This window comes from Salvelinus namaycush, chromosome 3 (genome assembly GCF_016432855.1).
Source record: "Salvelinus namaycush isolate Seneca chromosome 3, SaNama_1.0, whole genome shotgun sequence".
Classification (NCBI taxonomy): Eukaryota; Metazoa; Chordata; class Actinopteri; order Salmoniformes; family Salmonidae; genus Salvelinus; species Salvelinus namaycush.
Window position 1 is genome coordinate 50,268,895 of NC_052309.1, and position 143,141 is coordinate 50,412,035.

Sequence of the window (143,141 nt, forward strand, 5' to 3'; positions counted from 1 at the left end):
AGTCTGCCTGATTGATCTGTTGAACATCTTGCTGTTCCTGCTGTAGCGAACAGATGGCCTGCCGCTGATAGGCAGTGCCTCGACCTGTACATTGTGCTGTTGCCCTGCTCAGTGTGTCGCTGATGTACATCTCTGGTCCTGGCTTGTAAATGACCTTCAGGCTGTAGTTTTGCAGAGTCAGGAGCATGCTTTGAAGCCTCTTGGGCGCATTGAGGAGAGGTTTACTGAATATGGAAATGAGTGGTTTGTGGTCAGTTTCAGCGGTGACCAGCTCTCGACCATATAAGTAGTGATGGAATCGCTGGCAGGAGAAGACGATGCTGAGGCACTCTTTCTCAATTTGTGCATAGTTTTGTTCGGTGGGGGTGAGCGCTCTCGAGGCAAACGCAACGGGCTGGCCTTCCTGCATAAGGCAGCATCCAAGTCCCCTTTGGCTAGAGTCGCTCTGGATTGTGACAGGCTTCGTGACGTCGTAGTAGCGCAACACTGGCATGGATGAAGCCAGAGATTTCATCTCCTGCACTGCGGCCTCGTGCTTGGGTAGCCAGTGCCACGGTGTGTCTTTGTCCAGCAACCGGCGCAGAGGCTCACAGACTGCTGATAGGTGTGGCATGAACTTTGCAAGATAGTTTGCAAAGCCGATGAGACGCTGTACTCCTTTTGCATCAGACGGGTTTGGCATGTCGAGGATCGCTTGGACCTTGTCTGGGTCCGGCTTCAGGCCTTTTGCCGAGAGAATGTGGCCATGGAAGTGGACGTCTTTCACCTTGAACTGCAGCTTCTTCAGGCCAAGACGAAGCTTAACTGATCGGCAGCGCTCCATCAGTGCCAGGAGCTTCACATCGTGGTCGCGTTCTGCTTCTTCGTCTGTTTCACCACAGCCTACAATCAGGATATCATCGGCGATGGGTTCAATGCCCTTGAGCCCAGCCAGTAACTCATGCTGCTTGCGTTGGTATACCTCAGGCGCCACTGAGACACCAAACGGGAGCTTGAGCCAGCGTTTCCGACCCCAGGGGGTCCAGAAGGTAGTCATGAAGCTGCTTTCTTCGTCCAGCTTGCATTGAAGGAATGCATCTCGGTCATCCACCAAGGTGAAAATCCTGGCCTTGGGAAGCTTATAGAGGACATCCTCTAGTGTCGGCATGATGTAGTGGGATCGTTTCAGTGCTTGGTTCAGATGCTTTGGGTCGATGCAGACCCTCAGCTTCTCTGTTTTTTTCACTATGACCATATTGCTAATCCAGTCAGTTGGTTCAGTCACAGATGTCATGTGGCCATCGGCCTCATACTTGTCCAGCTGGGCCTTCACAGCCACTTTCATTGCAATGGGCACATTGCGAGGAGCACACTGGACTGGAGTGATGCTCTCATCCACTTCAAAGTGTACCTCCCCAGGCACTGATTCAACGGGCATGTTGAATACATCGTCATATCTGCTGAGTAGTTGTTCTTTGGACAGGGGTCCATGCTGGACATGATCCACAATGTGCAGGTCATTTGGTACAGTGAACTGCATCAGTCCCAGGCGTTCGCATGTAGAGCCTGAGAGGAGAGGATTTTGACTGGTTTTCACAATCTCAAACTCCAGCTTGTGTTTGCGTCCCCGAATAACACATTCGGTCTCAAAGGTGCCCATAGAGCTCATTAGTTCTCCTGAGTACAGCTTTAGTCTAGTATCGCTGGGCAATAGATGTGTGTCAGGTGCCAGATTGATTTTGTCTTTGTAGCTCATTACGTTGCATGTAGCACCCGAATCCAGTTGACATTGTTGTTGCTTGTTGTGTAATCGTAGTGTCACAAACCATTTCTTCCCTCTTGAGTGTACAGCCCCAATGGATTCATGAATGTAAATGTCCCTTTCACTGTTCAGCTCTGAACATTGAGTAACATCATCAACACAGTGAATCTTGCCCTCACTCACCCTTCTTTTGCTTTTGAGACACACTTTTGCAAAGTGATTATTAGTTCCACAAGCTCTGCATGGTTTTCCGTAGGCAGGGCAGTGCTCTTTGCCACGTGTGTGTATTCCCACAGTATTTACATGCTACGGGGCTCTCTGTGTTCACCGTTCGTGGTGAATTACTCTGCCTCGATTGGTTTTGTCTGAATGTCTGCCTAGCAACAGCGTGAACAGTATCAACGTCGGAGCGTGGGGTTTCCGTTTCCATTGCTCTCATTCTCATGTCAGTGACTTCAGCAGTGCGGCACATTTCGATGGCAGTTACTAATGTTAAGCCTCTCTCTCTCAGTAGACGCCGGCGCGTATTCTCATTTGCAATTCCCAGTACTATTTTGTCACGAATCAATTCATCTTTCAATCCCCCGTATTCACAAGTGGCGGATTTCTCTCTCAAACGGGTTACAAAGTTGTGTACTGACTCACCCTCTTCCTGTTTGCAGCTTCCGAAAACGAACCGCTCGTAAATGACGTTTCTGGCGGGTTTGAAGTAATTCTCCAATGCATCCAATATAGCCTTTGCATCACACTGTTGTCGTGCCGTGAGGGTGAGATTGTGCCGGTAGATATGCCTGCATTCGCTGCCCATTAAACTCCTCAGAGTTGCCGCTTGTACCTCGTTGGGTTTCTCATGTAGACCGGTCGCCAGCGCATAGTCCTCGAATTCATCCCTGAAGTTGTCCCAATTAGTATTCCAGTCCCCTGTGAGAACCATGTGATTTGGTGGCGGAATGTTCGCTGCCATAGCAATGGAATAGGAGATGTCTTTCCCTTCAGTCATGGAGGTAGGTAGTGATGCTAGCTAGCCAGCTAACAACGAGTTGATCAGTGTTGTGAGTAGGAAACGGCGTGTGTTCGCATATGGAACGTAACTGCGCCTATACTGTACTTAGCTACAAAATTAACAAACGTGTGTTTTCCGAGCCACTTCTGATACCATGTTTCTGTATGTTAGGTTGGATAAGGGAATAAAGACAGACACCAATGTCAAGTTCAACAGCCTTGTTAAGCATTGTACAAATCCCTACACGTGGAGTCTGGGGAACAGTCCAGCTAGTCGATTACCTATCAACTAGACTCCGTAACAGTCATGTGGGTCACGCCAACAAAGCTAGTCTAGATCAGGGTTTCCCAAACTCGGTCCTGGGGCCCATTGAGGAGATGGATATTTGGGAAAGCGAGGTCAGTTTCAGGACTTGAGTAAACAGGAGCTGTCTCAGGTTGATCTTAATTGAGATATAGAAACAGTGAATGATGGAATAAGAGGAGCAATAGTAGGGTCTGTAAGCAGTGGTGTAAAGTACTTAAGTAAAAATACTTTCAAGTACTACTGAAGTAGTTTTTTGGGGGTATCTGTACTTTACTTTACAATTTATATTTTTGACAACTTCTACTTCACTACATTCCTAAAGAAAATAATGTACTTTTTCTCCATACCTGACACCCAAAAGTATTAGTTACATTTTGACAGGAAAAGGGTCCAATTCACACACTTATCATCCCTGGTGATCCCTACTGCCTCTGATCTGGTGGACTCACTAAAGACAAATGTTTCGTTTGTAAATTATGTCTGAGTGTTGGAGTGTGCCCCTGGCTATCCGTCAATAAAAAACAAGAAAATTGTGCCGTCTGGTTTTCTTAATATAAGGAATTTGAAATGGTTTATACTTTTACTTTTGATACTTAAGTACATTTTAGCAATTCAATTTACTTTTGATACTTAAGTATATTTAAAACCAAAAACATTTAGACTTTTACTCAAGTAACATTTTACTGGGTGACTTTCACTTTTACTTGAGTCATTTTCTATTAAGGTATCTTTACTTTTACTCAAGTATGAAAATTGAGTACTTTTTCCACCACTGGCCGCAAGGCAGGGGATTCCTATGGGTACAGCGTAACGCAGTTCCCTGGTGGACTGAAGAGTGTAGAGAACCAGTAGGAACAGGGCTTCCAGAATGTTGAAAAGGTCCCATAATTACCAGTACCTGATTCAGTATAAACAAGCACAAGCAGTAGTAAGAACGATCATTAGAACAGCTAAGAGGGAGTATTGGCGCCGGTGCTGTGCAAACATAGGCAGGACCGCTTCTGTGGGAGAGGTATGGGGGAGGATTAAGAGGATGAGTGGGGTCTGCTGAAATTGGGATCTCCCTGTGCTGAAAAGTGGGGAGATTGTTGCAGTGAGAGATATGGAGAAGGCAGAGATGTTAGCCCAGGTATTTGTGAAGGTCCACAGCTCAAATATTTTGATAGAAAAGGGGCAGTGTGGGAGAGAGCGGGTCAGAGTAGAACATCCGGGAGTCCTGGATGAGAGAGCGATGGTGGGGGATGCATTGAATGCCCCTTTTACGTTGGCTGAGATGAAGAGCGCATTAGCTAAAGCTGAGGTAACATCTCCTGGGAAGGATGAGATGTGTTACATCATGATGGCTCATCTCAGTGACACTGCAATAGGGAAAGTATTGGGCCGTTACAATAATCTCATGTATGTAAATTTATGGAAAGGATGATAACGGAAGACTGAAGTACTTTCTGGAGAGTAGAGGAATAATGTCACCAGATCAAAGTGGGTTCAGGAAAGGCAAGGGAACGATGGATCCTATACTGTGCCTTGAGTCAGTCATACAGAAGACACAGGAGTTGGTAGCCGTGTTCTTTGATGTGGAAGAGGCTTATGATATGATGTGAAAAGAAGGCCTACTTATCAAGTTGGATAACATGGGGGTTGGAGGAAGGGGTTTTAACTGGATAAAGGATTACAATTTTGGGCGATCAATACAAGTGAGGGTGGGGAGCTATGATGTAGATAATGGTGCCCCCTGCAGGGAAGTGTCATTAGTCCTTTGTTGTTCTCCATTATAATTGATGATTTATTCTTCCAGGTGAGACCTGATATTGGGAGGTCATTGTTTGTGGATGATGGGGCACTGTGGAAGAGACAGAGAAATATTACCCATAAAGCCAGAGTTCATGAAGCGATTAGTGAAGTTGAGCAGTGGTCCGTCAGGTGGGGCTTCAAGGTGTCAATTGAGAAAACATAGACTGTTTTTTTCTATAAGGAAGGTTGGGGAGGAAATCTTTTTGAAGTTGTATGGAAGGAATCTGGAGAGAGTGGGAGGGTTTAGGTTCCTGGGGGTCTGGTTTGACACTCGAATGACATGGGCGGAGAATATTAACAGAGTAGTTGTCAAAGGAAAGAAAATATTGAATGTGATGTGTTGCTTGCCGATAGAATGGTGTTGAAAATGATATGCGGTGCATTCAGAAAATATTCATTACTTTTTCCACATTTTGTTACGTTACAGCGTTATTTCTAAAAATGTATTAAATTGTATTCAGACCCTCGAGTCTTCTTGGGTATGACGCTACAAGCTTGGCACACCTGTATTTGGGGATTTTCTCCCATTCTTTTCTACAGATCCTTTCAAGCTCTGTCAGATTGGATGGGGAGCGTCGCTGCACAGCTATTTTCAGGTCTCTCCAATTGTCCCCAAGCTACTCCTGCGTTGTCTTGGCTGTGTGCTTAGGGTCATTGTCCTCTTGAAAGGTGAACCTTCGCCCCAGTCTGAGGTCCTGAGCTCTCTGGAGCAGGTTTTCATCAAGGATCTCTCTGGACTTTGCTCCGTTCATCTTTTCCTCGATCCTGACTAGTCTCCCAGTCCCTGACACGGAATAACACCCCCACAGCATGATGCTACCACCACCATGCTTCACCATAGGGATGGTGCCAGGTTTCCTCCAGACGTGACACAATCTTGGTTTCATCAGACGGCATCTCTGGCCACTCTACCATAAAGGCCTGATTGGTGGAATGCTGCAGAGATGGTTGTCCTTCTGGAAGGTTTTCCCATCTCCACAGAGGAATTCTGGAGCTCTGTCAGAGTGACCATCGGGTTCTTGGTCACCTCCTTGACCAAGGCCCTTTTCCCCCAATTGCTCAGTCTAGGTGGTTCCAAACTTCTTCCATTTAAGAATGATTGAGACCACTGTGTTCTTGGGGACCTTCAATACTGCAGAAATGTTTTGGTACCCTTCCCCAGATCTGTGCCTCGACCCAATCCTGTCTTGAAGCTCTACAAACAATTCCTTCGACCTCATGACTTGGTTTTTGTTCTGACATACACTGTCAACTGTGGGAACTTATATAGACAGGTGTGTGCCATTCCAAATCACGTCTAATATTTCGAATTTACCACACGTGGACTCCAATGAAGTTGTGGAAACATCTCAAGGATGATCAATGGAAACAAGATGCACCTGAGCTCATAGCAAAGGGTCTGAATACTTACATAAATAAGATATTTCTGTTTTTTATGTTTTATAAATTTGCTAAAATATCTAAGAACCTGTTTTCGCTTTGTCATTATGTGGATAGACTGAGGATTTTTTTTCACCCATTTTACAATATGGCTGTAACGTAACAAAATATGGAAAAAGTCAAAGGGTCTGAATACTTTCCGAATGCACGGTATATAGCGCTGTTAAGGTCATCACTAGATTATGGAAGTAATCAGCTGCTCAGACATCTTTAAAAAATATGTAATCCAGGCCCAAGCCCTAAGAATATGTTGTGGAGCACTCAGGACCTTCCCGGTGGTAGTGATGCAGGTAGTTTTGGGAGAGATGCCATTAAAGTTAAGAACAGATGGCCGTGACATATTGAGTAATTCTACAAGGACATAAGGTTACACATCCTACAGAAAAGGTACTCCTAGAGTACAGGGAAGATGAACGAAATCTGAATACAAGCTTTGGGTGGATAGGCAGTGGCATGGCCAGAGAGATGGGGTTGTTTGGGAGGGAGTTTAGCCCCTCTGGGGTTCTTCCTGCTATCCCACCTTGGTTTCTTTCTCAGCCACTGACAGATCTAGGGTTGCTTGAGAGGGTAAGATATGTTGAGGAAGGAGTAGATTCAGTTGTAAGTGAATATTTACAAACACAATACTATGCTTTCTTGAATATATTCACATATGGATCTAAGGACCCTAAAACAGGGAGGACAGGTGCAGCTTTTAGTGTTCCTGAGTTTAAGGTGGCAGTGACCAAAAGAGAAACAGATCATGTATCTGTTTACTCAATGGAGTTGTTGGCAATACTATTGGCTGCACAATGGGTGGAGGAGGTGAGGCCAGACAGAGTAGTCATCTGCTCTGACTCCTGTGCAGCACTGATGAGCTTAAATGCATTTGTGTCTCAGAGCAGACAGGATGTATTGTATGAGTTTTTGCAGTGCTTGTAGCCGTGGCCAAAAGTTTTGAGAATGACACAAATATTAATTTCCACAAAGTTTGCTGCTTCAGTGTCTTTAAATATTTTTGTCAGATGTTACTATGGAATACTGAAGTATAATTACAAGCATTTCATAAGTGTCAAAGGCTTTTATTGACAATTGCATGAAGTTGATGCAAAGAGTCAATATTTGCAGTGTTGACACTTCTTTTTCAAGACCTCTGCAATCCGCCCTGACATGCTGTCAATTAACTTCTGGGCCACATCCTGACTGATGGCAGCCCATTCTTGCATAATCAATGCTTGGGTTTTGTCAGATTTGTAGGTTTTTGTTTGTCCACCCGCCTCTTGAGGATTGACCACAAGTTCTCAATGGGATTAAGGTCTGGGGAGTTTCCTGGCCATGGACCCAAAATATCGATGTTTTGTTCCCCTAGCCACTTAGTTATCACTTTTGCCTTATGGCAAGGTGCTCCATCATGCTGGAAAAGGCATTGTTCATCACCAAACTGTTCCTGGATGGTTGGGAGAAGTTGCTCTCGGAGGATGTGTTGGTACCATTCTTTATTCATGGCTGTGTTCTTAGGCAAAATTGTGAGTGAGCCCACTCCCTTGCCTAAGAAGCAACCCCACACATGAATGGTCTCAGGATGCTTTACTGTTGGCATGACACAGGACTGATGGTAGCGCTCACCTTGTCTTCTCCGGACAAGCTTTTTTCCGGATGCCACAAACAATCGGAAAGGGGATTCATCAGAGAAAATGACTTTACCCCAGTCCTCAGCAGTCCAATCCCTGTACCTTAGAATATCAGTCTGTCCCTGATGTTTTTCCTGGAGAGAAGTGGCTTCTTTGCTGCCCTTCTTGACACCAGGCCATCCTCCAAAAGTCTTTGCCTAACTGTGCGTGCAGATGGATTCACACCTGCCTGCTGCCATTCCTGAGCAAGCTCTGTACTGGTGGTGCCCCGATCCCGCAGCTGAATCAAATTTAGGAGACAGTCCTAGCGCTTGCTGGACTTTCTCGGATGCCCTGAAGCCTTCCTCACAACAATTGTACCGCTCTCCTTGAAGTTCTTGATGATCCGATAAATGGTTGATTTAGGTGCAATCTTACAGGCAGCAATATCCTTGCCTGTGAAGCCCTTTTTGTGCAAAGCAATGATGACGGCACATGTTTCCTTGCAGGTAACCATGTTTGACAGAGGAAGAACAATGATTCCAAGCACCACCCTCCTTTTGAAGCTTCCAGTCTGTTATTCGAACTCAATCAGCATGACAGAGTGATCTCCAGCCTTGTCCTCGTCAACACTCACACCTGTGTTTACAAGATAATCACTGACATGATATCAGCTGGTCCTTTTGTTGCAGGGCTGAAATGCAGTGGAAATGTTTTTTGGGGATTCAGTTCATTTGCATGGGAAAGAGGGACTTTGCAATTAATTGCAATTCATCTGATCACTCTTCATAACTTTCTGGAGTATATGCAAATTGCCATCATACAAACTGAGGCAGCAGACTTTGTGAAAATTAATATTTGTGTCATTCTCAAAACTTTTGGCCACGACTGTAGGGTGAAACAGAAGGGGATATTTCTGATGTTCCTCTGGGTACCAGCTCATATGGGAGTAGAGGGGAATGAGGATGTGGATGTCATCGCCAAGCAGGCTCTTAGACATCCTAATGTTGAGATGGAATTGTCAATCAGTAAAGCAGAAGCCAAGGGGTTAATACGAAAAGTGGTTAAAAACAAATGGCAAGAGTTGTGGAACAGGGAGAGAAAGGGAAGACACCTGTATAAGATCCTGGAAAAGGTGGGGGCAGGGAGGTCCTCAGGCCAAGAGAAGGGAGGAAAGTGTAGTCGCAAGGCTGAGACTGGGACACACAAGGCTCAATAGTACATTGAAATTGGTGGGGAAACATCCGACTGGGAGGTGTGATCATTTTCAGGAGGAGATGGAGACAGTGGAACATGTTCTACCGGAGCACCAAGTCTAGGTCCAAAAGGCTTCTTAACAGCTTCTTCCCTCAAGCCATAAGACTCATGAACAGCTAATCAAAGGGCTACCCAGACCCCTCTTCTACACTGCTGCTACTCTCTGTTTATTATCTATGCATAGTCACTTTAATTCTACCTACGTGTACATATTACCTCAATTACCTCGACTAACCGGTGCCCCCGCACATTGACTCTGCACCAGTACCCCCTATATATAGCTATTATATCACTATTATATCGCTATTGTTATTTTACTGCTGCTGTTTAATTATTTTTACATTTTATTTTCTATTTTTTACTTAACGATTATTTTTTCTTAAAACTGCATTGTAAGCTTGTAAGCATTTCACTGTAAGATCTACACCTGCTGTATTCGGCGCATGTGAGAAATACAATTTGATTTGTTTCAGTGCCAGAAATATGTGAGGGAAAGGGAGTGATTGCTATTAGATTTGAGGAGTAATTGGTTTGAAGAGCCAGGTATGATTTAGACCTTCACTGTCTCTGGTCCACACTCCAGTCCAGTTGGAGGCGGTAATGCACCTTAAAGTTGGTTGCCAACCGCCATATAAAGTTGATAGAATAAGAAGGTCCTGGTTCAGAATGAAATCTTTCAAATAGAAAGGTCCAGAGCCAAATATCTCTTGACAGAAAGGTCTAGAGCCATCGAGAACTATTCAACTCTCGCGATATTGCATTAAGATTCCGCGTGAACTCGCAAAACCACCTTGCATCTACCGGTGTGCACCACTACCACCAGAGTACTCCGTATTGTGCTGTGGATTATGAATTCAATTTGAATTTACACTTTTGATTTAACATTATCCACTGACTTTTATACGTCTTTCAAAATAATTCAAACACGTTTCTGTTTAAAAAAAAAGTTATCTACGTCTCCATTTCATACAGTAGTAGAATACAGGCAAGGTAGCGTGGAAGATGTCAGTGGTGGGAATTGATGTGGGCTTTCAAAGCTGCTATGTTGCTGTAGCTCGAGCCGGAGGAATTGAAACCGTGGCTAACGAATATAGCGACCGAAGTACACCGTAAGTAGAACATTTTAAAACTCGTTTCACTAGTCTAGATTTGCCATCCACTTGAAACAAATACATTTGGTTTGTGAGTGGCCAGTTTCTGCGGCCTTGACAACTAACGTTAGCTAGCCAGTTGGCTAACAGTTGTGTGTGTGCAGGGTAACGTTACTAGCTACTGCACGTGAATTCCGCTGGATAGCGTTATTCGTCCCGTTTTGTCGGCAATTGTAATTATCGTTATCAGATGGACTTATTTCACATGTGTATTTAACTAGATAATGGTTGCTTACTAGCAGTAACTTATCATAAGGAGGGTGCCTACTACCATAGCTAACTAGCCAGTTAGCTAGCTCACCGCTTACTGCGTTTAGTTAACACAGCCCATTTCTACAAATTCTCTAACGAAAATCTGATTTTTAAATGTAACCTTAATACTAACCGTAACCACACTGCTAACCTTATGCCTAACATTAAATTAAGACCAAAAACAAATGTTTGTTTTCAAGAATGTTTACGATATAGCCATTTTTACTTTGTAGCTGGGGTAACTAGATTTAAACTGCTTACTGTATGTAGTAGCTTGCTTGTTATGTATGATGACATCCGTCAATCGCCGGTAGGAATATTCTAGCAATTTTGCAGAGCGCAAAGCTATGTCGTAAAGTATAATGAGATGTAATGATCCCAAATGTAGTAAAAAATATATTCTTATCCTTTCCCTATTCGTTTATGGCACCACTGGCAACAGTTTTAATTTACAGCTAGTGTCTTATTTACAGTTTTTTAGCTACATTAAATCATATTAAAATCTGTTCATATATACCCCCCAGAAAGAATAACCTTTTTTATTTTATTTTTTATGACAAGCGAGCACTTAGATGTGTTAATTTTCATAAATTCATATAATGTTTGGGAATGATATATAGTAAGGCATTTGTGGAAATTCTATGGCAATGTAGCGAGAAAGCGGCCATGCGTTTTGGACAACTAATAAACACTGCACCAAATAAAACCACAAAAAAACATGTTTTGTCCAGGACCAGAATCTATGCAGACCAGTGTACCATAGCCTATTAGAGCTGCAGTAGGCCTATATGCAAATAAGCCATTTGCCACACCAGCCTGCCATCATTCACTTTGGACTGGACTGTGTGTTTAGTAACAGTGTGACTATAGATCATTAGAACGCATTTGCCACAAAATACACCTGAATGGATTCCTGCAAATATGTAAATACCATGGGGGGGGGGTCCTACATTTGAGTACTTCAGTCCTATTGATCAAACAAACATGAAAAGGTAGGGTCAGTTGCCTATGCACGTAAACAAGATCAACAACTAATCCTAATCAAAGCGAGATTATCTCAAATATGAGGGAACATTCGATAAACACTCTCAAACTTTTTCCGCTAGTTGGACCTCAACATTGCCCTGATAAATAATGGGGAATAGTAGCCTGCTCGTCCTTCTGCAGCTTACCTGGCCATGCATGCTTGTCCCAACCCACATTTTGACTACTGAATGGGAACTTGCCTGTCTGCCCACCCATTTAATCGATGCCAAATACATTTGATTGTCAACTAAGAGATGCTAACTGTAGATACGTTGTTCAGCATAGCTAGGCAAAGGAATTTACATATCTTGCTAGCTAACCAAATGACACCTGTATCCCTAGCTGTTGCAACCAAAAAAACGAAATGAGGGGGAAAAGTCCCTCCCTCACCCACTACTCCAATGACATGACATCCTCCCATCAGCTAGCTACCTAACATTAGACTCTGTGTTTTTAGGTTGTTAAATAAATAGCTAGCTACATAAATATACGTTAACCCAGGGGTGTCAAACTCAATCAGTGCACAGGCTTTATTGGGGGGGGAAAACAGCAAATTTGCAAACCAGACACATCCTATATTTGTTTATACAAAACTGCGACCCAAAACTGCGACAGTGTGACTATAGATCATTAGAACGCATTTGCCACAAAATACACCTGAATGGACAGCGACCCAAACTGGCCATTGTTTTATTAGAAAAAATATGGCTCATCATAATGTTAATTTATGTACATAGGATGCTGTATATTGCATTTTAACATTTTAACTAGTGATGCACCGATATTACATGTTTGGCCGATACCGATATCCAATATTTTCCTTGCCCCCCAAAAAACGTCGACGATAACCTATTTATTTAAAAATGTTGCATTCTTTTAAGCATTCTAGCACAGTTAAATATTTAACACACACACGGACGCAGCGGTCTTAGGCACTGCACTGCATCTCAGTGCAAGAGGCGTTACTGCAGTCCCTGGTTCGATTCCAGGCTGTATCTTATCCGACCGTGATTGGGAGTCCCGTAGAGCGGCGCATAATTGGCTCAGCGCTGTCCGGGCCGTCATTGTAAATAAGAATTTGTTCTTAACTGACTTGCCTATTTAAAGGTTACTCACACACCACACTGACCAAAAAGTTATTTTGTTGGCAGTTAAGTATGTCCCCATTACCAGCAAAACATAATCAAAACCTATTTCTTTCACTTACTTGCTGTGCTGTTTTGTTGTTCATTTGTTCAGTCGTTTCATTCTCAACCAGGATTTCTATGGAATGCCGTTTGGGTCTTTACATGTTTATTTTTTATTTATTTCACCATAATTTAACCAGGTAGGCTAGTTGAGAATGAGTTGTCATTTGCAACTGCGACCTGGCCAAGATAAAGCAAAGCAGTTCAACACATACAACACAGAGTTACACATGGAATAAACAAACATACAGTCAATAATACAGTAGAAAAAGTCTATATACAGTATGTGCAACTGAGGTAGGATAAGGGAGGAAAGGCAATAAATAGGCCATGGTGGTGAAGTAATTACAATATAGCAATTAAACACTGGAATGGTAGATGTGCAGAAGATGAATGTGCAGGTAGAGATACTGGGGTGCAAAGGAGCAAGATAAATATATAAATACAGTATGGGGATGAGTGAGTTGGATGGGCTATTTACAGATGGGCTATGTACAGGTGCAGTGATCTGTAAGCTGCTCTGACAGCCTGTGCTTAAAGCTAGTGAGGGATATATAAGTCTCCAGCTTCAGTGATTTTTGCAGTTCGTTTCAGTCATTGGCAGCAGAGAACTGGAAGGAGAGGCGGCCAAAGGAAGAATTGGCTTTTAGGGTGACTAGTGAGATATACCTGCTGGAGCGCGTGCTACGGGTGGGTGCTGCTATGGTGACCAGTGAGCTGAGATAAGGCGGGGCTTTACCTAGCAGAGACTTGTAGATGACCTGGAGCCAGTGGGTTTGGCAACGAGTATGAAGCGAGGGCCAGCCAACGAGAGCATACAGGTCGCAGTGGTGGGTAGTATATGGGGCTTTGGTGACAAAACGGACGGCACTGTGATAGACTGCATCCAATTTGTTGAGTAGAATGTTGGAGGCTATTTTGTAAGTGACATCGCTGAAGTTGAGGATTGGTAGGATGGTCAGTTTTACGAGGGTATGTTTAGCAGCATGAGTGAAGGATGCTTTGTTGCGAAATAGGAAGCCGATTCTAGATTTCATTTTGGATTGGAGATGCTTAATGTGAGTCTGGAAGGAGAGTTTACAGTCTAACCAGACACCTAGGTATTTGTAGTTGTCCACATATTCTAGGTCAGAACCGTCCAGAGTACTGATGCTGGACGGGCGGACAGGTGCGGGCAGCGATCGGTTGAAGAGCATGCATATATTTTTACTTGCATTTAAGAGCAGTTGGAGGCCACGGAAGGAGAGTTGTATGGCATTGAAGCTCGTCTGGAGGTTAGTTAGCGCAGTGTCCAAAGAAGGGCCAGAAGTATGCAGAATGGTGTTGTCTGCGTAGAGGTGGATCAGAGAATCACCAGCAGCAAGAGCGACATCATTGATGTATACAGAGAAGAGAGACTGCCAGAGGTCCGGACAACATGCCCTCCAATTTGACACACTGAGCTTTATCAGAGAAGTAGTTGGTGATCTAGGCGAGGCAGTCATTTGAGAAACCAAGGTTGTTGAGTCTGCCGATAAGAATGTGGTGATTGACAGAGTCGAAAGCCTTGGCCAGGTCGATGAATACGGCTGCACAGTATTGTCTCTTATCGGTGGCGGTTATGGTATCGTTTAAGACCTTGAGCATGGCTGAGGTGCACCCATGACCAGCTCTGAAACCAGATTGCATAGCGGAGAAGGTACGGTGGGATTCGAAGTGGTCGGTAATCTGTTTGTTAACTTGGCTTTCGAAGACCTTAGAAAGGCAGGGTAGGATAGATTTAGGTCTGTAGCAGTTTGGGTCTAGAGTGTCTCCCCCTTTGAAGAGGGGGATGACCGCGGCAGCTTTCCAATCTATGGGAATCTCAGACGATACGAGAGGTTGAACAGGCTAGTAATAGGAGTTGCAACAATTTCGGCAGATCATTTTAGAAATCGATTGTCCAGATTGTCTAGCCCGGCTGATTTGTATGGGTCCAGATTTTGTAGCTCTTACAGAACATCAGCTATCTGGATTTGGGTGAGTGAGAAGTGGGGGAGGCTTGGGCGAGTTGTTTTGGAGGATGGAGGGCTGTTGCTCAAGGTAGGGGTAGCCAGGTGGAAAGCATGGCCAGCCGTAGAAAAATGCTTATTGAAATTCTCAATTATTGTGGATTTATCGGTGGTGACAGTGTTTCCTAGCCTCAGTGCAGTGGGCAGCTGGGAGGAGGTGTTCTTATTCTCCATGGACTTTACAATTTCCCAGAAATGTTTTGAGTTTGTACTACAGGATGCAAATTTCTGCTTGAAAAAGCTAGCCTTAGCTTTCCTAACTGCCTGTGTATATTGGTTCTTAATTTCCCTGTAAAGTTGCATATCACGGGGGCTATTCGATGCTTATGCAGAATGCCACAGGAAGTTTTTTTGTTGGTCAAGGTCAGTTAGGTCTGGAGAGAACCAAGGGCTATATCTGTTCCTGGTTCAATTTTTTTTGAATGGGGCATGCTAATTTAAGATGGTGAGGAAAGCACTTTTTAAAGAATAACCAGGCATCCTCTACTGAAAGGATGAGGTCAATATCCTTACAGGTTACCCGGGCCGTGTCAATTAAAAAGGCCTGCTCGCTGAAGTGTTTTAGGGAGCGTTTGATAGTGATGAGGGGTGGTCGTTTGCCCGCAGACCCATTACGGATGCAGGCATTGAGACAGTGCTTGCTGAGATCTTTGTTGACAACAGCAAAGGTGTATTTGGAGGGCAGGTTGTTTAGGATGATATCTATGAGGGTGCCCACGTTTACGTATTTGGGGTTGTACCTGGTAGGTTCATTGATAATTTGTGTGAGGTTGAGAGCATCAAGCTAAGATTGTAGGATGGCCGGGGTGTTCAGCATGTCCCGGTTTAGGTCACCTAGCAGCACGAGCTCTGAAGATAGATAGGGGGGCAATCAGTTCACATATGGTGTGAAGGGCACAGCTGGGGGCAGAGGGTGGTCTATTGCAAATGGCAACGGTGAGACTTGGTTCTGGAAAGGTGGATTTTTTTAAAGTAGAAGCTCAAATTGTTTGGGTACAGACCTGGATAGTAATACAGAACTCTGCAGGCTATCTCTGCAGTAGATTGCAACACCGCCCCCTTTGGCAGTTCTATCTTGTCGGAAAATGTTATAGTTAGGGATGGAAATTTCAGGGGTTTTGGTGGTCTTCCTAAGCCAGGATTCAGACACGGCTAGGACATCCGGGTTGGCAGAGTGTGCTAAATCAGTGAATAAAACAAACTTAGGGAGGAGGCTTCTAATGTTAACATGCATGAAACAAAGGCTTTTACGGTTAGAGATGTCAACAAATGAGAGCACCTGGGGAGTAGGAGTGGAGCTAGGCACTGCAGGGCCTGGATTCACCTCTACATCACCAGAGGAGGAGTAGAATAAGGGTACGGCTAAAGGCTATCAGAACTGGTCGTCTAGTACGTTCGGGACAGAGTAAAAGGAGCAGGTTTCTGGGTGCCAAAGAATAGATTCAAGGCATAATGTACAGACAAAGGTAATAGTAGTTTGTGAGTACATTGGAGGTGAACCAAGGCATTGAGTAATGATGAGAGAGATTGTCTCTAGAGATGTTTAAACCAGGTGATGTCACCGTATATGTGGGAGGTGGAACTAAATGGTTGGTTAAGAAATATTGAGCAGGGCTAGAGGCTCTACAGTGAAATAGAACAATCACTAACCAGGACAAGGCATATTGATATTATGGAGAGGCATGCGTAGCCGTGTGATCATATGTGTCCAGTGAGTGGTTGGGCTGGCTGGAGACACAGCAATTCAGACAGCTAGCAGAAGGGTCTTAGAGGGACGTCTCGACGGAGGAAAGTCTGTTTTAGCCTCCGCGTGCGGTGATGTTGATAGACCAGTCATGATGGAATTAGTAGGGTTCCGAGTAGCAGAGGGGTAGGTATAGTGGCCCAAGAAATTGGCCGCTGGATCTATTCAGCTAGCGGGCCACAGCTAGCGGCTAGCAGATGGGCATTCAGGGGACGTCGCGATGTAGGGGCCGGTTGAGTACCCCCTCGAGCAGATTACGTCGTGGTCCAGTCATGTAGGATCGGCGTGGTTCGGTTTCCCGTACCGGCAGTAGAAGGGGTCCGGGTATTGTAGCCCAGGAGTGGCTGATGGGTGTCTTCAGCTAGCTGGGAGAATGGGCCTAGCATGGGCTAGCTCCAGGCTAATTGGTGCTTGCTTCAGGACAGACGTTAGCCAGGAGTAGTCACTCGGATAGCAGCTAGCTAGCTGCAATGATCCAGGTGAAAAGGTTCAAAGCTTGCGGTAGGAACCCGGGGATGTAGAGAGAAATAGGTCCGGTATGCTCTGGTTTGAGTCGCGTTGTACAAACTGGCGAGAGCTTTCCGAGCTAAAGGTTAGCTGATGACCGCTAGCAGGGGTTAGTTGACTACTAGCTAGTAGCTAGTGAGCTGGCTAGCTTCTGTTGGGCGATTCCGGTTCCGAGGTAAATAAAAATACTTTAGAAAAAAACAGATCCACACTACATTGGGTGAGGCGGGTTGCAGGAGAGTATTTTGAAGTTGAGGTTTAGAAAAATATAAAAAAGTAATGCGAAGAAAAATATATAAAAAGATATATACATGGGGCAAGACGAAGGACAAAGAGAAGATTGCTACGCCATTTTGGATAAGACATGTGAAAAAAGATACACGTCAAATAACACAACATAATCTGTTTCAGTAGCTATAGTTAGCTAGCTAACTATATAGCTAGGTGTCATCATCTAAAATAACCCTAATTTATAAGACAGTTCTTATTTGATGAATGGTGGTCAGACCCATCTATGTGAAGCTAGCCACAATTAGAAATTCCATTATCTTGGCTTTAATGGATTTCGCCTTTGCGTTGGATCGCTGAAATTTTGTTACTCTTTCAAATGACTGCCCGACTTGTTGACTGCTCGATTCCCACAGCAGACATTGTGGGCCAGGTTAGGAATGCTGTGGTGCGCAAAATATTACGGGGCGTTATTGCATCATGTACCTACGTTATATAGGTATGCACGGTATCTTTGACATGGATTTTTAACATCGGCGTTAAACTAGACCGGGCCGATACCGATGTTGGCATTTTTGGCTAATATCGTCCGATTCCGATATGTGCATCCCTAATTTTAACAAAAGATACATTTGTCCAGCCTTTGCTGCTATGCTTTCTGATGTGCATAATATACTGCGACCCTAATCAAAAAGTATTTAACTCCAAGAAACAAAAACGTAGCTATAGGTTGTTGTAACATTTAAACTTAACATGTTTTTTATTTTTTTACACCAGGGTGGTTGAATTCAGCATTTCTGTATGGTGCACTCAATGTCTTGTAGTTGAGTAGGCAGCATAGGCTACTGCTCAAATGTTGTTGTAATAGGCCTACATGTTTCTTCTTTGCATGGTGTTTTATTGCAGGATTTGTTTTTTGGTTATTCATTGTCAAGCTTTAAAAACTGACGCCAGACTCCAATATTTTAGTAGCCTAGCTAGGACTGTGGCATGTCTGTACACTTTCCCTCTGCGCGCTGTAAACAGGACACACGAAAGCAGCACAATTGAAGTTGAATTCAGATGCAAGCGCAATAGGCTGTAATTTCATAAAGTATACTGAACCAAAATATAAACACAATTTTTTGTTGTTGTTGCTGAGTTAATTCATAACAGGAAATCAGTCAATTTAAATATATTCATTAGGCCATCATTTATGAATTTTAACATACCTTTTTTTTTTAAATGTAGGACCGTGGATAAGAACCAGTCAGTATCTGGTGTGACCACCATTTATTTACCTCATACAGCGTGACACATCTCATTCACATAGAGTGGATCAGGCTGTTGATTGTGGCCTGTGGAATGTCGTCCCACTCGTCTTCAATGGCTGTCCAAAGTTGCAGGATATTCAAATAAAAGAAAATATTTGTCACATGCGCTGAATACAACAGGTGTAGTAGACCTTACAGTGAAATGCTTACTTTGAGATATTGATGGGAACTGGAACACGCTGTTGTACACATTGATCCAGAGCATCCCAAAAAGTATCAATGGGTGACATGTCTGAGTATGCAGGCCATGGAAAAACGGGGACATTTTCAGCTTCCAGGAATTGTACAGATCCTTGCGACATGGAGCCGTGTATTACCATGCTGAAACGTGATAGCGGTGGATGTCTAAGCATTGGTGGTTCAGTGGTAGAATTCTCGCCTGCCACGCGGGAGGCCCGGGTTCGATTCCTGGCCAATGCATGTCCCATTTTTTCCCACGGGGGGACCAGGATGAATATGTATGAACTTTCCAATTTGTAAGTCGCTCTGGATAAGAGCGTCTGCTAAATGTCTAAAATGTAAAATGTAAAAAAACGACAATGGGCCTCAGGATCTCATCATGGTATCTCTGTGCATTCAGGTTGCCATTGATAAAATGCTATTGTGTTCATTGTCTGTAGCTTATGCCTGCCCATACCATAGCCCCACCACCATTATGGGGCACTCGGTTCAGCAAACTGCTCGCCCACACGACACCATATGTGTGGTCTGCGGTTGTGAGGCCAGTTGGACGTACTGCCAAATTCTCAAAAATGACTTTGGGTGTGGTTTATGGTAGAAAAATTTACATTAAATTCTCTGGCAACAGCTCTGGTTGACATTTCTGGGTGTAGTGACATTGGCATGCAATTGGGTTGTCTACATTTTGGTGCATTAACCTCTCACTGACATCACCAACAACTGCACACGTTTGTTGACAGTAATTTTAGTGTGAGCTTTTGCCATTGACATCTGTGTTTAGCAGTGATGACAGAAGAGTTTGGACCAAAGGGCCCTTTGGAATGTAGCCTTCATTTTGGCATTGCAAGTTTTACTGTTTGTTGTGGCAGTTAAGCATGTAGGGTAAACAATTTGAGCCCCATGCACACAGGGAAGGATCTGTTATCAATAACATCTTCACTTTTTTTCAGAGCATGTGTGTCCTTCGGACCACGTAATCGTTCAGTAGGCGCGGCAGCCAAAGGCCAGGTAAGCTTAAACCTTATAGCTAATACAATTCTTTTGTTAAAATAAAGTAGAATGTTATTTGATCTTTTTTTTTTTTTTTTTTTTTTTGAAAGGTTGTAACAAATTGTAAGAACACTGTTCAAGGGTTCAAGCGATTCCATGGTAGGGCATTCTCAGACCCCTACGTCCAGTCATCAAAATCTAGCCTGGTTTATGACCTGGCCCAGTTGCCTTCTGGGTCGACCGGGATCAAGGTAAATGATCAAAAGTGAAGTATACTTTCTGATTTAGCACTTGATCCATCATGGTGGTAGAGGCTGAACGGTTGAGATATTCAATATTCAAGACGTTTGTACTTCATTACTATACTTTTTACTAGGTGATGTACATGGAGGAGGAGAAAGTCTTCAGCATTGAACAAGTCACTGCCATGCTGCTGACCAAACTGAAGGAGACTGCTGAGACCGCAATGAAGAAACCTGTGGCTGATTGTGTCATCTCTGTAAGCAGTTTTACATCTACTTAGACAAGGCCCAGAGATGTAAAGATACAGAGCAGTATTTTTTGGTTAACAAAATGTCATCCCTACAGCGACGCCTATGCCCTATTGTAACTCCATATCTTTTCTAAAGAGTAAATGTTTTATCACACAGTATAAACAGTCATGGATGATGTTTTTGAGAAGGGTCATAATTTGTCCTAAATGTGCTCCAGGTCCCCAGCTTCTACACTGACGCAGAGAGGAGGTCCGTTATAGATGCTGCTCAGATTGCAGGACTCAACTGCCTACGACTTATGAATGAGACCACTGCAGGTAATGCCATTACCATGCCAACACTGAGCAATGTTAACTCATGTAATCTTGGTCTGAACACATTTTTCTGTCTCTTTGATTCTTCCAGTTACACTGGCATATGGGATCTATAAACAAGATCTCCCTGCCCCTGAGGAAAAGCCAAGAAATGTGGTGTTTGTAGATTTGGGCCATTCTGGTTATCAGGTCTCTATCTGTGCCTTCAACAAAGGAAAGCTCAAAGTATGTTGTTTATATGTACAAAGATGTGTAAAACTTTTTTTTCGTAGAATAAGGCAAGGAATTAATGTTCTTTCTCTTTCAGATGCTAGCTTCTGCGTCTGACGCAGCATTGGGTGGCAAAGACTTTGACGAGGTGTTGGTGAACCATTTCTGTGAGGAGTTTGGCAAGAAGTACAAGCTGGATGTGAAAACCAAGCCCAGAGCCCTGGTTCGTCTCTACCAGGAGTGTGAGAAGCTCAAGAAGCTGATGAGCGCCAATTCCTCTGATCTGCCACTCAACATCGAGTGCTTCATGAATGACATTGACGTAACTGGAAAACTTAACAGGTTGGTGAAGCAAAAAAACAAGTCCTCTCACCCATCACAGTACCTCTATATTACATTTAGGTCCATCCGCAGTGGAAAAGCCATGTGTCAGGAAGTGTTTTCATTCGGTGCCTGTGTATCATCATGATGCAAGCAGCTGCATGTGTGTACGGTATCTATTAATATCCCATGACCACTGTTGTTCCAGAGGCCACTTTGAGGAGATGTGTGCAGGGCTTCTGGCCAAAGTGGAGGCTCCGCTGCGCAGCGTCATGGAACAAGCCAGTGAGTAACAGTAGTAGTACTAATAGTAGCAGGAGTATTCCTCAGCACAGCCTGTTCATGTTCTTGCTAACACCTGGGTGGGCTGTTTAATTTGACTGGTGGTGTGTTCCATGCATTGTTCAGAGCTGAAGAAGGAAGACCTCTACGCTGTGGAAATCGTGGGCGGTGCCTCCAGGATCCCAGCCGTCAAAGAAAGAGTTTGCAAATTCTTTGGAAAAGAACTGAGCATGACTTTAAATGCAGACGAGGCTGTTGCAAGAGGATGTGCACTGCAGGTATCATGTCATGATTCACTGTCCCCAATGACCTTTTCAGCAAATGGGCATGCTGTTTTTAGCCTCTCATGGAACTGGTTGTTATCACTGTAGTTGTCAACCTGATTAGCACAAACTATTTGCAGTAAATAACCTTACTGTTGACATGCCATGAACTACTGTATACAGTTGTTAACCAGTTAGTAATGTAACCCCCCTGAAATGTGTTATAATGCATGTGATTGATCTCCCCAGTGTGCTATCCTGTCCCCTGCCTTCAAAGTCAGAGAGTTTTCCATCACTGATGTTGTGCCCTATCCCATCTCCTTGAAGTGGAACTCTGCTGCAGAGGAGGGGTTAAGGTGTGAACTCTCTTCTTTACATTTGACATAGGCTTATTTGACACTGAACTCAGATCAGCAGTGACTCACATAATCTTCTTGTCTCCTCCAATGTCAGTGATTGCGAGGTATTCCCAAAGAACCATGCAGCACCCTTCTCCAAAGTGTTGACGTTCTACCGGAGAGAGCCCTTCTCCTTGGAGGCCTACTACAACAACCCTAAAGAGCTGCCGTACCCGGACCCCACAATAGGTACCCAAACAAACAGGCCTGAAACTCTAGACCCGTCTAATAAGCAATAGGCTTGCACATATTCAGTTAATTATTTACTTTGAATGGTTGTCTCTAAGGCCATGTTAATCAGTGTCTAATAATCCACTTGTGAACTCCTTAGGTCAGTTCATGGTCCAGAAAGTGGTTCCCCAGGCGAATGGTGAAAGCTCAAAGGTTAAGGTGAAAGTTAGGGTGAATGTCCACGGTGTCTTCAGCGTGTCCAGTGCTTCTCTAGTGGAGGTCCTGAAACCTACTGAGGGAGAGGAGCCCATGGAGACAGACCTTGCGGGGAAGGAAGACGAGGTTTGTGTGCTTTGTTTTGGCGCCGCTTTCACAAGCCTATAATCTACCCACAACCAGTTCATTGGAAAATTATCAGCCTAGACATATTTCGTAAAATGGCAGGTAATTCTGCTGTCATGTCTGAACAAGTTAGATCTGTTCCAGGACAGATGTGTCCATTTTCTATTCCCTGTGTTTTTTTTTCTTTCACAATGATGACTTTCTCCAATGTGTGATCTGGCCATCTGTGCACTGGGATGCCAAGCTAACTCTTGGTGGTGTTAACTCCACATTAATGGCTATTTGATTGTTTCTCATCTCATCAGAGTAAGATGCAGACTGACCAAGATGACCAGAAAGCCCAAGGTGATGGACAGAAAGACAATGCTGACAAGAAGTCTGAGACTGAGGAAATGGAGGTAGCTAACGGACTGCGTATTTTTTTTGCTATACAGTGCGATAACATGTTTTTCTACCACTGACATTCTGAGGGGATGCTTTTTGTCTAGATGTATTAATAATTTTAATTTTAAATGTTACCTTTATTTAACTAGGAAAGACAGTTAAGAACAAATTGTTATTTACAATGACTGCCTACACAGCCAAACCTGGACGACGCTGGGCCAATTGTGCGCTGCCCTATGGGACTCCTAATCACGGCCGGTTGTGATAGTCTGGATTCGAACCAGGGTGTCTGTAGTGACACCTCTAGCACTGCGATGCAGTGCCTTAGACCGCTGCGTCACTCGGGAGCCCATGATATAGCCTTATTTATGGGACCAGTGCACATTTATCTAAAAGGTGTATTTTTTTTTCTTTTTTAAAAAAAATCTTAGACATCAGAGGATGGAAAAGAGAAGAATCAAGCTTCATCAGCAAAGAAACCGAAAGTGAAAACGAAGACTGTCGAGCTCCCAATAGAAAACAGCCTGCGCTGGCAACTAACCAATGACACGGTCAATCTGTTTGTGGAGAATGAGGTAATGTTGTACGATATCATGGCAACTTGTCCCATCATGAATTAATTTTAATTAGCTGAAAACCTGTATTGACATGAAAGGTATGTAGTTGTCTCAGCAATTGTTTTACAAGCATAACCTTGACACTTTATTGTAAATCGTAAGGTTAGTGTACAGTATTTTTGTGTGACTCAAACTGAAGGTTAATGACTTGCTTGAGCATGTTAATCTTTATCTACAGCAAGGCTGTGATGGAAAGTTAAAAAAAAAAAAATTAAAATGTATTTGATGTGTCCATCTCAGGGTAAGATGATTATGCAGGACAAGCTGGAGAAGGAGCGGAACGATGCCAAGAACAACGTAGAAGAGTACGTCTATGATATGAGAGACAAACTGCATGGATTGTTGGAGAAGTTTGTCAGTGAATCTGTGAGTATATTGCCTCTATATAACCTTACACGCATTGAACACAAATGATGGAGTTATTCAAGTAAATTTATTCCAAATGCAGGACAGAGACACCTTTTCGTTAAGACTTGAGGACACCGAGAACTGGTTGTATGAAGACGGCGAGGACCAACAGAAACAAGTGTACATCGACAAACTGGCTGAATTAAAGGTAACATTGTCGGTCAATTCATGTCTCTGGTTCTAGCACAGGATAGATTGTGTCAGGTGACTGAACTGAATGTCTCTTCAGAAACTTGGGCAGCCCATCCGGGAAAGATACAATGAGGCTGAGGAAAGGCCAAAAGCATTCGATGAACTCGGAAAGCATATCCAACAGTTCATGAAGATTGTAGAAGCTTACAAAACAAAGGTAATTTATAAGATTATTATTGCATAGTTGTGCACATAGTTTTATCAACCTTGAGCTACTGGACATCTAATATCTCAATGTCTCCCAGCACTGAAATGTTCCTTATGCCTGTCTTGACACCCAGGAGGAGCAGTATGAGCATTTGGATGAGTTGGAGATGTTGAAGGTGGATAAGCAGGTGAACGACGCAATGATCTGGATGAACAGCAAAATGAACGCGCAGAGCAAACACAATCTTACCCAGGAGCCTGCCGTCAAAGTCAGAGAGATTCAGGCAAAAACAAAGGTAAGTGCTAATAATCGGTTTGCATAGTCTTTCCAATAACTATGTTTTGCCTGGTCAGGTCACATGGTCAAGGAAAACTCCTGGTCCTAATATGACATATGTTCATCCAAATGTGAAAATGTCACAGATGTCTAACTATGATATCCTCTCCATCTTTTGTAGGAGCTTGACTCGGCTTGCAACCCAATCGTGTTAAAATCCAAACCTAAAGTGGAGGTCCCCAAGGATGAGAAGGCAGAGCAGAATGGGCCAGTAAATGGACAGGAGGGCACAGAGGCCCAACCAGGCAGCCCAGAGAAGGGTGCAGCAGGAGGCACGGCGGCTCCTGAATCTGCAGAGGGCAACAAACTGCCTGAGATGGACATTGACTAACTGCTGCAGCTGCCTCTCTAACCCCTCTGACATCTTGCTGATGATGGCCTCTCTTTTGATTACACAATTGGACTATTCTTTTAAATACTCTCAAGCTGCCTTCTTGGCATGTAACACTTTACCTGATGATATACAATGATAGCGTATTGATCAGGCTGTTTGACATAAAATACTGTAAGGCTGCAGGATGGAAACTTGTTTTCTGTGTTTCGCTTCAATGGCCATTTTGTAAGGAATGTTCAGCCCACTTCCACTGAGAATGTCATATTAAGAGGTGGTGCGCAGAGGAAAGTAGTAAAGACGTTTGGTGAAATTTAACTATTATTGGTTGGGGGTAGAGGTTCAAGCTTAGCATCGTCATTATTCCCCATTGGATATGACTTACTGTGCATTTGTTTCACTTAAATCTTGCAGCTGTTGGATAAATGTATAGGACACCCTACTGGGGAGAGATTGGATGGAATAAAGGTTAATGTATTCAGAGATGGGTATTATAGAGGCACCAACTATCTGTCCACTATATTCAATTAGATTTGAGTTACTGTCATGCAGTATTTTAATGTAAGGCTGTCTCTTAAAAGCAATGGTCTGTGAGTTGTTCTCTGGTATAGACTTGTTTTGTTTTTCTATTCTACAACAGTGTGAATGAATGGGGAAGACCAGTTTGGTGCAGTTACCACTAACCAAAAGCAAAATAAATACATGTTGTCTGAGAATTATGTGAAAGATCGCTGAAAGGTTATTTGAAAATGCAATGCGGAACGTGGTGATTTTGACCTTGAATTCCGCAAGAGGAAAAAACTCATTACAATTTTCTGGTCTACTGTCATTCAAAGGTGGTATAACAACAAAACATGTTTAGATGTTCTACTTTCATAATCTCATATGAAACATTAAATCATTTTAAGGTCTGTGGAGGTTTTGAAGAACAATGGGGCCTATGCATTATTTTTCGACCCCCTCCATACACAAAACCCCCAGGGGTGTACTGCCCAAGGTGTGCAGAGAGAGTGAGACTTCACTGGAGGCTGGTTTGGCCTGAACCCCATGCTTCTCAAAGGCACTTCCTCCCCGCTGGCTGGGTTTCTCTCTTTCTGTTCCAACCACCATGACCTACACAGCAACATCACCAGTGGAATTCTGGTTTTGCTTTGGTTAAGGCTGCACTCTACAGCTCTCACAATATTCTGGGTTTCTGAGACAAGTCAAATCAACGTTTATTGGTTGGGTACAGATTTTCTGATCACAGGTGCAGTGCAATGCTTGTTTTAGCTCCAATAGTGCAGTATTTCACACAGCATGAATTCAGTCTGACTGCTTACTGTCTTGAAGTTTCCCTTATATATTGAATAACCATCCTAAGATGGCCAGTCAAAAAAAGCATTATCACTACATCAAGTCAAGATAATTCCACTCATTTCCCAAAACTCTTTCCCCACAGGAGGATCTGAAAATCTCCCCCAGCAGAGACTTGCAGAAAGATTATCCATTAATGAATGTTGTTGAAAGTGTTGCTGTAATGCACTGCCTCTTTCCGTAGGTCCACACTTTTCTGGTGAGCTTGCTTATAATTGCTCTGGCTCTGCGGGTGGGAGGAAGGCTGTCATCTATTATTGGTGCTTTCACGACAACTGTAGAACTTGGAAAAAATCAAGGTCAAATCATGTCAGTGATCTTCAGGTCAGAAAGTCGGAGCTCTAGAAAGATGCCCAAATGTCCAAGTTGGATGACCGTTCAAAACGATTTTTCCCCTTTTTCCAGTTGTCTAGAATGTACTGAATTCGGAAGTCGGAGATTTCCTAGTTCCCAGTTGTTTTGAATGCGGCATATAGCAAGATATATTTCATTAAAGGCGATAGGAATCCCCCTGGTAAATTAATGGAGAACGTGTTTACGCCTCACACAGACTGTCGACCAATCGCGTTCACGTTGGCATGCAGCTGCTAAAGTAATCGTTACGCAATCTCTTTTAAAAGTCAGAAGTATGAGTCAAGAAACCTGCCTATTTTCCTCGAAAGTACCTAATGTCACGATTCCAAAACTAGACGATATTACAGAGAAGTTATCTATCTCGGAATATATTTGTAATATTGTACTAGTTGACTAAGTTGTTTTTCTTGAGCTAGCGCCCAATGTATGGAGTCAATTTCACGCCATATGTATTGAATTCAAAATAAAATAAATCGTGAACATGAAAAATAAAGTTGAGAATGTAAACATATTTTCGAGGACGGGTGAAATAATGGATGTTGAAATCAAAATAGAAATGTAAACTAACATAAGACATCAAAACCAAAAAACTTTGTAGGCAAATCATTTTAAAGCGAGAGCAAAACTCTATTAAATGATTTAAAGTCGTTGCCAGCCTGTAGTTAGCCACTGCCAGCCGTAGGGTTGTCCATATGTTTTTATTAAACCAAGTCACGTCGAAATAAGCCATTATGATTTTAGACCCATCACTAATGTATCCAGTTAGCTAGCTATGTAACGTTACATGTATCCACGATGACGACACTCTTAAATCATGAGATTGAAATCACATTTCGCCCTTTACGGACAGCTACTTGGTTTACAGAAAGCATACGAGTAACCAAAAGGTAGTACATGCAGGCAAGAGTGTAGGCATTATTGGAACGTTTTTATTGATAATATCTGTTGGGAAAAAGTTTGGATGTTGCCACACACATACCTACTTGTTAACAAAATTAAGGAAGTTTCCTTTAAAATTATTCATAAATATTATCCTGCCAACCACTATATGAAGAGGTTTAAGGAAAACATCCACTAAAATTCTTTGGGACAAATTTCATATTCACAAATGTAAATTTACAAACAAAACACCACATTTTCTTACCTTACAAAAATAAATTGAACTGTTTTTTAAGACAATTAAATATTCTACTAACAAAAACGCTGTTAGAATTATAAGTGTATGTATGTCCCTTAAGGTCCTTGTGTAATGTGATATTGTACCCCCTAGCCCAATTGTCCTTTGTATATTATTTATATATACTTGTGTTCCCACATGTACTTCCTGTATTGATTTGTTGTTAATAAAAAAAAATATATATATATATATATATACACTGCTCAAAAAAATAAAGGGAACACTTAAACAACACAATGTAACTGTAAATCAAACTGTCCACTTAGGAAGCAACACTGATTGACAATAAATTTCACATGCTGTTGTGCAAATGGAATAGACAACAGGTGGAAATTATAGGCAATTAGCAAGACACCCCCAATAACGGAGTGGTTCTGCAGGTGGTGACCACAGACCACTTCTCAGTTCCTATGCTTCCTGGCTGATGTTTTGGTCACTTTTGAATGCTGGCGGTGCTTTCACTCTAGTGGTAGCATGAGACGGAGTCTACAACCCACACAAGTGGCTCAGGTAGTGCAGCTCATCCAGGATGGCACATCAATGCGAGCTGTGGCAAGAAGGTTTGCTGTGTTTGTCAGCGTAGTGTCCAGAGCATGGAGATGCTACCAGGAGACAGGCCAGTACATCAGGAGACGTGGAGGAGGCCGTAGGAGGGCAACAACCCAGCAGCAGGACCGCTACCTCCGCCTTTGTGCAAGGAGGATCAGGAGGAGCACTGCCAGAGCCCTGCAAAATGACCTCCAGCAGGCCATAAATGTGCATGTGTCTGCTCAAACGGTCAGAAACAGACTCCATGAGGGTGGTATGAGGGCCCGACGTCCACAGGTGGGGGTTGTGCTTACAGCCCAACACCGTGCAGGACGTTTGGCATTTGCCAGAGAACACCAAGATTGGCAAATTCGCAACTGGCGCCCTGTGCTCTTCACAGATGAAAGCAGGTTCACACTGAGCACGTGACAGACGTGACAGAGTCTGGAGATGCCGTGGAGAACGTTCTGCTGCCTGCAACATCCTCCAGCATGACCGGTTTGGCGGTGGGTCAGTCATGGTGTGGGGTGGCATTTCTTTGGGGGGCCGCACAGCCCTCCATGTGCTCGCCAGAGGTAGCCTGACTGCCATTAGGTACCGAGATGAGATCCTCAGACCCCTTGTGAGACCATATGCTGGTGCGGTTGGCCCTGGGCTCCTCCTAATGCAAGACAATGCTAGACCTCATGTGGCTGGAGTGTGTCAGCAGTTCCTGCAAGATGAAGGCATTGATGCTATGGACTGGCCCGCCCGTTCCCCAGACCTGAATCCAATTGAGCACATCTGGGACATCATGTCTCGCTCCATCCACCAAAGCCACGTTGCACCACAGACTGTCCAGGAGTTGGCGGATGCTTTAGTCAAGGTCTGGGAGGAGATCCCTCAGGAGACCATCCGCCACCTCATCAGGAGCATGCGCAGGCGTTGTAGGGAGGTCATACAGGCACGTGGAGGCCACACACACTACTGAGCCTCATTTTGACTTGTTTTAAGGACATTACATCAAAGTTGGATCAGCCTATAGTGTGGTTTTCCACTTTAATTTTGAGTGTGACTCCAAAACCAGACCTCCATGGGTTGATAAATTTGATTTCCATTGATAATTTTTGTGTGATTTTGTTGTCAGCACATTCAACTATGTAAAGAAAAAAGTATTTAATAAGAATATTTCATTCATTCAGATCTAGGATGTGTTATTTTAGTGTTCCCTTAATTTTTTTGAGCAGTGTATATACAATTTATAAAGAGGTAGGCAAAATGTATTCAATAGGATTGGTTGCTGGGAAAGTTGAACCGAAAACGATTTTTGCATTCGTTTTCAAATATTGTTTAAAATCAATTGTCATAGTGTTTTGCTCTCGCTTTAAAATTATTTGCTTACAAGTTTTTTGTTTACAATTCTATACATTTTGCTTTCATTTATTTGGCTTTTGATTTCAACATCCATTATTTCACCCGTCCTCGAAAATATAATGTTTACATTCTCAGCTTTATTTTTCATGTTCACGATTTTTTTTATTTTGAATTCAATACATATGGCGTGAAATTGACCCCATACCAATTGACTCCCATTCACTCCTTGACAGCGGTCCTTGTCCGAGTATCGCCCAGAATGCACCCCGCGGCCCATGGACGACACGTCGACAACGTACGCAATGGGCGTTAAATTTCATATTCACAAATGTACATTTACAAACAAAACACCACATTTTCTTACCTTACAAAAATTAATTGAACTGTAAGACACTTTAAGACAATTAAATACTCTACTAACAAAAAAGCTATTAGAATTATAAGTGTATGTCCCTTAAGGTCCTTGTGTAATGTATATTATTTATATATACTTGTGTTCCCACATGTACTTCCTGTATTGATTTGTTGTTAATAAAAAATATACGTTTTCTTAGTTATACCTCAGTGGTCATCCAAAAACTGGGTTTCCTCTACATAACACAGCCACAAAGACAAATATTGTAAACATTTATGAAAACAAAAATGTTAGCAGTGTGGTTAAGGTTTGGTTTAAAATCAGATTTTAAGAAGATAAATTGTAGAAATAGGCGGAGTTTATGACTTTGTGGCTGTGTTAACTAGTGAAAACTAAAACGTAATTTGTGGGGGCTGAAGTAAAAGGTAAATAACACAACATGATCTAAGAAAATGATAGCTAGTTGTAATAGTCATTTTATATATCTCCGCCAGTGACTGATTAGTCATGATAGATAGCTTAGTATTAAAGAGGCACTTCGCCAGCTAAAGTTAGCTAACGTTACGTTAACGTCGTCAGCCCTTGAGATCAGGGCCTAGCTAGATTTGTTACATAGTCACTTTAGAACATGGTTCTCTAGTTGAAACTATATAACGTTAGCTAGGTAACTGTTAGCTAGCTAACGTTAGACGACTCTCTAATCAGCCTGCTAGCTAACTTACCTAATACCCATGCATTATTATTATTATGATGATGATGCTGCTCTATCCTGAAACGTTGTAAGAGCTCGTTTTTTTAACCTTGTTACCTCTCACTTTAGCTTTAATGCTGTGTTTATTTGCTGGTGTTATACTTCTCTGTATTATTAAAGCAATACTTAGCTAGCTACAGATTGTAATTGGCTTGGAAACCAATTACACGACAGGGCCAATATACTACCAATCAATATGAGATTGGCTATCACGCTGAACCTCACGGGTTTTACTATTGTTGCCGCACAGGAATGTAAATGTCGGAGGACCAGGAAGCCCAGGAGGACGAGTTGCTTGCTCTAGCGAGTATTTACGATGAAGAGGAGTTTCACAGAGCCAAATCTGCACAGGGCGGTGAGATACAGCTATGCCTTGAACTTCCTCCTAGTTTCAAGTTGATAGTCAATGGTAAGGCTGTTTACCTTCCTCTCCATTAATACTGAGTGTCCCTTTTAAAATGAATCAACTGTCAATCAGCATTAAAACCTGAACAATCAAATGTGTTGTATGTTTCTGACAGGAAACAAGCAGACCGAATATGACATATCTTTCCTACCTCCTCTGGTGCTTAACTTTGAACTTCCTGCTGACTACCCTTCTTCCTCATCTCCGGTCTATACACTAAGTTCCAAATGGCTGTCAAGGGACCAGGTGAGGTAGACCCATCAACATGACAAGAAATCACATAACATGTTTCAACAATATTCCCCTTGTCCTCTAGCTTGGAAACCCAACTTTGAATTTCATTGAATTCTACGTTGGGCATAAATGAGCGTTTGGATATGGAAAGTTGTCCCTCACATGACCTCTACAAGCCAGAATGTTGAATACAATTATATTTTAACTTACTTTACCTGTTGTCTGAGCAGTTGGTCCTGTTGTAGGTAGGAACGTCAGACAATATATCCACAGGAAAGTATAATTACATAAACCTTTCAAAGCGCTGGTAGTGCATTCAGGTTTCTATCATGTGAAGCATGCGCACAAGATGAAAATACATGCACGAGATGCATGCATACTTGCCAAGCTCGTGTACGTGTTTACATGCTTCTATGCATGCTTCTGGTGATAAAAATCAGAAAGCACTACCAGTGCTTTGAAAAGTTTATATAATTATACTTTCCTGTGGATATATTCTCACATTCCTACCTGCAAAAGGACCAACCGCACGGACAACGGATGGTTTGTAGATGCTGTGAGAGGAAACTTTCCTGATCCAAACGCTCACTTATGCCCGATGTAGAATTCAACGTCGGGTCTACAGGCTCCTCACCAACCCTTCTCTTTCTCCCCCTCAGATGACTTCTCTATGCAAGCGCCTGGATGGGCTGTGGGAGGAGAACCAGGGCTGTGTTGTTCTCTTCACATGGATCCAGTTCCTTAAGGAGGAGGCCTTTGCCTTCCTCGACGTCAAGTCTCCCCTGGAAGTGGTCAAGGGGGGCAACGCTCCGGTGGAGTGGAAGAGGAGTGAGGCTGGTGTGAAGCGGGCGGGGAGTCTAACCGGGGAGAAGGACAAACTGGAGCCCCTGCTGGAGCTGGACCCCCGTGCTGTCCTGGTGGTTGACCCCCGTACTGATATCCTACCTCAGCTCCTGGACTTTGATGAAGCTCAGCGGCAGAAGGTGTTTGACGCCAAGGCGTTCTGCTGTGGTATCTGCTTCATGGAGAAGCTGGGCTCGGGCTGCCTGTGCTTTAAGGAATGCCAGCACGTGTACTGCAAGACCTGCATGACGGAATACTTCCAGATTCAGATCCGCGACGGCAACGTTCAGTGCCTTAACTGCCCCGAGCCCAAGTGCACCTCCTTGGCTACACCCTCACAGGTAACTTTGACTCTTGTGACATTAATGAGCTCTTGTGACAATCTTATGAGCACTGACTAATGCACTGCCCCTTTTACAGGTCAAGCTCCTTGTCGGGGAGGAGTTGTTTGCGCGTTATGACCGCCTTCTGCTTCAGTCCAGCCTGGATCTGATGGCCGATGTGGTGTACTGCCCTCGCCAGTCCTGCTGCCAGGCTGTGATGGTGGAGCCAGACACCACCATGGGCATTTGCCCTGCCTGCCAGTACGCCTTCTGCACCCTCTGCAAACGGGGATACCACGGCCTGTCCCACTGCAAGGTCACAGCAGGTAAAGGAAATAGTTTACATTGTATTACATAGTTTATATAGTATATTACCTGACAATTAATGAGTTATATGCTGTGCACAGTCTATACACTAAAGATGGTCAATCTAAATGTAGGTTAGAGTAATGGTTATGGTATTGAGAGTGGTCTCTACCTCCTGCCTTGTAGATGAGCTGCGAGGCCTGCGGGATGAGTATATATCTGCCAGTGCCGAGGGGAAGAAGTTCATGGAGCAGCGCTTTGGGAAGCGGGTCATCCAGCGTGCTGTGGAGGAATCCTTCAGCAGGGATTGGCTTAATGAGAACTGTAAAGGCTGCCCTCGCTGTGGCACTAATATACAGGTATGTTGCTCTCCGCACTACACAGCTTTATAACTAGTTAGTATGCATATGTTTTGCTGCTCCTACATGATTTTGATCTATCATCTTCTCTGTTCTGTCTTTATGTGTAGAAGGTTGATGGCTGCAACAAGATGACTTGCACCTCGTGTAAGCAGTACTTCTGCTGGTTGTGTCTGGGCCAGCTCACACGTGTCAACCCCTACAGCCACTTCAACAACTCCTCCTCGCCTTGCTACAACCAGTGAGGGGCTTTGCTATTGTCCTTCTTTTTCAGCAGTTGTCAGTGACAATTGGCTCTGTGACCTGTTGAGATGTAGGATACATAAGGATTATGCACATAGGGGGAAATTCAGATGCGAGTTACACGTGCATCAATTAAAATTTCACTTTTCTCTCTATATGCGTATTCTGAACTTGAATTTAAGCATGGGGAAATTACCAGTGCCAGCAAGGTAAGCGTTTAGGGTGGAGATCAAAGAAACAGGTGTGGCAGAGGTGTGTCTACAGATGCATCCTATTCTAACCTGGACTTAATTCCCTAATAATTCCACCACTTTTATGCACGAGGAAACGGTGAATACAGTTGAGCGAACCTGCCGGTTCCAAGTGGAAAAAGCATCTACTTAATTTTTTCCAATATAAAAAACGCTATTCTCCATGTACTGTAATTTATAAATTGTTAAAAGAGCTAGGTAAATTAATAATTTGTTTGGATAATGGGATTATTAATATAGATAAGGCGATAGGCTATATTATCTATGTTTACAATTTTACCTTGTGATCGCTAGAGATTAATGTGAAAATAATCATACAGTATGGCAGGAAACTACTTGGCTCATCGCACTCTAGTGACTCCTAGGGAGTAAAATCGATATGTATATATATTTTTATTTAACTAGGCAAGTCAGTTAAGAACAAATTATTATTTACAATGACTGCCTTCCCCCGGGCCAAACCCGGACGACGCTGGGGCAGGTAGCCTAGTGGTTAGAGCATTGGGCCAGTAACCGAAAGCTTGCTGGATCAAATCCCTGAGCTGACAAGGTAAAAATCTGTCGTTCTGCCCCTGAGCAAGGCAGTTAACCCACTGTTCCCCGGGCGCCGAAGACATGGATGTCGATTATGACAGCCCCCCGCAACTCTCTGATTCAGAGGGGTTGGGTTAAGTGCGGAAGACACATTTCAGTTGAATGCATTCAGTTGTACAACTGACTAGGTATCCCCCTTTCCAATTGTGCGCCGCCCTATGGGACTGCCTATCACGGCAGAATGTTATACAGCCTGGAATCGAACCAGGGACTGTAGTGACGCCTTAGACCGCTGCGCCACTCGGGAGCACTTAAGTAATATTTTTTTTGCTTTTAAATCTATCCATGGGTTCTGAAACGGAGACAAATATGCATATGTTTTCATGGCTATCTTTGTATATTCTGAACGCGTTTTCCATACATTCAAGTCTTGGGCCGATCAAATTAAATGAACACCGTATTTAAAGGGAATGTTTTAGATAAATGAACAGAAACTAATTGAACAAAAACTCACTGATCAAATTGTGTTTTCTGGGGTTGAATTAAATGTATTTAGTGCGCGCAAGGGAACCACGCCCGCAAACCTCGTTATGCACCTCCATAAGGTAATTCTAAATACCAACTACTGAGAAGTGCGTTTGAAAGGCGTACATTTCCAAAGTCTCAATCGGCCCCATAGACATTCTATCTAACTTTTTTTTTTATTGGCTTCTTAATTAATGAGTAAAAATTACTAATTTCTTGTGTTTCTTTGTTGTTATTTTATAGGCTTTTCCAGGGTGTGGATATTGATGAAGATGATGCCTTTTGGAGTGATGAAGAGGACTGATGTGCAATACCTCCCATGCGTGCTTCATTTGTATGCACTTTAACCGCCCATGGATTTAGCAATACAATTTCTCACCATCATTGATCAGGCATTTACTTACCCAAAATATATCAGTCATTTCTGATGGTTGAATGGCTAGCGGAGAGCAATTCCAGTTAGAAGTAGGCACATTACCTTACTCCATACAGCAGTCAAATACTCAGGGCCAGTATTTTTCTGAAGGAATACTTGTGAAGAGAGTGTGAGCGAGTGTACCAAAAACGAATGGGTTAGTTTGTTTAGATGATTTGAACAGATAACGTTGGTATGTTTTATCAATCTCAATATAAAAAGGAAATTCAGGGATACGGGGGTGAAATCTTACAATCAAGAACAGAGGACAACATTTTGGGATAATGTTTATACAATTGAATGTCTGTCCTTTAGAACCACTTTAATCATGAGTTAACTCTCTGTATACCCGGATACCATCCAAACCATGAGCTCACAGCTTGATGTTAAAAAAAAAAAAGGGTGAATAAAGCTTTGCCAAATGTGACATTCATCCAATGGCCATCAAGAAATATGATTTATGTTTCTGGAAAATGATTTTTAGACACACTGTCCTTTTCTGTATGTTTTTGTTCCTTTTTCACAAATAGGTACACTTTATTTATCATGTAACATGATTTGTTTGAATGGGACACACTCAGGAGGAGGCTGGTGGGAGGAGTTATAGGATTAAGGGCTCATTGTAATGGCTGGAATGGAATTAATACAACATGGGTTGATGCATGGTTTCCATATGTTTGATACAATTCCATTTACTCTATTCCAGCTATTACAATGTGCCCGTTCTCCTATTGCTCCTCCCACCAGCCTCCTCTGACGCACATTGTTGATTAGGTTAAATATGGCATTGTTTCAGTACAAAAGATATGTCCATAACCACCCTGACATTTGCTAGTTACTACCTACTCACATTATGATCTTCATCGAAACTTTTCAGAAAGTGAGGCTGATTTGGAAATGGACATCAATGTAAATCACATACAAAATACATGTCCTGCTATTAAAATAGTTATATTGTGCTTTCACTTTTATCTGTTAATGTTATAGGGGGACAGTCTTTGATATTTGCAGTAGTCCTGAATTTAAAAAATGTTGTAATAACCATAAACATACATAAATAACCCTTTGGTTTTAGTGTTCATTCCCATGTTAGGGGTTTTAGGACATTCTTCATGTGTTCCTTTTCTCAATACATGTTTTATGAAGTTACTCAAATGTACTCCCTTGTTTATTTTGTCACACTGTATTAAGAGTGAACATGTAATAACAGAATCACTTCCAGTCCATTCCTATAACTTGCAAAAGTGCTTGTACCTTGATACCGCTGCATGCAACTATAGTTCCTTATATCTTGTCCCATAGTCGCACCCATCTGCTGGTAGAAATTCTGCCTTTTGGCATTGTTTTAATCAAAGTACTTACTCTTTTTAGTTATATTGCCTCCCTTGTAAGTTAACTGTTGGCTTTGCTGAAAAGCTGACTGCTGAATTAGGGATGAGATGAGACCCATCCAAAGCACGCAACCTTTCCAACGAGAACATACAATGCCTTTTCCTTCCACGAGAGTGTGCAAGGGCTGTGCTGTCATTGTCTTTAACACAGAAGGCATTGCTGAGTCAAACAGGTGGCAGAGGAAACCAAGAATGATTGTTGGTCCAAAATTACTGAACTAACATGAAGAGGTTTCGACCCGTTGCTGATTATGGTTACATTCTGAAATCGAAGGTTCTGACTTCGATTAAATCCTGATCACTTAATCAGCCTTTCTTTTATTGAAGTCAACCTTCAATTTTACTATGCAAACATATTTTAATTTCCTGTCATGAATTTAACAGATGTGTATTAAAACATGTTTTGGATTTATGCCACTCATCTACAAAATGTTAGAGAATTGAGAGCATTGTTTTAACTGTCATGATATTACAGACACAGACTACAATGTAACTGTTGTCTTTGATTCAACTGGCCCCTATAATCTGTCCTTCAGCAGGAACACAGCTTCCCTGGTCTCCATGCCTATCAAGGGACCTTATTTATTACACACAATAATGTATCTTATTTATACACACTATTACCATGTGTTTCCACTTGGGAAGGGGACAGGGTGATGGATGGACAGGACACAGAGACAGAGACAGGAGAAGAACAAAACAGTACTAAAGAAACAAAGAGAGTCCATGTTGTAGCAAGTGATTCAAAAGCAGTCAGTACAACACAGTTTAATCCCTTTGGCTAAAGTTGCTGACAGTGGATAACCCTTTAAAATGCCCCCTGTCATGCCTCGTGGTATAGGAGTGCCTCCCAGCATGTTAGTAAAGATTTGTGCTTTCAAACAGGCCAGTTCCACACGCACAAATTCGGCCACAGGACTGAATCCCCTTAGCTGCTCCAAACCCACAGACCATTTCTCTTTATACGCCAGTGAGCAGGCCAAAGCTGAACAAGGTCAGTAATATATGATGAGTAGCTTGCGTCGATGGCGGGATGCTGATTAGATGACAGTGTCAATCAAAACCTGAATGTTGAACTAAAATTGTTAATGTAATAATTTTTGCTTGTAAATGGCTCTTTTTTTGGTGTGTTGATTATCAGTTCACTGAATGATTCAGTGATAACATGTCTGGAAATTGTATTATGTAGTTAATTGTCATACACTTAAACTGTTTACCTTGATGAACACAGAATCATTTCCCTCCGTGATAACTTGATTGACCAATAAATGTGTTATATCAATTTTATGGATGGTATAAAAAAATATATTTTGATATTTAACACACTTAGTAGGCCTATGTGTAATTTATACATTGAGAAGATGTATAATGTACAGATGTTGGAATGCAGGATTGACAACACCATTTAGAGTTGTTGTATAGCAACGTAAGCATAGGAGTCACTGTACATGACGTGATATTTCTTCACACCAGAGGAACCTGACACAGTCAGCTGTAGCCTGCAGAGTACAGAGGGACCAACCAGTCACATCATGATTGAAGCTGACCGAGAGCTATCAGCCATGGTGCAGGATATATGGGATAAAGACGTCAACAGACTGAAACCAGGGACAGACTACCGGATCTCTCTGCAGGTAGCAAAACTGAAAACGATCCAAATTGCACTACTGTATGTGGATGTTTTTTTTTATACACATCATTCCCGTGACAAATTGTACAGATGCATTTTACCCCAAATGAACTAATGGATGTTTTTGCACAACATCATGAGGCCACAAGCATTGTTTGATGAGGAAGGTCAGAGCACATTGAACAAACCTAGACCCCTAAAATGCTCTAGATTGTTGCTCTGTGGTGTCTTTCTAAAGGACACAATAGCATGTTAGACACTGTGCCACAGACAGAGAGCTGCCACAGACAGACAGAGAGAGAGAGAGAGAGAGAGAGAATGCAAGTCAAGTGAAAACATGCTGCTGTTGTTAGAATTTCCTGGCTCTCATAAACAAAACACTGGAGTTGCAGCTTTATAGGGCACTGGGTCATGTTTTTTTTCCATCAAGGGGTTACAATGTAAAAAAAAAAAAAGATATGTATTCCTGGATCATTGGCGGGAATGCTTAGACATTTGGAATACTGTATGTAACTGGTTTGCTCTTCCTCCTCTGCTGTGCTTTGTGCAGGGGAAAGCTGGGCCTGTGAATGCTGACATGAATGATGACATGAATGATGACAATGATGGAGCCGGATATCCTCTGTTCTCATTTGTCGATGAACGCATTTTCAAAAAGGAGTCTTTCTTAGGTAAGGGCCTGACGTGTGAGGGTTAGAGCTTTGGGATCAACTTTTGCCTTCAACCGTGCAGTTTCCTGTGTGTTATCATTATTTTCCTTTGGAAATTCTGTCATATCTGCAATGTATTACATAAGCAGAGAGTAGCAGGAGTTCAAGTATAATTGAACAAAGGGGCGATTTTAGCATGAAAATCTTGGTGAAGCAAACTCAACAAAACAAATGTATGCATGCCAGCAAAGCCACAACACTAAACAATACATGAATTGCACTATAACAGTGACAAACAGTGCCCACAAACTGTTAGGGCCTACATAAAGCTGTCCCAACAGCAGAGCTTTCTTTCCAACACCATGGAGTGAATCCTTACCACTGCTACACCTGGCTATCGGCATAGCCTTGTCTGGCAGCGAAACAGTTAATTTAGACTTGTTTACTGCCTTTTTAAAAAACATAGCTGATATGGCTGACTTGCTTAAACAAATGTGGGTTCTACTGACAATTAAGATGTACAAACTATTGCATAAGGGAACGATGAGTGTATAAGAGGCAATCCGTAATTTCGATTAAGACATTAATGAGCGAGCTAAGACGGACGTAGTCAATATAAATATTTGTTCAGCACTTTTGAAATGTAAGCGACAGAATTCCGAACATGGGCTGTTCTCACAGTATTCTCCCTGTACACCAAGTCAGAACCATAGGATAAATAAAGGGGGCATATAAGCAAACAATGAAAGCTCTTACAATATTAAATTATGATATTTCTCTAAAACAGGCTATAGGCTACATGTGCACCACCAAGTCAGAACAGTAGGCTAAGTTATGAGGGGGAAAGGGACAAAAATATTAGGGTGAGGCACATGGGCCACTAACAGCTTACTACACAACATACACCTAGTATTACTTTCTTAGCTATAGTATATGTATCTCCCTGGCATATTACATAATTTATGCAGCAGCATATAATACATTTTTGGACTCACCTTGTTGTGCGGTGCTCACTTGAACAGGAAGGTGGGGTGGCAGTCCTTCTTGTGGGCAAATTTTGTCATCCCACTTTGTCATCATAGTCTGGCATTCTCTGGATTCATGGTGCTTTCAAGACAACTGGGAACTCTGAAAAAAACAAGGTCGAAACATGACGTCAGTGATCTTCAGGTCGAAGCTCTACTGTAGAAGAAGGCCAAGTTCCCGACTTGGAATTCCGAGTTGGATGACTGTTCAAAACGTATTTCACCAGTCGGGGCTAGTTTTTTTCAGAGTTCCCAGTTGTCTTGAACTCACTGAAGTCTGAGATTTCTGAGTTTCCAGTTGTTTTGAACGCGGCAGAAGTCACCTGGATTAACAGCATGGCCACTGTATTCAACTTTTTCTGGCCCATGGTGTTGCATGTGAATGTTTATCCTTTTAAGCTTGGAAAAGAGACCCTTAAACCCAGACTTGGACCACAAACCCTCTCCACTGAATAGAAGGCTAGTGATTGCTTTGCAACGCTTGCAGTTAGCCACCGATTCCTTCCAAAACACTCAATGTTGGATTTGCGATTTCCGACTTGTTGTATAATATTTATTTCCAATGGCCGATGAGCACCGATACGATATATCTATAATTTCTCTTCATATGACAAGGATTGAAAAGAATTTGCCATTAGATTGTCAACTTGATTCATGATGATGACTGCTTGTCTAGCTTGCTAGCTAAGATTTTGAAGGTATGATGTTGACATGATCAGTCCAATCAAAGCTACCGGTAGATATAACGTGAGCTGACATCATTTTATAATGTGGCCAATGACCTTAAGCCTTCTTGGATGGGCACTTCTAATGTAAATCTATGCAGCACCCAAGGGGCTTGAATTTTCGAGCTCTCCCCTGTAGATTTTGCAGTGACGACAATTATGGCGTAACTAGAGGACATTACCAACCCCTACGCTCTGTATTTTCCGCTGGCTGCCCCACAACCACAGAAAGCACTGAGCTAGGCTCAAACACCTGCATTTTGGAGCTGCCTTACTCAAGAAAGCAAAAAAGAGACCATGTTTGTATGCAGCTTTATTAACTAAATTATGTATTTTTTTATATTGTTTGCGAACTGATATGTGACACGTACTAATGCCAAAATAACATGCAAAACAGGCAATAAAACAGGTGGGGCTCAGCCCTACCTGAATGATGGGTCACCACTGATTGAACACGATACAAACAGGATGTGTGCTGACGTCAGTGGGAGCTGATAGACAAAACAAACTAGTCCTGTCAGCAAACATGTCCACATTGGCACAATGTAGGCCCAATGCGGGCTAAAATATTGGCCTCATGTAGGCTGCCCACATTGGGCCGATATGCCTTTTACCCATACACTCCACATTGGCCCCAGGGCAGGTGGGCGCAAGGGCAGCCCTCAAGTCACTTGAAATAAGCCCACCCTTTTGGATCGGCTGCCAGTTACATTGTATCAGAAAGATAACAAAGTTGTTACTGTCATACATATTTTTACCAGAAAAAAATCGAAGTTTATCTTATGTCATATGCACTTATCTAAGGCTGCGTTTACACAGGTAGTCCAATCGTTATCTTTTTTCCACCAATTAGTCTTTTGACTAATCACAACAGATCTTTTCACATCAGATCTTTTTCTGAGCTGATCTGATTAGTCAGATGACCAATTAGTGAAAGCAAGATCAGAATTGGTCTGCCTGTGTAAACACAGCCACTTCATCACTGGCAGTGTACAATATACATTTTTTGTTGATTTCACACAACAGAACACTTAAACTGGAGTGACACTCAGTAAAGGTTGCACAAAAATAACTTGTGAACTTATAACTATACGTTAATATCTGAAAAAAATAGAATTAAAAGATAGTTGGCTGTAAAGTTCTGAACCCTCATTGGTTTGAATGGTGTTAGCCATTTTTATCTTGTATTATTTTTTACTTAACAACATGAAATGGGGTTATTTGTACACCATGCCTGCAAATATTCTAATGAGCCCCCACCTCTACATTATGGTGTGGGCTTGCCTGTGCTGGGCTTGGTGTAGACTAGCCTGTGCTGGGCTTGGTGTAGGCTAGCCCATGTTGGTCTGGTGTGGGCTAGCCCATGTTGCTTATGGTGTGGGGTGGCCCATGTTGGGCTGGTGTCCACTAGTTTGCTGGGTTGGTGTAGGCTAGCCCGTGCCGGGCTGGTTTAGACTTGGTGTGGGCTAGGCCGTGTTGGGCTTGTTGTGGGCTAGCCCATGTTGGGCTGATTTGGGCTAGGTGTGGGCTAGACCCTGCCCACCTTGCCCACCAAATACCCACATGTGGCCAATGGGGTCATGTTTGCTGGGATCTTACTAGATCAGAACACACGCTACACTCTAAACTAAACTGGATGTCTTCTTCCAGCCTTTATCTCTCTACTGGATAACTATGAAAGTGATACGGGTGAGCCTGAGATTGTAACCCCAGAGGAGGAAGCAGAAAACCACAAGTTTCTGGACTGCATGCTTCGAACGCCCACCATGAAGGTACCAGTTAAAACATATGGTGGAGAGGTCGATAAAAAGAAAACTGTATTTATTTGATCAGATGAAAAGGAACATAAGTCAAATCACAGATAAATGTGATCAGAAAAAGTAAAAAAAAAAATGTGTGACATCAATTCACAGGGAGAACCATGGCCAAGTTGGAACGTCAACAGCGAAAGTGAGTCAATCAACATCCCATGATTGAAATTGTCTTCATATGTTTCTCTCATATTTAGATTGCACATAAGTACCTAGTAGAGAAACAGCTCTCCCCAGAGGGATTACCGGAATTCAAGAAGCAGCTCTACCGTATCTGGTTTGAGCTGTACGCCAGACGAGGAGCTAGCAAGTGGGTGGAACTCTCCTCTACGTAACTGTTACTTTTCAGATGTCAAAATAATTCATCATTAGGCTGCTAAATGCTTTCTCTTTCCTGGTTAGGGTTAGGCTCAGTCAATATAAAATCCATTCACAATTAGAGAAAGCTGTATCATCACCTCAGACTCTCTTTTCTTTTGTCTTTATGCCAGTCTATTCAAATGGCAAAGAGTGTGGACTTGCAGCTCAAGATTGGACTCGAGTCTGACTCAAGGCACACATTTGATTATTTGAGACTTGACTTGGCAGGAAAGAACTTGAAACTTGACTTGGACTTGGAGCCTTAAGACTCGGGACTCGATTTTGACTTGAGACTGATGACTCCAAAGGATTGTTTAAAAATGCCTGTTTCTGTACCGCTTTGTCAGAATTTGATATCTTATTTTACTGTATGAGACAAATGAAAATGGCTGGCCGCTATTTCATTCAATGAGTAGACGAAAGACAGCTACTTGAACATTAGTCATTATATCTAGGGGGAAAAATTACCAAATGAAACTCAGGCTAGAGACTTGGGAAAAAAACACTTGTTACTCGACTTGATTTGAGATTACTATGCATGATTTGGAATTGATTTGAGATTACAATGCATGATTTGGACTTGATTTGAGATTACAATGCATGACTTGGACTTGATTTGAGATTACAATGCACGACTTGGACTTGATTTGCACTTAGCTTTGTGTATTCCTAGGAGGAGAAAGAGAGTAGTCTATTATTTTTAGTAGGTAACACTCATACTGTATGTTAACACGCAGATTGTGCTGTAATTTCATCATGTGCACCACCACGCAAGTGGTGGATGAGCTTCCATTAGCCCTGCCCAATATCATCCCTTCAGAAAGAGGGTGTAAAATCAGTAGTCTATGTTCCAGCCTCATGATGTTCTCCCATGTTCCTCCAGGCCAGACTCCTCAGGGTTTGAGCATGTCTTTGTCGGAGAGACCAGAGGGGGCCGCACAGTCATCGGCTTTCATAACTGGATTCAGTTGTATTTGCAAGAGAAGCTGGGACACATTGATTACAAAGGCTACAGTGTGAACGCAAATTCCCCTCAGGTTAGATAAAAAAATACTGAAATTATGAATGTATGTTTTGATTATCATGTTGAATCAGTTGTGTGACTGTGATGAGATGGTAGTTAACAATTCCAGGGCATTTCTTTGGAAATTATGTGAGAAATTTCAAACCTACTGAATGACAGTCCCATGGGTGTAGGCCTGTATGTCTTTATTGTTGTCTCCATCTTCTCTCTTTTATTTAAAAACCAGCCTGACGAGAACAAGCATATCCTGGCGCTACAGTTCAGTTGGAAGAATGGAATAAAACCCAAAGGCAGCATCTTCGTTGGCGTCAGTCCTGAATTTGAGTTTGCCCTTTATACCCTGTGTTTCCTGGTCTCACCCAATGAGCGTGTCAAAGTGTTCTTCAGTATCTATGAGGTGGATATTGTCTGTCACCACTACAACCAGAAGCATATCGGCACAACTTACCCTGTTCTTGTGAAATATCAAAATGAACAAAAAAACTAATCAAACAGGACTCAAATACACTCTCACCCAAGTGTCATGAGTATTGTTTTAGTCTTTTTTATTTTAAATAAAGATACAATACATCTTACAAGACTAAGTGTTATGTTGCTGTATTCATTATTGCTCATCTAGAAGACCTGGCAGCACAGCATGTAATCTTCAGAGGTAACCTCTATTATTTCACCTTTCTAGTTTTTGAATAGTGGAATACAGTGAGTAGGCTACACATAGTATTGCCACTCTAAGCCAAAATGTACAATAACTGGAATATGGATGGTTATTATTTTGCTGTCAATGCCTGTGTTTTTGTGGGGGCAGTAGAGTAAAGAGCGGATGCGTGACCTAGTTTTGGAGTATTGACGTAACAAGCTCGCAGAGAAAGAGGGGAGGGACTTGAGCAGATAGCGTCCCAATAGTTTATGTTTCCGTTATACTTTCTGTATTGAATACATTGACAATCGCTTGTTTAAATTCAAAGATTTGAGTCTGTTCATATTAGGATGGCTGAGCCGTGTGCTCGATATCAGCAGGTGAGTTTGTTTCAGCTAGCAAGCATTAGCTAAGTGTGGTTTGTTTACTAAGAAACACCGGTAATGGGTTGGATCTAGGCCTCATTGTTTTGTGATGGCACCATGACTGCAACGTCAGTTTACAAGTTAATATCAACACGTCATGATGCTTTATAGCTAAATTAAAATGCTAGTAATTTTTGTTGGTTAGCAATACATTTTATTTAACTTGGTCAATATTTGTAGGTGATGTTTTGACTTGCTAACTACTGTACACACTCGCTTCTCCAACCCTGTCCTTGGAAAGCTAACGTAAACTCACCCCATTCCGTACAAATGTGCGCAACCGCAACATTCAAACGAGGCTACAATGAAAACTAATGGGACTGTGTTGACTTCAACATCGGGGGTGTGAACTAGGTTTCTACTCAAGCGTTGATCGACATGGTAATGGTTCTATAGTATTGGAGAAAAGTTGAAAAAACGGACCCTCTGTTACATCGTGAGGTGTCATGTCGTAACGTACAGCAAGCATAAAGCAACTATTTCTGTCTTACAATCTCTCTCCTCCAGGTGTAGCACTTCTCTCATCGTTTAAAAACAAGAAATGGACAGTGACAGGGGTAAGGGGGGGATACCTAGTCATTTTTTGCGTCATCATTGCATGCGATCATCATTCTCAAAGCCGCTGTTTACTTCTAAGATCACTTTAGCACCGCCCTAAAAACCCGATTCAAATTCGACACAAGCCTTCAAATAGGTATGTAATGACACATTATATAAACTCTTTATAGTGTTTTATTTACATTTTAGATGCGATAAGGTGATAAGTTGGACAGATCGGGTGTGAAAAAAAGCAATTTTCCCACACAACATCTCTCCTTCTCACTATCACGCATTAGTTTCGCTTCTCCACCCGCCATTTTTAAAAAGACCCGTCGGGGCTCATTTCCTGCTTGAATTATGCAGAAACTGCCAGCGTTTAGGTCATATAATTGATCATGTTGGAAAGGGGAGAAATTGTGCTTTACAATGGTATTGACATTACAGTTGATCCTGAAGTATTAGGTTTTTGGGGCGCTAAAATAAGGGCAATTGTACAGACCAAGGCGATGTACGAGTTTACGTGAGTTTACGTTACCCTCCTGTAGGTTTTCGCTCCAACTCCAGTTGTAACTAACCTGGTTTATTTTGTCAACCAGTTCCTTATTAGAATCAGGTGTGCTAGATTATGGTTGGAGAGCCCTGCACTAGCTAGCTACTCAATAGGCGATTAACCTCAACTCCATGATTTACGATGGAGTTGAGCGGCGACTAGTGTGTGCTGACAGAACTGGACCGCAGACATCGCATAACAATATGTTTTTATCAAAAACAACTCATTTCGGCACGTTAAAAGAACCCAATATTACACATGACGTTCTGTGTAATTGCTGGTTAGGGGTTACTCTTTAAGTGCAGAAATCCGTAGTTCGTTTATGAGAAAAACTTAATTATATGTGACCTCGGAGCTCAAATCCGCCGACACTAGTCGCCGCTCAACTCCATCCTAAATCGTGATGTTGAGATTTAGTCAGCTAGTGTAACAGATGTCCCACGAAGACAAGACTGGTCTCAGCACCAGTCTAACTATGTAATCGTATTTTGTAAGTCTCTTGTGTTGTGTTTTTACATTTACATTTAAGTCATTTAGCAGACGCTCTTATCCAGAGCGACTTACAAATTGGTTTTTTAAAGAAATAACTACTCAGCCAGCGACCACAGTTAATTGGTGTTTATTCTGACAGTGGCTGTAGATTCGTGATTCATGCTTGAATGTAAATATCAGACTGGGTATTTTGTAATCAAACATAATAATGACAAAAATAGTATAAAATACAATACATGTAAGTATCTGACGATTGACACAAGGAAGCACATTAGATGTGCAGGACAACATTACATTAAGTGTACAAAACATTAGAAACACCTTCCTAATATTGAGTTGCTCCCCTTTTTCCCTTAGAACTGCTTCAGTTCGTCGGGGCATGGACTCTACAAGGTGTCAAAAGCTTTCCACAGGGATGCTGTCCCATGTTGACTCCAATGCTTCCCACAGTTGGCTGGATGTCCTTTGGGTGGTGAACCATTCTTAATAAACACAGGGAACTTGAGCGTGAAAAACCCAGCAGCGTTTCAGTTCTTGACACACTCAAACCGGTGCACCTGGCACCTACTGCCATAACCCATTCAAAGACACTTAAATCTTTTGTCTTACCAATTCACCCTCTGAATGGCACATATAGACAATCCATGTCTCAGTTGTCTCAAGGCTTACAAATCCTTCTTTAAACTGTCTTCTACCCTTCATCTAAACTGATTGAAGTGGATTTAACAAGTAAATCAATAAGGGATCATAGCTTTCACCTGGATTTACCTGGTCAGTCTGTCATGGAAAGACCAAGTGTACCTAATGTTTTGTACACTCAGTCTATGTTGATGGCTGTTGTCGTAACGTTGTATTGTTTAATGTGACGACTGCTGCTCATCGAATGATTAATGGTTTACAATTACGTGATTAAATGAATCAGGTAATTATTAACAAATTAACCTGGAGCACCATGCAAAAGTTTTGGCTTTATTGAGTTTCTATTTCCCAAATGAACTCAAAGAATATCAGAATATCGATTTTTTTTTTTTACAACAGTCGCTAATTAATTAAGTTTCTCTACAGTCTCATTCTGAATGTCGCATAATCCGGGAATCTGCACAAACCCGAGTCCCACTAAATAAGTCCGTTCCACACCAATTGAGTTGATTATTTATTTACTAACAAGCTAAAATGATAATATAAGATACACAAACACATAGTCTAGGCTATTGATTAGAACTTAGTATAATGAAACAGGTCCCTAGCGGGCCAACAGAATATGACACATGTTACACAAAATGGGGATTTCAAAAGCGGGAGTAAGAGAACGAGAGAAAAGCACACCTGGGTACGTTTGTCAACTATGCAATTTTGAACCCTAACCTTGCTCCGAACTGCCGCTCTTATGGGTCAGAATATAATGATGTAATTACATGTTGAAGGTCTCCGATGGGGTGTCTCTTCGTGGACCTGGTTCCGACTTCTCTGATGACGGCACGTCTTCGGTTCGGTTACCGGGTGTAGCTCTGTTTGTCCTCACGATGTCAGTGTCCTTAAGGGTTCTTTGGAGGACAGCTAATCAGCTGTGTAGATGTAGCTTGCACTTGCTAGCTAATTTGTCCTATTTAGCTAGCTTGCTGTTGCTAGCTAATTTGTCCTGGGATATAAACATTGAGTTGTTATTTTACCTGAAATGCACAAGGTCGTCTACTCCGACAATTAATCCACACATAAAACGGTCAACCGAATCTAGTCATCCTCCTTCCAGGCTTTTTCTTCTCTGGACTTTATATTGCGATTGGCAAGTTTCATAAATTAGGTGCATTACCGCCACTGACCTCGTTCGTCTTTTGTCACCCACGTGGGTATAACCAATGAGGAAATGGCACATGGGTACCTGCTTCTATAAACCAATGAGGAGATGAGAGAGGCAGGACTTCCAGCACGATCTGTGTCACAAATAGAACTGACTTCTATTTTAGCCCTTGGTAACGCAGACGCTAGTTGGCGCGCGCAATAATTGAATTATATAGATTTCTAAATGTATTTTGCAACGCACGCGACGCAAGCGGTGTAGTCAGGGTATTAGTCTGCTATGTTAATTCTTAACTCACATGTTTTATACCCTTGGGTCAGAAATGGGCGTTTCCGGCTTTAGGACAAGGTCTCTGGGCGTAACTAGTTACGAGGCAAGGTCTGGATTTTACTCAGATCCAATTTAGACAACTATCTTCACATTTCGTCTTTACAAAAACATTCTCTTTGATCTGGAAATTTTCCACACAACGTACAGTATGCAAACATCAAGTACATAGTGTGAAAACTCTTCAAGTTACAATGTTTTCATTGTAATGTCGTCATTTAACTTTTAATAACATAACAAAAACGACATTCATTTTCATGTTCCATCTATCGTCACTACTACCATTTTGATTGACGAAACATATTGTCCTAAAGTCCATTTATTGTATGTTACTGTTCAGAGGTAGATTCTCCATAGGCCCATCATACATTCCATTCCATTCCATACTGAGAGGACAAAAGGGATTTTAAGATTTACAATGGGCGGGAGTTGTCATAAACACCCCCCCCCCCCCCCCGCCTCCATACCTGTCGATCTCTCCCCCGCTGGTGGGTGTGAGAGAGATCTCTGTAGGATTATGGTCCACGGTAACCTGACCCGAACAGGCCAGTCATGACACTGTAGATCTGTGATTCATCTGTTAGCATGGGAATAACTGAATTAGCAGGGGCTAATGCGATTGTTACAATTTAAAGCATGCTAGCTAACTCTAACAAAAATAATCTGTCAATTGAAATACATTTAAGTCTAATCTATGGACTGGGAATGCAGATATGCATCTGTTGGTCACAGATACCTTCAAAGAAATGGGCCTCACTATGGGCCTCAGGATCTCATCATGGTATTTCTGTGCATTCAAATTGCGGTTGATAACATGCAATTGGGTTGGTTGTCCATAGCCTATGCCTGCCCATACATATATACACACAAAAAAGTATGTGGACATGCCTTCAAATTAGTGGATTCGGCTATTTCAGCCACACCCGTTACTGACAGGTGTATAAAAATCAAGCACACAGCCATGAAATCTCCATAGACAAACATTGGCAGTAGAATTGGCCTTACTGAAGAGCTGTGACTTTCAATGTGTCACCGTCATAGGATGCCACCTTTCCAACAAGTCAGTTTGTAAAATTTCTGCCCTGCTAGATCTGCCCGGTCAACTGTAAATGCTGTTTTTGTGAACTGGAAACGTCTAGGAGCAACAACAGCTCAGCCGCAAATTGGGAGGCTACAGAAGCTCACAGAACGGGACCGCCGACTGCTGAAGCGCGTAGAGCGTATTAATTGTCTGACCTTGGTTGCAACACGCACTACCGAGTTCCAAACTGCCTCCGGAAGCAATGTCAGCATAAGAACTGTTCGTCTGGAGCTTCATGAAATGGCTTTCCATGGCCGAGCCGCCGCACACAAGCCTAAGATCACCATGCACAATGCCAAGCGTCGGTTGGCTGGAGTGGTGTAAAGCTCGCCGCCATTGGACTCTGGAACATTGGAAACGCACTCTGTGGAGTGATGAATCCCGCTTCACCATCTGGCAGTCTGACAGACAAATCTGGGTTTGGTGGATGCCAGGAGAACGCTACCTGCCCCAATTTATAGTGCCAACTGTAAAGTTTGGTCTGGGGCTGTTTTTCATAGTTCGGGCTATGCCCCTTAGTTCCAGTGTAGGGAAATCTTAACGCTACAGCATACGTTGTAGCAACAGTTTGGGGCAGGCCCTTTCCTGTTTCAGCATGACAATGCCCCCGTGCACAAAGCGAGGTCCATACAGAAATGGTTTGTCTAGATTGGTGTGGAAGAACTTGACTGGCCTGCACAGAGCCCTGACCTCAACCCCATCAAACACCTTTGGGATGAATTGGAACGCCGACTGCGAGCCAGGCCTAATCGCCCAACATCAGTGCCCAACCTCACTAATGCTCTTGTGGCTGAATGGAATGCAATGTTCCAACATCTAGTGGAAAGCCTTCCCAGAAGAGTGGAGGCTGTTATAGCAGCAAAGGGGGGACCGACTCCATGATTTTGGAATGAGATGTTCGACGAGCAGATGTCCACATACTTTTGGTCATTCCTTATGTTTCCAAAACCGTACCGCAAGTGATGGGTGTTAATGTTTTAGAGCGAGCACCAGGGCGCAAAATAAAAAGATGCCTTCATCAATAAGCGGTAAAGGTAGTTGGTGTCTGTGAATGGACTAGGTAGCTAGGTGAAGTCTATTGAGGGCTAGTGCAATATTAGCCATGAATTTGATCCCTTTATCTCCCATTACAGCTAGGTTTAGTGTAAGTAGGAAACTGATGACTGCCCTTATCAACAATATTAGCTCATTATCACAAGTGACATTCTTTGGTGCGATTTCTACCATTTTATACAGTGTAGCTGACAGCTGGCCCCATCTATGGACTGTATTTCTCTGCCTGAACTCACCAATATTCTGGAGCCTAATCCTCTTGGAAGTTAGTAATGAGTTCACATGACAACTGATGGGCCTGCATACTGATACAAAATACTATAAACATTCAGCTGCTATTGCATTGGTGCTATGGGAGAACCACCCCGTTAAGCAGACCAGAACTTGAACATTTCTTCAATGATAAACAGCCTGAGTAAGACATTGTTATTTATCCACTATCTTTGGCTGAATCCTAGCGTGACCCTGTAAGAGGGAAAATGCCATCTCAACGTCGACCTTGTGCAGCGGGCAACCGTCCTATCTCATCTGACCACCGAACATTGGCCTTCATTTTCAGTTCATTTCCTGACGATTCTACATGCTGAATTGCCATCGTTCATTGACACCCAGCAGGTGATATATTGCACACGGCCGGTGTTCGTTATGGTGTGTCTTGTCCATAAGTCTGCTATAATATGGAGTCGCCTGACACTGTAGCTTAGCTAGCTTGTTTTCCTTAGGCTACATCTCAATAGTGCTTGGACTGATTTCTTCTCTACGTCATGTTGACGTTTTCACGGTCATCTAGGCCTAACCAGTGTATTGACTCCTCCCCCATGCAGCTGCCCAATGAAGAGGAGCCAGAGGAGGCTCTCCAGGTGGCAGCTGATGCCCCACCCCCTTATAGCAGCATTGCAGAAGAAAATGCAGGTAAAAGCACAATACACACACACACACACACATCACAGTGCAGCACTATGGTTTGGCCTGGGAATCAATGTCCTTACCTTTACTCCAAGAGACATTGGACATTACACAGTCCAGAACTAGACTATGACCATCAAGTATCTTTGTTAGGACACAGAGGAGATATCCCTACTAGCGTTAGGTTTACCTATGCTGTTACAGCAATTAGCCCACCATTTGGGGATAGGTATCACTGAAGTGTAACACAGCAGCTTATGCGCCGCAATTTCACTTATTTATCTCTCTTAGCTTATTTTGACAACAAAGAAAACGGGGGTTTCCCCAATCCACCATCATACAACGTGGCCACAACGCTCCCTTCCTATGACGAGGCGGAGAGAACCAAGGCGGAAGCTCATGTTCCCTTGGTGGCTGGAAGGGTGAGTGTCCCACCGTTACAAACTCCACGTAATCCTCCCTTGTGGTTTTGCCAGACTATATTATATATATATATTTTTTTAAAGGTTTGTCCGATCTCCCCAACCAACCTCACTGTTTTGTGTACTGTTTACATTTAGAGCTGGAGGTAGGCTCGTTTCTGAATATAACACCATGAACCCCATTGCATCTAATTGCATATAATATCAAAGCAAACCTGTTTAACTATGGTTGTGTGCGTAGATATACTGTACTCAGTATAGTGTATTGAAATGGCGAGTCATACATTGTCGGCAGACACCCTAATAATCACTGTCAGATATTGAGACTGCTCATCTATGCCCTCTAGTGGGAAATGTTTTGCCATACCTTGTCATCCCATTTAAATGACTGGTCTGTGTTTCTTTGCCACATACTGCTTGCCTTGCGTACAGCACAGGGAACAACTGGGGACTTTTGATGAACTTTCTGTGCACTGGAGGTACAGTAATGGGGTGGAAGTGTGTGGAATGGAATAGTACCGTTAGGCAAAGATGTGGCAGCCATTTGCAGAGACCTGTCTGTCGACCTGTAGCGTATTAGTGGCGCATTTCCTGATGGCACATCAAATGTTATGTTATTCTTTCAACTAAATTGAAGCAGCTTTCCAGCTAAATGCCTTCTCCGTCCACGACATTAGAGAAATGTAAAGCGAAGGGTCAATGAAGAGAAGGAGTTGTACTTTGTAGCGTGAATGTTTCCTTTCTTGGTTGATATAGCCTTTTTAATAGGATTTCCATCATAAAATGACTTGATAATGATCTCTACCGTATGTTTATCTCTATCTCTGCAGGATGAAGACTTTGTAGCCAGGTATGACTTTGAGGATGCACAACAGCTGCGGATAGGGAACGATGGCATTTTCATGTTGACCTTTTTTAGTAAGTCACATCTTGAAGTAAAATATTCTCCTTGGTTGGGACTGGGGTTGGTACACAACAGCGAAATGAAGAACAGTCATGTAATGTATTTATTTCACAATAAAAGTATTTGATGGATATTTGATGTGATCGTAGAATGTTATATTGTGAGGAGAAAGCTCATCCTAGTAGACCATATACACAGCCTCTTTCTTCCTCCACTTTAGTGGCATTCCTTTTCAACTGGATCGGTTTCTTCCTGTCCTTCTGTCTGACCACCTCGGCAGCAGGCCGCTACGGGGCCATCTCTGGCTTCGGCCTGTCACTCATCAAGTGGATCCTCATTGTCCGGGTAAGATTTCCCTACCAACCCTCTCTGAGATGTAAAGGTGGTATACAAAGGTTTCCCTGATATTTATTTACAACAAATAAATACTTTATTAAAATGATATGTAATGATATTTTGGTCAGAGTAGATTGTGGTTCCTTAACATAAGAAGCATCTAGTGGCAGGGATCTGATGGCAAAGCACTTCAGTTTGGTGTAGGTTTCCCTTTTCCAGAGCCCAAGATCACATTCATGGTTACTATGACCAGTCCACTTATCTTTTATGTTTGTGTGATTATTATTTATTTATTTTTCTCCCCAGTTCTCCACCTATTTCCCTGGGTACTTTGATGGGCAGTACTGGCTGTGGTGGGTGTTCCTGGTACTGGGTAAGTACAACCAGTTCTGTCTTTCTCATTTGTAGTACTAGACATGTAAATACAGAAACATTGTAGCATTGGTGTAAAGATATCTATTCAATGGATAGGGTGCATAAATCCAATACATTATGACAGTGACCCTTATAGAAGAGTTAAAGCTGCGATATGTAACTTTTTGGGAGACTCACATAGAAATGTGTGTTATAGATACGTCATTCTCATTGAAAGCAAGTCAAAGAAGCGGCATATGTGTTCTATGTGCACTATTTCTATGCTTCTCGTTCTTAAGTTTTGTTTTTGCGTCTTTTACTTTTCAGTTTTGTACACCAGCTTCTAACAGCTAAATATACAATATTTTTGGTTCTGGAGAAGATATTTCACAGTGGTTTAGCTAGTACAATGGTTCTCTACACTGGCTGTGGTGGGTTTTGTCACAAACTGAAATTAGGCGAACTATTCGAATTTTATCAACCAGGAAATGGCAGAGCGATTTCGGCATAGTGCACCTTTAACACACACTATCTTGTTTGTGGTGCTGGGAGTTGGGAAGTGCTAACCCAAAAAACATTATTGAAAAAGAAAAAGAACTACTGTTAAATCCTGCTAAAATAACAGTGACCCTTATTGCCCCAATCTACTGTATTCTCTGTCCTCCAGGATTCTTGCTCTTCCTCAGAGGATTCATCAACTACGCCAAGATCCGTAAAATGGCAGACTCGTTTTCTAGTCTCTCGCGAACCAGAGTCCTTTTCATCTACTAAAAGGGGAAATATGAGCTCTTCTTTAGAAAAGTTCGCTATCTGGCCTCAACTCCATCACGAAAAACAGAGAGGAAACACCTCTTGTTTTGCTGCCGATAAATTGGACAAAATAATTTCTGTCTCTTGATGTAAACTAGTGGAAGCTGACAATTCTGTAACTATTCAATCATTAGTGGTTTATTTCAAGTGCTGATTGCAATCAAGTCTGTGACGTATAAATAATGCTTAGACTAACCTGTACCCCCGCACATTGACTCGGTACCGGTACCCCCTGTATATAGCCTCAGTATAGTTATTTTTATTGTTTTATTTTTTAATTATTATTTTTTACTTTAGTTTATTTAGTAAATATTTTCTTAACTGCATTGTTAAGGGCTTGTAAGTAAGCATTTCACGGTACGTCTACACCTGTTGTATTTGGCGCATGTGAGAAAATTTGATTTGATTTATATAATTTGTATTATCTGTTTAACAATGGCATGTACTGTTCCTGTTAAACAATAGGGGGCAGTCTTTGTCTTTTTTCTGTCCTCTTTCAAAGTGTTTGATATGGAGACAGCTCGGCTCTATGCTGACCCTGTGGAACTACCCATGGAGTTATGTCTGAATAGGAGCATTGAGTGAAATCTATTGATGTTCTTGATGTGTATGATAATGATATTAAAGTTAGTCTTTTCAAGATGTAGCCTTCAATGTGGAGAAAACAGAATGATTTTGTATTCAAGCTTAATTTTTACTCTGGAAATCCTAGTCAATACAGTGGTAGAGGAATGCACTAGAACCTTGTAGCTAGGGTTTGTCAGTGCATTTCAGACATTTCAAGGAGAATCCCAGGCAAATTGGCTAAGATAACTGTTCATTTACACTGAACAAAAATATCTAAAAGCATCATACAACAATTTTTTTTGTGAGTTACAGTTTGTGTAAGTAAATCAGTCAATTGAAATATATTCGTTAGACCCTAATCTATGGAATTCACATGACTCGGAATACAGATATGCATATGTTGGTCAAAGATACAGTGCCAGTCAAAAGTTTGGACACCTACTCATTCAAGGGTTTTTCTTTATTTTGACTATTTTCTACATTGTAGAATAATAGTGAAGACATCAAAACGAAATAAAACATGGAATCATGTGAAACAGAAGTGTCAAAGATGTTTTTTTCGCAAACATCCTTTCTGAATGTAAATGTAATCCTCAAAGTAATCATGTGTTTCAAAAGTATCTAATCTGATTACAATATTTTTGCAGGTAATGTAACTGATTACAGTTATCGTTTTTTTTGTAATCCCTTACATGTAATTGACTACATGTAATCCGTTATTCCCCAACCCTGTGCACTAAGCAGCAAAATAACTATAATGGTGAAACATGGAGAAATGGTTTGATTAAGTGGGTTGAAATCTTCCTAGAAGTGACACAGGTTAATGGAGGGACATGTCGAAATGCTGAATTTTTATGATTCATGCAATTCTCCATGTGGTCTATATTAAAGAGAACTTAAAAGGCTTTTAAAATGATATGTTGTTGCACAATTTCTACTTAAAATATCAAAGGGACGCAAAGGCACCCATTTCGTGGAACGACGCTGCTATTGATAGTCAACCCACATTGGGCTCCCGAGTGGCGCGGTGGTCTAAGGCATTGCATCTCAGTGCAAGAGGTGTTGAATTCTACATTGTAGAATAATAGTGAAGACATCAAAACTATGAAATAACACATGGAATCATGTAGTAACCAAAAAAGTGTTAAACAAATCAAAATATATTTTATATTTGAGATTCTTCAAATAGCCACCCTTTGCCTTGACAGCTTTGCACACTCTTGGCATTCTCCCAACCAGCTTCATGAGGTAGTCACCAGGAATGCATTTCAATTAACAGGTGTGCCTCATTAACTAAATGTTAATTTGTGGAATTTCTTAATGTGTTGAAGCCAATCAGTTGTGTTGTGACAAGGTAGGGGTAGTATACAGAAGATAGCCCTATTTGGTAAATGACCAAGTCCATATTATGGCAAGAACGGCTCAAATAAGCAAAGAGAAACGACAGTCCATCATTACTTTAATGACATGAAGGTCGGTCAATCTGGAAAATGTCAAGAACTTTGAAAGTTTCTTCAAGTGCAGTCGCAAAACCATCAAGCGCTATGATGAAACTGGTTCGTGCAGCGCAACACATCTCCTTCTCATAGAGTTGATCAGGCTGTTGATTGTGGCCTGTGGAATGTTGTCCCACTCCTCTTCAATGGCTGTGAAAAGTTGCTGAATATTGGCGGGAACTGAAACACGCTGTCGTACACGTCGATCCAGAGCATCCCAAACATGCTCTATGGGTGACATCTGGTGAGTATGCAGGCCATGGAAGAACTGACACATTTTCAGCTTCCAGGAATTGATTACAGATCCTTGTGACATGGGGCTGTGTATTATCATGCTGAAACATGAGGTGATGAGGGTGGATGAATGGCACAACAATGGGCCTCAGGATCTCATCATGGTATCGCTGCATTCAAATTGTCATCGATAAAATGCAATTGTGTTCGTTGTCCGTAGCTTATGCCCACCCATACCCTAACCCCACCATGGGGCACTCCGTTCACAATGTTGACATCAGCAAACCGCTTGCCCACACGATGCCGTACACGTTGTCTGCCATCTGCCTGGTACAGTTGAAACCGGGATTCATCCGTGAAGAGCACACTTCTCCATCCAGGGTGCCAGTGGCTATCGAAGGTGAGCATTTGCCCACTGAAGTCGGTTACGACGAAGAACTGCAGTCAGGTCAAGATCCAGATGAGGACGACGAGCACGCAGATGAGGTTCCCTGAGATGGTTTCTGACAGTTCGTGCAGAACTTTATTCGGTTGTGCAAACCCACAGTTCCATCAGCTGTCCGGGTGGCTGGTCTAAGATGAGGACGCAGGTGAAGAAGCCGGATGTGGAGGTCCTGGGCTAGCGTGATTAAACGTGGTCTGCGGTTGTGAGGCCAGTTGAACGTACTGCCAAATTCTCTAAAACGACATTGGAGGTGGCTTCTGGTAGAAAAATCAATATTATGTTCTCTGGCAACAGCTCTGGTGGACATTCCTGCAGTCAGCATACCAATTGCACACTCCCTCAATTTGAGACATTTGTGGCATTGTGTTGTGTGACAAAACTGCACATTTTAGAGTGGCCTTTTATTGTCCCCAGCACAAGGTGCAACTGTGTAACGATCATGCTGTTTAATCAGCTCCTTGATATGACACACCTGTCAGGTGGATGGATTGTCTTGGCAAAGGAGAAATGCTCACTAACCGGGATGTAATCACATTTTTGCAAAACATTGGAGAGAAATAAGTTTTTGTGCGTATGGAAAATTTCTGGACAGGATCTAGTTTTAGAAATCCTAACCCAATTGATCTCTTCTTCTTCTTATTATTATTATTTGGTATCATGGCATTTGTTTGTGTTTGTGCATGCTGCCACCTACTGTGTGGTAGTGTGTGGTCGATCATGTTACATTCTGATACAAAGATAAAAAGGAAGCGGGAAAGGAAAGAATTGCACCGCCAACTAACCCTACACCTGTATATCACTATTTCATCAAAAGTGACCCTTCTTCACCCAAGCAATTTTCTGCAGCTGCCACCACAACATCTATTTTCTGTGATTTATCATCCATTTCTACAGTACAGTTGATAACCATGGCAATGAATGCTAAGAAGCCAACCTTACTGAAGCACAAAATCGTATCACTCTGTGTTAGTCTAGGCCTAATACTCACCCCATCATCCTCTACTCTCTTTACTGCCTCAGCACGACACCTTCTGTTCTACTTTGACCCTGGCAATCTCAGCCTGTATCCCTCTGACTCTGGCAACCTCAACCTGTCTATCTCACACCGGGCACTTCTGATCCCCACCAACATGGTCACCTTCACAATTGACACCATTTTTCCCACCGATGCTACACATTCCTTTGTCCCATGCCCTCCTGCACACTTCTCACATCTCGGAATCTCCCGCCTACATACTCCTGCAATATGACCATAAGCTTGGCATCTAAAACACCTTAGTGGGTTTGGCACAAAAGCTCTCATGGGATAACTGACATATCCTAACATTACTTTGTCAGGTAAATACTCTGCTTCAAAACTCAAAAAATGACAGACAGTGGGTTCTCAGTTTCACCACACTCGCCACTCGCCATCGTTCATTGACACCCAGCAGGTGATATATTGCACACGGCCGGTGTTCGTTATGGTGTGTCTTGTCCATAAGTCTGCTATAATATGGAGTCGCCTGACCCTGTAGCTTAGCTAGCTTGTTTTCCTTAGGCTACATCTCAATAGTGCTTGGACTGATTTCTTCTCTACGTCATGTTGACGTTTTCACGGTCATCTAGGCCTAACCAGTGTATTGACTCCTCCCCCATGCAGCTGCCCAATGAAGAGGAGCCAGAGGAGGCTCTCCAGGTGGCAGCCGATGCCCCACCCCCTTACAGCAGCATTGCAGAAGAAAATGCAGGTAAAAGCACAATACACACACACACACACATCACAGTGCAGCACTATGGTTTGGCCTGGGAATCAATGTCCTTACCTTTACTCCAAGAGACATTGGACATTACACAGTCCAGAACTAGACTATGACCATCAAGTATCTTTGTTAGGACACAGAGGAGATATCCCTACTAGCGTTAGGTTTACCTATGCTGTTACAGCAATTAGCCCACCATTTGGGGATAGGTATCACTGAAGTGTAACACAGCAGCTTATGCGCCGCAATTTCACTTATTTATCTCTCTTAGCTTATTTTGACAACAAAGAAAACGGGGGTTTCCCCAATCCACCATCATACAACGTGGCCACAACGCTCACTTCCTATGACGAGGCGGAGAGAACCAAGGCGGAAGCTCATGTTCCCTTGGTGGCTGGAAGGGTGAGTGTCCCACCGTTACAAACTCCACGTAATCCTCCCTTGTGGTTTTGCCAGACTATATTATATATATATTTTTTTTAAAGGTTTGTCCGATCTCCCCAACCAACCTCACTGTTTTGTGTACTGTTTACATTTAGAGCTGGAGGTAGGCTCGTTTCTGAATATAACACCATGAACCCCATTGCATCTAATTGCATATAATATCAAAGCAAACCTGTTTAACTATGGTTGTGTGCGTAGATATACTGTACTCAGTATAGTGTATTGAAATGGTGAGTCATACATTGTCGGCAGACACCCTAATAATCACTGTCAGATATTGAGACTGCTCATCTATGCCCTCTAGTGGGAAATGTTTTGCCATACCTTGTCATCCCATTTAAATGACTGGTCTGTGTTTCTTTGCCACATACTGCTTGCCTTGCGTACAGCACAGGGAACAACTGGGGACTTTTGATGAACTTTCTGTGCACTGGAGGTACAGTAATGGGGTGGAAGTGTGTGGAATGGAATAGTACCGTTAGGCAAAGATGTGGCAGCCATTTGCAGAGACCTGTCTGTCGACCTGTAGCGTATTAGTGGCGCATTTCCTGATGGCACATCAAATGTTATGTTATTCTTTCAACTAAATTGAAGCAGCTTTCCAGCTAAATGCCTTCTCCGTCCACGACATTAGAGAAATGTAAAGCGAAGGGTCAATGAAGAGAAGGAGTTGTACTTTGTAGCGTGAATGTTTCCTTTCTTGGTTGATATAGCCTTTTTAATAGGATTTCCATCATAAAATGACTTGATAATGATCTCTACCGTATGTTTATCTCTATCTCTGCAGGATGAAGACTTTGTAGCCAGGTATGACTTTGAGGATGCACAACAGCTGCGGATAGGGAACGATGGCATTTTCATGTTGACCTTTTTTAGTAAGTCACATCTTGAAGTAAAATATTCTCCTTGGTTGGGACTGGGGTTGGTACACAACAGCGAAATGAAGAACAGTCATGTAATGTATTTATTTCACAATAAAAGTATTTGATGGATATTTGATGTGATCGTAGAATGTTATATTGTGAGGAGAAAGCTCATCCTAGTAGACCATATACACAGCCTCTTTCTTCCTCCACTTTAGTGGCATTCCTTTTCAACTGGATCGGTTTCTTCCTGTCCTTCTGTCTGACCACCTCGGCAGCAGGCCGCTACGGGGCCATCTCTGGCTTCGGCCTGTCACTCATCAAGTGGATCCTCATTGTCCGGGTAAGATTTCCCTACCAACCCTCTCTGAGATGTAAAGGTGGTATACAAAGGTTTCCCTGATATTTATTTACAACAAATAAATACTTTATTAAAATGATATGTAATGATATTTTGGTCAGAGTAGATTGTGGTTCCTTAACATAAGAAGCATCTAGTGGCAGGGATCTGATGGCAAAGCACTTCAGTTTGGTGTAGGTTTCCCTTTTCCAGAGCCCAAGATCACATTCATGGTTACTATGACCAGTCCACTTATCTTTTATGTTTGTGTGATTATTATTTATTTATTTTTCTCCCCAGTTCTCCACCTATTTCCCTGGGTACTTTGATGGGCAGTACTGGCTGTGGTGGGTGTTCCTGGTACCAGTTCTGTCTTTCTCATTTGTAGTACTAGACATGTAAATACAGAAACATTGTAGCATTGGTGTAAAGGTATCTATTCAATGGATAGGGTGCATAAATCCAATACATTATGACAGTGACCCTTATAGAAGAGTTAAAGCTGCGATATGTAACTTTTTGGGAGACTCACATAGAAATGTGTGTTATAGATACGTCATTCTCATTGAAAGCAAGTCAAAGAAGCGGCATATGTGTTCTATGTGCACTATTTCTATGCTTCTCGTTCTTAAGTTTTGTTTTTGCGTCTTTTACTTTTCAGTTTTGTACACCAGCTTCTAACAGCTAAATATACAATATTTTTGGTTCTGGAGAAGATATTTCACAGTGGTTTAGCTAGTACAATGGTTCTCTACACTGGCTGTGGTGGGTTTTGTCACAAACTGAAATTAGGCGAACTATTCGAATTTTATCAACCAGGAAATGGCAGAGCGATTTCGGCATAGTGCACCTTTAACACACACTATCTTGTTTGTGGTGCTGGGAGTTGGGAAGTGCTAACCCAAAAAACATTATTGAAAAAGAAAAAGAACTACTGTTAAATCCTGCTAAAATAACAGTGACCCTTATTGCCCCAATCTACTGTATTCTCTGTCCTCCAGGATTCTTGCTCTTCCTCAGAGGATTCATCAACTACGCCAAGATCCGTAAAATGGCAGACTCGTTTTCTAGTCTCTCGCGAACCAGAGTCCTTTTCATCTACTAAAAGGGGAAATATGAGCTCTTCTTTAGAAAAGTTCGCTATCTGGCCTCAACTCCATCACGAAAAACAGAGAGGAAACACCTCTTGTTTTGCTGCCGATAAATTGGACAAAATAATTTCTGTCTCTTGATGTAAACTAGTGGAAGCTGACAATTCTGTAACTATTCAATCATTAGTGGTTTATTTCAAGTGCTGATTGCAATCAAGTCTGTGACGTATAAATAATGCTTAGACTAACCTGTACCCCCGCACATTGACTCGGTACCGGTACCCCCTGTATATAGCCTCAGTATAGTTATTTTTATTGTTTTATTTTTTAATTATTATTTTTTACTTTAGTTTATTTAGTAAATATTTTCTTAACTGCATTGTTAAGGGCTTGTAAGTAAGCATTTCACGGTACGTCTACACCTGTTGTATTTGGCGCATGTGAGAAAATTTGATTTGATTTATATAATTTGTATTATCTGTTTAACAATGGCATGTACTGTTCCTGTTAAACAATAGGGGGCAGTCTTTGTCTTTTTTCTGTCCTCTTTCAAAGTGTTTGATATGGAGACAGCTCGGCTCTATGCTGACCCTGTGGAACTACCCATGGAGTTATGTCTGAATAGGAGCATTGAGTGAAATCTATTGATGTTCTTGATGTGTATGATAATGATATTAAAGTTAGTCTTTTCAAGATGTAGCCTTCAATGTGGAGAAAACAGAATGATTTTGTATTCAAGCTTAATTTTTACTCTGGAAATCCTAGTCAATACAGTGGTAGAGGAATGCACTAGAACCTTGTAGCTAGGGTTTGTCAGTGCATTTCAGACATTTCAAGGAGAATCCCAGGCAAATTGGCTAAGATAACTGTTCATTTACACTGAACAAAAATATCTAAAAGCATCATACAACAATTTTTTTTGTGAGTTACAGTTTGTGTAAGTAAATCAGTCAATTGAAATATATTCGTTAGACCCTAATCTATGGAATTCACATGACTCGGAATACAGATATGCATATGTTGGTCAAAGATACAGTGCCAGTCAAAAGTTTGGACACCTACTCATTCAAGGGTTTTTCTTTATTTTGACTATTTTCTACATTGTAGAATAATAGTGAAGACATCAAAACGAAATAAAACATGGAATCATGTGAAACAGAAGTGTCAAAGATGTTTTTTTCGCAAACATCCTTTCTGAATGTAAATGTAATCCTCAAAGTAATCATGTGTTTCAAAAGTATCTAATCTGATTACAATATTTTTGCAGGTAATGTAACTGATTACAGTTATCGTTTTTTTTGTAATCCCTTACATGTAATTGACTACATGTAATCCGTTATTCCTCAACCCTGTGCACTAAGCAGCAAAATAACTATAATGGTGAAACATGGAGAAATGGTTTGATTAAGTGGGTTGAAATCTTCCTAGAAGTGACACAGGTTAATGGAGGGACATGTCGAAATGCTGAATTTTTATGATTCATGCAATTCTCCATGTGGTCTATATTAAAGAGAACTTAAAAGGCTTTTAAAATGATATGTTGTTGCACAATTTCTACTTAAAATATCAAAGGGACGCAAAGGCACCCATTTCGTGGAACGACGCTGCTATTGATAGTCAACCCACATTGGGCTCCCGAGTGGCGCGGTGGTCTAAGGCATTGCATCTCAGTGCAAGAGGTGTTGAATTCTACATTGTAGAATAATAGTGAAGACATCAAAACTATGAAATAACACATGGAATCATGTAGTAACCAAAAAAGTGTTAAACAAATCAAAATATATTTTATATTTGAGATTCTTCAAATAGCCACCCTTTGCCTTGACAGCTTTGCACACTCTTGGCATTCTCCCAACCAGCTTCATGAGGTAGTCACCAGGAATGCATTTCAATTAACAGGTGTGCCTCATTAACTAAATGTTAATTTGTGGAATTTCTTAATGTGTTGAAGCCAATCAGTTGTGTTGTGACAAGGTAGGGGTAGTATACAGAAGATAGCCCTATTTGGTAAATGACCAAGTCCATATTATGGCAAGAACGGCTCAAATAAGCAAAGAGAAACGACAGTCCATCATTACTTTAATGACATGAAGGTCGGTCAATCTGGAAAATGTCAAGAACTTTGAAAGTTTCTTCAAGTGCAGTCGCAAAACCATCAAGCGCTATGATGAAACTGGTTCGTGCAGCGCAACACATCTCCTTCTCATAGAGTTGATCAGGCTGTTGATTGTGGCCTGTGGAATGTTGTCCCACTCCTCTTCAATGGCTGTGAAAAGTTGCTGAATATTGGCGGGAACTGAAACACGCTGTCGTACACGTCGATCCAGAGCATCCCAAACATGCTCTATGGGTGACATCTGGTGAGTATGCAGGCCATGGAAGAACTGACACATTTTCAGCTTCCAGGAATTGATTACAGATCCTTGTGACATGGGGCTGTGTATTATCATGCTGAAACATGAGGTGATGAGGGTGGATGAATGGCACAACAATGGGCCTCAGGATCTCATCATGGTATCGCTGCAGGTAAAAGCACAATACACACACACACACACATCACAGTGCAGCACTATGGTTTGGCCTGGGAATCAATGTCCTTACCTTTACTCCAAGAGACATTGGACATTACACAGTCCAGAACTAGACTATGACCATCAAGTATCTTTGTTAGGACACAGAGGAGATATCCCTACTAGCGTTAGGTTTACCTATGCTGTTACAGCAATTAGCCCACCATTTGGGGATAGGTATCACTGAAGTGTAACACAGCAGCTTATGCGCCGCAATTTCACTTATTTATCTCTCTTAGCTTATTTTGACAACAAAGAAAACGGGGGTTTCCCCAATCCACCATCATACAACGTGGCCACAACGCTCCCTTCCTATGACGAGGCGGAGAGAACCAAGGCGGAAGCTCATGTTCCCTTGGTGGCTGGAAGGGTGAGTGTCCCACCGTTACAAACTCCACGTAATCCTCCCTTGTGGTTTTGCCAGACTATATTATATATATATTTTTTTAAAGGTTTGTCCGATCTCCCCAACCAACCTCACTGTTTTGTGTACTGTTTACATTTAGAGCTGGAGGTAGGCTCGTTTCTGAATATAACACCATGAACCCCATTGCATCTAATTGCATATAATATCAAAGCAAACCTGTTTAACTATGGTTGTGTGCGTAGATATACTGTACTCAGTATAGTGTATTGAAATGGCGAGTCATACATTGTCGGCAGACACCCTAATAATCACTGTCAGATATTGAGACTGCTCATCTATGCCCTCTAGTGGGAAATGTTTTGCCATACCTTGTCATCCCATTTAAATGACTGGTCTGTGTTTCTTTGCCACATACTGCTTGCCTTGCGTACAGCACAGGGAACAACTGGGGACTTTTGATGAACTTTCTGTGCACTGGAGGTACAGTAATGGGGTGGAAGTGTGTGGAATGGAATAGTACCGTTAGGCAAAGATGTGGCAGCCATTTGCAGAGACCTGTCTGTCGACCTGTAGCGTATTAGTGGCGCATTTCCTGATGGCACATCAAATGTTATGTTATTCTTTCAACTAAATTGAAGCAGCTTTCCAGCTAAATGCCTTCTCCGTCCACGACATTAGAGAAATGTAAAGCGAAGGGTCAATGAAGAGAAGGAGTTGTACTTTGTAGCGTGAATGTTTCCTTTCTTGGTTGATATAGCCTTTTTAATAGGATTTCCATCATAAAATGACTTGATAATGATCTCTACCGTATGTTTATCTCTATCTCTGCAGGATGAAGACTTTGTAGCCAGGTATGACTTTGAGGATGCACAACAGCTGCGGATAGGGAACGATGGCATTTTCATGTTGACCTTTTTTAGTAAGTCACATCTTGAAGTAAAATATTCTCCTTGGTTGGGACTGGGGTTGGTACACAACAGCGAAATGAAGAACAGTCATGTAATGTATTTATTTCACAATAAAAGTATTTGATGGATATTTGATGTGATCGTAGAATGTTATATTGTGAGGAGAAAGCTCATCCTAGTAGACCATATACACAGCCTCTTTCTTCCTCCACTTTAGTGGCATTCCTTTTCAACTGGATCGGTTTCTTCCTGTCCTTCTGTCTGACCACCTCGGCAGCAGGCCGCTACGGGGCCATCTCTGGCTTCGGCCTGTCACTCATCAAGTGGATCCTCATTGTCCGGGTAAGATTTCCCTACCAACCCTCTCTGAGATGTAAAGGTGGTATACAAAGGTTTCCCTGATATTTATTTACAACAAATAAATACTTTATTAAAATGATATGTAATGATATTTTGGTCAGAGTAGATTGTGGTTCCTTAACATAAGAAGCATCTAGTGGCAGGGATCTGATGGCAAAGCACTTCAGTTTGGTGTAGGTTTCCCTTTTCCAGAGCCCAAGATCACATTCATGGTTACTATGACCAGTCCACTTATCTTTTATGTTTGTGTGATTATTATTTATTTATTTTTCTCCCCAGTTCTCCACCTATTTCCCTGGGTACTTTGATGGGCAGTACTGGCTGTGGTGGGTGTTCCTGGTACCAGTTCTGTCTTTCTCATTTGTAGTACTAGACATGTAAATACAGAAACATTGTAGCATTGGTGTAAAGGTATCTATTCAATGGATAGGGTGCATAAATCCAATACATTATGACAGTGACCCTTATAGAAGAGTTAAATCTGCGATATGTAACTTTTTGGGAGACTCACATAGAAATGTGTGTTATAGATACGTCATTCTCATTGAAAGCAAGTCAAAGAAGCGGCATATGTGTTCTATGTGCACTATTTCTATGCTTCTCGTTCTTAAGTTTTGTTTTTGCGTCTTTTACTTTTCAGTTTTGTACACCAGCTTCTAACAGCTAAATATACAATATTTTTGGTTCTGGAGAAGATATTTCACAGTGGTTTAGCTAGTACAATGGTTCTCTACACTGGCTGTGGTGGGTTTTGTCACAAACTGAAATTAGGCGAACTATTCGAATTTTATCAACCAGGAAATGGCAGAGCGATTTCGGCATAGTGCACCTTTAACACACACTATCTTGTTTGTGGTGCTGGGAGTTGGGAAGTGCTAACCCAAAAAACATTATTGAAAAAGAAAAAGAACTACTGTTAAATCCTGCTAAAATAACAGTGACCCTTATTGCCCCAATCTACTATATTCTCTGTCCTCCAGGATTCTTGCTCTTCCTCAGAGGATTCATCAACTACGCCAAGATCCGTAAAATGGCAGACTCGTTTTCTAGTCTCTCGCGAACCAGAGTCCTTTTCATCTACTAAAAGGGGAAATATGAGCTCTTCTTTAGAAAAGTTCGCTATCTGGCCTCAACTCCATCACGAAAAACAGAGAGGAAACACCTCTTGTTTTGCTGCCGATAAATTGGACAAAATAATTTCTGTCTCTTGGTGTAAACTAGTGGAAGCTGACAATTCTGTAACTATTCAATCATTAGTGGTTTATTTCAAGTGCTGATTGCAATCAAGTCTGTGACGTATAAATAATGCTTAGACTAACCTGTACCCCCGCACATTGACTCGGTACCGGTACCCCCTGTATATAGCCTCAGTATAGTTATTTTTATTGTTTTATTTTTTAATTATTATTTTTTACTTTAGTTTATTTAGTAAATATTTTCTTAACTGCATTGTTAAGGGCTTGTAAGTAAGCATTTCACGGTACGTCTACACCTGTTGTATTTGGCGCATGTGAGAAAATAAAATTTGATTTGATTTATATAATTTGTATTATCTGTTTAACAATGGCATGTACTGTTCCTGTTAAACAATAGGGGGCAGTCTTTGTCTTTTTTCTGTCCTCTTTCAAAGTGTTTGATATGGAGACAGCTCGGCTCTATGCTGACCCTGTGGAACTACCCATGGAGTTATGTCTGAATAGGAGCATTGAGTGAAATCTATTGATGTTCTTGATGTGTATGATAATGATATTAAAGTTAGTCTTTTCAAGATGTAGCCTTCAATGTGGAGAAAACAGAATGATTTTGTATTCAAGCTTAATTTTTACTCTGGAAATCCTAGTCAATACAGTGGTAGAGGAATGCACTAGAACCTTGTAGCTAGGGTTTGTCAGTGCATTTCAGACATTTCAAGGAGAATCCCAGGCAAATTGGCTAAGATAACTGTTCATTTACACTGAACAAAAATATCTAAAAGCATCATACAACAATTTTTTTTGTGAGTTACAGTTTGTGTAAGTAAATCAGTCAATTGAAATATATTCGTTAGACCCTAATCTATGGAATTCACATGACTCGGAATACAGATATGCATATGTTGGTCAAAGATACAGTGCCAGTCAAAAGTTTGGACACCTACTCATTCAAGGGTTTTTCTTTATTTTGACTATTTTCTACATTGTAGAATAATAGTGAAGACATCAAAACGAAATAAAACATGGAATCATGTGAAACAGAAGTGTCAAAGATGTTTTTTTCGCAAACATCCTTTCTGAATGTAAATGTAATCCTCAAAGTAATCATGTGTTTCAAAAGTATCTAATCTGATTACAATATTTTTGCAGGTAATGTAACTGATTACAGTTATCGTTTTTTTTGTAATCCCTTACATGTAATTGACTACATGTAATCCGTTATTCCCCAACCCTGTGCACTAAGCAGCAAAATAACTATAATGGTGAAACATGGAGAAATGGTTTGATTAAGTGGGTTGAAATCTTCCTAGAAGTGACACAGGTTAATGGAGGGACATGTCGAAATGCTGAATTTTTATGATTCATGCAATTCTCCATGTGGTCTATATTAAAGAGAACTTAAAAGGCTTTTAAAATGATATGTTGTTGCACAATTTCTACTTAAAATATCAAAGGGACGCAAAGGCACCCATTTCGTGGAACGACGCTGCTATTGATAGTCAACCCACATTGGGCTCCCGAGTGGCGCGGTGGTCTAAGGCATTGCATCTCAGTGCAAGAGGTGTTGAATTCTACATTGTAGAATAATAGTGAAGACATCAAAACTATGAAATAACACATGGAATCATGTAGTAACCAAAAAAGTGTTAAACAAATCAAAATATATTTTATATTTGAGATTCTTCAAATAGCCACCCTTTGCCTTGACAGCTTTGCACACTCTTGGCATTCTCCCAACCAGCTTCATGAGGTAGTCACCAGGAATGCATTTCAATTAACAGGTGTGCCTCATTAACTAAATGTTAATTTGTGGAATTTCTTAATGTGTTGAAGCCAATCAGTTGTGTTGTGACAAGGTAGGGGTAGTATACAGAAGATAGCCCTATTTGGTAAATGACCAAGTCCATATTATGGCAAGAACGGCTCAAATAAGCAAAGAGAAACGACAGTCCATCATTACTTTAATGACATGAAGGTCGGTCAATCTGGAAAATGTCAAGAACTTTGAAAGTTTCTTCAAGTGCAGTCGCAAAACCATCAAGCGCTATGATGAAACTGGTTCGTGCAGCGCAACACATCTCCTTCTCATAGAGTTGATCAGGCTGTTGATTGTGGCCTGTGGAATGTTGTCCCACTCCTCTTCAATGGCTGTGAAAAGTTGCTGAATATTGGCGGGAACTGAAACACGCTGTCGTACACGTCGATCCAGAGCATCCCAAACATGCTCTATGGGTGACATCTGGTGAGTATGCAGGCCATGGAAGAACTGACACATTTTCAGCTTCCAGGAATTGATTACAGATCCTTGTGACATGGGGCTGTGTATTATCATGCTGAAACATGAGGTGATGAGGGTGGATGAATGGCACAACAATGGGCCTCAGGATCTCATCATGGTATCGCTGCATTCAAATTGTCATCGATAAAATGCAATTGTGTTCGTTGTCCGTAGCTTATGCCCACCCATACCCTAACCCCACCATGGGGCACTCCGTTCACAATGTTGACATCAGCAAACCGCTTGCCCACACGATGCCGTACACGTTGTCTGCCATCTGCCTGGTACAGTTGAAACCGGGATTCATCCGTGAAGAGCACACTTCTCCATCCAGGGTGCCAGTGGCTATCGAAGGTGAGCATTTGCCCACTGAAGTCGGTTACGACGAAGAACTGCAGTCAGGTCAAGATCCAGATGAGGACGACGAGCACGCAGATGAGGTTCCCTGAGATGGTTTCTGACAGTTCGTGCAGAACTTATTCGGTTGTGCAAACCCACAGTTCCATCAGCTGTCCGGGTGGCTGGTCTAAGATGAGGACGCAGGTGAAGAAGCCGGATGTGGAGGTCCTGGGCTAGCGTGATTAAACGTGGTCTGCGGTTGTGAGGCCAGTTGAACGTACTGCCAAATTCTCTAAAACGACATTGGAGGTGGCTTCTGGTAGAAAAATCAATATTATGTTCTCTGGCAACAGCTCTGGTGGACATTCCTGCAGTCAGCATACCAATTGCACACTCCCTCAATTTGAGACATTTGTGGCATTGTGTTGTGTGACAAAACTGCACATTTTAGAGTGGCCTTTTATTGTCCCCAGCACAAGGTGCAACTGTGTAACGATCATGCTGTTTAATCAGCTCCTTGATATGACACACCTGTCAGGTGGATGGATTGTCTTGGCAAAGGAGAAATGCTCACTAACCGGGATGTAATCACATTTTTGCAAAACATTTGAGAGAAATAAGTTTTTGTGCGTATGGAAAATTTCTGGACAGGATCTAGTTTTAGAAATCCTAACCCAATTGATCTCTTCTTCTTCTTATTATTATTATTTGGTATCATGGCATTTGTTTGTGTTTGTGCATGCTGCCACCTACTGTGTGGTAGTGTGTGGTCGATCATGTTACATTCTGATACAAAGATAAAAAGGAAGCGGGAAAGGAAAGAATTGCACCGCCAACTAACCCTACACCTGTATATCACTATTTCATCAAAAGTGACCCTTCTTCACCCAAGCAATTTTCTGCAGCTGCCACCACAACATCTATTTTCTGTGATTTATCATCCATTTCTACAGTACAGTTGATAACCATGGCAATGAATGCTAAGAAGCCAACCTTACTGAAGCACAAAATCGTATCACTCTGTGTTAGTCTAGGCCTAATACTCACCCCATCATCCTCTACTCTCTTTACTGCCTCAGCACGACACCTTCTGTTCTACTTTGACCCTGGCAATCTCAGCCTGTATCCCTCTGACTCTGGCAACCTCAACCTGTCTATCTCACACCGGGCACTTCTGATCCCCACCAACATGGTCACCTTCACAATTGACACCATTTTTCCCACCGATGCTACACATTCCTTTGTCCCATGCCCTCCTGCACACTTCTCACATCTCGGAATCTCCCGCCTACATACTCCTGCAATATGACCATAAGCTTGGCATCTAAAACACCTTAGTGGGTTTGGCACAAAAGCTCTCATGGGATAACTGACATATCCTAACATTACTTTGTCAGGTAAATACTCTGCTTCAAAACTCAAAAAATGACAGACAGTGGGTTCTCAGTTTCACCACACTCGCCACTCGCCATCGTTCATTGACACCCAGCAGGTGATATATTGCACACGGCCGGTGTTCGTTATGGTGTGTCTTGTCCATAAGTCTGCTATAATATGGAGTCGCCTGACCCTGTAGCTTAGCTAGCTTGTTTTCCTTAGGCTACATCTCAATAGTGCTTGGACTGATTTCTTCTCTACGTCATGTTGACGTTTTCACGGTCATCTAGGCCTAACCAGTGTATTGACTCCTCCCCCATGCAGCTGCCCAATGAAGAGGAGCCAGAGGAGGCTCTCCAGGTGGCAGCCGATGCCCCACCCCCTTACAGCAGCATTGCAGAAGAAAATGCAGGTAAAAGCACAATACACACACACACACACATCACAGTGCAGCACTATGGTTTGGCCTGGGAATCAATGTCCTTACCTTTACTCCAAGAGACATTGGACATTACACAGTCCAGAACTAGACTATGACCATCAAGTATCTTTGTTAGGACACAGAGGAGATATCCCTACTAGCGTTAGGTTTACCTATGCTGTTACAGCAATTAGCCCACCATTTGGGGATAGGTATCACTGAAGTGTAACACAGCAGCTTATGCGCCGCAATTTCACTTATTTATCTCTCTTAGCTTATTTTGACAACAAAGAAAACGGGGGTTTCCCCAATCCACCATCATACAACGTGGCCACAACGCTCCCTTCCTATGACGAGGCGGAGAGAACCAAGGCGGAAGCTCATGTTCCCTTGGTGGCTGGAAGGGTGAGTGTCCCACCGTTACAAACTCCACGTAATCCTCCCTTGTGGTTTTGCCAGACTATATTATATATATATTTTTTTAAAGGTTTGTCCGATCTCCCCAACCAACCTCACTGTTTTGTGTACTGTTTACATTTAGAGCTGGAGGTAGGCTCGTTTCTGAATATAACACCATGAACCCCATTGCATCTAATTGCATATAATATCAAAGCAAACCTGTTTAACTATGGTTGTGTGCGTAGATATACTGTACTCAGTATAGTGTATTGAAATGGTGAGTCATACATTGTCGGCAGACACCCTAATAATCACTGTCAGATATTGAGACTGCTCATCTATGCCCTCTAGTGGGAAATGTTTTGCCATACCTTGTCATCCCATTTAAATGACTGGTCTGTGTTTCTTTGCCACATACTGCTTGCCTTGCGTACAGCACAGGGAACAACTGGGGACTTTTGATGAACTTTCTGTGCACTGGAGGTACAGTAATGGGGTGGAAGTGTGTGGAATGGAATAGTACCGTTAGGCAAAGATGTGGCAGCCATTTGCAGAGACCTGTCTGTCGACCTGTAGCGTATTAGTGGCGCATTTCCTGATGGCACATCAAATGTTATGTTATTCTTTCAACTAAATTGAAGCAGCTTTCCAGCTAAATGCCTTCTCCGTCCACGACATTAGAGAAATGTAAAGCGAAGGGTCAATGAAGAGAAGGAGTTGTACTTTGTAGCGTGAATGTTTCCTTTCTTGGTTGATATAGCCTTTTTAATAGGATTTCCATCATAAAATGACTTGATAATGATCTCTACCGTATGTTTATCTCTATCTCTGCAGGATGAAGACTTTGTAGCCAGGTATGACTTTGAGGATGCACAACAGCTGCGGATAGGGAACGATGGCATTTTCATGTTGACCTTTTTTAGTAAGTCACATCTTGAAGTAAAATATTCTCCTTGGTTGGGACTGGGGTTGGTACACAACAGCGAAATGAAGAACAGTCATGTAATGTATTTATTTCACAATAAAAGTATTTGATGGATATTTGATGTGATCGTAGAATGTTATATTGTGAGGAGAAAGCTCATCCTAGTAGACCATATACACAGCCTCTTTCTTCCTCCACTTTAGTGGCATTCCTTTTCAACTGGATCGGTTTCTTCCTGTCCTTCTGTCTGACCACCTCGGCAGCAGGCCGCTACGGGGCCATCTCTGGCTTCGGCCTGTCACTCATCAAGTGGATCCTCATTGTCCGGGTAAGATTTCCCTACCAACCCTCTCTGAGATGTAAAGGTGGTATACAAAGGTTTCCCTGATATTTATTTACAACAAATAAATACTTTATTAAAATGATATGTAATGATATTTTGGTCAGAGTAGATTGTGGTTCCTTAACATAAGAAGCATCTAGTGGCAGGGATCTGATGGCAAAGCACTTCAGTTTGGTGTAGGTTTCCCTTTTCCAGAGCCCAAGATCACATTCATGGTTACTATGACCAGTCCACTTATCTTTTATGTTTGTGTGATTATTATTTATTTATTTTTCTCCCCAGTTCTCCACCTATTTCCCTGGGTACTTTGATGGGCAGTACTGGCTGTGGTGGGTGTTCCTGGTACCAGTTCTGTCTTTCTCATTTGTAGTACTAGACATGTAAATACAGAAACATTGTAGCATTGGTGTAAAGGTATCTATTCAATGGATAGGGTGCATAAATCCAATACATTATGACAGTGACCCTTATAGAAGAGTTAAAGCTGCGATATGTAACTTTTTGGGAGACTCACATAGAAATGTGTGTTATAGATACGTCATTCTCATTGAAAGCAAGTCAAAGAAGCGGCATATGTGTTCTATGTGCACTATTTCTATGCTTCTCGTTCTTAAGTTTTGTTTTTGCGTCTTTTACTTTTCAGTTTTGTACACCAGCTTCTAACAGCTAAATATACAATATTTTTGGTTCTGGAGAAGATATTTCACAGTGGTTTAGCTAGTACAATGGTTCTCTACACTGGCTGTGGTGGGTTTTGTCACAAACTGAAATTAGGCGAACTATTCGAATTTTATCAACCAGGAAATGGCAGAGCGATTTCGGCATAGTGCACCTTTAACACACACTATCTTGTTTGTGGTGCTGGGAGTTGGGAAGTGCTAACCCAAAAAACATTATTGAAAAAGAAAAAGAACTACTGTTAAATCCTGCTAAAATAACAGTGACCCTTATTGCCCCAATCTACTATATTCTCTGTCCTCCAGGATTCTTGCTCTTCCTCAGAGGATTCATCAACTACGCCAAGATCCGTAAAATGGCAGACTCGTTTTCTAGTCTCTCGCGAACCAGAGTCCTTTTCATCTACTAAAAGGGGAAATATGAGCTCTTCTTTAGAAAAGTTCGCTATCTGGCCTCAACTCCATCACGAAAAACAGAGAGGAAACACCTCTTGTTTTGCTGCCGATAAATTGGACAAAATAATTTCTGTCTCTTGGTGTAAACTAGTGGAAGCTGACAATTCTGTAACTATTCAATCATTAGTGGTTTATTTCAAGTGCTGATTGCAATCAAGTCTGTGACGTATAAATAATGCTTAGACTAACCTGTACCCCCGCACATTGACTCGGTACCGGTACCCCCTGTATATAGCCTCAGTATAGTTATTTTTATTGTTTTATTTTTTAATTATTATTTTTTACTTTAGTTTATTTAGTAAATATTTTCTTAACTGCATTGTTAAGGGCTTGTAAGTAAGCATTTCACGGTACGTCTACACCTGTTGTATTTGGCGCATGTGAGAAAATAAAATTTGATTTGATTTATATAATTTGTATTATCTGTTTAACAATGGCATGTACTGTTCCTGTTAAACAATAGGGGGCAGTCTTTGTCTTTTTTCTGTCCTCTTTCAAAGTGTTTGATATGGAGACAGCTCGGCTCTATGCTGACCCTGTGGAACTACCCATGGAGTTATGTCTGAATAGGAGCATTGAGTGAAATCTATTGATGTTCTTGATGTGTATGATAATGATATTAAAGTTAGTCTTTTCAAGATGTAGCCTTCAATGTGGAGAAAACAGAATGATTTTGTATTCAAGCTTAATTTTTACTCTGGAAATCCTAGTCAATACAGTGGTAGAGGAATGCACTAGAACCTTGTAGCTAGGGTTTGTCAGTGCATTTCAGACATTTCAAGGAGAATCCCAGGCAAATTGGCTAAGATAACTGTTCATTTACACTGAACAAAAATATCTAAAAGCATCATACAACAATTTTTTTTGTGAGTTACAGTTTGTGTAAGTAAATCAGTCAATTGAAATATATTCGTTAGACCCTAATCTATGGAATTCACATGACTCGGAATACAGATATGCATATGTTGGTCAAAGATACAGTGCCAGTCAAAAGTTTGGACACCTACTCATTCAAGGGTTTTTCTTTATTTTGACTATTTTCTACATTGTAGAATAATAGTGAAGACATCAAAACGAAATAAAACATGGAATCATGTGAAACAGAAGTGTCAAAGATGTTTTTTTCGCAAACATCCTTTCTGAATGTAAATGTAATCCTCAAAGTAATCATGTGTTTCAAAAGTATCTAATCTGATTACAATATTTTTGCAGGTAATGTAACTGATTACAGTTATCGTTTTTTTTGTAATCCCTTACATGTAATTGACTACATGTAATCCGTTATTCCCCAACCCTGTGCACTAAGCAGCAAAATAACTATAATGGTGAAACATGGAGAAATGGTTTGATTAAGTGGGTTGAAATCTTCCTAGAAGTGACACAGGTTAATGGAGGGACATGTCGAAATGCTGAATTTTTATGATTCATGCAATTCTCCATGTGGTCTATATTAAAGAGAACTTAAAAGGCTTTTAAAATGATATGTTGTTGCACAATTTCTACTTAAAATATCAAAGGGACGCAAAGGCACCCATTTCGTGGAACGACGCTGCTATTGATAGTCAACCCACATTGGGCTCCCGAGTGGCGCGGTGGTCTAAGGCATTGCATCTCAGTGCAAGAGGTGTTGAATTCTACATTGTAGAATAATAGTGAAGACATCAAAACTATGAAATAACACATGGAATCATGTAGTAACCAAAAAAGTGTTAAACAAATCAAAATATATTTTATATTTGAGATTCTTCAAATAGCCACCCTTTGCCTTGACAGCTTTGCACACTCTTGGCATTCTCCCAACCAGCTTCATGAGGTAGTCACCAGGAATGCATTTCAATTAACAGGTGTGCCTCATTAACTAAATGTTAATTTGTGGAATTTCTTAATGTGTTGAAGCCAATCAGTTGTGTTGTGACAAGGTAGGGGTAGTATACAGAAGATAGCCCTATTTGGTAAATGACCAAGTCCATATTATGGCAAGAACGGCTCAAATAAGCAAAGAGAAACGACAGTCCATCATTACTTTAATGACATGAAGGTCGGTCAATCTGGAAAATGTCAAGAACTTTGAAAGTTTCTTCAAGTGCAGTCGCAAAACCATCAAGCGCTATGATGAAACTGGTTCGTGCAGCGCAACACATCTCCTTCTCATAGAGTTGATCAGGCTGTTGATTGTGGCCTGTGGAATGTTGTCCCACTCCTCTTCAATGGCTGTGAAAAGTTGCTGAATATTGGCGGGAACTGAAACACGCTGTCGTACACGTCGATCCAGAGCATCCCAAACATGCTCTATGGGTGACATCTGGTGAGTATGCAGGCCATGGAAGAACTGACACATTTTCAGCTTCCAGGAATTGATTACAGATCCTTGTGACATGGGGCTGTGTATTATCATGCTGAAACATGAGGTGATGAGGGTGGATGAATGGCACAACAATGGGCCTCAGGATCTCATCATGGTATCGCTGCATTCAAATTGTCATCGATAAAATGCAATTGTGTTCGTTGTCCGTAGCTTATGCCCACCCATACCCTAACCCCACCATGGGGCACTCCGTTCACAATGTTGACATCAGCAAACCGCTTGCCCACACGATGCCGTACACGTTGTCTGCCATCTGCCTGGTACAGTTGAAACCGGGATTCATCCGTGAAGAGCACACTTCTCCATCCAGGGTGCCAGTGGCTATCGAAGGTGAGCATTTGCCCACTGAAGTCGGTTACGACGAAGAACTGCAGTCAGGTCAAGATCCAGATGAGGACGACGAGCACGCAGATGAGGTTCCCTGAGATGGTTTCTGACAGTTCATGCAGAACTTATTCGGTTGTGCAAACCCACAGTTCCATCAGCTGTCCGGGTGGCTGGTCTAAGATGAGGACGCAGGTGAAGAAGCCGGATGTGGAGGTCCTGGGCTAGCGTGATTAAACGTGGTCTGCGGTTGTGAGGCCAGTTGAACGTACTGCCAAATTCTCTAAAACGACATTGGAGGTGGCTTCTGGTAGAAAAATCAATATTATGTTCTCTGGCAACAGCTCTGGTGGACATTCCTGCAGTCAGCATACCAATTGCACACTCCCTCAATTTGAGACATTTGTGGCATTGTGTTGTGTGACAAAACTGCACATTTTAGAGTGGCCTTTTATTGTCCCCAGCACAAGGTGCAACTGTGTAACGATCATGCTGTTTAATCAGCTCCTTGATATGACACACCTGTCAGGTGGATGGATTGTCTTGGCAAAGGAGAAATGCTCACTAACCGGGATGTAATCACATTTTTGCAAAACATTTGAGAGAAATAAGTTTTTGTGCGTATGGAAAATTTCTGGACAGGATCTAGTTTTAGAAATCCTAACCCAATTGATCTCTTCTTCTTATTATTATTATTATTTGGTATCATGGCATTTGTTTGTGTTTGTGCATGCTGCCACCTACTGTGTGGTAGTGTGTGGTCGATCATGTTACATTCTGATACAAAGATAAAAAGGAAGCGGGAAAGGAAAGAATTGCACCGCCAACTAACCCTACACCTATATATCACTATTTCATCAAAAGTGACCCTTCTTCACCCAAGCAATTTTCTGCAGCTGCCACCACAACATCTATTTTCTGTGATTTATCATCCATTTCTACAGTACAGTTGATAACCATGGCAATGAATGCTAAGAAGCCAACCTTACTGAAGCACAAAATCGTATCACTCTGTGTTAGTCTAGGCCTAATACTCACCCCATCATCCTCTACTCTCTTTACTGCCTCAGCACACGACACCTTCTGTTCTACTTTGACCCTGGAAATCTCAGCCTGTATCCCTCTGACTCTGGCAACCTCAACCTGTCTATCTCACACCGGGCACTTCTGATCCCCACCAACATGGTCACCTTCACAATTGACACCATTTTTCCCACCGATGCTACACATTCCTTTGTCCCATGCCCTCCTGCACACTTCTCACATCTCGGAATCTCCCGCCTACATACTCCTGCAATATGACCATAAGCTTGGCATCTAAAACACCTTAGTGGGTTTGGCACAAAAGCTCTCATGGGATAACTGACATATCCTAACATTACTTTGTCAGGTAAATACTCTGCTTCAAAACTCAAAAAATGACAGACAGTGGGTTCTCAGTTTCACCACACTCGCCACTAGGTCTGCGTTGCACTAAACGGCGGGCGTCACAGACACAGGAAATCTTCAATTTCAGTTGTTCCGCAACACTTAACGCCACCCCAGTAATCACTCCTTCAAAGGCGCCCTGCTCCTGAAAGCAAAGCAAGTCACAGGTTTTGTCCCAAGGCACGTGACGCAAAGTGCCCGCTCCCTCTGTGCGGAAGAAACACCGAAAATCATCACAAGACCACTTCGAACTACCTTCACCGATTTAACAGTACCCAACTTATTTTCTACCCAGCCTGATACTACATATGGGCCAGCCAAAAGGCAGGGATCCACTTTCTCCAAAAATACCACTCCCACCGGGCCAAATTCATCCTTTGCATGACCATCAGGGTGAGGCTTGGAATCTTTTTTATTTATTTTTTCATTTAACCTTCACCACACCTACAACCACAGGTAATTCATCCTCACTCTTGTCAGGTTAAATTTCAAAGCTATCAGAGACAGCAGAGTGTGGTTTGTACTTGGCGCCATTCTTCCTCAAAACACATCTAACATCTGCACTCAGCTCCTTAATTTCTTCCTTGCTGCCCATAACCACGTCTATCCGTTCACCACGCTCTTACCATGCCTTCATCCGTTGTATTGCTTGCAGAGCATGCACTAACAGGGTTGGGTAGGTTACTTTCTGAATGTAATCCGTTACAAGTTACCTGTCCAATAAATTTAAAAAATCCGTAACGTAATCTGATTACATTCGGTTACTTTTAGATTACTTTCCCCTTAAGAGGCATTAGAAGAAGACAAAAATGTATGTTACCAATTGAACAACATCTATTGCAGGACAAATCAATGTTAAAGTTTACATAGCTGGACATATATGGGGATGTTAAATTTTACTTTATGGGTTATTTATTTAGGCTTCTTCTAACCCACCGCTTTCTACTACATATAATAATACGATTAAATTATTTCTTTACATTAAAAACCAAAGTCTATCAGAATTCCAGTCATTCCAATAAATGTTATACCCCTTGATCTTCAAGAATAGGACTTGGAAATATGGAAGTATAGATTATCCTAATTGTTTTACTTGAGTATAACCCCAAAACTAAGGACTTATTAGCCAGCCCTACTCTGTTGTTTATTTTGTTGTCATGGAGGACTGATTGGGCTCATTGATTTGAGTTGAAAAATAAATGCTGCTCTCATGGAATGGCATGCTTTGAGCTCTAATGAAAAGTGCTATTTACATGTGAAAAATTAATGCCATATGCTGCATTTGCTATAGGCCCATTGTTTACCTTTTTGTTGGCACTTTGATATCTTGATAATATGCAGCTGTTTAAAAGGCAAGTCCACAGATGAAACAATAACAAAATGGTTGCCCCGCCTCTGTTTTGGTAAAAAGCTGAGGGATTGCCTGAAGAAATGTAACCACTCTCAGATTAATAGACAGAGCTATGCATGCAAGGACAGACCATCCATTATATCAAAATTATTGTTTTAACCATGTTATGAGGCTATACTGTGTTTGTTTACATGTACAATGTTTACAAACATTGGAGAAAAACAAGCTTATATTTAATGTTCTCATGGAGTGTGACAGTTGAACTAAGCTCATGAGCCATTTCTAAGTTATATTCTTCAAGAATCAATGAAAGCAATGGGGGCATGTAGCCTAGTGGTTAGAGCGTTGGGCCAGTAACCGAGCTGACAAGGTAAAAATCTGTCTTTCTGACCCTGAACAAGGCAGTTAACCCATTGTTCTCCGGTAGGCTGTCATTGTAAATAAGAATGTGTTCTTAACTGACTTGCCTAGTTAAATAAAGGTTAAATAATAAAATAAATACACATATATATATATATATAATTTATAATTAAAAAAAATGGGTGTAGCAACAACAGATTGTGTGCAAGTTTGAGCATGTGTCCATTAGGACTATGAATAAAAAAAATATCACCATGAATTAGATTGAGCAATAAAAGCCTCACTTTTATTCCATAGACTGGGATCCGCACTATGCAGCTGTTGCAGGAATGCATTTTTCACTGGCTGTCCACTGGTTTAAAAAAATGATTGATAGGAAGCTTAAACTTCTCGAATTCAACCATTATTGGGTTCAAATACACATTTAGATTTGTGAACAGCCATCCACAACAACCACAATCCGTAAGACGCAAATAGCTAAATGATAGAGCAGCAGTGTGATTTACATCAATGCGCTATGTAGATATCAATAATAAGTGATATATCTGTATCGCCATAGACTGCACCACTGCTGTCATCCTTACCTCCAAGCGTTTATTCCAGTTGGATCATCTTTGGATGCCGACAGCAGTCACACGATTGGAAGACATAGCTTGGACTGTAGCCTAAAAAAGCCTATTCCTGCTCTTTTCCCACGATCCATCAAACACATTTGGTGTGTCATCAGAGTGGTCTCTGACTTGTGGTCGAACTCGCTCAGTTGGAACAAATTTACATTAGCACCTTTTTCAAGCCTGATTTGAATGTCATTGAGAAAACAGAGAAGTGTCAAAGATTTCTATATATATCCTCTCTGAATGTAAAAGTAAACCTCAAAGTAATCATGTAGTTTTTCAAAAGTATCTGTAATCCGATTACAATTTTTTTTACAGGTAATGTAACGGATTACAGTTACCGTTTTTTTTGTAATCCCTTACACGTAATTGACTACATGTAATCCGTTACTCCCCAACCCTGTGCAATAAGCAGCAAAATAACTATAATGGTGAAACATGGAGAAATGGTTTGATTAAGTGGGTTGAAATCTTCCTAGAAGTGACACAGGTTAATGGTTAATGGAGGGACATGCAGAATTTTTATGATTCATGTAATTCTCCATGTGGTCTATATTAAAGAGAACTTAAAAGGCTTTTAAAATTATATGTTGTTGCACAATTTCTACTTAAAATATCAAAGGGACGCAAAGGCACCCATTTCGTGGAACGACCCTGCTATTGATCGTCAACCCACATTGGGCTCCCGAGTGGTGCAGCGGTCTAAGGCATTGCATCTCAGTGCAAGAGGCGTCGAATCCAGGCTGTATCACATCCGGCCGTGATTTGGAGTCCCATAGGGTGGCGCACAATTGGCCCAGTGTCGTCCGGGATTGGCCAGGGTAGGCCGTCATTGTAAATAAGCATTAAGGTAATATAAAACATTTAATAAATTCAGCCTCAAGTAAATTGCAGGCCGATCACCTGATTGTAAAACTTAAACAGAGTATTCAGGGGGAGGGGTGTAGCGAGCAGGTTTGTGTGTGGAGGAGGGGGTGTTGCCAGTCGCTACTGACATCATGCTGGCCCTCCCCATCGCTCCTCTCCTCCCCTCCCTGCCCTTCATATGAGTAATTTGGTGTGTGTGTGTGCATGTGTGTGTGTGAGAGTTTTTGGGGGATGGGAGACGGGCTGTGTATGGGGCTGACTCTGTACTGATAAGGTCAGCCTGACAGTGGGCGGAGAAGAGAGGATAGGATGTTAGCTCACACTGGCTGGTGGCAGGAGGGAGGAGGGAAGGCTGGTTGCCGGGGGTGACGGATGAGCAGTGGTGACTCATCGTCGGGCTGCCGTTGCCATGGGGCAGACAGCAGGTAGTTCAGCCCAGAGCTTCCCTACCCCCCACATGCTCGCTCCGCTCAGCACACCCTCTCAGCCTCGCTTTCATCTTCATCCCCACCCGCTCCTCATCCTCACCACTCTGACTCACTCCTCCTCTCCAGTGGCATCACTTCAAAAAAAAGGCTTACATTGTTATGGTGAATCATGCCTTTTTCTCATCTCTGGGCTAAACTTGGCAGGACATATCTGAATGTAGCTCATGAATGAAGTGCTTTGGATTGTCGTCTCCCTTGTCTTCTGCGTCTCATTTGTCATTTCACTTGTAAGGATAATGTATTTGTGAATGATACTTGCTCTGTGGTGTTAGTATGTGAGAGAGAGAGTGCTGAGTCGATCCTCAGGTCTATGTAGGCACCGGACAGAGCCTGGGAGAGGAGAGTGGGGGGGGCTGCATGGCTGGGGAGACGTCACACTAGGCTTCCGCAGTGCATCAAGGGAACTGGGCTGCCTCTGACTCATACCGTCAGGAGAGGAGGGGGAGGAGGAGCAGGGAGAGGGGAGGAGGGGGAGGAGTAGCAGGGAGAGGGGAGGAGGGGAAGGGGGTCTGCTCTTTCCTCCTATCCCTCTCCCTCCCCCACTGCTTCCATCGCTTGGTTGCTCTAGCAGTGATGTAATCCAGGTGACCTATTCGTCACAGCCCTCCCCCGCTTCCTCTCTCTCTCCCAGCTGACTGACTGGCTGGCTGACTGAATGCATGAATGGACTGCTCTCCTTTCACTGGGGGGAGGGGGAGAGGAGGAGAGGGGAGGGGGGGAAGACAAGGAGCCAAGCAGCAAAGCGTCACACATTCACAAATAAAAAAGAAGGCAAGCTAGAGCTCCCAAAGTAGCCGGGCTGAATAGCTCTGAAATGAGTTGTATCCTGATCTCATCCATTGCCGCCTACGTAGGTGTGTGTGTGTACAGTATTTGTGAATGAGAGTTGTCCTTATTCATTCATACTGAAATGCCTGTGGATATTGGTTGTCTTGCATGTATGTGAAGATCTGCCACCGTGACTTTTGTCCAGTACCTGCTGCAACCTGCATGCACGTGCGACATTGACCGAAAGGAAAATCGGTCTAGTTAAAGAGTCTAGAATTCTAGAATGCACATAACGTTCATTCATAACAGTTTAGCGTGTAGCATTTTCGTCAATGAATTGCTGATACAATTACGTTAATGTATTTTGGAGCTTTCCCTGGATAACCAGCTGTGCTCAGTAGGCTGTGAGGCTGTGTGTGTGCGTGTGTGTGTGTCTGTGTGCGTGTGCGCACGCATTTGTGCCTGTGTGATGCTGATAGAGGAATGTATTTGCGTGTGCTCATTGTCAGTCAGCAGACCCTGGCCGTCTCTGCCTTGATCGTGTATGAGTCAGTGCTGCAGTGCTCTGTGGGAGGGGCTAGGATTGGATCTCCTGCTGTAAGCCTGGCCAAACGCACGCACACGCACTGACACTAACGCTGCATGCTGTCACATCCGGCGCTCCGCTCCACAGCGTGGCCTATTATTAGCTGCCTGCATAGCTTATTGTCTTGCAATGATCTAACCAAATAATTTTGGATGCAGAAGTTCTCAAACCTCGCATCAGGGACCCCCAGCCGATCCATGCATTTGAACTATTCTGCAGCTAGCACACCTGATTCAAATAGTCAACTAACCATCAAGCCCTTGACTAGGTGAATCAGGTGAGTTAGTTCAGGGCTACAACACAATTGTGAAACGTCTGGGGGTCCAAGAGGAGAGGTTTGAAAACCACTGCAATAGAGAGCTGGAGAAAGAAGAGAAAAGAGAGAGATGAAGGGGATGGGGAAGAGGAAGTGCATTTGTGTGAGGGGCAGGGTGGATATAGAGCTTGTAGGTGGGAGTCTCTTGAGAGCAAGCTCAGCTGCAGTTTGGAATGTCACAAGCAATGACTGTCCTATTATTTGGGCCTCAATTGTACTGTGTCAAAGATCTTTGATCTTTATATGTCCCTCACTCTGACGATATATATAGCAACCATAATGTTGTAATTACTTCAGGAGGATTTCATAGACGCTAACACTGTTAGTCTACACCTCTTTACTTGTACACTACAGAACCACTAGTATGTATGTATGTATACTACCTTTCAAAGGTTTGGGGTCACTTAGAAATGTCCTTGTTTTGTCAATTAAAATAACACAACATTTATCAGAAAAACAAGTGTAGACATTGTTAATAATGTTGTAAATTACTATTGTAGCTGGAAATGGCAGATTTTTTTATGGAATATCTACATAGGCTGCCATCGATAAGAGACAATACTGTGCAGCCGTATTCATCGCCCTGGCCAAGGCTTTCGACTCTGTCAATCACCATATTCTTATCGGCAGGCTCAACAGCCTTGGTTTCTCAAATGACTGCCTCGCCTGGTTCACTAACTACTTCTCTGATAGAGTTCAGTGTGTCAAATCGGAGGGCCTGTTGTCCGGGCCTCTGGAAGTCTCTATGGGGTGACACAGGGTTCAATTCTTGGGCCGACTCTCTTCTCTGTATACGTCAATGATGTCGCTCTTGCTGCTGGTGATTCTCTGATCCACCTCTACGCAGACGACACCATTCTGTATACTTCTGGCCCTTCTTTGGACACTGTGCTAACTAACCTCCAGACGAGCTTCAATGCCATACAACTCTCCTTCCGTGGCCTCCAACTGCTCTTAAATGCAAGTAAAAATATATGCATGCTCTTCAACCAATCGCTGCCCGCACCTGCCCGCCCGTCCAGCATCACTACTCTGGACGGTTCTGACCTAGAATATGTGGACAACTACAAATACCTAGTTGTCTGGTTAGACTGTAAACTCTCCTTCCAGACCCACATTAAGCATCTCCAATCCAAAATTAAATCTAGAATCGGCTTCCTATTTCGCAACAAAGCATCCTTTATTCATGCTGCCAAACATACCCTCGTAAAACTGACAATCCTACCGATCCTCGACTTCGGCGATATCCTTTACAAAATAGCCTCCAACACTCTACTCAACAAATTGGATACAGTCTATCACAGTGCCATCCGTTTTGCCACCAAAGCCCCATATACAGTACTAACCACCACTGCGACCTGTACGCTCTCGTTGGCTGGCCCTCGCTTCATACTCGTCGCCAAACCCACTGGCTCCAGGTCATCTACAAGTCTTTGCTAGGTAAAGCCCCGCCATATCTCAGTTCACTGGTCACCATAGCAGCACCCACCCGCAGCACGCGCCAAAGCAGGTGTATGTCACTGGTCAATCCCAAAGCCAATTCCTCCTTTGGACGCCTTTCCTGACAGTTCTCTGCTGCCAATGACTGGAACGAACTGCAAAAATCACTGAAGCTGGAGACTCATATCACCCTCACTAACTTCAAGCACCAGCTGTCAGAGCAGCTCACAGATCATTGTACCTGTACATAGCTCATCTGTAAATAGCCCATCCAACTACCTCATCTCCATACTGTATTTATTTATTTATTTTGCTCTTTTGCACCCCAGTATCTCTACTTGCACATTCAGCTTCTGCACATCTATCACTCCGGTGTTTAATTGCTATCGTAATTACCTCGCCACTATGGCCTATTTTATTGCCTTACCTCCCTTATCTTACCTCAGTTGCACACACTGTATATATACACTTTTTTTCCTAGTGTATTATTGACTGTATGTTTGTTTATTCCATGTGTAACTCTGTGTTGTATGTGTTGAACTGCTTTGCTTTATCTTAGCAAGGTTGCAGTTGCAAATGAGAACTTGTTCTCAACTCGCCTACCTGGTTAAATAAAGGTGAAATAAATAAATAGGCGTACAGAGGCCCATTATCAGCAACCATGGCACATCGTGTTAGCTAATCCAGTATCATTTTAAAAGGCTAATTGATCATTAGAAAACCCTTTTGCAATTATGTTAGCACAGCTGAAAACTGTTGTTCTGATTAAAGAAGCAATAAAACTGGCCTTTTTTTGACTAGTTGAGTATCTGGAGCATCAGCATTTGTGAGTTCGATTACAGGCTCAAAATGACCAGAAACAAAATACTTTGTTCTGAAACTCGTCAGTCTATTTTTGTTCTGAGAAATGAAGGCTTTTCCATGCGAGAAATTTCCAAGAAACTGAATATCTCGTACAACGCTGTGTACTACTCCCTTCACAGAACAGCGAGATGAAGCGAGATCCACATTTACAATCTGACACACTGAATAGCCAGCCATAAGTGTATGTTGTTTTATTTCTCCATACTCACATTCCACTCTCATGACATCAGGAGTGTTGTGTCCTTTTGATATCTCCACTGGCCTAAAAAGGCCTAAGGAATCAAACCCAAGGAAATATCATTCTAATGAGCCTGTAATTAAATCATCCGATTGATAGACGCCAGTCACCACAGTGGGTTGTTGTTGTGTTTGGGCCAGCAGGGTGGGAGAGTGGTAGATGGGAGGCTGTCCACCACAGCCTGCCTGCTCTGTGCCCCCAGTGAGCTGTCAGCGGCTGAGGTGTTGGAGTAACAGTCATTGTGAAGTGTTGCGGTGTTGAGAGGAAGTGCTGGCTGGAGGAGGAGGGTGAGGCGGAGGGCCAGGAAGGATAATGAAGGTGTAATTTGGGAACCATCTGTGAGGTGCCTGGAGGGCTTCCTCTCCGGAACTCCCCCTCCGGAGGGGCACAGGTGCTGGAGGCGGGGTTAGAGTGCGAGGGCTGAAGCTGAACTGGTGTGGAGTGCAGGGACAAGGGGAGAACTTGCGAGGCAGGGCGTGGGAGGCTGGGGGCTGGAGGTACACTCCATGCAGGCTGGGTGTGAAAAGAGAGTGCAGCGAGGTTTTGTCAGTGCGAGAGTTAGGGCCGTGGTTTTTGTTGCTGAGCCCCTTCTGGGTTGAGGCCCAGGGCTGGGCCCTAATTGGCAGTGACCTCACTTGAAAACAGGGTCATTTTATGGATCCCCGTCTTGCACAGAGGGTGGGCCTGACTGTCCTGTTGTGCTCCTTGATGTGGGGGATAACGATGGGAAATGGGAGAGGTCCTAATCTTAAGTGGTTATTAAGCTGGAGTCTTTGAGTGGCCTTTAATGGTCTTAAATCAGCCCAAATGACTGAGAAAACATGGAGGAAAAAGAGCATTGTTTAAGAGATGCTCCAGAGATTTTGTAGAGTTTTGAAAGTAGTGTTCACGAGCCGAAACTTGTCCCTGAAAATTGTGCACAATTGTGTACTACGCCATTTCGTATGATATGTTACGTCCTGCAAAAACAAACAATTATACTTGCAATTCGGAAGAATATGTAACGAATTTGAAAGTGCTTAAGATCCCAGACTGCATCTTTAAACATATAGACACAGGCACTGTTTTCACATTTCCCTGCTGCCTCCCAAGGCTTGTTGAATGGTGGTGTTTTAATTTAGCTGTGTATGTAAGTCATTCATATACGCTACACGGAGAGGAGAGGTGGATTTTATTACTTCTTAAATGTATAGGCAATGGAAATCCTTGTTAATAAATCAGAGGGCTCTGCATTCATGGTGATACTGATAACCCGGCATTCCTCACCCCACTGGGCACACCATGCCATTTCAGCGTGGAAATGTGGGTAACATTTGTTTGAGACAATGAGTTTTCAGCCTTTATTCACCCACTCAAAAAGACAGCCAGACGTTTGTTGAGTTCCCGGTGCTTTATCACTATGCTTTCAACCATCAAAAAGCACAACCAAATTCCAATGGAAAACAATGTCATATTTTTGGTTTTAGTTGTCGTCTAAATGTGTTATCACTGTGCTTTCAACCATTTAAAAGCACAATCAAATTCAAATGGGAATACAATGTCAAATATTCTGTATTTATACAACAACTTAATGTGTTATCACTGTGCTTCATCTAATAGCACAACCAAATGACCTGGATTGCAGTTGAGATTACATTAAAAGTACATAGCGCATGTGATCAATGCTGTTTGAGATCCTGCACAGATTATTCGAGCATTTGTGACGATCTCCACAGTCCTGCAACCTTTGCATGCTATCTTGAACATGCATGCCTTCTACGATTACATAAGAAGACATTTACTGTATAGTTACTGGTAGGTTAACCTTAAAATGGGCCATGGATGTGTTACTCATTTTAAGGTTAAATAAATACTGTTTCATTCGTTTGTAAGGTAGCCTTAACTTCAGGCTATTTACTGTTTTACTAGAGTAATATTGAATTGTGTTTGGTTGACAACGCAACCAAATATTAACATGTAAAGGATATGTAATGCTTGGATAGTTTTGTTGACTTAATCATATTCTTTAACTTTTATTTTTGGTTTGTTTGGAGACATGAATCCAACGTATAATCTGTTAACATGTCGAGAAGTTGATAGGCTATTTTCTGTATTGAAAAATTTATATTGAATTGTGTTTGGTTGTTAACACATAGGTGTAGGAGATGTATAATTTGTGCCACTGACTAAGTCTGGCTTTAATTCCAGTATGTCTACAAATTAATAATTAATATGTTGGATTCACATCTCCATCTCAACCAAGAACCAAAGACTAAATCAAATCAAACTTTCTGTAAAGTGCATTTAAAGTTTGATTTGATTTAGTCCTATTCTTTAACTTAGATGTTTGGTTGCGATGGAGAAGTGAATCCAACATATCAATTATTCATTTGTAGACAAACTGGAATTAAAGCCAGACTTAGTCAGTGGCACAGATGGAACTATCCAATCAGAAGAGACATCTCCTTCAAATGTTGATATTTGGTTGCGTTGACAACCAAACACAATTCAATATCCAGTTTGTCTACATATTTATAATTTATTATTGATATGTTGGATTCACGTCTCCATCTCAACCAAAAACCTAGGTTAAAGAATAGTACTTAATCTGTTCAAACCTTCAATGCACTTTAAATAAAGTGTGATTTGATTTAGTCTTTAATTTAGATTTTTGGTTGACATGAATCCAACATATTAATGATTAACTTAAAGATTACATTTGAAATCAACTCAAGCTTGAACCCCTAGCCCTATATGTATCGCCTATTTTTAGTTGAACCCTGGTTTGAACCAAACATCTAAGTTAAATGCACATTTTATTTGCTCTGGTAAACCTACCTTTTGGAATGACTTCGATAGCAACAGTGAATCTATTTAGTTATTAAGAGGTATCTCAATATTCATTCTCATTATAGGACATTGGTAGTAGTCAGTGACAAATATCAATGCTAAGCTGGGCTTGGTCAAAACCCTGAACGGGAGACCAACTGAATAGCTGTAAATACATCAACTCTCCAGTAGGAGGTGCTGCCCAGTCTATAGTGGACATAACAACAGTTATAACAGTTGATTCTTTAAAAAAAAATCCAATGTATTTTCCACATAGATTCCACATCACAATACGTTGACACATTACATTTAAACAACGTTGATTTAACCAGTTTTTCACCAGTGGGGAATGACCAATCAGCGTTATGGCTGGGTATACTAACCAATATCACATCTCTTGCTTAAGTTGTGGGTTTGGATTGGGATGTGTATGTGTATGTGTATGTGTGAATAAACCAGAGGGCCTGGTGTCTGGCTCTTTGCCTAAGAAGAGGATAAAGATGACAAAAATGATCAGAACAATTTCCTATTATTCATCACATAAGACATTTGAGGAAATGACCGTTCTGTGAGCGGTCAATGTCTTGGATTGATAATACTATCAAGTTTTCCGCAGAATTCCTCTCTTCCGATAAAGTTTGTCTCTGCTCCCTCGCAAACACTAAGAGAAGGGATTTCTCCTATTTCGTAGGCCGTAAGGGAGTCTGCCCAAACCCAAACCGCCCCCCGCCCGCTATCTCTGAGGTGAGGCAGGTGTGGGAGCTTGCCGGCGAGGTTAATGGTTGTTTTTAATCCATTTGTGTCTTCCCCCCACCCCTGCCCTCTACCCCTACCTACCCTCCTACCTCCCCCTTAAATGTGCACGGTGGCGGCTAGCTCTTTCCTGCTTTGAAACGCTCAAGTCAAGCGTGCTGGCTCTCTCGCTGGTAATGGGTTTAAGAGGATCTCCTGAGCCGCCTGGGCTTCCTGAATAATGGCTCCTTCCGCTGGCTCTGTCCTTGCCGGGGAATGTGGCAGGTGGCTGGGTTGGGCAGAGCTTTGTCTGTCTTTTTTTCTTTTTCTCTTTTTTTGGGGGATCGGACAGAACAAGGCCTTTAAACCCCATGCGCCAACCCTACTCCAGCCACAGTGTGTCTGTGTGCCCCTATGACCTGTTCTGTTACAGTGCCTTCGGAAAGTATTCACACTACTACACACAATACCCCATAATGTTAAATTGGAATTATGTTTTTAGAAATGTTTACAAATTCATTAAAAATGAAAAGTTGAAATGTCTTGAGTCAATAAGTACTCAACCCCGTTGTTATGGCAAGCCTAAATAAGTTCAGGAGTAAACATTTGCTTAAGTCGGATAATAAGTTGCATGGACTCTGTGTGCAATAATAGCGTTTGTAATAATAGTTTTTAACATGATTTTTGAATGACTACATCTCTGTACCCCTCACATACAATTATATGTAAGGTCCCTCAGTTGAGCAGTGCATTTCAAACACAGATTCAACCACACAGACCAGGTAGGTTTTCCAATGTCTCACAAAGAAGGGTACCTGTTGGTAGATGGGTAAAAAAAGAAACAGACATTAATATCCCTTTGAGCATGGTGAAGTTATTAATTACACTTTGGATGGTATATCTCTACACCCAGTCACTACAAAGATACAGGCGTCTTTCCTATCTCAGTTGACAGAGAGGAAGGAAACCTCTCAGGGATTTCAGGCCAATGGTGACTGTAAAACAGTTTCAGAGTTTAATGGCTGTGACAGGAGAAAACTGGGGATGGATCAACAACACCTAAATGACAGAGTGAAAAGAAGGAAGCCTGTACAGAATACAAATATTCCAAAACATGCATCCTGTTTGTAATAAGGCCCTCCCTCCCTGTATTCCTGCCTGCCTGCCTGCCTGTATGCTCTTACACAGCCAGCCCCAGTCAACCACTTCCTTAGAAAGGCCTTTCATCGGCCCTTCAAGACATGAGGAATTTCTATTTTCCCACTGAGGGTGTACACCTCCATTCAGTAGTGGGTTGTTTCATTTGTTCCGTTGTTTGCTTAATTCAAGGTTTATAATGTGTCATTATCTCGTCTACAGCAATATTCCCACTGCGGAAATGACAAAAACAAGTACAACATGTGCTCTCTTCTTTATCACAACCCCCAAAGAAGTCGCTATGCACATTGACTATTCCCATGGTCTGAGAGAACACAGGGTGTCCCTGGAGAACACAGGGTGTCCATGGTGATGGATTGTGAAAGTTTTTGTCTGGTAGCCCTCCTCTTTCACGCCGTGGCTCTTCATGCACCGGTGCCTGGGGATGGAATGTGGCGACACAGAGTGCTGCGATGATGGAGACGCCGGCTACTGGGATCGTGGTGCAAGTGCTCTTCCTATCAGAGGGCATCCCAAATGGCACCCTATTCCTTATATGGTGTGCTATTTTCCCTATGGGCCCTGGTTAAAAGCAGTGCACTATACAGGGAATAGGATCTGTCTCCATTGATGTTGCCGTAGCCAATGGGGTTAATATACAGGTAACTGCCAAAATAAAGGAAACACCAACAAGTAATGTCTTAATAAGGCATTGGTCCACCGCGAGCCACATGAACAGCTTCAATGCAACTTGGCATAGAGTCTACAAGTGTCTAGAGCTCTGTTGGAGGGATGCGACACCATTCGTCCTTGAGAAATTCCATGATTTGGTGCTTTGTTGATGTTCCACACGCTTGGTTCATCAAACCATTCAGTGACCGCTCGTGCCCTGTGGATGGGGGCGTTGTCATCCTGGAAGAGACCACTCCCATCATGACAGGAATGCTTCACCACATGTTGAAGGTGATCACTCGGAATGGCTGTTTTATTTATTGCTGTTTATACCTTGCCCTCTAAGGGGTTGAGTGGACCTAACCCATGCCAGGAAAATGCACCCCACACCACAGCAACTCAAAAAACTCAAATGTTTCCTTTATTTTGGCAGTTACCTGCATAAGTCAGGAATGCGAAAGACATCAACAGTCTGAGGTATGAGCTAAGAGGAATGATCTATGTTGTTCAGATCCCTCAAGCATCAGACAAGTCAAGACCCCTCCATACCCAAAAGCCAGAGTGCATTTAGGAGACTCTGTGGATGAGATAACCTTAGCCTTCAATAAGGCTGGTGTTTTTGACTACTGCCTCACTCCAGCCCTCCACTTGCCTCGGCAGCAGCAGCAGCTCTCAGGTGATCATTAAAGCACGTGTGGGAGGAGGACGGAGGTGCTACCGGATATTTGCCCTCGGTTCAACTCTGGGCTGCTAATTGCTATTTTCTTTGGACATGAGGATAACTGTGTTGGGCTCAGCTCGGCTGTGCTTTCATTGAGATTGATTACCTTGTGGGACGGGGATCCGCGTCTGTCTCCCCGGGACACGTGTTCAACTTGGGGGGGGGGGGGGGGGGGGGGGGGGGGCAGATGAGAGCAGGGGAGGGAAGGGAAGGAGACGAGAGGAGTGGAAAGGGGAATTCCACCGAGTGCCACCGTCTGACCCTGGCCCTAATTTTGATGCCCATCGGACAATACCTGCACTCCAGGTTGAAATGGGCTTTTGTTGCAGCAGGCATTCTGCTCCAACAGGCCAACACTGCACACAAATACAGGCCCACGCATAGACACACACACGCACACGCACGCACGCACGCACGCACGCACGCACGCACGCACGCACGCACACACACACACACACACACACACACACAAAGGCATACACACACATGAATGCATGCCCGCACACACACACACACAAAGGCATACACACACACATGAATGCATGCCCGCACACACAACACACAGCACACACCTCGCCGTGGCTTATTGTCCACTTCATCAGATGGTAAATAGAAGGTAGCGGAAGCATGGGAACACTCTATCAGTACAGTATCTCCACTCCTGTTTACGCTGCCAGTCTTTATCTGTCACGTGAGTGCGGCCCAGTCACATAAACATGGCCCTTGAGTGGGGCACCCTGGGATAGCGCCGGACGCCACGTGAACACTGGAAATCCGCTCTCTGCAAAGCCTCTTGGACCGAGTCGATTGACGCTTACATCTTACACGCACGCGCATGTCCTTCACAGGGCGTAAACACAAACAAACGTTGATATTTATGTCGAAAATCAACATCTGTATTGTGAGGGGAAATAAAGTAAGCCACTGTGTCATTGATTTCAATTTTTACAGCAGCAGCAGCTTTGTAGATGTGAACTGTAATTCAACCTTTAGTCCATAGCTTAATGTAACCTTGATTAGTCAAGCTTTACTTTCGTGCTTTAGCAGACATTACAAAAGCATATACGACATGATTTTTTGGGGGTTAGCCTTTTCTCTTTCCCATCTTACGTCTTGAATGAAAAACAGACCTTTTGGCTAATCAAGATGTCCCCCAGTGAATTAAACATATTGTGAGAGGAATAAACAGAGAGTTCCGATGCCCGGGGATAACTCCCAGGACAAAACCCGCTGATTGAAACGAATGATACCAGCATCTCCCTCTGACCCGACCGGCTTTCCCACTATCATCCTCCTCCACAGACGGAGGGGGGAGGGAGAAGGAGGGGGTTAAAAAGGGCGGAGGGGGTTAAAAAGGGTGGAGGGGGTTAAAAAGGACTTGCTTGTTTCTTACTGAATGACAAGGCCCCAGCGCAACTATCAGTAAATAAAAAGTGGCAGTAAAATTAACGACAAGACAGGTTCAACAGGAATCCCTCACGGCACTTCCTGACGCTCAGAGGCCATAAACAAGTCTTAAACAAGCCTGGCTGGCTCCAGCTCATATCCCACGGCAACAGGCCGGGGTCATGGCGGCTAGGCTACCCGCTGCTGCATAGGCTGCCGGGGGCAGGGACAGGGGGACGGGAGGGATGGGGAAGGGTGCTAATGTTCCAGCTGGGTGGACCTCCTAAAGCCACTGCCGGTAGTTAAAGTCTGCGTGGACGTCTGTCTGCCTCACCATGGAAAATGAAGGCTGCCACCTGCGGTGCAGTGGAAAATCAATCTTTAAGGGGACTGTAGGAGAGATGGGTTCATGAGAGGGAGCTCAACAGTGTAATCTCTGTTAATGATAACGACCTCCGATGAACTTAGATCCAGGTTTGAATCACAGGCTGTCATTCCTGAGGAGTTTTTTCCTGACCATGTGTGACCTGATACAAAAAACTCTGGGCCCTTACTATAGGGTATAGCCAGAGTTTTTCCTGGTCAGGTCAGTCACATAATCAGGAAAGACTCCTTGCCCAATAACCTAGTCATTAAACATATGTTGTTGTTAACATTCCCAAACTAGGGTCAGAGCTCATTTGTGTTCCCTTCTCTCCCCTGCCCTCCTCTCCCCTTCCCTGGACTCGCTGTTTTCAGCGGGGCATGCTGCCCTCAGTTTACTCCTGGAGCCTGTGAACTCTGGGAGTGTGTCTGGGTCTCACAGTGTGTAGACTGGAGACAGACGGCCAGTGGGGTGGCTAAATGGCTAGGTACTGCTGGGGAGGAGGGAGGAGGGAGGGAGGGACCCTCTGTTGAACTGAGGCATTATAAACTAGTGCTCTACATAAAAACATGTCCCCCAGAGACTCTAGCTAGTGGCCAAACATGGACCTTATCCTGAACAAACAGTGAGAGACTAGCCGGGCTGAGCGACCACAGAGATCTGGTGGCAGGCTGTTGATGTGATAAGACATCGCTTTATTGCTACGCTGCACTGCTTCCAAATCAAATTTCCGCTGTGCGATTTGCCATTGTTTATATGCAAAAGCATCTGGAATATTAACATGCCCTTGAAAGAATTTCTTGGCAGGCCTCGTATAGTGACAACATGTGTTCGCAATGCCATGGTGGGGTCTTACAGAGCAGAGTTGTGACAGTGAATCTGACACGAATGGAGATTGACGGAGCTCAGTTGTAAACATTATATCTTTTTTTATGACCCGCTTGATGCTTTTTTTTTTGCTGTTGTCCAACAACATTTTTTTCATTTGGAGTGAGGGAGCAGCACTGACAGTATTTATAGCCTGGTGTTCTAACCAACGTTATCAGTGTACCACAAAATAACTTCCTCAGTCCTCACCGTAAAATAACAGGATGCCTTCAATTGTGCATATTTATTCGTTTTTTAGCAAGGGAATGCAAGCTTTATAAATAGCCATATTCCTGCAGCACTCCAAAGTTGGCTGTGTAAACTTCCTCTCCTGAGTCTTCTCTCTCTCTCACTCCCTCAGACCCTCACTAGGCTTGCTCCTGAGGGAAAATGAGTGAGCGAAGGCAGAGTCCCAAGACAGTGGTGAGTTGTCCACAGGGCCGAGCTGAGCGTCCCCACCCCTCCTGCCCATTTGGCGTTACCGTCTGCCCTCCATTAAAACTCCATTCTGGCAGATCAGGGGTCATAGGTGAGTGGTCGCAGCATGTTAATGGGTAAAATGGGGGTCCTTTCTGCTTGGCTGGTCCTCATGACCATGAACAAGCCCTCAACCTCCCCATACACACAGTGTGTCACGGTTTTCTAACGTAGAACCCAGAAGCAGACCAGGACAAGGAGAGTAAGACGAAGGTAAGTATTTATTTACAAGTTTAAGTGTAGAGATAGAAAGATCCAGGTAGCGGAGCGGGCAGCGGAGTTGAGTTGAGGGGATTGAATTGGCAGATCCAATGGAGTAACAGAAGCCACCGACGACCAGGTAGGGATGGAATGAGTGTTCCGGGTGAATGACTGTAGACAGAGAGAACGGAGGTAAGTTCAAGGCAAGCAAGACGTACAAAACAACAAAACAAAATCTATCAAAATGGAGGCTGATACGCTGGCACGACATACTGTTCATGGCTAACGATCCGGCAGGGAATGGATGTCAGGTCAGAGCTTATGAAGTGGAGGGATAATGATCAGGACCAGGTGTGCAGATAGCTGATGGGATACAGGTGCGGGTAATCAGAGATCTCCCAACTAGCTACGTCGTCCGGCAACCAGACAGGGTGCGTTCCAGGACACCGGAAAAACACTCCAGGACAGAACACAGGCAAAAACAGACTCAGGAAACGGGATTCGTGACACAGTGTACGTACAGTATGTGCTCTCCAATCAACACATGTCAAAACCCAGGTTCCACTGTAAACTGGAAATTGCATTTTTGTCCCCCCCAGTTTTATAATTGGAATGTGATGCAAAACGAGGCAATTGTGTGCTTTAGGGCCATGGGGATGCCTTTATCCGACTGGATTAAAAAAATTGTCCCCCCCACTTCTAAAACCAAAGCTGCGCCCCTGCCCAAGACACTGTACAAGGATGAAGTATGAGGGATTGACAAACCCAGTAGTCAGAAATAGAGGAATGGGCTTTTCTGGATGATATGTAAAATATTGTAGTCTCTTGCTAAGTCTCTTTCAAAATAAGATGGATGATAGTGTGCAGGGCAGAACCACCATAATAGGAGATGTGTGTGTAATATTATGTGAATGCTCAGCACATGGTACTGTAAGGGCCCCTCCCTCCATCTCTCTCTCTCTCTCTCTCTCTAGCTCTCCCTCTCTCTCTCCCTCTCTCTCTCTCTCTCTCTCTCTCTCTCTCTCTCTCTCTCTCTCTCTCTCTCTCTCTCTCTCTCTCTCTCTCTCTCTCTCTCTCTCTCTCTCTCTCTCTCTCTCTCCAGCTCTCTCCAGCTCTCTCTCTTTCTCTCCACCACTCACCTCTCAAGCTCCAGCACCTCTCCACATGGGGCCTCTGGGTCAATAAATCTCGGGGAGGAAATTTCAGCACAGGACCCTTGAGCAGCAGAATATAATAACAGACGTTCCACCTGGAGAAGATGTTGGTCTGTGTTGCCTGATGCAGCCCTGCAGCCCTCTCTCCTTCCTGCTCAGAGTCTGACTCCACTTAGTTACCCTTATGCACAAATGCTCATCGTTGCCTTCTGACTCCAACTGAATGACCATGTCTTTCGCAATGTAGCTAAAGCTATTATAACAGCTTTCGTGTGGTATACCAACAACATGCTTGGGACTAATGAGACTAGTGTGCTGGTGTGGGTGTTTGGAGAGTTTCCTTGCTACGCAAGTGTTCCTACGGATTTGAAATGAGTAGGTGTGTAAGTGTGTGTGTGTGTGCACATGGGTGTTTTTGTGCGTGTGAACGCTTGTGGTGTATGCGAGTGAGTGTATGCGTATGTGTGTATGCACGCGAGAATATGTGCGCACGAGTGTGTATAAGAGTAGTTGCCTGGTTGCGCAATCAACATGTGCCTGGGTGCCTAGGGCCCGGCGCTTGTTAATCTGCTCTCCTTCCTGCTGTCACGTTAAACAAAACAAACAGGGAATTTATCTGCCCTTCTCTCTCCCTTCTCTACGCGGCGAGCAAAGCTTGCTGGGAGCCGAGACACGTCACCAGAGGCTCACCTCAGCCAAGAGAGGGGATCATCTATCTCCCCCTGATCACAGGTGGCCTTTTTATTTATGCTGCAGAGAGGAGGTTGCACTTAGGATATGATAGGACATGTCATTGAGGAATTCTCCCTCCTTGGCCTGCCAATTAAAAAAACAAGTCTTCGACTCGTGATCCTCCTCGCTATAGGTCCTCAGGACAGTGCTCCCTCCCTGGTCTCTTGCTGCTCCCTGCCTGCCACCACCAAGCTCTCTTCCCCTCCTCCTCCTTCTCCTCCTTGTCCTCTTCCTTGTCCTCCAGGACAATGCTCCCTCCCTGCTCCCTGACACCACTAAACCCTCCTCGTCCTCAAATCAGAGAGACGTGCCTGTATGAGAGATGGGTGGGTGTCTCTGGAAGTTTGTAGGAGAGTTGGGTGGGTGCAGATTTGAATGCTGTTAGACCAAAGGTACCGCAGCTACTCTGCTGGAGGAAAGAGCTGAATTGGGGTGAATCACCCTAGGGTGATCTGGTCTCCATGGATGTTGGGTGTGACTACTCACCTAATGTCTGCATGTGTTCACAATGTCTATGTCTTCAAGTCCCTCTACACTGTCAGAATTAGCTGTCTGATGTGTACATCCAGGCATTCCCAGTACAGCCAGACCTTCCCTTCCAAGTACTCTCCTCAATGTCTGTGCAGTAACTTAAACAGCTTCATTCATTTGATTGTGTTGCAGTTTAGATTTTTCAATTCAGTGCAGCAAACTGCCAAAAGTCCCTTTCACAACCGTTAGTCTTGCACTAGCTATTCTCCACATACATTAGTGGGCTACAACATACTCATTAAAGCCATGGCAAAACCCAAAATATCAACCACATGCAGAAAAGCCACATCAATCACTAATGTTTGTTTAATAAAAATCATTATAATAACTACAAAAAAATGGTGGTAAAAATAAATCTACGAAAACCCACTCCCTTGACTTCCTTCATAGAATGAACATATATTAATCAATGCTTTTATCCCTGTCTTATAAAACAAAGTATTGAGACATGAAAAGTAAGTAATTAAAGGAATAAACAAATAAATAAATAATGGATATATGGCCTCCTGAGCCAGACATCCTGCTGACTTTATTGGGTGACCATAAAATACATGGTCTGGTCCTGGATTAGGTTAATTATTTCCTTGTGTTAATTTTTCCCTACAATCTTCTCTCTCTCTCTCTCTCTCTCTCTCTCTCTCTCTCTCTCTCTCTCTCTCTCTCTCTCTCTCTCTCTCTCTCTCTCTCTCTCTCTCTCTCTCTCCCTCTATCCCCCTCTCTCTCTCTCTCTTCCTCACCATATCTCTTTCTCTCTCCCTCTCATTCTCTCCACCTCTCCATCTCTCCATCTCTCCCACTAGCCCCTTCCTCCATCTCTCTCTCTCTCTCTCTCTCTCTCTCTCTCTCTCTTTCTCTCTCTCTTTCTCTCTCTCTCTCTCTCTCTCTCTCTCTCTCTCTCTCTCTCTCTCTCTCTCTCTCTCTCTCTCTCTCTCTCTCTCGCTGAGAGATTAAGGGTCATGTTGCCTTTTACAGTCTCTCACTGTGCTCCAGTCTGATAAATGCAGTGAGGCGTAGAGGGCAGGCTCAGCGGCGGCTCGGCTCCAGGAATCAGCGCCACTTTTCCAGTGCCAATAAATTTGGGAATTAGCTAGTGTGAAGGAAGTATGATCCATTAAGTGCTAAGTGATGCTGTCTCCTCCTCCTCCTCTCCCTCTCTGCCTCCTCTCCTTCCTCATTCTCCCCTCCGCATACTCCTCCCCCACCCCTCCTAATTTTAATTATCCTCATCCCGCTCTCCCCCCCCCCCTCCTCTTCCTCCAACATTGTTGGATAGGCATTGCTGAAATGTTTGTCCATTTGAAATCTGTTTAATAGATCTAGTCTGGGGATTTTACATTATGTCAGTGAATTATTTGGGCTTAATTGTCAACTGAATTGTCAATCCATCAGCTAAATGAGGTTTCTTTCTGATTGCCACACCACCCCCAAAACATGTCCCAATCCTCATCCCCAGGAAGAGAGAGACAGGCCCTTGGTGTTTATCAGACCCACTCATGTAGAACTGGCTTTAATGACTGAACAATGGCCTGACTCCAATCTGCCCTGCATGACCTCCTGGCTTTGATTTTCCCAAATCCATTTAATATTTTACCTCTTGCCCCAAAACATCATAATTTGAACTCTGGAATTCTGGACATCATTCTGCTGCATGTAAAATAAGACAAATTACAGGGACCAGATTCTGACTGCGGAAATTATTCATTAACAAACTTGAGTTTTATGCTCATATTTTTCTCATATAAGCTGTGGGAGCGAGGGATTGCCAGAGGAGACGTCTTGGCTCTGCTTGTGTTCCCACTGAAAGGATTGAATGGCGCAAAGAGGAGATGACCTGTTTGGACAGAGCTCCAGTGTTTTCTCTCTCTCTCCCTCTCCCTCCCCCTCTCTCCCCCCCCCCCCCCCCCCCCCCTCTCTCTGTCCTTCTGTAGCAGAAACAGTATAAAGTTAAAAAGGGAATAGTAAAATTACCCAATGAAACATATCTTGGTGTGTGTTGGCTACATGGTGTTTATGCCTAGTGAGGGAGGCCTGTTCTGCTCTCTTCAGCTCTGCTCTGTGCTGTGCTGGTCTGACCGTGTTTGCTCTGGTTCAGAACCTGCTCCGGCCTCCTCTGGGACCACAGCCATGTGCTTTGGAGGCCCTCAATAAGGAAACCACACAAGAGAGCATTGCAGGGGGGAGAATGTTCCTGAAAAAGCCCTGCTGCTCCCAGCCAGGACACCAGCAAGAAAACCAAACTGGATGTGGTGAAAATGTCAAATTACTAAAGGAAACTAAAGGGAAACCTCAGGCGAGTGAAAAAAAGACCGACGTGTTTGTATTTTACAACATGCTGTTCAAAGCAGTGGAGGAGAAGTAAGCAAGAGGGGACGAGAGAGGAGATACACTGAGGTGTGGAAAAATTAGATTGAATATAACAAAAATGGAATAGGAGCTTGTATCTTCATGCCATGTTAAATAAAGTGTTTCGGTAGGACTGAGGAAGGGTTAAAAGTGTCTGGTGTTTGCCGCATGTGTTTGAAGAAAACAGTGTCTGCCTCTGCACTGGGCTGGCTCCACAAAGGCTCCATTCCCAGCAGTTATGGAGGACAGAGACCGCTAACAGCTTCCTCCTCACTTCATAACAAACAGTGCGAGGCCAGGCCCCCGAGGCTTCCTGTGTCCCACACACAGCCCGCAAATAAACACAATCACGTTAATTTACCTCTAGCCTCAACCCTCCCCCTCCCCCAACCCCTCGCTCCACGCCGCTGCACGGAAAAAGAACTCACCCCAAATTGCTCAAACTATTTTTTCTCTCATTAGAAGGGAAACATTACAAGCTGAGAAGACTCTCCATGTCCCAGTGTTTCATGCAGCTGCAAATGTCTGCTAATTGGATCAGTGAAGTAGAGTTTCTTTCTTCTTACAAGGTAATCAAGAACACAAAAGATAAAGAAAACACTGTACAGGTTCTTCATCCATATCTTCACTTCATATACATTTGTTCACTTTCCTCTACAGGGAACAGTGGGGTAACTTGAGCTACCCTTGTTTCTGGGAAACCATACACAAAAGGAATCATTTCACCAAATATTTAGGAAGATGTCATCATTTAATGGAGTCTGTCAAGGAAGAAACCACATGGAAAAAGTGGTATGCAAGTTAGGTCCCAAAAAAAAAAGATTTTCACCAAGTCAAATGAATGTATTGTGTTAGAGGTTTCATGATGCTTGTATGTAAACCAAAGTAGATCATTTACAGATTGTTCTATACATCAGTTGGGGTCTCTATAAGCTTCAATATGATGTCCTAAACCTAGCATGATAGTGCATCCTTGTAGCTGTGTGGGTTAATATTGTCAAAATGTTTGTCTTGGGGTAAATTGAGCCAATGGCCATGGGGTAAATTGAGCCAATGGCCATGGGGTAAGTTGAGCCAATGGCCATGGAGTAAGTTGAGCCAATAACAAGTGTCTTCTTCCCAAGTGTATTGCAGGGCATTATCGCTGGGATATGAGGTAACAACAGGGCCTGGCCTATGTTAAAAAAAAGTACAACGTGTTTTTTAGGTGTTACGCCTGTGTTTAAAATATGTTTAAAATGATTAAAAGACAAAAAAGTGATTGTGATTGTGTTTGGGAAATATAGATAGACATGGTTTTAAAAAGGTAGTGGTAATATTTCAGTCAGTACAGAAATATGTAGGCGGCTTAATTGACCCTTTCCCTTGGCTCAACTTACCCCATACCCAGGGTAAGTCGTTCCAAGAGACTACATTTTTGGACAAGCTATGTTTTCAAAACTGTAATGTTTGGCATTAGTTCTGATTAATTCCAGTTATACACAACATGCTGAAACATATGTAAATATCTTTGTTAGAAAGAATACTATATTTTCCTCGACAGGGTGATGCTGAACGTAAAAAATGGTTCAACTTACCCCACTCTCCCCTATGTCCAACGGAAAGGCTGGAATTTAAACATAGCAAGTGATAAATCACATCCTGCATCAGTAAGGATACAAGTCCCATTTAAGTGATTTAATAAATTGGACAATGTTTACTGGGTCAAACATAACGGGTGCAACATTTTTCACACTCAAGACCAAACACATTTCCTTTATAGTACAAACACAGCCATTGAGACTGGCGTAAGGTAATGTATTCTAATCCAATAGGTTGTACTGACTGAGCCATAGACTCGTTCAAAGAGAGCCCTCAGTGTGCAATAACAGCAAATAAAATTCAATGGGTTAATCAGTCAGTGGTGCCATACGGTGAGCTCTAGAGGCTCTAGTGTGGCGGACGGACAAGTCTGAAAACTCTGCAGGGAATCACTGCAGATAGCTAGCTAGAGCACAGAGGGAAAGAGAGAACAGCTAGAGCCATACTGCCATTATCATTCAGCACATCAAGGTTTTACTTAATGACTGTGATATGTGGTTGTCTTACCTACCTTAGTTTAATGCACTGACTGTAAGTTGCTCTGGAAAAGAGTATCTGCACAATGTGCCCCACAAGACCGTGCTAGCCCACCGAGGAGCTAACGCAAGTCTTCAAGTCTCAGGCAAATTATGCATCACACGAGCGAGTTTCCCTGAACCACCTCTGTTACATGGACCAGATCCAGTCTGACGGAGGGAAAGTGCAGTAGTGTACACTCCAGAGAGGGGGCCAGAAGTCATACACAGCTATGACTGTTCATTTGTCATCCCGCACGCTACCACAACGAACCATTACTTACTCTGTGCTCTTATGTTCACACTGTGTTGTACTGTGTTCATAATTGAATTATACCTCTACTCTCCTGTTGAGAGCTCAAGCCAAGTCCTTGATGTAAAACAAGACCGCATACGGCCACATCAGCACACATAAATAATATCTGCTCCATGAGGCACTATGGTTTCATACAGAAAAAAAATACTGCGGATATACTGTACACTCGCATATAAATCAGCCTCAACTTTCCACAAACTCCAATGCGCTATGCAACACTTTCAAGACATTATTTAGCCAACCATGGTTGACCGCCAACCCGAGTAGGCCAATGTAGACACAATTTTAAACGCCTTCATCATTGAGAGAGAGAGAGAGAGAGAGAGAGAGAGAGAGAGAACATGACCAACGTTAGCTTATTGGCTAAACTGCGCATTTGTGTTGGCATGGCGTGCATCCCCTTCAACCAGTGTGGATAGTCTTTTTGGAGACGATGTTATTGATGATAGGAGACGAGACAGTGCATGTGAGCTAAGCTATGTACATACGGTCTATGTTTACGCTTATAGATGCATGTGAGCCTTCCCAGAGCCACCCCTCCCTTCCCCCCTTCCCCACCCTCCCGGCCCCCTCCTCTTCTTCCCTGGGTCGGATGAAAGACAGAGGCACCGGTTTAGGAAACCTAGTAGGCGCATAATTAGCAGACAGGATCAAGCGCTGCTTACAATCCCTCCCCCGATTAGCAATCACATTGTATACACCTCCGCTAATTAAACCAATCATCTGGCATGTCCATGTAACGTTCACTTCCTTGTTTCCGTTCGCTATTCATTTCCAGCAGAACCTCATCTGGGTGCCATTTGAGCAGGCAGGGGGAGAGTAATACCCAGTGTTACCCAGCTCAGGGGGAAAGCAAAGAGAGAGACGCTAATATTAATTCATTCGGAGGACTCTCTCTCAAAGCTGATTGACAGACATGGTTCTGTTTGCAGGAAAGGCTGCGCACCGTATTGAAATAATTGGTGATATACAGGTGCTGCAATAGGGATTAGGGACCTATTGGACCTCCTGCATGTGTTTGGCCTTTGCCTCGACTTCATGCACTGTTATGGGAGGATTATTATGAATGGAATATACCATAAAGTCAAGGACAGAGAAATGTTAGTCCCTCAGAGTATACCCTTACAAAAAAAAACATTTTTAAAAACACATGGTTTTTGGACACGCGTGAACAAATCACGTGAGAAATCGATGGGTTTAATTCCAAAACGCGATAAACGCCAATATTTCACATTTACATTTTTTAAAAATCTTAAACAAATGTTCATGGGTCCCTTTCGATGTATATGAATTATGGCTGTTCTCATACTTTTAAACATTTACTTTGACTTCGTCTCGGGCCGCAAAACACCCGTGCCAATATATCCTCAAAATCCCGGCTTCTCGGGCATTATCACTTAATTATTCCCAAATACATTTATAACTGTAACTTTAGTGTTCGTTTCCTTACATTTTGCATCATTCCATTACATCGTTAGTTTACCTTTCTTTCCTCACTGACGTTTGTGTTGTTGTTCCTGAGGATCGCTAGCAAAAGTGGATCATATTAGGCTGACGTATTACAAGTTGTGCAATAATTTTGGACATGTAGCCTATTTGAATCATTATGGAAGGCAGACAGTTGACGAGGACTGGACCATTGTCATCACAGTTCCATGATTAGTGAGGATTATTAGGGTAGATTTATAGGACTACTGTTCAACACCTATTGTACACTTCTCACCTTCCAATATTTAATGGACTGAACAATTGAATATGTCAACATTCAGGATGAATCAATATTTGATTCACCAATATATTTAGAGCGTAAAGGCTCCACAAACCTGTAGAGCCTTAATACTTTCCTAACCCTAAATAATATACGTGATCAGAATATTTTTTTTATCTACCAAATTTTAGATTATTGCGGTTATTGTCTTACTGAAAAATCCACTTGCGGCCAAGTTTCAGCCTCCTGGCAGAGGCAACCAGGTTTCTATCTAAAATGTACTGGTACTTGGTAAAGTTCATGATGCCATTGATCTCAACAAGGGACCCATAACATCAAAGATCCACCACCATACTTTACCGTTTAGTATGAAGTACTTTTCTGCCGACCATAGCTTCTGGTTCCAATCCAAGTGCCAATGCCGTTTAGCAAACTCCAGGCGGTGCTATGGTCAGATGACATGAAAATAGAGCTCTTTGGTGGGTTTGGCATTGAAATATTTAAACATGTGCAGAAAGGTTCCTCATACGTATGGTAAAATATGGTGGTGGATCTTTGATGTTATGGGGCTATTTTGTTCCACTGGTGTTGGGGCCCTTGTTAAGGTCAATAGCATCATGAACTTAACCAAGTACTAGGACATTTTAGATAGAAACCTGGTTGCCTCTGCCAGGAAGCTGACACTTGGCAGCAAGTGGATCTTCCAGCAAGACAATAACCCCAAGCACAAATCAAAATCCACAGAGAAATTGTTACCTAACCACAAAATCTAAATTTTGCAATGACCATCTCAGTCTCCGGAGTTGAACCCCATTGAAAACCTGTGGTTTTAATTGAAGAGGACAGCCCATAAGAGCAGACAAAGGATATCAAGGATCTGGAAAGATTCTGTATGGAGGAATGGTCTAAGACTATTGTGACCTGCCTACTTTTGCCCGTAAAAAACAACAACATCCTGTCTAAAATTTGAGCAGGCTCTCCGTGTTTGTTTGTGTGTGAATGTCGAGGTGTGAGGGGGGTTATGAAACCTTAAACATGAACTCCAGCGAGAGGCAGACCTCGGCTGAGTGAAAATTCCTTCATGCATTATTAGGAGCCGCTGCTCAAGAAGAAGTCATTCCACTAGACCCAGTGGCCAGAAATCAATTCCCTGGGCTGCTTCCGCCCAGTGACATCTTTGAATCCAAAACAAAGGCCAGAGGGCCAGAGACAGAGAGATGTAGTGGTCAGTGCTGCGGCTCCACATTCTCTGCCAGTCACTCAGACCATCAGCTCTCCCTCACGCCGGCCCAGGGCACCATCCCATTGGACAAACTGTGTGGGGTACACCACCAACCATTCACACGACCAGAGATGCTATAAAGGAACGGTTTCAGGCCAAATATGAGGGACCCTGGGAACAACAGTCAGTCATTGTGCAAGGGCTGTGGAGGGGAGTATACATGTGGACTGTAAGGATGGCTTGCTGTGGGGCTGCCAGAGCAGGCAGGCAGGGGCCACCATTGTGAGGCCAGGACAGAGGTACCTTTGTCTGGGGCACCGTCGCCTAGCAGGTGCTGTCTTACCCACTCTCCTCTCGCTGTGGGGAGCTCCTGTATCCAGCCCCCCGGGGGCAGGAAAGAACCGTGCGGGTGGGCGGATGAGAGCCCCCTCTCTCCCAGCTGGCCCCCCTCCTCTCCCATGGGATAGAGAGAGATGGAGGGAGAGAGAGAGATGGAGAAATTATACAGAAAGATGGAGAGAGTATGATACAGAATAGAGGAGAGAAAGAGAGAGATGCGCTCTGATCGTCAGACGGGAAGGGCATTATTGATCATCTCTCTCTCACAAATAAAGGAAATCCTCAAGCACATGAACTGGACTTTATTAAACTGACCCCCCTCTCCTCCCTCTGCACCCTAATACCAGGAGAGGAGAAGAAGAAGGGGAGGAGGGAGGGATGGGGATTATTGGAGAGAGAGAGAGAGAGAGAGAGAGAGAGAGAGAGAGAGAGAGAGAGAGAGAGAGAGAGAGAGAGAGAGAGAGAGAGAGAGAGAGAGAGAGAGAGCGGAGGATGGGTTAAGAGGTTAAGATGGATCAGGGGAGGGGTGATTGGAGGGAAGAAGAGAGAGAGAAAGACACAGGAAAAAAGAACGTGAGAAAAGAGTAAGGGAGAGATTAACACACTAATCCAATATCCGATGCTCCTGGACGACAGGACGCGCGCTGAAGGATGTGTCTTGTAAGCATTTCACACACCACATCCTACGCTAGGAGCCGCAGGAGCAGCAGCTTAGGCCAGGGAAGCACGCTGCCAGCCGCCCTCCGGCCAGCTCCAGACCAGGCCACCGCTCGCTCATACGCAACACACACCACCTACCCTACCCTACTCACATCCTGGATTTACAAACCTCTCTGTGTTCTCTGGAAACCAACCACCCTCTCTCTCTGAGCCATGGTCACTCCCATCCTCAAACAGGGCTGGGGGTATTTTTCAACATTTTATGTTATAAGACTAGGAAGATTTGACCTCATGGACCTAGTTACTGCACCCTAAATGGCACCCTATTCACTTTATAGTGCACTGCTTTTGACCAGGACCCATAGGGCCCTTTGTATCCCTTACAAAAAAAGTTTTCACATGTGAAATGGCCGTATTCGCATGTTCAGCTTGAATTTCACATGTATTACAATTAGAATTCATATGCTAACACCACCTTTTCATGCTAGGAGAATAAAATGGTTTCACCTCAAATGTGAATTGCAGTTTCAACTTGTGAAAGATGTTTACACGTGAAAATCACATTTGCATTTGGGTCATTCCACCAATTCGGTGCCGTTTAAGAAATGTAACTTGGTAAAAGAAAACTTTGGATTTAGCCTAATTGTACATTCTATAACAAAGAGCACATGTTAAACTTCATAAAAAAAAGTAATTTCCTCATCTCAAGAGATGAAATAAAAACAAATACTATAGTAAGTGCCTATTAAGTACCAAATGAAGTAAGGGTTGACCGTAACAGGGTTGATGATTTAATCTTAAATCAGCCAGTTGCACACAACTCTTTGTTGTGTGCAACAGGGAGTGGCAATTGAATGCAAGCTTCAATGGGTAACAGGGTTGACGTGTTATGCTCGATCCGCTCAGTTTTCAACCACAAAACGCCAGAAAATTGCCATTGATTTGACTATTAGATGGTCAATGTATCTTTTGAAAAAATATTTTTGAATGAATCTTTTCACCATATTAAAACAAGAGTTCAGTTCACATAACAGGTTTGACCTTAAAATGAGGGATAGGGTTTTTCTTTTTTTTCTTAAAATGAGGGACAGACGTAAATAAATCACTAATCACATAAAATAAATACTAATCTTCAGAAATGACTTTGTCAAAGCAACAAAATAACTACGGCTTTACAATGATGGTGAAAATTTGCATACATTTTGGGGTTAAGTGTGTTAAAACTTCCTAGAAGGGCTGACACAGGGACATGTCAAAATGCTGAATTTTGGCACTTTAGTAAGTCTTTATTCCTACTAAACTGTTCAACTATTGTCTTTCTCTTTCTTTGAGTCAACTACTCACCACATTTTGCAATGAGTGCTAGCTAGCTATAGCTTATGCTTTCAGTACTAGATTAATTCTCTGATCCTTTGATTGGGTCGACAACATGTCAGTTCATGGTTTAAGAGCTCTGATAGTTTGGAGGACGTCCTCCGGAAGTTGTCATAATTACTGTGTAAGTCTATGGAAGGGGGTGAGAACCATGAGCCTCCCAGGTTTTGTATTGAAGTCAATGTACCAAGAGGAGGACAGAAACTAGCTGTCCTCCGGCTACACCATGGTGCTACCCTACAGAGTGCTGTTGAGGCTACTGTAGACCTTCTTGCAAAACAGTTTTTTTAATCAATTATTTGGTGACGTGTATATATTTATTATAGTTTTTAGTTTAAAACGGACACGTTTTTTTATGTTTCGCTATTTTTATTTTTATGAAATTCACTGAGGAGGATGGTCCTCCCCTTCCTCCTCTGAGGAGCCTCCACTGATTGAGAAGTTGAGCTGTTTTATATTACACACTCGCGTGTACACACACACACACAGACACATAGAACGCCTCCTTATCCCCCGGCAGTAGACATCTCAGCCAACTGCAGAGCTCTATCTATCTAGGTGAGGAGGACAGACACAACAATGTTGACCATTCACCTCAGGAATCCTCCCCTTTTGTGTCCTGTTCACAATGCAACCACAGCAGCCAGGCTACACCTCCTCAGACAGGTTTGGTAAAAAGAGGAAACACAATAGAGAGCAAGAAACATTAGTAGTGAAGACAATGTGGCTGAGGACCCATAGTACAGCTGCCGGCTGCCTGAGTAGAGGAGCCACTGAGGGCTGCATAAATAGCAGATCATATCTTCTGACTGGTTATCCTTCTGTTCATGGGCCTCGTATACAGGACCTCAGGGCAAACTGGAAAACTACACTTCCCATACTCCCTCAGGGCCTAGAGAAAGCAGCTTCCTGAGTCTATGGCCTTGGAGTCTCTAGCCTACTACTATGGTAGATCTGCAGGGCAGCGGTACTGGGAGAAAGGTTAAATAAAAAACAGATTTGCATCATATAGCCAGGTACATACACTAAATTCCTTTATCCTTATGGAATGTACTGAGAGAGGACAAGAGACTGACAATCACTAGACTGGTGTCATCACTCCCCTTTTCCATGTTCCCAAACATGGGTTCAAAGTAGTTAGCAACATAACGTAATGGAACTAACAACACCTGGGATCAACATAAGAAGAAGTCAGTGAGAGTTGGACTGGGTGTGGGAGGGAGAGGAGAGAGGGGAGGAGAAGAGAGGAGACATGGAGAGGGAAGGTTTTGCAACAGTGTCCTCTGTGAGAAATAAATGTATGAAATGTTATTGCGGTTGTTTTGGCTGAGCTCCAGAGGAAGTGTTGGGCTTTGACAATGCGCTTACAAAGAATTCACTGCAGCTAAGTCCAAGTGGGCGTGTCAGCGCTGTGGGGTCGGAAGCCAAGTTTGGTTGGCTCTGGCCCCTCTGGCGCCTCGGGGGACTGCTGCGCTCTATGGAAGAGCTGTTATTCACGCAGCACAGAGAGTGCATAGGCCGGAGAATTGTGTGTGTGTTTTGAGTATCTGAATGAGTGTGTGTGTGTGTGTGTGTGTGTGTGTGTGTGTGTGTGTGTGTGTGTGTGTGTGTGTGTGTGTGTGTGTGTGTGTGTGTGTGTGTGTGTGTGTGTGTGTGTGTGTGTGTGCACTTGTGTGTGTACTTGTGTGTGCACTTGTGTGTGTGTGTGTGCACTTGTGCGTGTGTGTGCTTGTGTCACAGAAATGCTCTTTTACACATGTCCTTCTCTCAGGCATAAGACATTCAAGTTGAAAGATTCATCCACATGACATATACAACAGTATCAGGTATTAAATTGTTAAACTACACGGTCTGACTACTTATAATGGTGGTGGACCGAAGAGCCTCATTAAGATTCCTGTCCCCTACCATTCACCTCAATTCACTTTTGTTACCATTCCTTGAGCCATTTAAAAGATGAAAAAAATCCAGTTTACTGAGCTACGACTTTGATCCACCAGTTTATAGGCTTTGTGTGTGAATATGCTGCATCTCTTTGCACACAAACACTGATTGAAACGGTTGGCCTTCTTGGTATAATGTTTTCCTTCTGCACAAAGTAGTGAATGGAAGAAATCATATAATGGGAACAAGAGGACATATTTCTAAGATGAAATGCTCTTGCAAGACACCAGTGCTATGCGTTTTACAACTGTCTGTGTTTTGAGCAGTGCAAATCCATTTGGAATGGGTGTTAGCAGAGTGGAAGCTCTGATACAGGGCGGCAATAAATGGTGATAAGAAGTGCTGGCCTGACCAGCCTCGGGAAAGGGGAAATGATGCAAGACAGTAGCTCTTTGTTTCAAGTTGCTGCTTGGTCAGATGCCATGGAGTTCGGATAATGAAGGAGTCTGGCTGGTGCACTCTGAAACTTTTGGCCAACTCTGAATTCCATCTCCCGTTCTCTCTATCTCTATCTCCCTCCAGCACACCCCCCCCCCCCCCCCCCCCCCCCAACGCTCTCGCCCCAATTTCCCTCCATTTTCTCTCCACAACTCGCTCCCCTATTTCTTCTCTCCCACTTGCAGTGTTGAAGTGTGTTTCTCTTGCGCTGAAGTCTTCCTGTCACACTTGGTTCGTTGGGCTCTGAATACCAGTAAAAGAATGGTGCAGGACGGCTTTCGCAATCTCCAGGTCTAAATGTCAAAGTTACATTTCCAAACAGCGTGCACTTGCCATTTCCTCCCATCTGAGCGTGCATTCCTGCAGACCTGCACATGTCCCGTAGGAAAACCCAGAATGATCTCTCCTCCAATTCCCTGACCTCACAAATCATTCAGAGGCACTTTGTTTGACTCTCTCTCTCTAGTGCATGTCATTTGTATTCACTACTAGTAGAGAGTGGGAGAGAGAGGGGAGGAGGAGAGGGGAGGGTGAGGGAGAGAGGGGAATGAGTACTACACCAGATGTGGAAAGGACTTTTGCAATATGTCATCCAAACTGCAAGGGGACATTTACTTGAACCAAATCAACATGGATGAGTTTACTTGAGAAATGTGCAGACAGGTCTGTTCCAGTCACAGCACGAACTGACTGGCTGCACAAAATGGCTGCTAAACATGAGAAACACCAAGCAAAGAAAACAGCCCCAAAAAAGAGAAGGATCAACGGATGTTATGTGGCCAAAGTTGGACAGGGTGATCTGTTTTGACAGTCCAACTGTGTGTCTGCTGTGGCTTTCTCTCTCTGTGACTTCCAGAAAGGTGTGGCCTTACAGTAGGGCACATGTGGCCTGAACAGAACAAAGTCCTCTATAGGTGGAGGACTGGTGACACACTTCTGTTGAAAGAAGGGCTTTGCTATCTACTAAGCTAACATATGGAATTATTTTAAGATGGTCATACCATGGATCATTAAGCTATTTGATTTTGAATTTTAGGACCTCTGTATGTAAAATGATTTGATAAAATATAGAAATGCACTGAATAACACTTTCATAAATGGCAAAAAAGACAGTCAAAAATCTTAAGGAATAAGGTTTTATAGTTTCTCTCCTATATCTAGGAGATATGAGAAAGCCCCGAAAATATATATATATATATATATATTTTTACCCCTTTCTTTTGTTGGCACAAAACTACCTCCATACTTCCATTCGTTTGTAAGGGTTATTTTCAGACGAGTCCAGTGACACCTGTGGGGGTAGAGCAAAACGGTGAACACCATCGTGTTCGTGAGTCTCATCTTTCCATAGAGTGTCATAATAGTTAGTCGGCCAAACTGTTCGGACGCTACAGCTACAGACGTTTTCAGCTACAGACGTCTCCTGGTCTGACAAACAGTGCTGTAGCTCTGCCACTTTCCACTGCAGATGCGGAAGGCCGATAGCGGCTGGGATGGATTGTGTTCAAACAGACACATTTTGAAGGGATCATTTTTTTATAATGTTAATTAGATTGACGCACAGGATTTGAAATGATTACCCAGACTATCTACATACGTACACACACACATAACACACACATGCATACGGACACAACACAACACACAGACATACATACATACACTTTCCCACTCATCATATGCTGCTGTTACTCTGTTCTTTATTTTACTCTTATTATTTTCTATCCTGGTGCCTAGTCACTTTACCCTGCTTTACCCCACACACTGACTCGGTACAGGTACCCCCTGTATATAGCCTCGTTATTGTTATTCTTATTATGTTACTTTTTATTATAATTTTTTACTTTAGTCCATTTGGTAAATATTATCTTAACTCTTCTTGAACTGCACTGTTGGTTAAGGGCTTGTATTTGGCGCATAAAGTTAAATAAAGTTTGATTTGATTTGATGTACATACAGTGCATTCGGGAAGTATTCAGACCCCTTGACTTTTTCCTAATTTTCTTTCCGTTACAGCCTTATTCTAAAATTGATTAAATAAATAAAAATCAGCAATCTCCTCAGCAATCTACACACAATAGCCCATAATAACAAAGCAAAAACTGTTTTTTTGAATTTTTGCAAATTTCTAAACAAAAAAACTAGCATTCAGACCCTTTGCTATGAGACTCGAAATTGGTGTCAGGTGCATCCTGTTTTCATTGATCATCCTTTAGACGTTTCTACAACTTGATTGGAGTAAGATGGTGCCTATGCAGTATTTTGCTTTTTTATGTATTATTTCTTACATTATTACCCCAGGAAATCTTAAGTATTATTACATACAGCAGGGAATAACTATTGCATATAAGAGTGACGTCAACTTACCAACATTACGACCAGGAATACGACTTTCCGAAGCGGATCCTCTGTTTGGACCACTACCCAGGACAATTGATCTAATCCCAGAAGCCGACCCAAGACAACGGCGCCGCAGAAAGGGCAGACGGAGCGGCCTCCTGGTCAGGCTCCGTAGACGTGCACATCGCCCACCACTCCCGAGTATACTACTCGCCAATGTCCAATCTCTTGACAACAAGGTAGATGAAATTCGAGCAAGGGTTGCCTTCCAGAGAGACGTCAGAGATTGTAACATTCTCTGTTTCACGGAAACATGGCTCTCTCGGGATATGTTGTCGGAATCGGGTCAGCCACCAGGCTTCTCCATGCATCCCGCCGACAGAGATAAACACCTCTCTGGGAAGAGGAAGTGCGGGGGGTGTATGCTTCATGATTAACGACTCATGGTGTAATCATAACAACATACAGGAACTCAAGTCCTTTTGCTCACCCGACCTAGAATTCCGCACAATCAAATGCAGGCCATATTACCTTCCAAGAAAATTCTCATCAGTTATCATCACATCTGCGTACATTCCCCCTCAAGCAGACACCAAGATGGTCCTAAAGGAACTTCACTGGACTCTAAGTAAACTGGAAAGCATATATCCTGAGGCTGCATTTATTGTAGCTGGGGATTTTTGATTTTTAGAAAGTAAATTTGAGAACAAGGCTACCTAAATTCTATCAGCATATTGATTGCACTACGCGCGGGGGTAATACACTCGACCACTGCTACTCTAACTTCTGCGATGCATACAAAGCCCTCCCCCGCACTCCTTTCAGCAAATTAGACCATGACGCCATCTTGCTCCTACCGTCTTATAGGCAGAAACTCAAACAGGATGTACCAGTGACTAGAACCATTCGAAGCTGGTCTGACCAATCGGAATCCACCCTTCAAGATTGTTTTGATCACGCGGACTGGGATATGTTCTGGTCAGCCTCAGAGAATAACATCAACCTATACGCTGACTCTGTGAGTGAATTTATAATGAAGTGCATTAGAGATGTTGTACCCACTGTGACTATTAAAACCTACCCTAACCAGAAACCGTGGATGGATGGCGGCATTCGCGCAAACTGAAAGTTTGAACCACCACATTTAACCATGGAAATAGGTCTGGGAATATGGCTGAATATAAACAGTGTTTTTATTCCCTCCGCAAGGCAATCAAACAAGTGAAATGCCGGTACAGGGACAAAGTGGAGTCACAATTCAACGGCTCAGACACGAGACGTATGTGGCAGGGTGTACAGGAAATCACGGACTACAAAAAGAAAACCAGCCACGTCACGGACACCGACATCATGCTTCCAGACAAACTAAACACCTTCTTTTCCCGATTTGAGGATAATACAGTGCAACCGTCGCGGCACGCTAACAAGAACTGCGCCCCCCCACTCCTTCTCAGCGGCTGACGTGAGTAAAACATTTAAACGTGTTAAATCTCGCAAGGCTGCTGGCCCAGACGGCATCCCCAGCCGCGTCCTCAGAGCAGGCGCAGACCAGCTGGCTGGTGTGTTTACGGACATATTCAATCGCTACCTATCCCAGTCTGCTGTCCCTACATGCTTCAAGATGGCCACCATTGTTCCCGTACCCAAGAAGGCAAAGATAACTGAACCAAATGATTACCGCCCCATAGCATTCACTTCTGTCATCATGAAGTGCTTTGAGAGACTAATCAAGGACCCTATCACCTCCATCTTACCGGCCACCCGAGACCCACTTCAGTTTGCACACCGCCCTAACAGGTCCACAGACAATGCAATCGCCATCACACGGCACACTGCCCTATCCCATCTGGACAAGAGGAATACCTATGTAAGAATTCTGTTCATTGACTACAGCTCAGCATTCAACACCATAGTGCCCTCCAAGCTCATCAGCAAGCTGGAGGCCCTGGGCCTCAACCCCGCCCTGTGCAATTGGGTCCTGGACTTTCTGACGGCCGCCCCCAGGTGGTGAAGGTAAGAAACAACATCTCCACCTCGCTGACCCTCAACACTCGGACCCAACAAGGGTACATGCTCAGCCCCCTCCTGTACTCCCTGTTCACCCACGACTGCATGGCCATGCACGCCTCCAACTCAATCATCAAGTTTGCAGACGACACAACAGTAGTGGGCTTAATTACCAACAACGACAAACAGCCTACACGGAGAAGGTGAGGGCACTCGGAGTGTGGTGTCAGGAAAACAACGTCTCACTCAACCTCTCACTCAACGTCAACAAAACAAAGGAGATGATCGTGGACTTCAGGAAACAGCAGAGGGAGCACCCCCCTATCCACATTGAAGGGCCAGCAGTGGAGAAAGTGGAAAGTTTTAAGTTCCTCGGCGTACACATCACGGATAAACTGAAATGGTCCACCCAGACAGACAGTGTGGTGAAGAAGGCGCAACAGCGCCTCATCAACCTCAGGAGGCTGAAGAAATTTGGTTTGTCACCCAAAACCCTGACTAACTTTTACATATCCACAATCGAGAGAGAGCATCCTGTCATGCTGTATCACAGCCTGGTACGGCAACTGTTCCGCCCCTCAACTGCAAGGCTGTCCAGAGGGTGGTGCGGTCTGCGGGAGCAAACTACCTGCCCTCCATGACATATATAGCACCCAATGTCACAGGAAGGCAAAAAATATCATCAAAGACAACAACCACCCGAGCCACTGCCTGTTCACACCCCTACCCTCCAGAAGGCGAGGTCAGTACAGGTGCATCAAAGCTGGGACCGAGAGACTGAAGTACAGCTTCTATCTCAAGGCCATCAGACTGCTAAACAGCAATCACTAACTCAGAGGCTGCTGCCTGCATGGCTACATACATATACAATCACTGGCCACTTTAACAAATGGATCACTAGTCACTTTAAACAATGCCACTTTAAATAATGCCACTTTAACAATGTTTACATATCTTACATCACTCATATCATATGTATATAATGTATTTTATACCATCTATGCCACTCGGCCATCGCTCATCCATATATTTATATGTACATATTCTCATTCACCTCTTTTAGATTTGTGTGCATTAGGTAGTTGTTGGGGAACTGTTAGATTACATGTTAGATTTTACTGCACTGTCGGAACCAGAAGCACAAGCATTTTGCTCCACTCGCATTAACATTTGCTAACCATGTGTATGTGAAAAATACAATTTGATTTGATTTGAGTCCACCTGTGGTAAATTCAATTGATTGGACATGATTTGGAAAGGCACACACCTGTCTACAGTATATAAGGTCCCACAGTTGACAGAGCATGTCAGAGCAAAAACCAAGCCGTCGGGTCGAAGGAATTGTCTGTAGAGCCCCGAGACAGGATTGTGTCGAGGCACAGATCTGGGGAAGGTTACCAAAACATTTCTGTAGCATTGAAGGTCCCCAAGAACACAGTGGCCTCCATCATTCTTAAATGGAAGAGGTTTGGAACCACCAAGACTCTTCCTAGAGCTTGCCGCCCGGCCAAACTAAGCAATCAGGCGAGAAGGGCCTTGGTCAGGAAGGTGACCAAGAACCCGATGGTCACTCTGACAGAGCTCCATAGTTCCTCTGTGGAGATGGGAGAAACTTCCAGAAGGACAACCATCTCTGCAGCACACCACCAATCAGGCCTTTATGGTAGAGTGACCAGACGGAAGCCACTCCTCAGTAAAAGGCACATGACAGCCCGTTTGGAGTTTGCCAAAAGGCACTTAAAGACTTTCAGACCATGAGAAACAGGGTTCTCTGGTCTGATGAAACCAAGATTGAACTATTTGACCTGAAGCGATTTAATCAATTTTAGAATAAGGCTGTAACGTAACAAAATGTGGAAAAAGTCAAGGGGTCTGAATACTTTCCGAATGCACTGTATTCAGACCCTTTACTCAGTACTTTGTTGAACCACCTTTGGCAGCGATTACAGCCTCGGGTCTTCTTGGGTAGGAAGCTACAAGCTTGGCACACCTGTATTTGTGGAGTTTCTCCCGTTCTTCTCTGCAGATCCTCTTAAGGTCTGAATACTTTCTGATTGCACTGTATCTACCTCAAATACCCTGTACCCCTGCACACTGATCTGGTACTGGTACTCCCTGTATACAGCTTCATTCTTGTGTATTTTCTTCCTCTTGTGTTGATATTTTTATTTCAATTAATATTTTTTAACACTGCATCATTGGGAAGGGCTTGTAAGCAAGCATTTCAAGATAAAGTCTACACCTGTTGTATTTGGCGCATGTGACAAATAAAATGTCGGAGAATTGTACACTCAGGGTAAGGACAAACCAGAATAAAAGTTATAGGAACTGGTACTCTATTTGATGAAGTCGGCCATAACTGTTTGTTTATTCGTCATGTAACCCCCCTTTTACAGTTATTTTCACAGCTTTGATCATCATGGAATTTAGGAAGTGCTGCACATGGGAGCCATCAGCAAGAAAGTGCAGCCGTTCTAACCTGCAGGGTGAGAATATGCTGTGTGAAGGGGTGTGACGACCTTATTCTCAACATTGTGCACTGACCTTAAGCATGAAGCAACACACTTCCTAACAGCTCAGCCAAGAAATACTGGGGTTAGCTAAGACAATAATACTGCCCCTACCAGTATTACGGTTCCACCCTCCTGTATGAGAGAGGTGGGTTTGTTCACTTTACTTGCTGCAATTTAAATGCCTGAGCTGATGATGTGGTGGAGGTGTGTGGGAGGGAAGGAGGGAGGGAGGGTAGCGCAGGGTGGGGAGATGACAGGCAGGCAGGTAAACAGGCAGGTTTGTCTCAGATCTCACCTGTTCTAACAGACAGGCCCCAGCGCCACAGGCTGCAGCGGAAGCCCCAGCTCAGCCAGGAGGGGAAGTCAACTCAGCTCCTCACTCATCTCCCCCAGGTGCTCACAGGTAACACTCAGGAAACAGGCCCTGCCTCGCCTTGGGGGGGGGAAATCGGCAAAGGTCGGCCCAGGGGAAGGGGGCGGAGTGGAGGGAGATATTCCAGCCACGTACGGTGGTGTGCTTGTTGGGAGATAAGGAATGTTTCACATCTAGACATAGAATACCACCCCTTAATTATGCAGGCAGTCAGCATTTGCACGCACAACTTGGAAGGATAACACCCTCTCATGTTGCTGATTTTTCCAAATTGAAGAAAGGATTTGCTCAGCACGGTCTTTCCTACTTACAGTTACACACAACCAAGACCTTATCTTTGACTTTGATTGGAAATTTGACCAGGGCATGTTTCTGTCTGACTGAGGAAATATCTGAATTATTAGCCGTAAAATGTAATATTTTCTTGCAGAAAAATGTAGGGTCAAGCTGCTTTTTCTGGCTTGAATTGGAGTGTGGCTTACCGCTCTTTTATACGAGAATAATACAATTTAAACTAAGAGGAAGGAAATTCAGAAAGTGGAAACATTCAAATGAAACAGTGACTACCGCTAAATGTTTTGATTTAAAATTATTAACAGTTTTAATTTGGTCCACTGAGAATGAGCAGGAAACAGCCTTTTTCCGACCCACGTTTTTATTCCGTAACGTTCAACCATAACTCTCCAGCTCCAAATCAACAAAATGACAAACGAAGTCTAACTATGGAAACTGAACTCCTTTGTAGCTTTAAAACATAACCATCTTCCTCTAACCATGCGCATCTTGAAAAGACATGGCAGAAGGCCAGAGTATGTACTGATATGGTTGCTGTCTGTCTAAGAGTTCAGTTTGTGTATGATTCAAGTAGATGAATAGCAGTAACAAGAGACAAAAACAGACACCACAACTTGTTTATATTTAACAATATATATTTCCAATGTCAATGTACATTCTGTTTCGACATAAGCTTTCTTCAAACAAAAGTTGGCATCTAAATAAATACTATATAAAATAGAACTTCAAAATAAATATATCTATAAAGGGAAAATGTTATATGTGAGAATTTTTCTTTTTGATTCTTTTTCAATCAACATTGACATGGCAAAGGCAAAGAAATTGAATAGCAGAAGCCAGCAGTTTAAAAGGTTCTTTTGATTGAGTTGAAGAAAATTCTAGTGGCCACAGTGTACCACAAAATGGAGTTTAAGTCACAGCATTCTAACAGAAAAAAAGTTTAATCATTGAGTTGTCATGGTTGGTCATCATTCAATACCTTAACAGGCCAGCAAACACATGGTATAAACATAAAGCTAACGCAGTTTGGAGCTAAGGATTTTACCCTAGCCACAGTGAGAGACAGACATTTTTTTTAAAAGCAGAAAAGCAAAAGACAACCACTATTAAACAAGATGGAATGGAATGTAGCTTGAGAGAGTTCTCTTTCCCTACCGGTGGTTTTGACAATTTATGCACAGCAGCTGTATTTGTCAATCAAGGCAAGGGTATTTGTCGGACAACTTGGGAAGTGGAAAAAAGTTGCGACACTGAGCACAAAAAGGACTAAGGGGTGATCCGGATAGGCCGAAATTGTATTCCTTCAGTGGATTCAATGAGTCCACAGTTTCAGGGGCACTGAGGGACTGGGAATTAGCGTCGCCTCTCTCCTGCTAATGAGGCATGAATAGCATAAACAGAGGTATTTTTATTGCAGGGCACACTTTTCTAAGTCAAGTGCTTATGATAGAAATATGTCTTCCCCGCCCCACCCTCTTCCCCTCAACTTCAACTTTACCCCCAAAATATATATCTACATATCTCTATATATTTTGTACTGAATTGTAGTTATAATGTACCATGCAATTTTTCGAGGACATTTAAAACTCTTCTAAAGAACACGTGTCTTGAAACTATTTACAACAGCATGTCACCTGCATAGGTCTATTTCTATAACATGTTGTCAACACATTTGCAATTTTTCCCCGGCTTTGCCAGCCACAAAATCATTCCCAATTTTGGCACCTTTCCTTGGATTGAATTGCAAACATTTGAAAGTAATATTGCCTTATACATTCAAGACTAAGAACAGTGTTTTCTCCTGTATGTTTTCTGCTTTGTGCAACAAGACAAGTACAAACATGAGAAGGCGACAGGTCTTAATGTTATTAGGGGACCTTAGAACCAACATGACAGAATTATGCCAAACTGAAGCAAACTGCAAAAAGGGCACCGTACCTTTAAGAACAATTGCCTTCCGACCATTTGGCAAGTGCATAACACATATGATCCCTTAGACAGCTAAACAAGCTATACTAAACTCCTTTTGGCAAAGTCATTGGAACTCCATGCAAGACACAAAAATAGGTTGAGAAAAAAAAGATAAAGAATATTTCTAACATAAGACAAACTCTCCTTTTTTTGAGTAGTGGGGTATACAATGTGGACTCAAAGTAGTTCACAGAGTAATGCAAAAATACATTCCGCCTTTATACTTAATACTGTGCTTTAGTCCAGCATAAGAGGTTTGCTTCATCTAAAAAGGTTGTGCAAGTGGCAGATTGGATTTCACTAAGGCTGGCTAGGTACGCTACAACTTCACTCTACCTTCTCCCTCTTCCTGAAAACACTATTTTCCACCCATTTCCTCTCACTCTTCCTAAATAATTCACCGTTGCCCTTTTGCCCTTTTTCAAACGGTTCTTCGCCTCTTGTGCAAAGTGAAGTCAACTAGGCTTTCAAGCAGTTTTGACGTGCTAGACCAAATTCTACTGATGAGGAACAATCCCTGAGGAGGTTTTTCTACAACACATCCACATCTAGCACTGGGGTTAAGCACTAAGTTACATCATGCAGCGCATGACATGCAATTTTTCCGAAGTGATTGGTAAAAGCTAGGTTAAAATCCACATTACGTTTCCCCTTAAGGAAATAGAAAGTGATCAAGTCAGGCAATCCTAAACACAGTTTTTCACTCACTTGTGGTATGACCTTACATATCGTACGAGCACACAAACAAGAATATAAAAAACAGACTATCGCTCCAAAGCCACGTGACTACCTCTCACGTTGTCACCTTGACCTAAAAAGCCCGACATCAAGCTAGCAACAGGAAAGCTTGTGTGGGACTTAAACCTAAAGACTGTTCATATATAGGGGAGAGTGGGTGGTAGTTTCACTTGAAGTATCCTAAACTACCAAAAAGGAAAACCAACAGTTTGCAAAAAATTTGAGGGAAACTGCTTTGGAACAGGCTTATTTTCTCAAACATATATCTTTATGTTAGGGGGAAAACAACTGGTGTCCAATTTGTCATGGAGTAGCTAGCTATCATGAAGCTATAAATTCAGAGCCGTATAGAGGGAGTATGACTTGTGCCTTCAGCCATTTTATAAAACAAAATCCACCAGTCTGTTACACTTATACGGATGGGTTCTGAGGCAAGCAGTTGTCTAGGCCAACAGATCTAGCAGACAGACCTATTTTAACTCGTGTGGCATAACATCACTAGAACTGAGAAGGACAGGTGTGAACCCTTCTGTAAGTACCATAGTTTTTGGGAAGTCCTCCAGCAGGTGGGAGGATTGGTCTATCCAAAGGGTATTGATAAGGCAACAGCCAGTTAGTATCATGAGGACTGTTTCTCCTGGCCTCCAGCCTTGGCCTCCATACTCTTACAGGCCTGCTGGGAGTTCTTGCAGCGGCAGCCCGGGCGGCTGGTTTTATCGTAGCACTTCTGCGACAGTTTGACACAGCCCATGGCGGGCAGGTAGCACATCATACAGGGCAGCACCAGGGACATGGCCGTCATGAAGGACCAGCGTGCGCAGCAGTTAGACTGTTGGCAGGAGCATGGGCGGTCGGCGCAAGAGCCCTCATCGTCCTCATCCTCGGTGCAGTGGTAGAAAATGCCCTTGACCAGGCACATGCAGGTGGCCGAGTCCACCAGGCTCTGCACCGAGCACAGGCACTCCTGGTTGCACACCCAGCAGGAAGGCAGGGTCCGGGGCAGGGTGCACTCTGTGCAGCGGCACTTACCACATGTCTCACACAGCAACATGTGCTTCTTGTCCACCCCCATGGCCCCCTGGGCAGCAGCCTTTAGGTCCAGAGGCTTGGAAGTGAGCACCTTGGGCTCGCAACAGAGGGTCCTGGTGGTGACTACTGTGGACCTGTGGTCCACCACGGGGGTAGGGGCTGCGTGGTCCAGCAGCCTCTGGTCTGACGAGGTGCTGCTGCTACTGCTGATGGAGCTGGGCCGCCCGCTGAAGGAGATCCAGGGGTGTGTGGTGGTGTCGTTGGGGTCGCAGCGCGCCAGCTGGGGGGCCCCTAGCAGTGGCTCGTGGGACCCCCTTTTGGCAACCTTCTGGCTGGGGGGTTGCTGGGAGACCACAGCCGGACTGTCAATATAGTCGTTCTCCATGTGAGAGGACTTAATCTGGTCGATGGGGAAGATGGTGAGCGGGTACTGGAGCCTTCCATAGGGGACACTACTGTCCAGCAACGGCTGGGATATAATGGAGGAAGACACTCCAGGGATGTGGTGGGGAACCCTTGACTCCATCTGTGCAGTTGTGTCCCTCATACAGCAAACAGAGAGCTCAACATCTAGCAGTCCTGCAGAAACAGAGAGATGACAGTCAGCTTCCTGGAATGGCTACCCTACTTACACAAACCCATATCTAACACGAGGCTCTCAGTCGGTGGTTGTACAAAATATGAGTCAGCATAAAATCTATATTCTCAACAATGACTCATAGCAGTAGATGGTACTGATGAAAGTTACATTCAGAGAACGTCCTGTATCGGTTTATAACTAATATTCACAAGCACGCTATTTCAAACAAATTCTAATAATACATTGTTTTCGAATGCAATACAATCAACGTTAATATGTAATTTACTCAATTCACATTTCACACTTTCTCATGAGAAAAAAATACCACAAGGCCAACATTAATTGGAAGACTTGTATGCAAAAAATAATTACAACCTAGGCGAAATTAGATTAAGACCAAGAGGGGCCCCATAGACCAGATTGAGACTAACACATGACTTTAAGTGCTATAAATACATTCACCAAAGGACCAGTCATAGATTCAATAGATATAGCTTTTTTTTTTTTTTTTAGATGATTGGTGAGAAGACATAAATCCATGCGCAATGTTGATTTTATTGCATTTGATCTGTGTTCATTTTTCCTTAATGGTTGTAAATTATTCTTAAATGTACTGATTGCATGAAGTAGGCCTAGGCTGTTTCACAGGGCTAGACAATGTGTGTAGTTAAAAAACGAACAATTATTCATGGTAGTAAAAACAAATAACAAATGTACCCATCTGATCTTCACAAAAGGCAGACACTGGTGTTTGGAGATGATCTATTTTGGCGCATGCAGACTACAGTTCCATATGACTACGAGCCAGTATGCAGCAACTAGAAAACTAGATTGAGTAAGTAGACTAGACAATAACTACAACTATTTAACTTCCCAATAGATCTACAGGACACAACAGTTGCTACTCAGCAGTTACTCTATAGTAGCCACTACAAGGTAGTGTGGTAGGTTACAGGTTGTTAGACATAAGGAAGTAGAAATGCATTAAGTATGAAGTAATTAAAGAGTTGTTTGAAAATCGACCTATAGCCTATATGTCAAGAATGATGGAGTAGGCTATGTAGAGAAAATAACATGTATAGGGGAATTCTATCAACTTTATAATATTTCATATAGTGTTGATCTCTCAATAGATTATTTCATTGAAATAATTATGTGATTGTCAGATCATTTGCCAGAGAAATACGCACAGAATCTGAATATAGCCTAATTGTGACTATAATGCTGTGTCTCTCAGATCTGCCAATACCAGCTTATGAAGAACAAACCTGAACAACTGAACAAACCTGTTGCGACATTGCTGGCAGGGGGACAAATGCTCCTGATCAAACGTAGGACCCTAGTGAATCCACACAAGGTACAAGTGTCCCCCTCCCCTCAATGCGGGTGAATTGAGTGATTGTAATCGGAGGCGACGCGGCACCACGGTCGCTAGAAATATTAAATACATGTAAAATCGGATTAAATATTAATCGAGACACGATGATAGCATTTCATTCGACAAGTAACGTTAATTCACAATAATAGCCTAATCGCATACAGAACATAGGCTGTTTTTTTTACGCGCAAGTCGCTATTGGTTTATAAAAGGAGGGTGACAGTTTAGACCAAAACACTGCTTCATTTTATTGGACAAACGGTTTCTTTTAAAACGTTGAGTTATTTAAAGGAATAGATGACAAAACCACCTGACATATGCATATGATGTGCCAGCTCAAACGCTGCAGAGAAGCGTCACGCAAAGATCCTCAATAATGCGAATGGTGAGCAGTCCGTTACTTATACCTTAGACTGTTTGTTTTTAAACACAACACAATTTCTTAGATGTGTATAAACGGCTTACAACCTAGCCTATAATAATGAACGATTATGCGTATTATTATTCATCTCTTGCCCACAACCTTGTAGGATCCATGGTTAAATATTGACAAAGTGTAAATACGGGAACAGCTTGTTGCAAAAGAGCAAGCTTTTTTCAGCGCACCCACATAAACCACAAAACTGAAGTAAACACAACAGTATTCTAATTTGTTCAACCAAAACGTGAAGGGATACCCAAACCCGCCTAGCCTATGTCGAAAACGTCATAAATCCGAGAGAATAACTTACTTTTCCAGACTAGCAGCGCATTTCTCTGTTGAGCTTGACGACTGCATGTATATTCCAAATATATTACTCCCAAGTAAAGAAAAAAGGACAAGGCGAAAAATTATTAAACACTATCCACTCGATGCGTACTGCGGTCAGGACACGGGCTTTTTGATACGATGTTGCAACTACATGGGGAAATGGGTTTTTATGAATGGGAGGGTAAAGAACAAACTGCGCAGATGCATTGACCGATTTTTTTTGTGAATGGGAGGGCAGAACGACTCAGGGCTCAAATGCAGGGGTTACATTTTTATGAATGGGAGGACTCCGAATTTCATTGCGCAAGCGTAATACCAAGATTTCATGAATGGAAGAATAGGGAGCTTTTCGTCACAAGGGCAATGTCATAGAGAATTAAATGAACGAGGCAGCAATGAGTCTCACACCATGCTACTTATTTATGTATGCATTCACTCATTCATGTTTCCCAATGGGCCTTCGACCTGAAAAGGAATGCTAATTTACGAATATTTAACCTCATGTTAGGGCCATTGTAACCATTTTGAATTGTGTAATGGGAAATAACATTAGAAAAATAAATATTTGATGTAATTTCAACCAAATAATTCAATATGATGAAGTTGAATCAACGTGGAAAACTGATTGATTTGCAAAAAAAACATACACTTAATGGATTTTTGTCTTTTTTCACCTTCCTTTTAACATAAATCCAATGACTGGGTGACATTTTTGGTTGAATTCACGTTAGTTGGCAACTCGTCCAAATATCAATCAAAACTAGACATTTAACTGACGTCTGTGCCCAGTGGGAATTGTCGTTATGTGGCACACTATTGTAGTGTAAAGAAGGTTACGTTTATTTTGTCGTTATTATAGAGTAGCCTATAGAAAATGTATCCACATTCCACACCAATGTATCTAAATATGTTCTCCGGAAAACACACAAACGTTAACATATGGAGATCTGCGTAAACTGTGAATAAAATTCTATGCAGGAGAGCTTTGTTAGATAAAAGCTTGGCCCCAAATTTAAAACCTCTAAATTAATATGTTTGCTCAACCTAGATTGTGGCAAATCGGCTACTATATCGTATTATATCATTCACTTTAGTAGGCCTACATGTAGACTACATTGTGGATCATAATTCAAAGGGCAGAACAACGACATTTTTAGATTGCCGTTGCTTAGCCTAGCTCTTGTGTTTATATTTATTTACATGTACGAATAAGGTCATTTTGCTTTCTCCATTTAGTGCAGTTGCAGTTTGAGTCGAGTCCTTGCGCAGTAAAAAGCCAGTTTATGACGCCAAACTGTGAAACGCAAACAGCATGAGGGCAGGCAGGATTCACAAAAGAACAGGATGTTGTTGATTTGTACCGAAACCACAAGAAGGAAATTAGTGTGAATGTCCTTTTTAACATCCCACTGTCTGCCCTTCCCCCACGGATAGCAGCTTCCAGCTTGTGCCTGTAATGCTGTGTCAAAGGTTAATAGTCCACCACATTAGCACAGATTTCCATGACAACCTAACCAACCTAACCATCATTTTAACTGCCAAATTGTAATTGTTGGTGAGTGCTTGCTCAAGGGAAAATAAGTAGGCAATGGTTTGAATTTATTTAATTAATCTGAGACCATGCAGCAATTGGGCAATCACTTAGATTCAACATGTGAGATACGCTCTTTTATATCAGTTTATGTGAATAAAAGGTTATGTTATAGAGCAGCAGTTAGGGCGGCGCACAATTGACCCAGTGTAATCCGGGTTAGGGTTTGGCCTGGGTAGGCCGTTATTGTAAATAAGAATTTGTTCTTAACTGACTTGCCTGGTTAAATAAAGGTTAAATAAAGAATGAAAAAAAAGTGACATCTTCTGTAAGGTGGCAGGCGGCAGGTAGCCTGGTGCTTAGAGCGTTGGACTAGTAACCGAAAGGTTGCAAGATCGAATCCCCGAGCTGACAATGTGAAACAATCTGTTGTTCTGTCCCGGAACAAGGCAGTTAACCCACTGTTTCTAGGCCGTCATTGAAAATAAGAATTTGTTCTTAAGTGACTCGCCTAGTTAAATAAAGGTCAAATAAAAAAAGGCGTGAATACACATAGACACATCTCCTGCCCAGTCTGTAATCATTTCTATTCAGTGCTAATGACCACACATTGGAACTAGGATGTCACTTGGGAAATGATGGTCTTTCACAGCTCCAATTGTGTTTTTGGGTAGCAGTGGTCACTATCACACATGGCTATGGAATTCTCTTCCTGCCTGGTGGCACCTACTGAGCTCTCTCTCTGTCTCCCTGTCTCTGTCTCTCTCTGTCTGTCTCTCTCTCTCTCTCTCTCTCTCTCTCTCTCTCTCTCTCTCTCTCTCTCTCTCTCTCTCTCTCTCTCTCTCTCTCTCTCTCTCTCTCTCTCTCTCTCTCTCTCTCTCTCTCTGTCTCCCTGTCTCCCTGTCTCCCTGTCTATGTCTCTCTGTCTCTCTGTCTCTGTCTCTGTCTCTGTCTCTCTCTCTCTCTCTCTCTCTCTCTCTCGCTGTCTCTCTCTCTCTCTCTCTCTCACTTTGAATGGTCCAGATTTGAATAGTTCGGATTTTCCATCTGTAGATGGTCATCCTATCAACCAACTATCTGTTGATAAGCAACTGCTTGCTAAAGTAACGGTTAGGGTTAGGTTTAGAATAATGTTTAGGGTAAGGGTTAAGGTTAGGGCTAGGGTTACGTTTAGGGTTAGGATTAGTAGATAGTTAGTTGAAATATTACTGATAGACTGTAGATGTCTGTAGAGCATCTACAGAACAACTATCCAAATATAGTGTTACCTCTCTTGCAACTGTGTAGCTTGCATGCATGGGTGCCTGTTGAATTGAAGATTTCTTTGTCAGTGTGATCATCCTTATGGTCACTCCCACATCCTCTTGGCACCTCCATTCTGTTGTACAGAATAAACTATTTTAATGAATAAACAATGATAGGGTGTTCCAGTGCTGACCCAATGACAACATGAGAGTGATCATGCATTCCGCAGTAAGTTCCTTGCAGTAAGGCATATCTTAAACATGGAGGCGGGTCATTTTAACTCCTCAAATATTGACTTCCTGAATTTGCAGAAACAGGGTTTTCAGAAGGTGTATTTGTGTGCTTTGGAGTGGAGAAAGGTCTGTGGGAAGTAGGAAGGGGAGGAGTATGTGTGTATATTTTTGCATGTGTGTGTGTGGAGTATGTGTGTGTGTGTGTGTGTGTACACACAAGTGCATGTGCCCTGCCTTCCTGTCTGTGTGTCGCTATCATAATTGTAAGTGTCTCATGTGAGATTGATTACTTTGGCCAATATGCATTTCCTCTCAATCTGAATTCAATGAATATTAATATGATGAGCCTTCCCATTTTGAAACAAAAGCCGAATATAGCACCTTATGGTAGAATTGAGACAGATTGATTAGGATTACTTCAATATCTTCAATCAGAGAGCATTGAATGACTCTTGACCTATATTGTGGTCTATACACATTTTTAGAAACAGTAGCACCATCTTCCCTAGAAATTTCTCAAAATGTAATCGTTATTTCTATCTAGATGTGAGCATAGGTAATATAAGGAGAATGTTCTTGTGTAAATATGAGTTTTGACCAAAGCCCAATTCATTGGACCTGTAAACACTGTCTCATTTCATAACACTCAGCAATGGACTGTAATAATCATCTAATAAGCATGGTATGTTTATTAGTTTTATAGCTAGAACACACAGCTGACAAACTGTCCTCTCCTCTATGTAGAACTATAACTTTTGTTTGTTCAATCTATTCAGATCCATTATACATAAGTTCAAATAACAATAGTTTATGATAGAAAATCCATACTAAATGAACACAGCTTTGGCCACCTACAGATGTTTGGCCACCTACAGATGTTTTGTATGGCCTCTGTGGTCATGGACATAGCCCACAGGAAGAGGGGCTGATATGGACAACGTATGTTGGAGATGTGGGCCTTTGGTGAGCTGGGGGCGATGTGGGAAGACTGGAGGCAGTATCCCTTATCCCCCTGCAGTGGCAGAGGGGAAAGCTGAGACCCTGGTGGAAGGTGACCAGGACCCGGAAGACCAACCAACGCTGAAGCGTGAACTGCTGCTGGGGACGTGGTGCAGCACCCTTCGCGACACTCACATTCTGGGCATTTCACACATTGCTCCGTGCACATATCATCCATGCCCCCTGAGACCCCACCCCAGTACCCCCTCATCCACAACACAAAACAACCCTGGCACAGGTGGTCCCATCTCTCACCCTGAAAGAGGGACGTCTCACACTTCGTTCTCTAGTCGGACTCATGATTTATAGCGGCACATCCCACTTGGAGAGGAATAGAGACCTATGAGCTACGTATGTGCTGCCCTACATCGGGGCCTTCATGGACATGGTGGATGCTCACACTGTATGGCATGCACATCTAGACTGTTTTCACTGCTACAGACAACTTGGTTTGTGTGAGGGCTGTACTCGCCCGCGGTTGTCTGGTAAAGCCTGTTGGCCTGTGTCTGTGTGTTGTGTGTTTGTGTGTGTGTGTGTGTGTGTGTGTGTGTGTGGTTTATATTTATCCTCCCTGTGTGGCTCAGCCCAAAGTGGTGCTCTCCACTTCGCATCTTGTGGCGCTGGATAGATTCAAGTCCAACAATGGGCTGGCCCAGCCTAGCAGCCCAGACCAGGAAGTAATTACATGGCTGGAATTATACATCATATCAAACAGTCATCAGGCTGTGTAAAATGGGCGCCCCAATCAGGGCAGCATGGCTGTCCTACTGTACATTCACAGCACAGGAGGCTGGTAATAATAATACCTGGAATGGAATGGTATTAAGCACTTGGAAACAAATTGTTTGATTTGTTTGATACCCTTCCATCAACACTGTTCCAGCCATTACTATGAACCGTCCTCCCCAAATAAGGTCCCACCAGCCGCCTGTGATTCACACTAATGCCTGCTTAATGCAATGATGATTTAGTTTGATTTATTAGTCAGGAAAAGCATGATGGCATTCTGCGCTTACCTTTAAGACATTTTGAAAAGCTGAGTTATTAACGTTTGTTAGACGTTATGTAAACTCTTAGTCAAATGTGTGTGGGGGTGTGTGTAGTCATGGGCTTGCTGTCAGCAGTTTCAATGCTTACGCTTATCATGATGTAGATCCACTCGGTCCCTTGTGACACCTCACTAATAAAGAATTCAGAGAATAGAAAAGTACTTCTAACAGTTCCATTTTAGTCATTTAGCAAACACACGTATCAAGAGTGACTTCAAATAAGACATCCTTCTCGAAACCTCATTCACTTCAATCCTGTTGGATGACTATATCAAGGCAAAGGGTCTCTGAGCTCTAGTGTTTGTCCATCAAGTGACTCATCCGCGTTGTCATCACGTTAAACATTTGGAGCTTTCATGTTAGCCTTGGTACAGTAGGTGTGAATATAGTACCCTCTGCCTCACAGAGGAAGGGAAGTGGGGGATGGGCGATGGGTGAGGGGAAGCTTGCCCGGGGTGTGGGTGGGAGGCAGGCAGTCAGAGGAGAGGAAGTGACAGTTTAGTGTGTACCTCAGCAGTCAGTCAGTCGCGGAGACATGAGACGTGCTGACCTTCATTAAGCCCCACAGCAGTAACAGCATCATAGAGTCACCAGGGGCTATGCTATATTTAAGACCTGATTCAGCAGCGCAGGCTTGGCTCGTGTACAGAGCATCAGCACTACCCATCCCCTGAGTGCTTCTGTTAACAGGCTAACAGCTAAAAAAAAAAGCTCCATCTGGGAAGAGTACACTTCAACATCAGCAGCTAGCCCACTTCCTGTGAGGCAGCAGGTTTGAGGAGGGTGAGGGGGCGAGGTGCTCCACCCTCGGATGTGATGTGCTGCTCTCTCTTAATCTGTAGCTGATTCATTCATAAATACAAATGCATCATGTGTTTTTAAATGGTAATAGAGAGTTGTAGAGGAGGAAATATAAGATGAGGAATGGGTTGACTGACTCAGAGTTATTTTGTTCAAATGTGTTCTGTTCTGTATCATCATGGGGTTGGTGAGATGACTGTCACCAACCCCATCAGTCTCAACTCCTTCCCCTGTCACTCCTATGTTGTTCATTGAAACCCCATTGCCTGCATATCAATCAGATGGGCTGTTGGTGAGCAAGGTAAAGGGCAGTGTGTGGGAGCTGGTTTACCCAGGGTGAAGTGTCCCCTTTGATCTGAGCTAATGAGCTGCCAATACTGCCTCCAGGGCCGCATCCTGCAGCCAGCTGGGGGCCTGTGAGTCTGGCCACCTGAAACAACATGCAGCCTAGCCCTGCTTAAAGTGTCACTCCCTCATCTAGCCCCCTTCTTCCCTGTCAGCCTTCCCTGCCACCCATCCGACCCGACCCAGGCTAAATGTGGCCTCTACCCTATCCGAGGGGGCTCACACTTTGTTCCTTGCCGCCCCTACCACTCCCACACCACCCGCAGTGACACTGTGTCATTATGGGTGGTGAGGGTTGGGGATCGGCTATTCAGAGGAGTGCAGTCGGCCGGTGACCATTTGTCCTCCTTTGTGGACAGTGGCTCTGTGACCCAGTGACCTGAGGCTTGATTTCTCAATGAAATCCTGCTTGGGTGATGTCAATCCAGTCATGTGCTTTGATGTGTATGTATAAAGGTTAACTCATAACTTCCGGTTTTCATGGAAAATAGATGAGATGTGATGTTATGTTTTGTACCTCTCTATTGTCATCTCAGGTTTGTTTTGATTCATCTTTTTATATTTGTGTTTCATGACCTATTATCAAATGAGAAGCAGGCTGACTTAGTGAATGAACCCCATGCACCAGGAACTGAAGTGAGTTGAACATGTATTTACTTGTGTTTTGTTGTAAGTCAATGCTCTCCACTCCTTAGTCACAACTAACTAAACTGTTAATTTACCCTGGTATAGAAATACACAGGTAACATTGTGGCAATCAGGGTGAGATGGCTCTTAGGATGTTTTCAGAATGTGAGTGTGTGATTTAGGGTCATTCGAGACAGACGAGGCCTCACAGCCTTCATATGGAGAAGACAGACAAAGCAGCAAGGAAAGGAAATCCTCCCACCCAGCAGAAAACAGGTTGCTTATCAAACTGGTTTAACAGAGAAATTATGTGCCAGTAGTGCCTTTTCACATCTGTTTAGCATACTCTTGGAGTCATAGCTCCTGAGTGTAACTGTCTGAACATGAAAGTAATAGGATTGTCAGCAGTGAAAATGAATCTTTTAAAAATGGATACTTTTATTTTTACAGGCCAAATCTGGTTGGAAATTGACACTCAGGGAGCTCAGGTTGAATGCTCAGAAATCCTTCTTGCCCTCTTTCTATCTCTCTCTCTCTCTATATCTCTCTCTATATCTCACTCACTCTCTCACTCTCTCTGCTTTGGCTTTTAGAATACGCCATTGGAAACCAGCGTTTCCAACAGAGAGGAGTTTGTCCATTCCAACCATTGTTGAAAATTTGTCTTGAATAACAAAGGATCCTAAAAGGTCCTTGTTTTAACCAAATCCTGGTGTAACACAGTCTGCCGGCATGTCTTTCCAAGAGTGTTTCTGTTTGTCATTCATTTCCTTCCTTTCCGGTGCAGCTCAGGTGGACAGAACAGAACAGAACAGGAGCTTGGGAACGAGCTAATGGCAGCAGGTAATGGCCCTCTCTTGACGGGCCTGCCCATGGGCCCCTGCCTGGCCTGGGCAGATGGAGAGCACATAGCAGGCCCATTGATGGGCCAGGGGACAGTGCGACATGAGACACTTCCTGGGCTGAATGGCGCCTCGTAACCCTACACCTGGGTCGGCGGGGGCTCCGCCACTGGACCTGTGCCAGCTCATCCAGCCACCTTTGTGTGGCGGGGACGTAAGGAGAGGAGAGCCATCCGGACAGGTCCATCCTTGGAAGTTCCCAGGCACCCCTCCACACCACCACTCCACACCCCCTTTGTTCTCTCTCACTTTACAGACAGGACACACAGCTCATTTTTTGTTACTTTCCTTTGTCTGTTGAGGGACAACAGCACTGCCTAATTACATACAGTAACAGTCGAAAGTTTGGACGCACGTACTCATTCAAGGGTTTTCCTTCATTTGTAAAAGAAAAAAAAAAAGAAAAAAAGTACATTGTAGAATAATAGTGAAGACATGAAAACTATGAAATAACACATATGGAATCATGTAGTAAGCAAAAAAGTGTTAAAGAAATTAAAATACGTATATGTTATATTTTATATTCTTCAAAGTAGCCACCCTTTGCCTTGATGACAGCGTTGCACACTTTTGGCATTCTCTCAACCAGCTTTACATGGAAGGCTTTTCCAACAGTCTTGAAGGAGTTCCCACATATGCTGAGCACTTGTTGGCTGCTTTTCCTTCACTCTGCAGTCCAACTCATCACAAGCCATCTCAATTGGGTTGAGGTTGGGTGATTGTGGAGGCCAGGTCATCTAATGCAGCACTGCTTCACTCTCCTTCTTGGTCAAATAGACCTTACACAGCCTGGAGGTGTATTGGGTCATTGTCCTGTTGAAAAACAAATTAAGTTTACATACACTTAGGTTGGAGTTATTAAAACTCGTTTTTCAAACACTCCACAAATGTCTTGTTAACAAACTATAGTTTTGGCAAGTCGGTTAGGACATCTACTTTGTGCATGACACAAGTAATTTTTCCAACAATTGTTTACAGATAGATTATTTCACTTATAACTCACTGTATCACAATTCCAGTGGGTCAGAAGTTTACATACACTAAGTTGACTGTGCCTTTAAACAGCTTGGAAAATTCCAGAAAATGATGTGATGGTTTTAGAAGCTTCTGATAGGCTAATTGACATCATTTGAGTCAATTGGCGGTGTACCTGTGGATGTATTTCAAGGCCTACCTTCAAACTCAGTGCCTCTTTGCTTGACATCATGGAAAAATCAAAAGACCTCAGATTTTTTTGTTGTTGACCTCCACAAGTCTGTTTCATCCTTGGGAGCAATTTCCAAATGCCTGAAGGTACCACATTCATCTGTACAAACAATAGTACACAAGTATAAACACCATGGGACCACGCCGCCCTCATACCGCTCAGGAAGGAGACGCGTTCTGTCTCCTAGAGATGAACGTACTTTGGTAAGAAAAGTGCAATTCAATCCCAGAACAACAGCAAAGGACCTTGTGAAGATGCTGGAGGAAACAGGTACAAAAGTTTCTATATCCACAGTAAAATAAGTCCTATATCGACATAACCTGAAAGGCCACTCAGCAAGGAAGAAGTCACTGCTCCAAAACCGCCATAAAAAGCCAGACTACGGTTTGCAACTGCACATGGGGACAAAGATTGTACTTTTTGGAGAAATGTCCTCTGGTCTGATGAAACATAATAGATCTGTTTGGCCATAATGACCATCGTTATGTTTGGAGGAAAAAGGGGGAGGCTTGCAAGCCGAAGAACACCATCCCAACCGTGAAGCACAGGGGTGGCAGCATCATGTTGTGGGGGTGCTTTGCTGCAGGAGGGATTGGTGCACTTCACAAAATAGATGACATCATGAGGGAGGAAAAGTATGTGGATATATTGAAGCAACATCTCAAGACATCAGTCAGGAAGTTAAAGCTTGGTCGCAAATGGGTCTTCCAAATGGACGACCCCAAGCATACTTCCAAAGTTGTGGCAAAATGGCTTAAGGACAACAAAGTCAAGGTATTAGAGTGGCCATCACAAAGCCCTGACCTCAAACGTATAGAACATTTGTGGGCAGAACTGAAAAAATGTGTGTGAGCAAGAAGGCCTACAAACCTGACTCAGTTACACCAGCTCTGTCAGGCAGAATGGGACAAAATTCACCCCATCTTATTGTGGGAAGCTTGTGGAAGGCTACCCGAAACGTTTGACCCAAGTTAAACAATTTAAAGGCAATGCTACCAAATACTAATTGAGTGTATGTAAACTTCTGACCCACTGGGAATGTGATGAAAGAAATAAAAGCTGAAGTAAATCATTCTCTCAACTATTATTCTGACATTTCACAATCTTAAAATAAAGTGGTGATCCTAACTGACCTAAGGCAGGGAATGTTTACGAGGATTAAATGTCAGGAATTGGTGTATGTAAACTTTCGACTTTAACTGTAGATATTGGTTTACTTGCCCTGTAAGCAGTCTATGGAAAAGCTATGACATCCATCCGCACTTTCTTTTTGTTAACGTGGCCAGTGTCGCTAACTTTTAGCATTTGAGGCACAAATCCAATGCAAGTCAATGGTACCTATATTAGCATTTTTGTGCTTTATGTCCAAATCATCCTAAAGTATCTACAAATTGATTGTTTAACTCAATAAAGCTACTTATAGATGATTTGGACATGAAGTGCGAAAATGTTAATATACAGTGCATTCGGAAAGTATTCAGACCAATTGACATTTTCCACATTTTGTTACGTTACATCCTTATTCTTATTCTTATTCTTACATCCTTATGGTTTTTCCCCCTTATCAATCTACACACAATACCCCATAATGACAAAGCAAAGACATGTTTTTAGATTTTTTTCAAATTTTTTACAAATACAAAAATATAAATAAAATATTTTTTTATCACATTTACATAAGGTTTCAGACCCTTTACTCAGTACTTTGTTGAAGCACCTTTGGCAGTCTTCTTGGGTATGACACTACAAACTTGTCAGAATCTTGTTTCTCATGGTCTGAGAGTCTTTATGTGCCTTTTGGCAAACTCCAAGCGGGCTGTCATGTGCCTTTTACTGAGGAGTGGCTTCCGTCTGGCCACTACCATAAAGGCCTCATTGGTGGAGTGCTGCAGAGATGGTTGTCCTTCTGGAGATCAAAATAACACTTTGAAACCTCCCGAGTGGCGCAGCGGTCTAAGGCACTGCATCGCAGTGTTGCGGCATCACTACAGCCTGGGGTTTGATCCTGTGTTACAACCGGTTGGGACTGGGAGTCCCATAGGGCAGCACACAAATGGCCCAGCGTCGTTATAAGAGGGTTTGGCCGGAGGGGCTTTACTTGGCTCATCTCACTCTAGCAACTCCTTGTGGCGGGCCGGGTGCCTGCAAGCTGACAACGGTCATCAGTTGAACAGTGTTTTCTTCCGACACATTGGTACAGCTGGCTTCCGGGTTAAGCGAGCAGGTGTTAAGAAGCCCGGCTTGACGGGCCATGTTTCAGAGGACGCATGACTCGACCTTCGCCTCTCCCGAGCACGTTGGGGAGTTGCAGCGATGAGACATGATCGTAATTGGATTGCAATTGGATATCACTAAATTGGGGAGAAAAAGGGGGGTGATAAAATATGAAATTGTGAAAATTATGATAATGCACTTTTAGTGAAAGAAAGAAAAAATTGGCATAGACCAGAATGACGCGCTCACCCAACAAATGTTTCTTTCTGCAGTGAGGATTCACAGATTCTTGTTGTCTGGAGCTCAAAAAGCAATAGTAGCAAGAATGCAAATCAGGGAGCCAGATGAACGGCTCTTTCACCGATGTGATTCGGTTCTCGACGTTCACCAAAAATAACTTTTCAACAAGAGCCGTTCGTTCGCGAACCACCCATCACTAGATGTGGGAAGAATGTGAATAATACATATCCTGATCATTCTGTTCCAAAAATGTCAACAAGTGCATTCATTCAGGAAAAAATAATTACTCCAACCCAGTCTGGACCGAGAAAAGATAACAAAGAGAATAAAAACAAGAGTAGAATACCGGAGCCATGATTAAAATGAGTGGAAATGAATAGAAAGCAGGTGACGAGAGACAGATGAGGTATAATTTACAGTGAGCGACCACAACACAGGGTCCAATGGTAAGCATGTGTGCTGGTGGAGGGCGGCTCTGTCTGCTGTCTCTAACCCAGGATGGGCTGTCAGTTCCTGGGTTTGGCTGGCTATGCTTCTGGGGCCTGGGCCTGCTTGGTTGGTCCCACTCTGAACCCATTGGCCTGTCTGGTCTGCCAGACACACAGGCCTTTCTCTCCCTGCATGGGAAGGAAGGTTCAGAGCACTGTACAAAGTGACAACCCCATCAAATAGGCCTGAATAAAAGGGCTTTTTATGACTTTCCATCAAAGAGCAGTTGGGAGATCAAAGCACACAGAGAGTGAGCACGAGTGGATGGAAAGTTCAGAATCATACAGGGAGAGAGAGAGATGTGGAGAGAAGGAGGGGGACCCTCAAAGGGAATTTGATATCTCATATGAAAGGCCTGGCCTAACCTGCCACACTTTGCGTTCCCCTCGGCAGTAAATCTCCAACACGAGGTTGTCATTCACCTCTACACATCTACCATACCTATTTTACAAACGTGGCACACACCTTATGGTCATATGCAAAGCACCATAGATAGTAGAATGGAAATATAAGTCATGATTTATCGTGTTATACTAGATCAGCTAAAACTAGAAGAAAACTTGTGTGTATCCTTCATCTTTGCAAAAGTATTACATACACCACCGGTCAAAAGTTTTAGAACACCTACTCATTCAAGGGGTTTTCTTTATTTTTATTATTTTCTACATTGTGGACTAATATTAAAGACACCAAAACTATGAAATAACACACATGGAATCATGTATTTACCAAAAACGTGTTAAACAATTCAAAATATATTTTATATTTGAGATTCTTCAAATAACCACCCTTTGCCTTGATGACAGCTTTGCAGTAATAAAGCCTCTCTTGAAAAATCCAAACCTTGACTCAGAAAATATAAAAAACTATCGGCCTATATCGAATCTCCCATTCCTCTCAAATTTTTTGGAAAAAGCTGGAAGCTCACTGCCTTCCTTAAGACAAACAATGTATACGAAACGCTTCAGTCTGGTTTTAGACCTCATCATAGCACTGAGACTGCACTTGTGAAGGTGGTAAATTAACTTTTAATGGCGTCAGACCGAGGCTGTCCTCGTGCTCCTAGACCTGAGTGCTGCTTTTGATACCATCGATCACCACATTCTTTTGGAGAGGTTGGAAACCCAAATTGGTCTACACGGACAAGTCCTGGCATGGTTTAGATCTTATCTGTCGAAAAGATATCAGTTTGCCTCTGTGGATGGTTTGTTCTCTGACAAATCAACTGTACATTTCGGTGTTCCTCAAGGCTCTGTTTTAGGACCACAATTGTTTTCACTATGTATTTTACCTCTTGGTGATGTCATTCGGAAACATAATATTAACTTTCACTGCTATGCGCGGACGACACACAGCTGTACATTTTGATGAAACATTATGAAGCCCCAAAAGGGCCCTCGGAGTATGGTGTCAGGAAAATAACCTCACACTCAACGTCAACAAAACAAAGGAGATGATTGTGGACTTCAGGAAACAGCAGAGGGAGCACCCCCCTATCCACATCGATGGGACAGTAGTGGAGAGGGTAGTAAGTTTTAAGTTCCTCGGCGTACACATCACGGACAAACTGAATTGGTCCACCCACACAGACAGCGTTGTGAAGAAGGCGCAGCAGAGCCTCTTCAACCTCAGGAGGCTGAAGAAATTTGGCTTGTCACCAAAAGCACTCACAAATTTCTACAGATGCACAATCGAGAGCATCCTGTCGGGCTGTATCACCGCCTGGTACGGCAATTGCTCCACCCACAACCGTAAGGTTCTCCAGAGGGTAGTGAGGTCTGCACAACGCATCACTGGGGGCAAACTACCTGCCCTCCAGGACACCTACACCACCCGATGTCACAGGAAGGCCATAAAGATCATCAAGGACAACAACCACCCGAGCCACTGCCTGTACTGACCCCGCTATCATCCAGAAGGCGAGGTCAGTACAGGTGCATCAAAGCAGGGACCGAGAGACTGAAAAACAGCTTCTATCTCAAGGCCATCAGACTGTTAAACAGCCACCACTAACATCGAGTGGCTGCTGCCAACATACTGACTCAACTCCAGCTCACTTTAATAATGGAAATTGATGGAAATTGATCAAAAATGTATCACTAGCCACTTTAAACAATGCCACTTAATATAATCTATATGTATATACTGTACTCTATATCATCTACTGCATCTTGCCATCTTTATGTAATACATGTATCACTAGCCACTTTAAACTATGCACTTTTTTGTTTACATACCCTACATTACTCATCTCATATGTATATACTGTACTCGATACCATCTACTGCATCTTGCCTATGCCGTTCTGTACAATCACTCATTCATATATCTTTATGTACATATCCTTTATCCCTTTACACTTGTGTGGATAAGGTAGTAGTTGTGGAATTGTTAGGTTAGATTACTCGTTGGTTATTACTGCATTGTCGGAACTAGAAGCACAAGCATTTCGCTACACTCGCATTAACATCTGCTAACCATGTGTATGTGACAAATAAAATTTGATTTGATTTTGATTTGAAATGGCCCTCCCTGGAAGGCTGTGTTTCAGACATAAGGAAGTGGATGGCGGCAAATTTCCTACTTTTAAACTCGAAACAGAGATGCTAGTTCTAGGTCCCAAGAAACAAGGAGATCTTCTGTTGAATCTGACAATTAATCTTGATGGTTGTACAGTCGTCTCAAATGAAACTGAAGGACCTCGGAGTTACTCTGGACCCTAATCTCTCTTTATACATATCAAGACTGTTTCAAGGACAGGTTTTTTCCATCTACATCACATTGCAAAAATCAGAAACTTTCTGTCCAAAAATGATACAGAAAAATGAATCCATGCTTTTGCCACTTCTAGGTTAGACTACTGCAATGCTCTACTTTCCGGCTAAATAAACTTCAGTTAGTGCTAAACACGGCTGCTAGAATCTTGACTAGAACCAAAAAATGTTATCATATTACTCCAGTGCTAGCCTCTCTACACTGGCTTCCTGTTAAGGCAAGGGCTGATTTGAAGGTTTTACTGCTAACCTACAAAGCATTACATGGGCTTGCTCCTACCTATCTTTTCGATTTGGTCCTGCACGTATGCTACGGTCACAAGATGCAGGCCTTCTTACTGTCCCTAGAATTTATAAGCAAATAGCTGGAGGCAGAGCTTTCTCCTATAGAGCTCCATTTTTATGAAATGGTCTGCCTATCCATGTGAGAGACTCAGACTCGGTCTCAACCTTTAAGTCTTTATTGAAGACTCATCTCTTCAGTAGGTCCTATGATTGAGTGTAGTCTGGCCCGGGAGTGTGAAGGTGAACGGAAAGGCACTGAGCAATGAACCACCCTTGCTGTCTCTGCCTGGCCGGTTCCCCTCTCTCAACTGGGATTCTCTCTCTCAAACCCTATTACAGGGGCTGAGTCACTGGCTTACTGGTGCTCTTCCATGCCGTTCCTAGGAGGGGTGCATCACTTGAGTGGGTTGAGTCACTGATGTGATCTTCCTGTCCGGGTTGGCGCCCCCCCTTGGGTTGTGCCGTGGGGGAGATCTTATTTGGCCTTGTCTCAGGATGGTAAGTTGGTGTTTGGATCTATCCCTCTAGTGGTGTGGGGGCTGTGCTTTGGCAAAGTGGGTGGGTCTATATCCTGCCTGTTTGGCCCTGTCCGGGGGTATCGTCGGACGAGGCCACAGTGTCTCCTGACCCCTCCTGTCTCAGCCTCCAGTATTTATGCTGCAATAGTTTTTGTCTGGGGGCTAGGGTCAGTGTGTTATATCTGGAGTATTTCTCCTGTCTTATCCGGTGTCCTGTGTGAATTTAAGTATGCTCTCTCTAATTATCTCTCTCTTTTTCTCTCTTTCTCACTTTCTTTCTCTCTTTTTTTCTTTCTTTCTTCCTCTCGGAGGACCTGAGCCCTAGGACCATGCCTCAGGACTACCTGGCCTGATGACTCCTTGCTGTCCCCAGTCCACCTGGTCGTGCTGCTGCTCCAGTTTCAACTGTTCTGCCTGTGGCTATGGAACCCTGACCTGTTCACCGGACATGCTACCTTTCCCAGGCCTGCTGTTTCCAACTCTCTAGAGACAGCAGGAGCGGTAGAGATACTCTGAATGATCGGCTATGAAAAGCCAACTGACATTTACTCCTGCGGTGCTGACCTGTTGCACCCTCTACAACCACTGTTATTATTATTATTTGACCCTGCTGGTCATCTATGAACATTTGAACATCTTGGCCATGTTCTGTTTTAATCTCCACCCTGCACCCCCAGAAGAGGACTGGCCACCCCTCGTAGCCTGGTTCCTCTCTAGGTTTCATCCTAGGTTCTGGCCTTTCTAGGGAGTTTTTCCTAGCCACCGTGCTTCTACACTTGCATTGCTTGCTGTTTGGGGTTTTAGGCTGGGTTTCTGTGGAGCACTTTGTGATATCAGCTGATGTAAGAAGGGCTTTGGAAATACATTTAATTGATTGAAATACATTTGATTGAATTGTGATACAGTGAATTATAAGTCAAATAATCTGTCTGTAAACAATTGTTGGAAAAATAACTTGTGTCATTCACAAAGTAGATGTCCCAACCGACTTGCCAAAACTATAGTTTGTTAACAAGAAATTTGTGGTGGTTGAAAAACGAGTTTAAATGACTCCAACCTAAGTGTTCATAAACTTCCGACTTCAACTGTATCTATTTTTTACTTAACACTTTTTTTCCTTAAAACTTCTTAAAGCATTGTTGGTTAAGGTCTTGTAAGTAAGCATTTCACTATTTGATTCGATTTCACACATGTTATCCAGATACTGACTGTTAGCACTTCGTGGTCTACAGCAGCTTCCCACAAGAATGGGCTTTAGGTGAGGCAGATTAACCTGTAGCCATATTACTTCAACAGTATTTAACATGAGATCCTCTCTAATCTTTACAGGAATGTGGTTCTGAATATAAACAGCGACACCTCCACCACTGGCATTTCTGTTTTTTCTGTAAATGTTATAACCTTGTATTGCTACCACTGTATCATCAAAGGTATTAAGTTATTAATTTCATTAACCTTGTTTCTTAAGCTACGTATGTTAACGTTGGCTATTTTGAGCACTTTTCTGGGATGCTTGCTTGTTTTCATTGCTTTACTGGGAAGCTTAGCAGAAGTAGATATTCTCATGTTATTTATGTTAGTGCAGGGTGAGCTGCACACAGTGGATTTCCTACTAGGGCACACCGCCTCAGTGCTAACAGCATAAATCTGGTTCATAGGCACATGATTGCTGTATACAATAGCTGTACGATCAGCAGAGTCATTCAGGTTAGTTAGAAGGTCATAAATTAGGTTACTTACATTGTGTCTACCAATGCCCCTGGTATAATGTACATTTGCTAAAGCATTATGATGACTCACAATTACCTTAGCTGGACTTGAGTCATTGATAAGTCATTGTCTCAATGCAGCCTTATAATGCTATGAAAGGATCCAGGAACTCAATTTTTTTAGGTGGATCCCGTACTCCTTATAAAACGTGTGTTGTTTCCAAAAGGTATCGAAATTGTCAACAAAAGTTACACCCACTGTACTGCAATAATCACATAGCCAGATATGAAGAGAAAGAATCCTGCTAAAGCATTCAATGCCACGTCTCAGAGAGGGCACAGGGCCAGATATTAATGGTATTTTATTAGTGTCTAGCAGAGAGTCAATTAGCGCTTTGAAATCCAGTTTCAACTGTTTAGAGCTGCCCTTCATAATGTCATTAAAACCCACATGGACTACGATAAAATCAATGTCCATGTTCTGGCGTAGTACATTTGGGAGCAGCTTAGTAATGTAATTTACTCAAGCTCTGGGAGAGGTCATTGTTTTTGCACCAGGAACAGTCACATTTCTTAACATGGAGCTGCCCAAAATCACGGCTGGCGAGAAGGACGAGGAAATCCGCCCACTCCCACGCTTCACAGGTTGGTGCATCGCTCCCTCAGATGGAAAATCCCCGCTCGATCCAGAGCAGGGACGGAAGGTTGCCGACATCGACTTCGAAATCGTAGGAGAAGGAGTAGGAGTAAGCACAGCCCCCACAGACACAAGTACCCCCAGCAACGAAGGTGCAGGAAGATCCGGCTCCAGGGTGACAAAACAATTTGTTGTTTTATCCGCTCCAGGCCTCTCGCTGGGTGTGTAGACTGCTTTGCGGGAGGCCGCTGTCTTCAGCTTCCACGGCTCGTGACATGCGACCATCGTTGATTGTAATGCTCCTCTTGCTGTGCTCCTTCAACTCCGCTATCAGATGGGGGAGGAGAGGCAGGAGATGGCTCCCCTGGCGAACGAACTCTGGACAACACTGGCCAGTCGGATAACGACAAACGACAAGACGGAGATGCATCCAACATACGTGAATGCCGTCCAGCCACCGCCATAGAAAAGGTAAACATTCCATTCTGCGTTTTCCCCAGTTTCTTACGTAGGCTGGCTACCTGTGTGATCAAGGAAGCTACCTCAAGCCTATAATCCTCTTCAAGCAAACAATTGTTGCGTTATAACTCTGAGTGATCCAGTTTGTCCTGAAACAAAGCGTAGTAGATACAGCTCCTACAGTGCTGGAACCGTTCATTTACTTCACCAGACCAAGAGGGCTCCATTGGAAAAACTAACCTGGGAATAACTTTGTTAGCTTGATGGCTAATGTTAGCAGCTTAGCTAGGTTAGCGGCTTTTTCAAGTAGACTTTAACCTGTCAATT

General features: G+C 42.9%; 8 protein-coding genes and 1 non-coding gene across 14 annotated transcripts; 8 read left to right on the forward strand and 1 right to left on the reverse strand.

The window, feature by feature from the left end:
• The first annotated feature begins 9,916 nt into the window (after positions 1–9,916).
• Positions 9,917–25,665, forward strand: LOC120032162 (heat shock 70 kDa protein 4-like). Of its 2 annotated transcripts, XM_038978133.1 has the most exons (19): positions 9,917–10,236; positions 19,696–19,753; positions 19,846–19,986; positions 20,112–20,234; positions 20,447–20,546; positions 20,635–20,768; positions 20,851–21,095; positions 21,283–21,359; positions 21,483–21,634; positions 21,869–21,975; positions 22,073–22,206; positions 22,349–22,530; positions 22,836–22,928; positions 23,346–23,489; positions 23,772–23,897; positions 23,980–24,087; positions 24,169–24,288; positions 24,413–24,574; positions 24,737–25,665. In XM_038978133.1, the coding sequence occupies exons 1-19, from the start codon at positions 10,130–10,132 to the stop codon at positions 24,944–24,946; spliced, it is 2,523 nt and encodes an 840-aa protein (XP_038834061.1). In that variant the 5' UTR covers positions 9,917–10,129; the 3' UTR covers positions 24,947–25,665. The 2 variants fall into 2 exon arrangements, with proteins under 2 accessions (XP_038834061.1, XP_038834068.1); XM_038978140.1 differs by lacking the exons at positions 9,917–10,236; positions 19,696–19,753; positions 19,846–19,986; positions 20,635–20,768 and having other exon boundaries at positions 20,115–20,234.
• trnag-gcc lies at positions 18,915–18,985 on the forward strand. Its single transcript has one exon. It is a non-coding gene; the product is annotated as a tRNA-Gly (tRNA).
• Positions 25,666–30,372: 4,707 nt separating the features above from the next.
• rnf14 (ring finger protein 14) lies at positions 30,373–35,683 on the forward strand. Its single transcript, XM_038978154.1, has 8 exons — positions 30,373–30,494; positions 31,071–31,229; positions 31,342–31,472; positions 32,120–32,644; positions 32,724–32,952; positions 33,119–33,291; positions 33,402–33,532; positions 35,088–35,683. The coding sequence occupies exons 2-8, from the start codon at positions 31,079–31,081 to the stop codon at positions 35,146–35,148; spliced, it is 1,401 nt and encodes a 466-aa protein (XP_038834082.1). The 5' UTR covers positions 30,373–30,494; positions 31,071–31,078; the 3' UTR covers positions 35,149–35,683.
• A 752-nt stretch (positions 35,684–36,435) lies between these two features.
• Positions 36,436–44,397, forward strand: endou2 (endonuclease, polyU-specific 2). The gene is made up of 6 exons (XM_038978165.1): positions 36,436–38,284; positions 38,831–38,951; positions 42,331–42,452; positions 42,689–42,801; positions 43,735–43,888; positions 44,102–44,397. The coding sequence occupies exons 1-6, from the start codon at positions 38,183–38,185 to the stop codon at positions 44,360–44,362; spliced, it is 873 nt and encodes a 290-aa protein (XP_038834093.1). The 5' UTR covers positions 36,436–38,182; the 3' UTR covers positions 44,363–44,397.
• A 342-nt stretch (positions 44,398–44,739) lies between these two features.
• LOC120032191 (NEDD4 family-interacting protein 1-like) lies at positions 44,740–58,982 on the forward strand. 3 transcript variants are annotated; one of them, XM_038978188.1, is made up of 7 exons: positions 44,740–44,892; positions 51,603–51,690; positions 51,976–52,106; positions 52,937–53,024; positions 53,231–53,355; positions 53,653–53,719; positions 58,895–58,982. In XM_038978188.1, the coding sequence occupies exons 1-7, from the start codon at positions 44,863–44,865 to the stop codon at positions 58,903–58,905; spliced, it is 540 nt and encodes a 179-aa protein (XP_038834116.1). In that variant the 5' UTR covers positions 44,740–44,862; the 3' UTR covers positions 58,906–58,982. The 3 variants fall into 3 exon arrangements, with proteins under 3 accessions (XP_038834116.1, XP_038834102.1, XP_038834107.1); XM_038978174.1 differs by lacking the exon at positions 58,895–58,982 and adding an exon at positions 54,368–54,798; XM_038978179.1 differs by lacking the exon at positions 58,895–58,982 and adding an exon at positions 54,368–54,798 and having other exon boundaries at positions 53,653–53,699.
• Positions 58,983–59,045: 63 nt separating this feature from the next.
• Positions 59,046–61,223, forward strand: LOC120032211 (NEDD4 family-interacting protein 1-like). The gene is made up of 4 exons (XM_038978198.1): positions 59,046–59,396; positions 60,226–60,313; positions 60,520–60,644; positions 60,942–61,223. Exons 1-4 carry the CDS (start codon positions 59,232–59,234, stop codon positions 61,041–61,043), a joined length of 480 nt encoding a protein of 159 aa, XP_038834126.1. The 5' UTR covers positions 59,046–59,231; the 3' UTR covers positions 61,044–61,223.
• Positions 61,224–64,318: 3,095 nt separating this feature from the next.
• On the forward strand, positions 64,319–67,348 carry LOC120044396 (NEDD4 family-interacting protein 1-like). Of its 2 annotated transcripts, XM_038989030.1 has the most exons (6): positions 64,319–64,672; positions 65,501–65,588; positions 65,795–65,919; positions 66,217–66,282; position 66,368; positions 66,918–67,348. In XM_038989030.1, exons 1-6 carry the CDS (start codon positions 64,508–64,510, stop codon positions 67,019–67,021), a joined length of 549 nt encoding a protein of 182 aa, XP_038844958.1. In that variant the 5' UTR covers positions 64,319–64,507; the 3' UTR covers positions 67,022–67,348. The 2 variants fall into 2 exon arrangements, with proteins under 2 accessions (XP_038844958.1, XP_038844957.1); XM_038989029.1 differs by lacking the exon at position 66,368 and having other exon boundaries at positions 64,324–64,672; positions 66,217–66,263.
• Positions 67,349–71,347: 3,999 nt separating this feature from the next.
• Positions 71,348–74,626, forward strand: LOC120044397 (NEDD4 family-interacting protein 1-like). Of its 2 annotated transcripts, XM_038989032.1 has the most exons (7): positions 71,348–71,536; positions 71,820–71,950; positions 72,779–72,866; positions 73,073–73,197; positions 73,495–73,560; position 73,646; positions 74,196–74,626. In XM_038989032.1, the coding sequence occupies exons 1-7, from the start codon at positions 71,389–71,391 to the stop codon at positions 74,297–74,299; spliced, it is 663 nt and encodes a 220-aa protein (XP_038844960.1). In that variant the 5' UTR covers positions 71,348–71,388; the 3' UTR covers positions 74,300–74,626. The 2 variants fall into 2 exon arrangements, with proteins under 2 accessions (XP_038844960.1, XP_038844959.1); XM_038989031.1 differs by lacking the exon at position 73,646 and having other exon boundaries at positions 71,354–71,536; positions 73,495–73,541.
• Positions 74,627–118,704: 44,078 nt separating this feature from the next.
• LOC120032219 (protein sprouty homolog 4-like) lies at positions 118,705–124,688 on the reverse strand. The gene is made up of 2 exons (XM_038978210.1): positions 124,531–124,688; positions 118,705–122,420 (listed from the first exon to the last, which is right to left on the reverse strand). Exon 2 carries the CDS (start codon positions 122,386–122,388, stop codon positions 121,432–121,434), a length of 957 nt encoding a protein of 318 aa, XP_038834138.1. The 5' UTR covers positions 122,389–122,420; positions 124,531–124,688; the 3' UTR covers positions 118,705–121,431.
• Between the last annotated feature and the right edge of the window lie 18,453 nt (positions 124,689–143,141).

Coding starts and splice junctions, on each gene's coding strand:
- LOC120032162 (XM_038978133.1), top strand. CDS start 10,130: ATGTCAGTGGTGGGAATTGATGTGGGCTTTCAAAGCTGCTATGTTGCT. Junction 22,207..22,348: donor GTACCCGGACCCCACAATAG/GTACCCAAACAA, acceptor TGAACTCCTTAG/GTCAGTTCATGGTCCAGAAA. Junction 24,575..24,736: donor AGATTCAGGCAAAAACAAAG/GTAAGTGCTAAT, acceptor CATCTTTTGTAG/GAGCTTGACTCGGCTTGCAA.
- rnf14 (XM_038978154.1), top strand. CDS start 31,079: ATGTCGGAGGACCAGGAAGCCCAGGAGGACGAGTTGCTTGCTCTAGCG. Junction 31,230..31,341: donor TTTCAAGTTGATAGTCAATG/GTAAGGCTGTTT, acceptor TGTTTCTGACAG/GAAACAAGCAGACCGAATAT. Junction 32,645..32,723: donor CCTTGGCTACACCCTCACAG/GTAACTTTGACT, acceptor CCCCTTTTACAG/GTCAAGCTCCTTGTCGGGGA.
- endou2 (XM_038978165.1), top strand. CDS start 38,183: ATGATTGAAGCTGACCGAGAGCTATCAGCCATGGTGCAGGATATATGG. Junction 38,285..38,830: donor ACTACCGGATCTCTCTGCAG/GTAGCAAAACTG, acceptor TGCTTTGTGCAG/GGGAAAGCTGGGCCTGTGAA. Junction 42,453..42,688: donor TTCGAACGCCCACCATGAAG/GTACCAGTTAAA, acceptor TCTCATATTTAG/ATTGCACATAAGTACCTAGT.
- LOC120032191 (XM_038978174.1), top strand. CDS start 44,863: ATGGCTGAGCCGTGTGCTCGATATCAGCAG. Junction 44,893..51,602: donor CGTGTGCTCGATATCAGCAG/GTGAGTTTGTTT, acceptor TCCCCCATGCAG/CTGCCCAATGAAGAGGAGCC. Junction 51,691..51,975: donor CATTGCAGAAGAAAATGCAG/GTAAAAGCACAA, acceptor TATCTCTCTTAG/CTTATTTTGACAACAAAGAA.
- LOC120032211 (XM_038978198.1), top strand. CDS start 59,232: ATGCGCCGCAATTTCACTTATTTATCTCTCTTAGCTTATTTTGACAAC. Junction 60,314..60,519: donor TTTCATGTTGACCTTTTTTA/GTAAGTCACATC, acceptor CCTCCACTTTAG/TGGCATTCCTTTTCAACTGG. Junction 60,645..60,941: donor AGTGGATCCTCATTGTCCGG/GTAAGATTTCCC, acceptor TTTTCTCCCCAG/TTCTCCACCTATTTCCCTGG.
- LOC120044396 (XM_038989030.1), top strand. CDS start 64,508: ATGCGCCGCAATTTCACTTATTTATCTCTCTTAGCTTATTTTGACAAC. Junction 64,673..65,500: donor TTCCCTTGGTGGCTGGAAGG/GTGAGTGTCCCA, acceptor CTATCTCTGCAG/GATGAAGACTTTGTAGCCAG. Junction 65,920..66,216: donor AGTGGATCCTCATTGTCCGG/GTAAGATTTCCC, acceptor TTTTCTCCCCAG/TTCTCCACCTATTTCCCTGG.
- LOC120044397 (XM_038989032.1), top strand. CDS start 71,389: ATGTTGACGTTTTCACGGTCATCTAGGCCTAACCAGTGTATTGACTCC. Junction 71,951..72,778: donor TTCCCTTGGTGGCTGGAAGG/GTGAGTGTCCCA, acceptor CTATCTCTGCAG/GATGAAGACTTTGTAGCCAG. Junction 73,198..73,494: donor AGTGGATCCTCATTGTCCGG/GTAAGATTTCCC, acceptor TTTTCTCCCCAG/TTCTCCACCTATTTCCCTGG.
- LOC120032219 (XM_038978210.1), bottom strand. CDS start 122,388: ATGAGGGACACAACTGCACAGATGGAGTCAAGGGTTCCCCACCACATC.